Source organism: Malaclemys terrapin, chromosome 4 (genome assembly GCF_027887155.1).
Source record: "Malaclemys terrapin pileata isolate rMalTer1 chromosome 4, rMalTer1.hap1, whole genome shotgun sequence".
NCBI classification, from domain to species: domain Eukaryota; kingdom Metazoa; phylum Chordata; order Testudines; family Emydidae; genus Malaclemys; species Malaclemys terrapin.
The window spans coordinates 77,958,886-78,063,171 of NC_071508.1; the positions used below are offsets into that span (position 1 = coordinate 77,958,886).

Sequence of the window (104,286 nt, forward strand, 5' to 3'; positions counted from 1 at the left end):
AAAGAGCTGTGTAGACCTTCTGGCTTGGGCTAGAGCTCAGGTTCTGAAACTCATCCCCCTTCCTAGGAATCACAGCCGGAGCCCAAACATCTACATAGCTATTTATAGTGCCATAATGTGACCCCATGTATGTAGACCCAGGCTCTGAAGCCCTAAGGGTCTGACCCAGAGCCCTTGGAAATCACCCCCCCTTCCCTCTCACTTCCATGGACTTTGGATCAGGCCCTAAGATTTGAGTCTTATTTCTACATGGTAAATGGAATGAATTTTTAAAAAATTAAATCAGTTTTGCTAGGTGACGATCAACACAGTAAGGAAACTAATAAGCAGATTGCAAACTTAAATCCACCTAATCAAATTCCTCTCTGCTGCGGTGTCCTTTCTGTGAAATCAACCTGCATTAAAGGGGCTATGGTGCTGTTTGTGAATGTACCATCTCTGCAAATTACCAATGCTCCATTGCATTGTGTTTGTATGAATGGGGGTTACATGTGCTTGCCCACTGGTCCACGTGAGAAGTGGGCTGAGGAAGGAAGGATGTTTTTTTTTTTTTTTTAAATGAATCTAGGGGGAGAGAAGTGGAAGCTGTGGATTCATAGTAGAAAGGGAATGGTATCCTAAAATAACCCCTCTGTCATTTACTCAGCCACCCACCACTCAGTGCCAAAATAAAGGTGCAGCTCTTTCATTTAAAATTAATTCTTGGCCCTGGAGGGTATCAATAGATCAATATCTTGTGCTTCTGATCTCCCGTGGGCCACCCTTCAATGGCTCATGCAAAGGCTAAAAACAGAAAGATGCAACACAAAAGATACTGCAGTCAGCTCAAGCAGGGGGGTTATTTTTAGATCAGTAAAGGGAAAGGAGGAGAGGGGGGAGAAGGGAAAGAGAGAGAGGCTGGTGTGGGGTTTGCAATCTAATTTGGTCTTTTTTTTTTTTTTTTATTATTCCATCAATGGTATTTTCCATACAATCTGATTTCTTTTTGACTCCTAGGGAGGGGGGCTAGGGTGGGGGGAAGGCACAGCAAAGCTGGGCTGAAGATTCTGGAGTTTTATGGCTCATTCCAGCTAGTGGCTTCTCTCTGCCAGTTGAATTAATTTGATACTATTTTTGAAAGTCAGTGTTTCTAAGGGAGACCTAATGACGCAATGACGTCAATGCAGGTCAATAGCACACACTGGAGGAACTGACTGTGCTACCGGGAGCCAAGGGCTGGGAGCCTTTTCCAACCAACCCCAGCTTCTGCACACACACACAAAGACTCCTGGGGGAGGGGGGGAGGAAATCCTAAAGTGGTGTATGCACAATCTCCCCCCCCCAGCTAACCCGAGACCCCTAAAATAAGATGCATGCTGTTTGTAAGCACCAAAAAAATTCTAAAAAAAAAAAAAAAAAGTGATCATCAGACGCACTGCAGTGCAAAGAAAAAAAAACACCTCCCTACCTGTCAAAGGCAACGTTATTGTAATCCACACACACACACACACACACACACACATTTAGGTTGTGAAATGCAACGCACACAACATTAGGGGCTTGCCTATAAATAGAGCCCGCGAAGGTGCGTGCATTGGCAATTTGTTCCCCAAACCGGGAGGGGGAGAGGGGTGTTTTGCAAACGTGGGTGATGAGTTATTCTGCTCTGATCAGTTACTCAGGAGGTGCCTGGATTGGTGGTGTGGGGGTGGATGCGTGGGTGGGAGGGTGAGTGGGAGGGGGGTTTTGCTTCTCTCTGTCTCCAAGTCAGGCACAGAACACGAACTGGTTTTTTTTTTTTTTTTTTGCTTTTCTCCTGGAAGAGTGCAGACACACATTACGCGAAACCCACAGCCTTTCGCGAGAGACACAGCTCGAAACGCTCTAGTTTATTTATATAACCCCCACCCTCCCCCAACACCTTCTTCCCTTCCCATCCCTCCCCAAATTCCCTGGAAATCCAGCTGAGGCATGTGGAAGCGGGGCAAGCGTTTTTGTTTGGGGTTTTATTTCTGGTTTTGCTTTGGGTTTTTTTTTTTTTTTTTTTTTTTTGCACACAAAAATATAAGTGAAGAAGATTTTGCAAGGTAGGTTCCTGTCTGTGTGTATGTGCGCGTGTGTTGTGCATTAGCTTTTTGCAAAGTTTTCTGATTTCAGTTGTTGGATGCTTTTGCAAGCAGCAGACTTTGCTGATTTGTTCTGCTGCCTGCCTTTTAAAAACCTCAACGACATTGCATTTCCCCCTCTTAAAAAAAAAAGAAAAGAAAAGAGTCCTAGACTGTCGTGTCGTGCGTCCTGTGTATTTGATGATTCCTGCAGAAAAAGCGTGTCCGTTTTTGAAGAAAACCCGGGGGGGTAAGAGGGATATTTAGGATTTGCTTCCACATTGTTGCAGAGTTTTTTTACTTTCACTTTGTCCCATTTTTAGGAGGTTGGCTCACTCTCGTAATGATCTTGCAAATGATGTTTTAATTGCGGAAAGGTTTTAGTCAGTAGGAGGGTGAAAAGAAATTGGCATTTCTTGAATACAGAATTTGCCACCATTGAGAATACAGACAACCTATAGATTTTTGGGGTGTAAATTAAGTAGTAAGAGTAAATGATAACAAAATAATAATAAAAACTCTCTGATGCAAGAGTGAGAGGCTGTTACAACCTCCAGCCACCTGTAGAGGGAAATCTTTATACATAGTAATCTTTTATAGCTGTATCTATAGGGAAACTAAGGAGAATTACATGTTCCAAACTTTGCTACTCTCTATATACAACAAGAAGTGCAAGCTGTTTGGTTAATTTTAGGGTGCTTGCAAACTGCCATAGCCCTTTAGATTAAGAGAAATGGTGGTATTTAGTATCTCCTGACTCTTAGCTACAACCAAGGTGGAGACTGAAATAACTATGATGCAGGTTCTGGTTTAATGCTGCTTCACTCAAAAAAGTGGTTATCAACAGGTGGTTCGCCTGAGAAGAGTAGTTTTGATTTATTGATAATTTCAAGGTATGTTTATAATCTGGGCAAATCCAGGTGGGTTTTATTGTTCGAGGAAAAGGGAGTCATTTCATTGTTTACAAAGTGGCCATGGGCATTAAGTAGTGCATTGGTTTAATGCACTAGCCTTTTACCACTGGAGATCACAGTTCAGCTTCTGATTTTTTTAAGGTGCTAGCTAAAATAATTATCATTTTATACATGCAGTGTCCTATATATTTATATGTAATGTCTTGTATATCACCTTTCATCCTGAAGGATCCCAAAATGCTTTACAAAACTATGACTCTGATCTTGCAGCTGGATTTGCATGGGTGACCCCATCACCTGAATGGAGCAGATTGACTTCACTGTGGTTCTATGCCCCAATTCCAGGATCAGGGTCAATAGGCACAAAAATATGGAGGAGATGCTCTAGATCAAGACTGACACACTGGCAGAAGTGTGGCCTCCGGTGTCAGGGAGTGCTGCAGGTCAGGAATGAGGCTCATCAGAAGGGTGGGGAGGTTGCACTGCACCTGACTTAAGCCAGTGCTTTCAGTTCTCATTCTCATGGGTTCCAGATTCACCCAGGATTGTGCTGTTTTGTTTAACTACAGAACTGGAATATTGGGCTTCCAGCAGCAACATACTGACATTGTGAATTAGAAACTGCTGAACGTGTCTGGTGTGGTGCTGTGCAGCCCTCACCCATGACTCTTATACCCCTGTATCTTCTGACCCCCACAGAAAAAAATTATACAGATTTTGAATTTGTTTAGCCTTGACTTAAGTCCACTCCTGTCTGTCTCCCCCACATCAGCAGTCTGGATACCCTACTGCAGAATAAAGCGATTGTCCATCTTGATGCACATTTCAGCCAGATTCTCACTCTGCTTGGTGAAGATTGATATGGGATAAGTCTTTCTTCTCTGCTTCTCCCTCCCTATGCTGTTGCAACAGAGAGGACACCACCAGTATAGGGTTCTTGGTCAGGCTTGATGCCATTGTACTGTGAGGTAGTGCCTCTGGTTTCTGGTTCAGTGACCTCTATCTCTTCTTGATCAAAAAAAAAATGAGTTGTGGTCGTCTTTCTTTCTTTCTATTAGGCAAAATGCATTTGCATTTCCAGTTCTCCTGATCTGCTTCTGTCTTCTGCCCTGAAGAATCAATCCTCGTCCAGGGGAGACAGCTTGGTCTCTTACTGCTTGGTGGTTTGGCTACTTGAATGCTCTGAATGTAACTTCAGATATTCATTGCCACCATGTTTAGACCAATTCAGAAGCTGCAAATTGTCTTTCTAATTAGGCAAAATGTATATACATTTCCAGTTCTCCTGATCTGCCGTCTGTGGCAGAGTGGTGCTTTCTGATGCACTTCTCCAGCTCCTTTCATCTGCCCTCTTCTTAGAGCCTTTGATTGCACAGGCTGTAGTCTTTACTGCTGGGTGACCATATCCAGATTCCTTCACACAGTCATGTTTGCATGCCCACATGCTCTAGCTACAGTTGCACAATCATGTGCATACAGTCCAGTCTGACTTTAGATTCTCTGCCCTCTTGCCGCATGGTGGATGCCATGTGAAGCACTGACATTTATTAGGGCATGGAAGCATTCTGGGTACTGAAATAACTAAATAAATATTACCCATTTATATCAACAATACACACATTTACACCATTTGAGGATTTTTCCCAGTGTTTCTTAAAGCAAGCATGTAGCATGTTAAGTGTGTGTCAGTGTTTCAATTCATATGCTTGTGGCGAAGCCTTGCATTATAGTTCCTCGTGCTTTGTGTGTTCTCCTGCTGCACTGATTTGCTGATGTCCAGTTGTGCCCTACTATAGCGATTATCTCAAGGATGTCACATGGCCTAATTCTAAAGTGAAGAACTTTCAAAGGCTGGTAATATGCACCATCTTGCAATATATTTGCAAAGTACCGGTTGCATGGTACACTGACTATTAAAATAAATTGTGACTAGCATAAGGTAGCATTTGTTCTAGTCTTTCCATTGCATCTATGTTTATCCACTTAAGAACAATTGTCTGCCACCACTAGAGATCTAGGCACAGTCTCCATGGTAAAAGAGCACCTGATATTATACACTCTTGTTGAGACAAGCTCTGTATCTAGGCAGCCACCCAAATTCCATTCTATGTCCTATTGGCTCTTGGAATCTTCTCTGAGAGTCAAAAGTAAAACTTACTCTTCTACTCATCTACAAATCTGTGTGTTGTAAAGGAGAACAGGTTGAATAAACTGGTGCAGAGGGCAACATTGCTTGTGATGGAATTCCGTGAGGAGCTCACCGGCTGAGAAAACTACCTATAGAGTATTATTGCTGGAAAGACGCATTGGCCAAATAATATTTTGCTCCTTGCATAGCACCTCTCATATTGACTTATAACAATCAATAAAGTAGGCCTCAGAACACCCCTGCATGATATGTTAGTAGTAGTACACTCATTTTACAGAGGGGTAAATGGAAGTACAATGTAGATGAGTGAATTGCCCAGATTTGCAGTCAGTCAAGGGCAGAACCTGGAAGATAATACAAATACGAGAACTGTCTAGCAAAGAGACTGTCCCCTCTCTGCTTCAGGATGTACATCTCTGAAAGCCACCTCAAGCTGCATTGACTTTTTCTTGGCTCCACATTACCATGTGAGCTTGTGTCGCTCTTTTCTTTTGTTTTATAATCCGTGTTAAATCAGGATGAAGACCCTGTTTTAATAGTGTCTGGCACTGGTCTCTCGTGCTGCCAGGATCATAAACAAGGTCACTTAGCAAGATGGTTGCCCTACAATATTATAATTGAAATATGTTCTTTCAAATATACACAAGATGCAAAGTTCTTCTTACCATGTTGTGTTCCTTCCCCCTTCAGATCCAATCACTGGCTTCCCATCACCTTTCACAATGAGATTAGACTTCTCATCCCCACCTTTGAGGCTCTGAACAGCTCTACTCCTGTCTTGGTCTCTCTATTTGTATCTTTCACTCTGACCAAGCCCTTCTTCCTAGCCACTTGCTTTGTATCTTTCTTCTACTCTGATCTTTGTCTCTCCTTCCCAGATACCCCTTACACCTACTACCCTCCATTTACTCAGATCTCTCCTGGAAACATACCTCTTCTGCAAAGCCTACTACTGATTGCCTGCCTTAGCCAAAAAGATCGTTACACATCTGTTTAATGCAAAAAATCATAGTATGGCTGAGTTAACTTTCCTCTACTCATCAGTGCAAGTTTCTCTGCTTTGTTTTTGTCTCCCCATTTAGATAGTAATCTTCTTGGGGCAGGGACTGTATCTTCCTCTGTATTTTGTACAACACTTAGCATGCTGTCAATACTTAACTCATAGTTACCAAAGATCTTCCATCTTGTTTGGCTGAACAAAACAATTATAAACTTGTTTTAACACCTGGAGCCCAGTTTTCAGACATTGACACCTGAATGTAATGTCCATCTGAAGGGTTGGACTGTCCTTTTAAGATAAATGTGTTTGAAAATTTGGCACACAATGTTTAGCATGTTGCTAGTGTTAGAAGAAAGTGGGTAGTACCATAATAAAGAAGATTGATATCTGGCAAGTAAGATTTTTATGCTAAGTTCACGATTAAGCAAAAATTCCAGACCGTTTTTAAATACAAAAGTTGAACAACCTGGGAAATGATTCAGTATGAAATGAAATATAAATCAGTTTTCAAATTTCTATTCATATATTCCTATAATAGTTGCAATTCTTGCAAAGGTAACATAAAAACTGTCTATAATTGTCTGGAACTTCCCAAAAAGTGTATAATGCTCTTGTGGTTCCTCAGCTGGCTCTGCAGCCGAAGTTCATAGCACAATGATGATAGTCTGCACTTCTACTATCACCCATCCCCAAGGATCTCCAAGCATTTACTTATACTCAGTAAACCTCATGACAAAGCCCCTTTCCCCCCTACCCGTGGTCATCCAGTGAGGTAGACAACTATATGTACATTCCTCTAACTATATGTAAATTTAGACATAGTGAGGACAAGTGACCTGACCGGGACCTAGGAGTCTTGAGTCCCAGCCCTTATTATAACTACTGGTCAACGTTAGCACAGTGGAATTTGAAGAAAAATATTGACTCCATTATTATCCCTTTGGCTGTTCACTAGCAATCATTGGTGGTGTGATCATGGTACACAAAACAACCACAGTACAATGGTGTTTCTGAAGAATTTCATGAGGAAACATGCTCTTCAGACTGTAAGTGCGGCTGCTCCTTCCTGTGTCTCTCCCGGTATTTCTTGTCTTGTCTTGTCTGTTAGTCTAGGAGCTCTTAACGTTTTTTCATAGAGCGGATCAGGCTACATCTTAATGCTGAGAGAATCTTGTGGACACTTCTACTCCCATTTCCAGTCACACACACTACCTCCTTTCCATTCATGATAAAATAATATAACTGTATTAAATACAGCCTTTGTTTATGTGGAAAAGGAATAGGTGGGAAAGTATTTTGTTTTTAGCTTCTTTTTAATGTGATTTAGCACCTTAGAAAAATGAGAGCCAGTACCATGTGACCAGTTAGCCTCTGTAGGAGTCCAGTAAATATTCTGTAGACACTGGTGGTTCACAGACCATAATCTAAGACCCATTGGTTTAGCTTGTAAATGGTGAGGCAGAGACTGCCTGATCTTTGTCATGTAAAGGGCTGACCATGCTGTTAGTCCTTAACAAACAGATATTAACTATTGGCAACAGAGAAGAAAGTCACTCATGGTTTGTATCATCTGGTCCAATGATTCTCCAATTCTCATTTGTACTGCTGGAATCCACTACTTCTGATATTATTTTTCTGTACCAGTGAATCCACATTTCCAGAAGTATGACTTCTGGGTGGGCAGTAATGCCAGAAACATTGACTTGTGTAACCTAGGAACTGGGCATCCCCTCTGCAGGTAAGTGGAAAATGACTGATAAAGTAACCCAGATTCAAATGCACTCCAACTTATCTGGTTCAGTAGCAACTCTGCTGTTCTGATGTGTTGTAATTTTTGATGACCAAATTAAATTGCATTGGAAATTAGGATACAACAATTAGACAGGAACAGTGAACATCAAAGGCCAAGAGGAGAAGAGCTGATTGAACAAATCTGGTCATTGTAACCCTAGGTACCTCACCACACCCTTCGCCTCATCATGTGTAACTTGCTGCTAAATGCACTCTACATCTTATTCCTTTTCACAGGATATCCAACCATCTTCCTCCTTGAGATGATTTGATTTCTGCTGCTGATTGAGTTATTTGGCTCCATGTTCTAACTACCATCTCAGTAAAGAAATTCTGCCTTTGTTGCTTAAATGTCACTCATCTCCCTACCCCGTCCTCTAGCACTGCCTATGATACTTGGTTTTGAATTAGTTAAAGCCTCATGCAGCTTTTTCGCATCTCTTTATTGCCGCCTCCTCTCCTTTTTCTACCACAACAAGAGGCTGCCCAAAGTTTCCCAAATTATTGTTGCATGTTTTTCTTCTCATTGATTCATCCATCCTATAAGATGGTTATCAAGGATGAGTACACACTATGCTAAAGGTAATGGGTTTTGTTCATGAAAAGTTCCAGGTCATTAGAAAGCCCAATCCAATTCAACAATGGATTCACCAGCAATGGTATCCCAGGTGTCTGAAATATAGTACTGTGCCAAATCTAATTTTTTTCCCCATCTGTATGAATTTCACATCAAGGAGTCGTGTGATTTTTTTTTTATATATATATATATATAAAATATATATATATATATCATGCTCACATATTTAAACCTTTGTGCTTTCTTTTTTCTTGATCTAATTATGCTGATGGTTTTCCTCTTTTAATCCTAGTACCCCCAACTACTTTTTCTAGGGTCTGACTTTGTATCCAATGAGCAAGATCCTGTTCCAGTGTTACCTCCTTTTTAAATTACTTTTTAATATAAACAGGACAAATATACATAAAAAATCCAAGTAAAGAAAACAGTGCAACTATACCAGGTGTTTCAATCTGCTGGGGTTCAGGTTGGTTATAGATAGCATGTAAAATACAGCTATTAACGTAATGCATATGAGATGACAGTAATACACCAAGTGGCCCATTTTGTTGGTTTGATGGCCTGTATGTTCAAATTCTCTGAAAATTCTATAAATGGAAGCCACATCTATTAATCACTACCAGCTTTAGTCCTTCTCGCACGTGAATGTTAATGTAACACACACCCCTCATACCATTGTCAGAGGGAATGCATATTTGTACTTTGTATGCTTCTTCTTAAATTAAGGTCTCTCTGATTATTTATAATACTGCTTTGTCCTTTATATAATGCCTTTTTAATACACAGTCTCAATGTTGTAAAATCCCTACTGAACAGCCTGATGAGGTAGGTAAGTATCAGACCCATTTTGAAGTTGGATAAACAGGGGAACGGAGAGGAAAAGTGCCTTGCTCAGGGTGACACACAGAGCTGGGGGAACCTTGAAAATGTTCATGGAAAAACATAACATATATAATTTAGATGCAAATATTCAGACCAGCCTTAGTCCTACAGCAAATCTGGGACTTGAACCTAGGAATCAAGACTCCCAGTTCCCTGCTCTAACCATCTGTTAACATAATTTCTCCATTAGGGCCTTTCATTAGCTTACACTTTGCCACACTGAACAACTCCTAGTCCACTACATCATGTGTACCCCTAATTTATCCAATTCCATGTAAATTCTATTGCTCTATCCTCTGGATTTTCTGATTCCTATATTGTCTCATCAGAGGTAACTAGTGTTTTGTTTTGTTGTTCTTTATTTTTAAAGAAATGTGCGGCAGTGATTAATTACATAGAAACAGCTCATTTCTTAATGGGGGCCACTGCATGCTGAGCTCTGGAAAATCTGACCCCAAGTAAAGAAAGTCCTAGACCTTATCATCATGGTGCTACCCTCTTTACTTCTGGTCACCCCATACTCCCCTTCTGTTTGTAAAGTAGTAAGAGTCAATCCGCTATTGTCAATTGGAGAATGAAATCAAAATACGGTTGGGTGTCACCCTGGTTTAGGAGAATGCTGTAAATTATATTCATGACTGGGATGTGATCCCTGGCAGGGCTGGGGGCATTGAGGAAGTAGCACTCAAACTAGCAAGGAGAACATGAGGGCACTTTCCCCATCATTCTGCAGTGCTTCCTCTGACTGATTCTGGTCTTGATAAGACCGGCTCAGCTGAAGACTACTACCCATCCAGAAGGATCCTTATTTCATGATGTGGCCTTGAGGTTGAAGGATCAAAAGGAAAGATGGGATTTCCCCATCCCTTTCAAAAAGAGTGCCCCTACTCATGAATGTCTCAAGGGCAGGCTGCACTTGCTAGTCTGCCCCCTGCCCAGGGTAACTGAATTAGTTTGTGTTTAACAGGCCAAAGGTGTCTTTTGAACATAAACTGTACATACTGATAACTGATGTTTGTTGTACCAATGCCACTGTCCTTGGAATGCGGAGAGCCCTGGAAGGTTTCAAGAGTCAGAATGGTCTGCTTCGCAGGTAGTACACATCAAAGAGCATCATGCCATAGTTCAGCACCTTGGATAGTTTTCCAGTTCTATGTGGAGTGCCATATATCTATACTCACTGTTCCTTCTGGTAACAGTGAAATTTCCCTTCCAGTTCGAGAGAAGAATACAGAATCCATTGATTTAATTATGCCCCAGTTGTTAGGGAGGCTTAATTCTCTGGAAACCAAGAGATTGCTGATGAGGATAAAATATGAAGATGGAAGATAAATTCTCCATTTTGCATTTATCAGAAGAAGTGGGAACTGTTGTTTGCAAGGTACAGCATCACCTGCCAAAGGTTCTTTCTTTTCCTTTCCTTTCCTTTCATTTGGATCAGTTCCATTGTTGTTGTTTTATTTATTTGAAACAAGTGATTCCCAGGGCATTGTACTTCGCTTTAGCCCAGCCTTGAGTTGGGTGTCTAGCAGCAGGTAGAGAAGGTAGAGAGCTGTCCTGCTGAGGTGGAAATTACACACTTCTGCTAACAGGGACTGTTCTTATGGGAGAGGTTTGGTTCTTGTTGGAAAAGGCAGGCACCCTCCTGGTTTATTCAGAAGATGTTTCAAATCCTGTGGAAGAGGAACAAGTTAGTTCTTGGAATGCAATAGGTGAGTTTAAAAAAAATCAGTCAGAAGAAGGAGAAGAGGTAGGGACTGAAAGAGGAGGCGGCCCTTCTGCTGTTACAGAGGGTTTGCAGTGGTTCCCTATTCATACCCTATGGTTTATCACCAGGTTAATCCTAGCTACACAGCTGCGCCTGCGTCTTCTCATATCAACGGAAACAAGTTCAGGACAATGAGCCCTTCGATTGCATTCTCCTCCATCCCCACAGACTAGGAGAGGGAACTTTAAACATACAAAGTGGGGAGGGAGATTCGGGCCCATGTAGTCACCACCCCATTCGTGTAAGACCCTGGCAAACTCCTCTTTTACATCCGGGAGCCAGGCAAGGCTTCGGTAGATGCGTGTGCCTCCTTAAACACATGCTTAGCCTACCATTTCCGTTCATCAGCGCTGCTCTTCCTTGAAACTTCTCGAAGATGGCATGTTTTACGGCTGCCTGCGTGTCCGCATCTGAGGCCCTCATGTGACACGAGCTCTCTTCAGGACAAGTACTAGTGTCCTCCTGCCTGCAGGACTCAGCCCTGCAGCAAAGGTCATCCCTCCATGCGCACTTGCTAAAAAGAATGTCCAGGGCTGGAGTTCTGTGCGAGGGTTGTAATGTACCAGCTCTCTCTAGCCTAGAGAGACAAGTCCTGGGTTGGGGCGTGCGCGGATGTGCCAATGGCAACGCCTCTGATCGTGCTTTCTGGCTGCTGCCTAATAACAAAGAGGGCTCGTCGGCTATTTTAAAAAGCCAAATCTCTCCCTGCGCCTGGCGACGCCTATGATGTGATCTGTAATAGCGGTGTGATTTTTCCCAATGTTGCTGTATCACTAGCAGTAGTTTGCCATGTTATTGTCTGGCTACGAGAGAGAGAGAGAAACAGCGTTACTTCATTGATTGCAGTGTATTGACATTAGGAAATTCATTGCGAAAGAAGTTGATAATAATTAACTGAGTTAATAAATAAAGAATATGCGTAAACAGATTAGACAGTAAATAACTTACTGGCTTCTTGATTGTCCCTGCATTTTGTTTTTCATTCAGTCAAAGTGTGAAGTGGGTTGGTTGGTGGGAATTGGGAGGGGGGAGGTAAAATATGCACTCTTGAGAGAGACTATTTCCACCCCAGCAATAAACCTTTTCTTTTCCTAGGGTGTGTGTGTGTGTGTTTGTTTGAGTCTACAAGCCACGATTTTAATTTTTAGCTACATGCCTTGTGCCATCTTCCAACAACAAGAGATCTGTTTAAAAATAGCATCGACCCATTGCGCTCGCCTTTTGTAGATATTTTAAGAAGTAGCTGTGTCCTTTTGTCTCAGAAAAGAGCAAGCCAACTCACCTTTAAAGGTCCTGATTACCTTACTTGAGAACATACAGAGGCTTTTGGTTGGCTCCCTACCCCCCACCCCCATCTACCTGGCAGCCAAATATATTAATTCCTCTTCCTTCCTAATGCTTGTAATATAGTGGGGGGGGGGAAGAGGTATATTTTCTGGTTTGGAGATGGGAAGGGTGGCGTATGGGAAGGACCTTTCTTTGTCAAATAAACTCTGCATTTGTCAACAAGACAATTCCTTTTGTTTGGTTGCTGCTTCGTGCATGGTGTATGGTTTTTTAAAATTATTATTATTGTTAATTTGGGGGCGGTGGGGGTGCGTGTGCCACTGTATAACATCAGATTTAGCCATTTGCGTATAGTAGCATTATGATTTTAATTGCAATTTCATTTGTTATTCTCTCCCTCCTCCCCACCCCCTCTCTCTGTATAATCTGGATCATTGCTCTCTGTAGCTGATTCCGTGGGAGACCAAGCAGAGTGCGTGGGTGCAGAATATAGAAAGCCAGAGCCATAGAATCTGTTATTTGCGTCACTCTTGGAGACGGGGCTGTTTGCCTGACAAATATACAGAATTAATCCTAGTTTTATCAATATCTGTCTTTTGCTACAGTAGCCAAACACAAGCGTAAGGTGGTGGTGGGGACTAGATGTTGCTGAATGTTGATGTTTTTGTTCATAAAGCTGCGGGGGAGAGGGGTGCGAGTGTGTGCAGGAGAGGGGATGCGAAAATATATTCAGCAACCCCCGTGCTATTTGCCTGAGAAATACAAAATCTCCGATTTTATTCCTATTTCTGTTTGCTACAGTTTCCAAACATGAGGTGGGGATATGTCCCTGCATGGTCTGTCTATGCAGATTTCTCTCGCTCTCTGTGTGTTTCTGCATGGGAAATCTGTGTGTGTGTGTTTAAAATATATCCATACCCTCAGTGCATATTTTTTCTCTCTCTCTCTCATAAATACACGCATACCCCACAGGATTTTTGTGCAACTGTGTGGAAAGCTGCACAACACAAAATATGGGGCTTGCTAATTAACTCTTTCCCTCGAATTGAAGTGCCTTTCTGCAAGCACAAAGCTCCAAGCACAGACATCTTTTATGATGAACTAGAGCCTCTGAAGAGGAGAATCTGAACGTGACGTCAATAGCTGATAACTGACGCAGCCTTGCAAAGGAGTCTCAGGCTGGCTCCTTGTAGCCTGCAAGCCCTAATGATTCTATTTTTTCCCAATCCCCCCCTCGTAGTGAATGACTAGAACGCAAACACACACACACACCAGATTTCATATATAGCTATATATAGACAGAAAGCTTCTTTATTCTCCAAACAAAGGGATTTGTTTTTTAAAAAAGCATTGGGTGGGGTGTAGAGAATTAAAGAAAACCCTTTCTTTGTGCGTTCAGTGTATGCAACCATCGCTCTGTCTCTCGGCAAAACAAGCTTCCCTGCCAGAACCCCACGTTTGTGCATAATGTTAAACTGGTGCATGGTGGTGGTTGTGTTTTGATGGTTGGTTGGTTGTTTTTAAAGCCCACTTCATAAAGACCCTGCAAGTAGACAGACACAATAATGCTTACAAGGCAACAGGCAGAGAGACACAGAGAGACAGGCTCAATACAACTGTGGATTGGGGTTTTGTGTAATAGGACAGCATGGAAGACGGTCTGTGGGGTTTTTTTTTGTTTGTTTTGTTTTGTTTTTTTGTTGTTGTTGTTTTAATTCTCTGCAATGATGCACCTAAAGCAACTGTGGATGGTGGTGCAGAAAGAAGCGGGGGGTGATTGGGGGGGTATTGGGAGGGAACTTAATGTACATTTAATGTTTTGGATGTAACGTTCCAGCGAAATGGCTTTGTGTGTGGATTTTTTCCCCAGTACCTGCTAAAAATAGCATCAGGGTTTTGATCGCGTTCCAGAAATAGACAGAGGGTTGCACTTGTATAAAAAGAGAGCGCGAGTGGAAGAAAACCTGGACATCACCGCAGTATTTTTTTTCCAACTCCTGTCTGGAAATTAATTGTTGGATTTTTCCTCTCTCTCTCTCTCTCTCTCTCTCTCTCTCCTCCCCCCCCCCCCCCACTCTCGTCCCGTCCCTCTCCCGGCCCCCCCTCCCCCAACAAGGAGTTCCTGTTTGGGTAAGTAGTGATATTTCCTGTGCATGCTGCAGAGAGTGACTGTGATTCGTGTCTTTATTTTATGCATGCTTGGTTTTATTATTTTATTGTTTCTGTTAAACCGAGGGGGATATACTGGTTTGCATAATGAATTTGGTGCATGCACGGAACCCAGAGACAGGGAATTCTTATAGAAAGGGGAATCACCCTGTCGGTAAATCTCTGAATCAATAGCGAGCTGCAACTCTCTCTCCCTCTCTCTGTCGGCGCTATTGAGTCCTTCTTTCTCTCTGTACCTATCCACTCTCTCTTTATTTTTCCAATGGATGGCTAGACACACTCTAATGGCAAAACTCGCTCTGTAGACTGAGAGGGGAACTCTCTGTAGATTGCCTACAGGGAGCTTGCAATATGCTGACACTACAGTCCCCTTATCCCTTGCAGCTCAACCAGGCGAAACCACCGAAGCGCGGACAGTCTGGGAGCTGTCCCCTAGCTGTGGTGCTGAAAGCGCAGCACCGGCTGCTTAGCTTGAGCCGGAGGAGTTCAGTTCTTTCGATAGAGCCGCTGTCTATAGGTTTAATGGCTTTCAAAGGATGTTGTAATCTCGGCTGTACTCTCAGAAGGACCCCGGAGTATGCTGAGATCCCTGTTTATTTTAAGCTAAGGGTGGCTGGGCGCTTCCCTCCCATTCAAGTTTCCCCATCCGTGCGTAAGCTCTGCTGCTGACTCTGCTCGGAATCGCCTGCCCTTCCCGCCTGTGTGTTTGAAACAGCCTGTACCTGATGATGGTGCTTCGCAAAATAGGAGGCTATAGATTGCTTTATTTGGACTCACCCCTTCTCCTCCCACCTCATTTCCCCCCTCTAAGTGCTCACACCTTCTACAGGTTTGTGTGTGTGTGTGTGTGTGTTGTTGTTGTTGCCTTTCCTTCGCGTCCTTAGTCATAACCTCACCAGACGAATTGGTGGAATGACTGAATGAGAGGCGAAGCAGTGGGGCGATTGTTGTGTGTACGGAATAGGTGCAGGGTTACTTCAATGCTGCGAACACCAGTCATCCCCTTTTGGAACCAGGGAGACTCTGGCTAGGCTAGGAGCATGCAGGTTCAGAGGCATGCCAGTTAGCAAACACATGGAATCCGATTGCATTCAATCACACATATTGACACTGTACAACACCCACATGCATCAACCCATTCTCCTTAACACGAGAAGGAAGGGAAAATTAATTCCCGACCTGATGGGGGGGGGGTGTCTTTTAGCCGCAGACTTATTTATATACCTGCAAGGAGTAGAAATATTAAAGCCGGACAATAACAAAGAAAGCAGATTTCAGTAAGTACATCTAGCTAGCTCAGCGAGACAAAAAGCAAGCTTATAAAATGGTGCACCTACCACTCCAAGCCCAGCGACAGTTGCGGATCCTGCAGACAATGACATGATGCAGACATGAACATCAGTATACCATAGGACATATTTATTTGTTTGTTTGGCAAAAGCACATCTTGGCTAAAATTGCAGACAATAATTTGATATATATATATATATATATAAACAAGGCATCGTTTCTTGCAATTAATAAAACACAAGCGTACGTATTCATAGCACAGTAGAATGCCACCCACTAATGTCCTTAATGTAGAAATCGTCCCTTCCCCGAGCCTGCGTGGTCGTATTTACAAACTGATCATTTAAAAAAAATCCACTTACAACACGTGTAGCCAATTACTGTAACTCTTAATATAGCTCTATAAAACAGTCATTAGCAACCAGAAATGCTGCCCTCCTTCCTCCCGCTCCCTCCCTTCCCCGACCCTCCCCTCCTAGATCATTGCATCTCTTGGCACAATGCATAAGATTACCCTTAACTGGATCCTATTAAATAATTCAATGGTGGCGGTGTAATTTTGGTTGGAAACTGCACGGATTTCCAAGTCGTGACTGTAAAAGTGAGTAATGTGCGCTGGCTGCGTCATGGCTCCAGTCACAGATGGTTCCAAACTGAGCAGAAATCGTGACTTCGACTTGAGACGTCCCCTCTACATGAAAAGACCATCCAATCAAAACGGCGTCAGGGGGGCAGCTGGACTCCTCGGATCTCGCTTTCTCTTTGCTCTCCCATCTCTGTGTGTGTGTGCCTGTGTATATATATATATGTGTGTGTGTATTTATATATTTACGTGTGTGTATATATATATATATATAATATATATGTGTGTGTGTACACACACACACATATATACACACACACACAACAAGTTGCAGAAGGGGAAGGGAGTGGAGGGGTTAATCTTGGGGAATCTTCTGCACTTAGCAAGATCGTGACCCTCCCACACAGTACAGTAACTTATATACATACCTGGAGGAAGGGATGCTTTGCTTTGGGCTTCCTAAAAATATTTGGTGATGGCTGAACCCTCCAACATGCTCATAGGACCGGACTCTGATGCACCCACAAAGGTAAGTGATGGGGGTTTCAAACTTTTTAATATTGTGATCAGAGTCCCCAACTCTGCAGTCAGCCCGGGTGTTCGGTTGATTCTATTGGAGTTTGTAAAGCAAGCTGGTGTTGTTCAAATCAGTCCGCAGTGTGGCTAGCAATACTTTTTAGGGAGGATGTAGGGGCGCGTAGGTGGTTTGTGTTGTGGTTCTGGTGATATTCCTGGTGTGAGTTTCGTGTGCCATTACAGCTGATAAGGCTGGAACTTTGTGTCTCTGCACCTCATTTTGGAGAGTGTATATTGATCAATGACAGTATTTTCAGTGTGCGAGCAGACAAGAGATTAACTTCTTGAGTTATTGTTAGTTCTGCGAGTCCTATTCGATCTTCTGTACGATTTCTTCTTTAACTTGAGTAGTAACCCGGCTGATGCTTGGAGAAAAAGTGGGCACTAGTTTGCCTTTATACTGCTGCTGATAGGCACTAGCGGGGCTACTAATTTCCAGAAGGCTTTGTTCACAAGATCTCTGGAGTAGTTCAGTGACACATCCATGGAACTTTTATTAACTGAAAAGGTGGATTTCCCATCTTTTTGCTTGGGCTGAGTTGAAGCTTGGAAGTCACGATGGTATAAATAGTTGGTGATAAGTGGAAAGTAGGCAGTTTCGTCTCTATTCCCTCCCTCTTCCCCCTCCCGTCATATCTTGGGTGCTCAATCGACTGATGAATTGATATTGGTGGCATACATTGGCCATTGCTGGGTGGCAGCATCAGCATAATTTGCTGACAAATGCCCTGGCAAGTTTTAGATTACTTTAGCTTCCTTCATTGTTATTAGACTTTGGGCATCTCATTTTCTTAAATATACCTGGAATTAATTGCTGTTTGGATGTATTCATAATCCAGGTCCTCTCTTGATTTGATTTATTATAATTTAATTGTGTCTCTTTTGTTCTGGGATTGCATGGCAACACTATTGAACGTGCTCTTGTCTAGGATTTGTTGAATAATTAGAAATGGAAATGTTTCTCTCTCTCCCCCCCCCCCCGCACTCCCCCTTTCGAAAAAAAGGAAATGTGAGGCGTCTCCTGATTGGTGGGTGACGATTTTAGTCCGCACCAATGAGCTGTCTGCTTGGTCTCTATTTATTTAGTGCTCAGGGGGAGAGTTTTCTCTTTACGCAGCGCCTGTGCACAGCGCTAGACCCTCTGCTCCGGAGCAGAGAGATGGGGGGACATTCCGAACTCTACCTTGCTCACAAAGCCCCCAGATCCTGCAAGCCTGGGCTCCCAGCTCCTTGATGGGAGGGGGAAAGAGGAGGACAAGAGGGGCCCAGTGTGATGGGGATGGGCTAGGGGAACCCCCCCTCCTTCCCCACCGCTTCCTCTCCTGAGTTGGGTACATCGCCTTGGGTTTGGAGAGGGACTTGGTCGGGATGGAGGGGGTGGGGAGGGATCCTTGTGTGTCTGGGAAATGATCAGCCGATCGCCTTTGGGTCGTGTGGATATTTTGGTGGCAGCCGGATGGATGGATGTAGGAAGCCGCAGGAGACTTTGTCCTTCGCGAATCTTTTTGCGGTCTGGGCTTGCTGTATATAACTACCTAGCCGGGAAGCCCTTACCCCAAAAAGCATTCGCGGAGGGCGCATTCGCCGAAGGAGCAGCAGCTGCGATCGCCGAGCCTTGGACTTATCTAGACTCTCTTGGCTTCTTTACCTTCCCCCTCCCTCCTCAATCCAGCCCCCGGCCCCAACCCTTCCGTCCTATGTGTATATATGGAAAGAAATAAACACCCTCTCCCCTTCCCCACTCCGCTTGGTCACCAAGACATTCAGTTATTCACCCTCGTCTTCTAACCTAACTTTTTAATCGACTTTTGCCTAACGGGGCGGATCACACGTTTATTCGGGTCATTTTATTGTTGATTTTATTTAATTATTTTTTCGTAAAAAAATAAAAAATATAATAAAACTTCCCAAAAGTTCTCAGCCCCTCCTCCTCCCACCCCCAAGGATTTTTTTAAAAGGGGATTTTTAGTGGATCGAAATGATTTAATTAAAAAAAAAACATGAAGTGGTTCATTAAATTGCCTCTTTAGCAGGGAGATTGGGTTTATTTCGAGGTGGGGAGGGGGGATTTTCTGGGATCACCCCATAAAAAAGGGAGGGAGGAGGAGAGGGAGGCGCACGAATCAGCCGCGGTTTGGGGGAGACCCCAGTTACCAGGAGATGCACCATGAAAGAGCTTGCCAAAGGCGCCTCCCTGCACACTTCCAACCTGATTTTAGGCAACTTGCAGCCCGTTGATTCCCCAAATCATCCTTTCCCCAACACAAAGTGGCCCCGAAAGGGGTAAAAAAGGCGGAATCCGGGGGAAAACCCAGCCGAGGCGATGCTTTTGGGCGAGGTGATTGCAAGCGAGCAAAGCAGCATCAGCACCAGCTCTCTGGCTCTGAAACTGCCTTGTTCCAAGCACACAGCAGTGAGAGCATCTATGGAGGAGTTAGGAAGGCTGCATTCCTTCTCTTTGCAGTAATTACCAGGGCGGATTCCGTGGGCAACAAATCAAACCCCCCTCCCTAATTGCTGCACCCCAAAAGAAAAACGATTTCAAAAAGTAGACCCGTGCAGATCAGCCCAGGGAAATAGACAGGAGCTGAGCAGCAAGTTGGCAGTGGAGTGCCCGGCTGACGCAAGATAGGGGCCTGTGGTTCAAACGTCTGCAAAATTTTTAAAAAAGGATTATTATCTAAGATCTCAACTGTTAAAAACCACCAGGGTTCCCCTCCCTGCACCCCTCTAGCCGGCACAGAGGGGGATCCGGCTCGGAAAGGGCTGGCTTTGTATCTGAACAAAGTCTGCATTGAAGACACACAGGGCGAGGAGCACAACCGAGGCAAAGAGTTAATATTTCTCCAGAGATAAAAGATATTTTGAAGCCCTGGTTGTACTTTATAAGAGAGTGAAAAGCTGGCTAGGGGATAAGCAGGGAAACAAGGCGAAAGCAAAAGCACCTCGCTGTTTCCCCCCATCCCTACCTTAGCCAGGACACGTAACTGGCTTGGTGAGAACAAAGGTGGAAGGGTCACAATATCTTTCAAACAGACTTGCATATTCCCCATTGTTTGCCCTCTCCCCTTTGGAAAAAACAGTGTTTGTCCTTTCCAATCGCCAGCAAACCTCTGTCCAGGGCTTTATGCATGTGAGCATCTTTTAAAGGGAGAGACAAGGTTTTAGGGGGAACTTAAAAAAAAAAAGGAGTGATGAGACGGATCAGCAAAGATCAGGCTATGGAAACATCTTCACCATTTCCCACCTAGCCTGGCCCAAAAGAATTTAAACCAAAGGTGATTTTTGGACAGATCAGAAGCGAATGTAAATCCGAGCCACCGTGGTTTAGATTCACATCTCTTTACATTGCCAGCCAACTGTTGCTACCATTCTGGGGACTGCTGCTGCAGGAGTGTGAACGGGGATTTCTCCTCTCAGCTACATCAGGGGGCTACTCCCAGGCTTTGCTCTCCAGCGTAGGGACCAGTGAAAAAGAAAACCGGGGCATTTGTTTCTCCTCTTCCTCATTTATCTGTTGGAAGATTTCCTTTAATTGGTGGAAAGTTTGAAACTTCCATCAGCCCTGATCACTAAAACAGTAGCAGCAACAGCAGCCTCCACTCAAGGGCTCGGGGGCTGCACCCTAAGAAACATTTCAAATACCCCATTCCTAAACCTGACCAACCACAAAAGCAGCTGCGGAAAGAGGCACCTTTTGGATCGATTAGAGTCTCCTAACGGATTAATTTGCAGCTTCTTTTAAAGGGTTATAGTTATTGATGGTTTCCTCCGCCTCTTCCAGACGGATACCTACTTCACAACATTCCTTTAACTCCACTAAGGAAGTAAAAGGCCTCACTTTTATACCATATAGTACAGTCTTGTCTATTTCATTTCTCTATGAAAAGCAACAGCGAAACCCGCTCGCCAGCTCAGGCTAATGCTGGTTTTAAACTCCCTGAAGAGGTGCAGTTGCTTTAGCAAGGGAGTGGGTCAAGGGGGGGGGGCATTCCTGACCTTTACAGCTGACTGTTTTGCATCGAAGGGTTTGCTTGATTTTATTTTTTGAATTAATATGAGTGTTAAAGGGGAGTCTGGACAGATTCAGATCTGGCCCTAGGCAGCAAAAATGTTTCACTCCTACATTTCATGGCTACTTTTAAATGTCTGACTGATCAGAGCTCAACTCTCGCTAACACAGCCTGGGTGTCTCCGCAAAAGCGAAGGTGAGACTGGAGGATGCGCACAATTCCTCGCAGAAAGTGAAGTTCAAAGCTCCAGGGTGTGGGAGGGGATGTCTGCGCCTCTCCCTCGCCTTTCCCCCAGATGTTTAGCTAACGTGCTCTGCATTCACTTAACGTGTTGTCGATCCAGCAACCTTCCCTGCTGGGTGACATGGTCTTTGGATAAGTTTCGGGCATTAGTGTCCTGTTGAACCCAGTGCAGGGAGACGAGAACTACCCCGCTGCTTCTTACTGCATAGACACAAGTTTTAAAAATCCTCTGTTCTTGCAGCTCTCTTCTTTAGCACCTCTGCGTGATGTGCAGTACATACGTGTAACGGGTGTCTGTGTCTCTCTTTCAGGCTGGCCTAGACGAGCATCTGCTAAAGGCTACTCGAAGGTTCAGGATTCTAGTCAATGGAACAAGAGGAAGACTCGAGTGCCTGTAAGACCAGGTGAGAAACACACAGCAGAAGCTACCGGCACGATCCCAGTTATCACTAAAGGTCACATAAACTACACAATCGCATTATTCTAGATCCATTGGACAGATGCATCCCTGGGGTCGCCCCATAGGAGTCCCGGGCGTTACACCAGCCTCATCTCCTACGGACAGTATTAGTGCTCACGGTTTTCTATGGCAGTAACAGGTGGCAGGAGATTTAGGGTAGCTCGGCCTGCAATCAGGTTACCGTTAATCAGCAGGGTCGCTATGAAAAGCCAAAGGGCTGTGGAGGGGTGTGTTATGGGGGTAAGCTTCCAAAGTAAGTTAGTTCCAGTGACGTGTAGGGAGCTCGCCTCTTAATTCAGTCCGAAGTGTTTCTCGTATAGAAGAAAAGAGAATTCCCTGCCCGTGTTCCACCCCGTCCTCCGAGTGAGAACTAGCCTATAGCCTTTGTTTGAACGTGCCCTCAGCGTCTCCACTAACAAACCAAACCAGGTCCAAACGCCTCTCAGCGCCCCGCAAAGTTAGAGCTGTTCGAAGCTTTAAAAGGAGCTCGGATTCCCAGTGCTCCTTCCTGAGCTCTCCTCCTCTTTGGGCTGATCTAAACCCAGAACCGATTCGTGTGTGCAGCACTACTCTGTTGTGTTACAGCAAATTGTGTGTGTGTCTAATGACCTCCTCTCAGTGGCTATGACAAGATGGAGTTCTAGAGGCCTACCTAGGCAGTCCTGAATAAAAACAGTACAAAGGGGAAAAAGAAGCAGATAAATATAGAGCTGGATTTCAACTTCACCTCAATTTTCCCTTTTTAAAAATCAAAATTAAATCAACTTTTCCATTAACTGGTAAATCCCCCTTTTGAATAATTTTCTGTATTTCCTTTTTATACAAAAAATTGCAACATATACATAATGTATAATCTTTTTCTTAATTTTACATGTAACTTTTAAACCTGTTACGTCCGCCATGACCATGGGCTAAACCCTAGCTCATCTTCTGCAAGTGGGACTTCACACAATAAATCAAGCAAGTCTTGACCTCCTAGAAGGCCTACTTACATTATTGCTTTACAGGAGTATAATTCCAAAATATAATAGTCTCATTCTCATTTATACTGTCACCACCACAGCCCTGAAATGGGGCCTTAACATGAGTGCAAAGGTAATTTACAATGAGCTGGCACAAGGCAGTGGGCATGTTAATAATAGAGGAGGAAAGTTAAGGTTCATGGAAAGCATTTAAGACAATAATTGAAAAAGGCTAAAATTTCTGTTATAATGTTTTCCTAAACTACTATCAAATTGATTTGTAGAAAATCTACCATTTTGAGTAAGAAAAAACTCAGCTAGTAGCAGGACAGGAATCTTTTCATAAAATTTCATACAATATTAAACAACTATCTTAGCTTCTTTATTCATTAGTGAATTTCTTTTTCAACCCATATGTTAATGCTTGGTCCAAAGTCTGCAGGTCTTTTGGTTTTAACCTTGTAGGTTTTTGATTAACGCTGAGAGAGTTGGCATGTTATTTATGTATAGATTTGTAGTCGTGATGTAAAAACATACTGGTCAGACTTATTCATGAAAAAAAACCCTTATTTTCCTTCATTTACAATAAAAACTTCCCGTTCTGTTTTAACATTCTATCAGTTTTAGAAAAAGGGACAAAATGTATTTGAGTTATAAGACTCAGAAATGAATAATTGTAGCAAAATGTCATTTAATTGACTATATTTTGAATTCTAAATCCCAGTAAAGATGATGCAGGAAGGCTGTTTGTTAGAAGGCCATTTCTGATATTCTGTTTTGGCCTCTTGTGTCATACAAGGCTATTATTATCACCCGTATAATATACAATTTGCTATAACACAACAAAATGTCCTCCTTTGTAAAGGTGCTGTTATGGACCGGTCTCATCACAACTTTGGGGTTATCTTTTCAACACGACTGGGGACAAACATGTCTTTAGGCCACATATGGCCTAGCATTGTTTTCCTGATATCCCTTAATTTCTGTTTTTGCAATAAACATTTCTGCATATCTAAATATAGGAATGACAAGCAGATCATAGTAGTTAGAGATAGAAAAGGATCATTAGATCCTTGAGTGCATACCCCTGCCAGGCCAGCATATAATCTCCCCTGAAAGAGGACATATCAAATATTAAACTGTCACTACACTTAAGATTGGTAAAAAGACCAAGGAGTACATTGCAAGGATCATGGGGTGAGTGCATGTTAATTTGTGTCTGTCAGCATGCTTAATACAATTATATAAAGGCTAAGGGCCTATGAATGCAATTTCTGCACAAGGCCTCTGAGCCTCCTATATCACTACCACTTAGACACCACGAAATACCTCAAGCCCCACCTGCTAAAAAACTGCGATGTGAGTAATAAACTGCATGAAATAGTGATTGACACCCTTTTTGCCCCCTCTTCCCCATCACCGGACTTTTATTGGTATTTTAATCATTTACAGATTACCTATAGGTCAGTCCCAATCTGTTCTCTTTTAAATAGATTATTCTACTTACAATCATTTGGATACAATGCTAATCAAGAGTTGGGTAACTATGGTATGCTGCATGCAGATTTGTAAATAAAGGCCTTCCAAAATAGGATGCTCAGAAATTCACATTTACTATTATTATTACAATTGGGGGGAATCTTTTCTGTTGTTTTTGCAATTTTCGATAACTTTGAATTCCTATTGAAAAGATACTAATCTCTTATTTAATCAAGATATATATTTATTCTCTGGGATTTGTATACAAAGTCATCTTTTTGGCTTTTATACTTCTAGACATACTCCTGGTTGTTGTTTTTTCCTCCTTCAAATGAAAATATTTGTCTTTATCCTTTCTAATAGACATGAAATCCTCATCTTGTTAGTAGGTGACCCTGCAGGGCAATGTTAAGTAGATTCTGCTGACTCACTTAGGGTGTCAATACTAGGCTTATTATTATTATTATTATTATTTTGCCAAAATATTCCCAGTGTGGCTATCACCAGTTCAGTTTCACCAGTGGAAATACTGGGGCGTGGAGAGGGGGGGCAGGGATGTATGATGCAGTGCTTAAAATACAGGGAGTCACCAATACGTTGTCTCTACTAGGGGTCATACCATTCCGATCCTTGATTAAGCTGAACCAGTGGTAGCAATGGTGGGAAATTTTAGCAAACAGTATATTCTTGCAGATAGCTCATTAATCCCCAGTATAAGGGAGATGGAAGAGGACATAAGGCATGCGCTGAGCAGTCTTGAGAGGGGAACCCTGGGAGCAGCCAAGCCTGAGGAAAAGACTTGGGCTGGATTTTGTGTTGTTTCACTTTGATTTCCTTTTGTGAATAAAAACAAACCCAGAAAGGAAATATATTCTGACCTGCTGCGAGTTGTGTGGACTTTGTTTGGAGCTGAGAAGGAAAGTTGCACAGTATTTAAATGTAGACAGTCTTCTGTATAAGTGACATGGTATCCTGCAGAAAAATACACACAGGTGCATTGATGGCTAAACAAAAAATATGTTGAGTATATTTCAGTAACTTATTTTAATTCCAGGTAGTCAAAGCTGACTAGTTTATAGTAGATAGCTACAAAACTTGTCTGTGTAAATCAAACTTTTCGACTTAAAAATCAAAACACAGAAATTGCAGTCATATATTTTACAGCAAATTCATTGGTACAGTTCTGATGGGTTGTGAAGGACAATAGAAGCTACTTTATTAATTATTCTTTTTGCACATATAGAAATGAATCACAGCATTAGCATGACATGCGTTTTATTTTTAATATGATCTTCCTTATCCTAGAACAAGCCTGAAATTGTAACCAGATGGTGTCCCACCCTGCCAGAGTTGCCTCCAACCATCAGGGTTCCAGTCCCCAGGGCAGTTAACTACAGGCAGAATTTTCAGGTGTGGTGATGATTGTGCATATCTCCACATATACAGTAGCAGTGCTATGTACTGGGATAATTTGGGGAGAGCTGTATTGCCTCCTTGCATTAAATCACTTGATAACAACCCCAGGAGAGCAAGTGGCCTTGTCAAGCGGTCAGCTAGCGGCAAGGTGTGACTTCCTGTGTATGCATTGTCACCACTAGGTTATTGCATTATGAGCTCCAGTGTGCAAGCAGCCCACCCTGTTCCCAAGCAGGAAAACAGGAGGATTGGCGGGCAGGCGGCGGAGAAGGGAGACAAATGTTATACTTTTTTCTTATATTTAATTCCAGCAATTTCCCCCCTTCAAAGCTCCTCTGATCTTCGTTTGGCAGGTTGAGAGCCCCCTTATTCGCTCCCTATTCTTCCCTAACCCATCACTGATAGCAACTATACCGCCCGTGAGGAGCCTAATTGGTCCTCCCAGTGCAGTCCATTTCTTAGCTAGAGGGAGACACTGAAATGGTTACTGAAAGTTTTTCTTGATAACTGGGAGTAGGTGGCTACTGTTAGGCAGGTATCATTTTAGAAGACAAAGCACTTGGGTTTGCACCAATCTCTTGGTCAAGCGTTCAGTAAACTCTTTATTAATGATAAAGACAGGTGTGGCCAGGGAAAGAATTGTTCCTTTGTCCCCTGCTTTAAGTGAGCTGTAAGTAAACAGACTAGAATAATGATATTTTAAATCAGTTAGGCTAAAGTAGGCAGAAAAATGACCCAGGGTCACTACTGGGACATTCTGAATGTTTTCTGCTTGTCTATAAACTTTTATTGAAAGTAGAAATCAGAGAAAGTATCTTCTGAGGATGTTATTTTTTAATGGACACATTTTTAAAATTGAAATAGGAAAAGGGAAACAGATTTGCTAGATGCAAATTCCATGAAACTCTTACAAGGACCCACTGCTGCTATTTTTCCTCACGGAATAATCCATATGCACTCAAGTTGTTCCAATTAAACCTACCTGGGGGAAGAAGGGCTTCAGGATCAGACCCCCCCCTCCAAATATTTATACTTTTCCCTTTAGCAATACACTCTGCAGATTTGATTTCTTTACTCTAGGAAATATTAATGTTTTATGATAGAAGGAGCAAAGCCCACACCCATGGAAACATATGTGTGTCGTCCATAATGCTGGAGGCACAAGATGGAAGCCAATTTTCAAGTTGGTATCCACCTTATATATAGGCAGAAGAAGGAAAAGTGGCCCCGAAGGAGAATGGTTGTGATCATACAGGGAATGAGTGACACACAGCATCCACTCTGGAAAAAAAGGTCAGCATTTATCCGGAGAGGAAGACAGGTAAAAAAGGCCAGTTAACAATGAGGAAGGGTGGGAAGAAGCAGCCAATTCTACCCATTATTTAACCTCAATATACAGAATGTAAAGTCAGCAATGTTATTTCAACATAAGTAACCAGAGCTGCATGCATCCAATGAAAGATACAAAAGCCAACAATGAAATGTCTTTATGCCCTTGTAACTCTCCCGTCCCCTGCAATCCAAAAAAAGTAAAGACCTGACACCTTTACATGTAGATTTATTGAAAAATCTGTCCAACATTAATTCCCAAACCCACCTCCACCAAGAAAAAACCTTCCGCCATGTAGACTTATCCAGCTGCAATATGTCTGCCAGCAAAATACAGTATGATGTAGGTGGCATAATAAATGCAACTCATTGGCATAAGAGATGTCTCATCATGCTTATTTTCCATTTCTTTCCCTCTTTTTTTCTCCTTCCATTTTCTCCCCCCATTTCCATTTCCTGTCCCTGCTCCCTAACTCTCTCTCCTTCCACCCAATCTCTTTCCCTCTCCCTTGGCATCTTCCCCAATTTCCTGGAATGCTATTACTGGAGAGGGCCCTCAACAGATTCCTCTGTCACCCAGCTCCTCCACTTTTGTTCCCTGCAATGCATAAGATGAGCACTCATGTCAAATGCAGAATGGGAAGAGCTGGCATGCAGGGCACGAAGCACAGGAATCAGCATGAGTCTACCCAGCAACAGCAGAAGAATCTGCCCAAGTGCTTGCTAGATGGAGTGGCCAATCTTCTTCCACATGCAGTCCATCAGAGACCAGAAGGGAGGTAGCAGGGTCTGTAGATATAAGCATGAAGGAGCACTCTCTGTACCAGAGGGTTTTGTACTAGTGCACATCAAAATCATTGTCTGACTACATCCCAGGTTATTTAGATTGGCATATGCAACTGTGTGTGTTGCATGCACCTAGCATTCTGCAGGTAATATGATAGGTTAGAATGAATCAGCTAGGGGCAATACATTGCTGATGGCATTGAAAATGGTGATGTATATCCAGGACGATGTGGTCTAGGGTGACCACCCAACCCTTATTTTAAGGAACCGTCCCTTATTTAATTGATTTGCCCCTTAGGGTGACCACCCATCCATTATTTTAAGATGTATTGTAATGTATTAAAACTGATAATGTGTCATTTTAAACATTAAATTAATGTTTATGATGATTACATTGTATACTTGAGGGCAGTAGAAATGTACACTAGAGAGAAAAATACATGATATGCTAATTGAAACGGTGTTTCCCTAAAATGTCCCTTAGAATATCCTTTAAGTTTCATGTGTTTTTCTCTTATTCCCAAGTGACAAAGGGGGTCACCCTATGCAATCCCTATTTTGTGACAGGTTTAGGAATGCAAAGGCATGAATTAAGAATCCAATGCACATATAGAGAATGCATTATTATGCATCCCATTATTACATCAGTATTGATATGTGTGTATAAAATAGATATAATATTATGATAAAATTGTGGGAAAGAAAATTGTGGGTCAGATTTTAACTGAATGAAGCAAGATACAGTAATTCAAAATTAAGTCACTCATTTGTGCCCTGCTCTGATAAAGTTTGTGTTCTGTCAGGTCACCCATTAAGCCCGGGGCTCCTAATACCAGGTTTTACTAGTAGATTGAAATACTTAAGTGTGATGGGAGAGATGGAGGGGCAGGGGCCCAGTTGTGAAGTTGACCCCAGCTGGGAGTTCTAAGCTCAGAGAGTGTGCAGGTTCAGGCACATAGTACTGTGACCCACAGCGTTCTCTTAAAGCAACCATGTCAACATCTTTTAAATCCAACATTTTGTTTAGTTTAAAAACAAAAAGAATGTCTGGAGAAGGGCTACACGCCCTGACAGGAAAAGGCATGTTCTCCTGATTTAAAAAAAAAAAAGAAATTAAAACCATTTCTTTTTCATATTAAAATGTTTACGTGTGATGTTAGAAAGCCAAACGCAAAACGGATTTGTACTTGTAGATGATGGTGAGGAGGCGAAAATGGCTAGACAGTGAAAAGGACTGGCTGATTTTCACTGGCCAAGCTGAGTGAAATGGGACAAGTAAAATAAATAACATATGTGGTGAGATATCACATTGGATGTATTTAATACTTTCAGTTTTGATCATCTAAGATACTATTCGCCACAAAGGTTATGATAGTTTAAAAATATGAATTTTAAGTTGATATAATAATTTTAACATAAGCTTTAATGCAGATCAGATTCCTTTTATTTATTGGTTTGTATGTGTGCTTATGTATGTATACATATAAATATTACAGGGTTGTGTGTGTGTGCGTGCGCGCGCACCCACGCACATAGAACACACACGCACAGATAATATGAATAATAAAGAAAAAATGTAATCACCTCCCCAAGAGCCAAGAGTTCTAAGAATTTTTAAAATATGTACTACTTACCAGATTTCATTGTATGCAAATAAAATTATAGGCAATTTCATAAATAAATATCTGCTGACTTTTTAAGGCACATCCGGTATTATTTACCCTGCAGTCAGGAACAGCATGTTTTAGTCTATTATATCTTAGTTTATAGAAATAAGCCTTTTAAAAAATTATATAATAACCTGTGATTGGTTGTGTTTCATGCAACTGATACTCAGGATTTTTGGTTTTGGTTTGGTTTGTTTTAACCCTGTTTTTAACGAGATAGCCAGGAGACTATAGTCTCAACATGGCAACTGTACATACCTGCAACCAACCCTTGATACAGACCTTTATCCCCCTATTTGCAAACACTGCAGCTATTTCTCTAAATAAAGTAATTTCAGCCTGGTCCAGCAAGTGCTCACATTACCAAATGGAGTGCTAATTATTCTGAGCTGTCATATAATAGGACTCAGCCTGTCCATAATAGGACTTCTCCCAGTAGTAAGTATTTGCAGGATTAGATCCTTTTTTAAAAATGTACATTTATTTTTTCCCTTTCTCCCCTCAACCTGCATAAAAATCCCTCAACCATGTTGAAAATTTAGCTCTTGCTAAGTTTCAGTTTAATGCAAATGATCATATTCCGAGAGTGGAGGAAGACTTTTAAATACATCACCTAATGTAGGCATTTTTATTTGTTATTATTTGTGACTATTTCTGTAGAATTTAGTTCTGGTGAAAGACAGCACATTGGCGGAGTTCAACATTCACGTCTTCAAAAAGCCCAGCAGCAGTAGAAACCGAGGCTTCGCCTTTCCTCTGCTCCATGCTATCCCTTGGCTATGTTCTTCAACTCTTAAGTTAGAGGAACAACCTTTGTGGGTGAGCGGGGAGTTCAGTTTCCCAGGGCCTTGCTGCTGAGACTGCCTAAAAGGGCCAATTAGTGCATCTGTGATGGAGTTTTTTTATCTGGACACCTGTCACTGGGAACTGTGCTGAGACCCACCAAACTCCTGTCCCACAGGCTGCAGATTCTTTTGTTTGTTTGTTGCTCTGATCATTCCTGGGCAAACTAGATTTTTCCCAATTTAATTTTTTTTTTTTTTTTAAAAAGCAGGTGTCCACATGAGAGCAGAGATGCTACTTTTCAGCACTCAGTAAACTAAATATGGCCGAGTAATAATCCCTTGCAAATAGGGATCTAATCAGTGATACCCATAACAGACATGCTGAAATATATCTGTGTGCATAATATAGTCATTTAACTTCACATGTTGTTCATGGCTTATGGACCCAATTCTGATTCCACTGAAGTCATTAGCAAAGGTCCCTTAGATTTGTATCGGAAGAGGATTGGCTCTATAGCAATCACTTCTTGTGCTGAAATTCAATTATTTTAACCCATTTTGCTGTGTTTTCTTCGCTTTCACTTATTTGATCTTTATTTATATATGCTGTGTATATATATATACACAGTAGAATACTCTTAATTTAGACATTTCACTTGCTGTCCCAATTTAAGTGGAAATCCCAGTTAAGAGAAGATACCTTTTTAAAAAACAAAATCTGACAAGGCCCGAAAGAAACCACTGTACAATGTAAAAATGATATTCACTGCATTTCATCTTTATTTTGTCTTGTCATCTTAATGTGGCTGCTTCTGAGTGAAAAGATCACAACTTAGAGTTTCATAGCTCTATAACACCTGGTTAAACACCACTTCACCCACTGGCACCTGTTAAATATGTCCCCCAGTAAGTGAAATTTTTGCTAATACTGTCCCAGGTAAACAATGGACATTCCCATTTACTGTCATTAAACTAAATCAGTCTCTAGACTCATTCTAGTTAAGGAGATTTCCTGATTAAACATGCACTGATAAAGTCGAGTATGCTGTACGTGCGTGTGTGTGCACATGTGCACGTGTATGTACATTTATGCTGGTACGTGTGTATGTACAAATATTTTCACTAGCAGCAGAAGTTAACAAATAGCATAAAATAAATCTATTATCTATTTATCTGCATACAGTAGTTTCAGTAGTTTAGGAGAATGTAAAGCTGTTGAGGAAAATTGCAAGGAGTAATCATACAAACTGAAATAGTCGTGCCAAAAAAGACCTGTCACAAAATCACTGACCTTCCAACAAAAAACTTTGGAATTTAATATTGCAAGGCGCCAAACCCTGCTCACCTAATTGATTCAAAGCCTGATCCAAAGCCCATTGAAGCCAATGGCAGTCTTTCCACTGATTTAAATCGGTTTCAGTTCAGGCCCTCCAGCAGCCCCATTCATTTCAGTGAAATAACTCATCAGTTAGGTGAGCAGGATTTGGGCCTTAATGTATATATCCAAAAGCAAAGTATTTTACATGTTTGTGTACATATCTCACAGTGTGTGCGCACGCATGTACATTAGCTGCGCACACAAACATACATACACAGCTGGGTATGAGAAGGAACGTTCTAGGGCTACAATCTCCTTGCTATGCAAAAGTGTAATTTGTATCCGAGTGACATGCCTCCATAGGGAAAGCATACTGTAGAGTAGTTCTTGCTGCTTTTTCTCCTGTCTCAGTTGGAATGGTTTGTCCTTGAAGGTTAGAAAGATTTTGTCGATCACCTTACATCATGATTTTTTTTTTCTTGGAAACGTACTGTAATGTCACAGGGACAGGTAACATGAAGTCACGAACACTTATCTGCAAAGCGTCTAACATGGCAAAGGAGAACTATTATCTGAGATATTCTATAAAGCCACTCAGGAACAAATCCTGCTTGACTGCTTTACTTGAGCTGTCCCGATGAAGCTCAATAGTTTAATTTGAATTATGGATCTAAAAATATTTCTAAGTTTCAAACCTAAATTTTTTGTAGACATTACATCAAATAACCAAGACTGCATTTATATTATCATTATTATTATTATTTGCTTATTTATTTATTGGTCAAAATTTCCAGGCCAATGAATTTTAGGAGCCTAACTTCAAACAACCACATTTGAAATTGTTGTCTATTGTTTTTATTCTTATTTAAAGCACCATAACTTTGCACTAAATAATTGAATATAACCTTTGCCTTAAGAATAAAAATAAGTTGAATCAAATCATTCTCACCATGGTACAGTGCAGGGGTGGCCAACCTGTGGCTCCAGAGCCACATGCGGCTCTTCAGATGTTAATATGCAGCTCCTTGTATAGGCACCGACTCCAGGGCTGGAGCTACAGGTGGCAACTTTCCAATGTGCCGGGGGGTGTTCACTGCTCAACCCCTGGCTCTGCCACAGGCCCTGCCCCCTCTCCACCCCTTCCCGCCCCCTCCCCTGAGCCTGCCATGCCCTTGCTCCTCCCCCAACCCAAAGCCACCTGCACACCAGGAAACAGCTGAGCAGGAGGTGGGGGAAGGAGAGGGAGGCACTGATCAGCGGGGCTGCCAGTGGGTGGGAGGTGCTGGGACTGGGGGAGAGGAGAAACTGATGGGGGGCTGCTGATGTATTACTGTGGCTCTTTGGCAATGTACATTAGTAAATTCTGGCTCCTTCTTAGGCTCAGGTTGGCCACCCCGGTACAGTGTATTGTTTTCTGGTTCCAGAACATAACTCCTGTTAGCGCTTATGGAGTTACAGGACAACCCATAAAGGAGGAAACCGTAGTCAATTCCCTTCCTTTTAGGAATATATGTTTTTGCTGTTTTTTGCAGATCTGAATGGTATAAGATGCAAAAATATATATTCAGTGGAAAAAATAAAAGAACTCCTGTTTATAGTGACGTAGAATGAAAGGTGAAAAGTGTGTCAATACAACCCAATATAACAATTGCATTTCTGGTTTATATGGATTTTCTGCTTAGGGTGAAACTGTACTGTGAAATCAACTCCACTGGCATAAAGTAACTAGACTGTATATGGGATAAGTGCAAATGATCTGGGGAGGTGATACCCACCTCCATGCAGAGGCTAGGGCACAGGGATGGAGTGCAGCCTCTTATGTGGTTGAGATGCTAGACCTAGGCTGCTATTCCAGCCACTGTTGCTCAGGGCATGGGGGCCACTGGATCAGTGTAAAAATAGAGCAGACGTGGTTCTACACAACAGGCAGTTTTCATCATTCATCCAACCAACCACCCCCGCCTCCCCCTACCCTCCTCTGATCTTGCAAACACTTAGACACATGAACATGTACAAAGTCCCACTGAGTTCCATAGGACTACACAAGTCCATAAAGTCACTGACATAACTTAAGTGTTTTCAGGATCAAAGCCCTAACAGGACTTCACTATCCAATAGAAACAAAAAGGAAGACACCCAAAAGGAAACAAATAGAACAATCAAAGCAAGGAAAGAGAATAAAACATAAATGAAATACTAAACATTTAATCTCGTGGGCTCATTCTGAAGTCAATGGAAGTTCTGGATATGTGAGGAATGCAGCCTCGGTGCCTTTATTGGAAGGAATATCTACAATAGTTTTTATAATTTATTTTTAAATTCAAACAAAATAGGAATTCCATTACAGAGGATGTTACAACGCAGTTCCTTAAGACAGGTGTTTGTGTAGCAAAAGTCAGCCTTAATGGAAATGTTATTTTGTATAAATTTATTCAAAGGTCCACTATATAAGCAAAAGAATGTTTTGTGAAAGACAATGTGGTAAACGGTAAATCTGTTAGGAATGATACAAATAGAAAACCTACGTATGTAACGGCCAAATACTTCTAATTTGCCAAATGGCATTATTTGCCGTACACATGTTTCAAGTAAATGAGATTATTTCTAAGAATTCGCAGAACAGAAATTGGCCCTAAGAATTAACCTTGAGTTGAATTTCTTTTTAATACTTAAAAATAAAAATTATAATGGGAGTGAGAAACAAACAAAAACCATGCTATATCATCCTTGCCACAGCAGTTCAACAGATTACAATTATCGGCCATTAACTACATAATGCATCCCATCTGCAAGTGATGTCTGAAACAAAACATAAAAACAATGACCATCTTGCCTTGCTCATGTGAGTACAGTCTCATTGATTTTAATAGGAGTAGAATGAGGCCCATTGGCCTCAGAGGGACAACTCACATTTATAAGGAAACCAGGGTTTGGCTTGGTCGTTCTTATTTGCAAACAAAAGTCTACAGCACATTTAGAACCTACAAGACGGGTTTAGGATGAGTTTTTCATATGAATGTAACCAAAATTAAGAAGGAAAAATAATTCCTTTGAGGTGATAGTGGAAGTTGAGTGATGAACAAGCTTGGATCAGAAGAAATTTTTGTCAAAGCATCAGATGTCCTGCCATTTTATCACTGTTGCCTGTTAATATGAAGATTGTTAAATAAAGTTTTTTTTTAATCCTCTTTTTTCCTGTTTTTTTTTCCAAAATAACAGAGATAATTTTCTTTCTTTTCATTCCAACATGAGAAACCAATTACAAAACAATTTTGCTGATGATAGTGAATGATGAAGTTTTTTTTCCCTTGTACAAACTACTAATTAACAATTTAGCCAACTTGCCTCTATTCGTTGACCACTCTAGCTAATCTATTTTTCATTGATCATTTTCAGCTGGAGTTTCTTTCTGGGTAATATCTGTGGCAGGTTTTCACTTCCCTGTAATTCTAATCTTATATATTTCTGATTAATATTTTCTTTGGAAATATTTTTTCTTTTTAAATGAGAATTTTCCCTACCAAAATTTTACATTTATTTTTCAGTACGATAAATACTTCATACTTGAGTTTATTTATTCTGAGGAATTACCTGTTGGGCATAACTATGCCAAAAGTACAAGGATGCAGTTTGAGGGCTGTGAGTAACTTTACTTTGGCAAGTAGCTTATTGAAGCCCATAGGACTACTCCTATAAGTAAGTGTTTGCAGGTTTGAGGTCTCGGGTAATATATTTGGATGAAAGCGGAAGGGAATAGTTGAAGATTTTAGACCTGATTCCTTTGATTCTAGCTCCAGATAAGGATCATCAGGAAATATAGCAGAGTATCTTGTGAAATTGTTTGTGGTGCTTGGTACCCACAATATATAAATGAGGTTTGTTTGGTTGCTTTGTTTTGAGCTGTAAGGTGATCACTAAGTACCTGAGATCACAATCAAACATTTAATGTACTGAGTTAGATAAACTTAGGGCTAACACTTTGTAGCATCGAGAAAGATTCTGATCTGATTTAACTTGTTCAAGGAAAGTATATAAAGGAGCCTGAATCAGAAATTTGTCTGGCGTCAAAAAGATTAAAGTTGCATATTGGCCATCGACCTATTTTCCTACCTTAATAAAAACATTGTTGTATTTATGGTGTTTTTTGTTAAGACATGTATGATTTAATGATTTTTTAAATTTTATTTCTGTTTTCCCAAATAAGCAAATAGCAACCAGCTAAGGAAAAATATTAGACATAGGTCTTGATTCTGCTCCTGTTGAATTTAACGGAAGCAGGATCAGGCCAACAGACTATTGTACAAAAGCAGAGGTCTAGTGTTATCTGAGACTTCATTTGAATAAACAGAATATTTCACAGTCCAGAGGATATATAACGGTATTCAGAGGCCTGTACTGTGGGCCAAAGGAATTTAAGGCCAGTGTCAACAATATTAAAACACAAGCTAGGAGAAATCCATCTGTTTTTATAAGACACATTATCTGAGTGTGAGGTACTATGTGCATACTTAAGAAAAGGCAAATTTAAGCTGAAAAAATAAAAAATGGATATTAAGACATGTTGCTTGTGCATAAATGACAATTATGCAAAATAATAAGGATCAAATTTTGTTCTCAGGCACATCCATGCCTCTCCCATTGACTTACGCGTCTGAGAGAAGAATTTAGCTTTACGTATTTTTCACCCCACCTGACACCTAAACAAAGATTATTTTCTTACATTTCTAGAGTGGTTTTCATACCAAAGATGGCTTCCCTATTACTGAAGTACAGTTGGCCTTCGAGTTAAACAGGGTAGCTATTCAACTGTAAATAGCAACAATAAATAATAGGTTAGGTTCAGATACTAACGAGGGACTTTGCTAGTTGGTGGAATTTTATGTTGGAGACAATGGCCAGTTTAAAAAAAAAAAAGAGGCTAGAAAATGCTCTAAGTTGAGCATGTGTTGGAAGTGTTGCCTGTTCCTCCCACTCTTCTGATCGCTCCCATATTTCTCCTCCACTGCCCTATATACAAGACCAGCCCCACTACAGAATGTTATGTCCAGTGGCTAGAACTAGGATTAGGAAACAGAACTCTGCCACTCACTGTGTGACATTGGGCAAAATGTTTCATGTCTCAGATGGCATTAGGTATTTAAATTACATGTATTTCAGCTGCATGGAAGCTTCAATAAGCAGACATACTTTGGGTGGACTATCCCTAGGTGTGTGGCCACTGAATCACAGATATGCATGAGTGTTTACTTGTTACAAATTGTTTTCTTATCTCACTAGCATAGCCTGCTAATCCCATCTGAATGCCCAGTTACAAACTACAACTTCTAAAGATTCTTTTCCAAAATAGGCGGTTTTCTTTCTTGCCCTCCTCATTAACTATTGTTAAAGGTTTTCCGCAAAGGGAAAACATGGCCTTGCTTTGCTGCTATATGAAGGCTTGAAAGATTTTGGGGTCCCTACCCCACATACACACGTGCATTTTTCACTTATTTTAACTGCTTGTTTTTACCTTACGAAGCATCAGGAAAATCAGCTTATATTTTTCCCGTCTCCTTAAGGGACCTGGAGAAGGGAAGGGATGAAATGCCTAATCTTGAACAATGAGGGTTTTCTTCCTGCTGTTTGTTAAGAATGAAATCGATACTAGCATAAACAACAACCCAAGAGCCTTACAAATCTGAATAAAGTCTGTCAATCAAGTTTCACTTACTTGACACCTGTGTGTAGTTGTTGTTTGTTTATTTGAATTATTGTAGTGCCTATGAGTCTTAGACATGGACCAGGACCATTGTGCTAGATACTGTACAAACACAACGCAAAAAGACAGATTATAAGATTAAAAGGGCAGGGACTAAGTATAAGACAAGAGACAAGAGCTGGATACAGACTGAAAGGGAGTACAAGAAAACAATGAGATAATATTTCTTAGCGTGATAGGCAGTGGTGATATTATGATCTCATTAACTCTTCAGTTGCCTATAGAATCTGTAAAGAAAAAGATGGTAGACGAAAACAGAATTTCTCACATAAAAAAACAAACAAAGTGGAAGAGCACAAGCTTACTGTTTTTCTTTTGGAGTGCCTCTTTCATGCATTAGCTCAGATGTTTTGTTCGGTAATGGAAGCCGTACTAGCTCTGAGTTAGGCTCTGCTCCGTATGGTGCTACTGTCTCCATTCTGGAATGTGTCTGGTCATCAGCTTTTTCAGTCTTTAGCTCACTCCCCAGTCATTCTGAATTGCTGTGTTTGGTGCCTCGCCACTTTGGTTTCCTTCCCTTTCCCTTGTTTGGTGTTGAGAACACTTCCCATAACTATTCGGGCCCTCCCTAGAAATTTGCCCTTCTTGAAATAAGATGCAGCATTATTGGAGCTGGGGATATGCTGAAATGGAACTCTATGGGCTGCCATTATTTGCATAGAAAACCCAAAGCAACCGCTATCTATGATCACAACTATTAACGGTTAAATATGAAGGGATGCCATAAACTGGGTAGGAATGATGAGATATTGTCACCACTGGTTACTATGCACGGCACGTTACAAACAAAGCCTTTATAGGATAGAAATGTTTACAGCTATCTAAAACTTGGGAACTCAAGTCAAGCTCATCCTGTGACCAAGACAGTGGTCAACAAGACCTTGAAACTGATGCCTCAGCTACTGGTGGAGAAGCAGCTTCTGTTGCCAGCTCACCAGATCATTCAAATGCTTCTAGACAGTTTATCCTTCCTTTTCTCACCATGGACCACATTCTTTCCACAGGTCCCTTTGATGAGGCTGCAGCTAACCCAGAGAAGGAGGGTCGTCTTCTCCTGAGTTGTTGTATCCTTCACGGTTTTTCTACTTGCAGGTGGGTGCTTCTAGCTTCTTGGATTCCCTTCTTTCTGCCAGAAGTTGTTTATGTGCAATTGTTCCTACGTGAGGCTCTCTGGAATGCCAGCACAACTATATACTCCTTTGGCTGTGGTTTGTCCTTCAAGGACATTAGCTCTCTCCCCACCATGAACTGCTAAATGTCCCTAAGCTCCTTCCTCCAGTAATTACAAATATCAAGGAAAGTGCAAGGCAGAAGGTGGGAAGGAGGAAGCATAGCTGTGTGTGTAGGTATATATACACATATATAAAATAGATAATCTATAATTGTTTAATTACTGATAAAGTGCAATACATATTCAAGTATATGTCTAATAAATTTAGTGTATCTGCATACACATGAACATGGTCATGTGCACATGCATTGGTCAAATAAGTCCCTCATTTTATCTTCCTTATAATTGAATTAGAATTGCAGAAACTGGAGGTCAAAAAGACCTTTTAGATTATTTCTCCATAATCTGGGTAGGGTAGGGTTGTTCTTTGCAGTCTACTCTTCATAGATTTTCCCAAGACCAGTCTTAAATGAACCAAGCTATGGAACTTCTGCCACCTTGCTAGGGATACTGTGCAGAGACTGCTAGGTCTGACTCTTTTGGAAATGTTGCATGTTGTCCAGCCTGAATGTTCTCTCTTTATAATGGATGGAGAACATCTTTCTAATTGTAAATAGCTCTTATCTTCACTGCTCAGTTCCCTCCACGAAATGCAGCACAAGCTGTCCAGCCTTGTGACCTAATGATGATTAATGGTCTGCACTGCCATGCAGTAGGCCCAGATTTTGTTTGCCTTCCCAGTTCCTAGCTTTCTGGGTTGGGAGTGCAGTGGGGAGACAGTGCCTAGCATTGCTGAACAATGACTTCTCTAGCTGACTTAATGTTGTTGGGCTTTCTAAGGGCACCCTCTTCAGTTATCCTCAGCCATAAGGGTGGTGATTTTGACTGGAGGAGGAAGCAGCTTGCAGGTGAGAATAATGGTGGGGAGTTGTAAAACCTGAAGAACTTCATGTCCCAGCAGCAGTACCAAAGATCTATTTTCTGACACCCTCCCATACCTGCCCCCCCCCACTCCCTAACAGAATATTGTTATTTTTGTTGATCCCGTGAAAATAATTCTACCTCTCGCTGTTGCAGAGCCAACAGAAATTAATAGGCTCAGAGCTGTGTTTATGCCCTTGTTGTTGTTGGCATGTTAGCAGGGAAGTGAACAACAAGAACCAGGTGGAGATTTTCAAAACTGTTTAGGGGATTAAGGTTACTAGAAGTTGTGAGTTTATGAAAATCTCAGCCCCAGTGTTTTTTTAAAACCTTTAATGAAGAGAGACCTGCTGCACTGGAGATCTGCTCATTGAGTGGTATCCATACTCTGGCACCATCCACCTCTAGGAACTATATCTTTGTGTCCAAATCTTGCAGTTGACTGAGCCATTTTGAGGTGGCTCTTAGAAGTGGCAGGAGGTTGGAGGTCGATCTTGCTCTACCTGGACTACCTACCTCCATTCATCCTATCCAGGGGCTGGAGCAGTCCTTTCCCCCACCAAGGGTTTTTAAGGACTAGAATTCTATTGGTTTGTTATTTTACTCTGATTGAATTGCTTGCACGCTGCCTCCCCAAAAGTGAGGAAAGGGTACTTTATAAATATTATTGTATTTAATTAATTAACGCCAGCTCCCTTAGTAATGTAGGAAGGGAGGGCATAGGTAGAGAGAATGATCAATAAGTGGAAAAAAGATATATGGGAGCCCAATCTAGTAGCCAGATTCACTAATAGATCCTGTTGCCAGAGTCATTGTGGCCAGATTCAATAACGGCAGTGCAGGAAAACATAAATTATATGCATGCCTGCACAAATCCAGGTGGGGAATTCAACACATGGGAAGGCAGATGGTGGAACCACTGCTACCTTCCCTCAGCTTTTTTGCAGCTCTATTTTACAACCATGTTCCATAGGAATCCCACAGCAGAGGTAGTTGAAAGGATGCTCTAGGTCAACACATTTCTCATCCTCCTGGTCAGCTGTCCTCAATTCTGTGCTGCTCTTATCCCCTAATGGCCTCCTGCAAATGGGAGATCATGATAGTTTGGCATCGCTGCTTGTTGGACCTGCTCCCTCGGTTGACCTCTTTATGCCCATGTAAGCTCTGGTTGAATTCAGTCTATTCAATTCAATGGGAATTCTGTGTCCCAAGTGGCTTCAGGTTGGGCCATTTACCTGCACAGTTTTAGGAAGGTTATTGCTAACCAGGGAGAAGTGGTTTCCTTTTACTGATTATTTTACTAACTGAGAGACTGTTTCTTTTAAATTATTATGATGATTATTAATATTTTACAAAGCTACAGGTAGAAGTAGTCAGTGAAATAAATTATATATATGTATTAAGCAGACACTGAAATGTCTCTGAGGGAAAATTAAAGATGAGACCATGCAGTGTAGGTTAATGATCATCTATTAGGATTTTGTTGACTCATCTTTTGTGTGTCCATTCATGGAGACATTTTGGATGAGTAAATAAAGCGTAGATAAATGTCAATAATATTTTTGCTCTTCCAAGGTTTCATGTTGGAGTGATATTTGTACAAATTATATTATGACCCAAATTCTACTTGCTTTACTCATGCAAGTTATCCCATTTAATTCAATGAGTGAGTAAGGCAAATAAGATTTGGCTCTACATAATGACAAATTGGTAGTTTGGAAGAAGTGCAGAAGAAAGCTATAGCCTTAATTTCCATTATGTATTTGTGGAGACTCTTCCATTCTCGTGGACTTAATTGACTCTTGAGATCAATAAGAGCTCTGTTGGGAGATCTGAGGCAATTGTAATATTTCCCCCCCAGACAATCAGTTGATTGAAAATAAACTCCTCTTGGGATTAAACAATATTTGGGGCTAATTTCTGCCCTGTGATACATATACTGGGCTCCCACTGAGTACAGAGGATGTCAGGATGTCATGCATATATAGCCATGAAAGTACTTTTATTATAAATACTACAAAGTTTTAGCAAATATGTATTCATCTGGGAGTCCATATCTGTTGGAAGTGATTCTGTCAATGGAAGTTAGTGTACAGAGATTGGTAAACACTAACAAAAATAAAAGTGAACTTTTGTTTGAATAAAAACTACCTATTTGCTTTGGTGATATTTGAGACCCCACTTATTCACTTTCCACAAATATGCATGAGGATGATATTTTGTTTGTGAAAAAGAAGTGTTGCATATACTCATGCAAATATGTATCTACCTGAGTGTCTAAACTGGAACTCTTCATGCAGCCACCCTGAAAGCTCCTTGGTGAGTGGGAGTTATCCAGTCAGACAGCAGAAGCAATGTCATGTGACTTGAGTGACAAATCACAATGTGAATATCAAATCGGCAATACTGAATTCTCAAAATACTCAAAGCAATTGTCTTGGCAAATTGTTTGTGAGCACTCTTGTATGCTGACATATGTTGGCATTAACCATTCATTAAATAATCTGTAAAAATATGTCTGTTCATTAATAATTCATAAAAAATAGCCGGCTAAATACATCCAATAAATTGTGTGTGGCAAATAACTTGCCAGCTACTATTATAAAACCTATGAATCCCACTACAAATGTTTAAGTTTCATAACTCATCAGACAATGTCTATCAAGAGATGCAGATCTCCCCAGTTCTTCACTCACAAAGGCCTGAAAACTAGAAATGCAGCCACGGTTTTAAAAAACAATTTGGCAGATCAATCCCAGACAAGAAATTTGCAGCAGGCCCTTTTCTCAGTGGTTGGAACAAAAAACCCAGTTCCAAACATTTCCTCACTTGCGTGCGTTCAAAATTTGGATCGTGATCTGAATTTTGAAGCATGAACGCATCACTAAAATTAATTTGTTTCTGCATTTTCAGTGAAGGCCCATCTGAATGTGCATGGGCCAATACAGTATGCAAGAGGAATAATATATAATCAATTATATCTTTCACAGGTGTGATTAGTTTAAAGATATCTGATGACTCCAAAAAGTGTGGAAGTGGAGCCAGAGTGGTTTGTCAACAGGCCTCATGCTTCCAATTATCTAATCTATAGTATTTATAGCATGCCACTGTCTGCATAATAGGCTCAGCATGGACCAAGAGCAGTACAAGTTTTACCTAAGTGTTACCTTCTTTAGAAGTCAGAGGCATGTTTAATATCTGTGACCCATGCAACCCTTTCCTTCTCTGCTGAGAGTGCGAACAGCAGGGCTAATCTATGGGTGTGTTGTCCACTGGCGAATGGACTGAGACTGCCAGACTCATTTCACACAGAAGGTGTAAACATCCTTCACAGTCTCTGGGCACTGCCAGCTTTGGCTGGATTCAAAGCAGTGACCTAGCTATCCTACATACAGAAACTTTCACTTCAAGGTCAACTGGTTCAAATTCACTTCAGGTCATTGGTGACCAAATAGTACTCTCCAGAAGGCCTTCATCCAGCCCTTCATCCTCTCCTCTTTTGTTTTATAATATAATGTTCAAATGATCCCATTTAAACTTTAACTATTTTTTGTTTAAAATCCAATATCTAAAACAGCCATAATATTATTAAAACCATATGTTATTAGTATTAATATGTCTGCAGGACCTCAGTAATGATATGACTGTAAGACATTAATAGCACCAATATTCCTCTGCTATATTGATTCTATACTATGTGGTATATAGCAACATTAATACAATTTTCTATGTTAGTTGCCCATCTATTGGAATTTTTAGAAACCAATTGATTATAAAAATAAAATAAAACTACTTCTTTTTTATATTTGTATATACTTGAAGGATTTTGAAACCTTTTGCATTCAAGGCAAGTTAGATGGAAATATAGCAAAAGCCATTTTCCCATAGAGGTAATTTCACAAACTACTTCTTCATTTTTCTGTCAGTTGCATCCATCCATAGCTAAAAAGGGGACAATGAAGGGAGTTATTTCCAAACTTAGATTTCTCTTTTAAAAGAAATTTTACAAAACTGAAGATGAATAGAAATATTTTAATAAAATTTTTCCAAAAACATTAACGGGAACAGGTTTTTTTATGTCAGCTTTCCCTTAAGTTGTTTGACCCAAACACAAATAGCCCCGGGCTAGTATCAAAGAATCAGAAAGTGAATTTGGCTAAAAATAATAAATGAATCCGTCCATTCTAGCTTTGCTGTTTGCACTGAGTGAGGTGCAGAGAGTGAACGATGGGCAGGACTGGTGACAAGTGCATGAGACTATTTCATTCAGAAAAAGTTTACAGAATCTAAAATGTGATCAGTAGCAGAGAAAAGGAATTTGTGTTTTAATCCAGCCATGTCCCTTTAAGAACAAATTGTTTCAATGCCTTTTTTATACGTGCAATGATGAGACGGTTTGGAGGACACAGTGGGAATGTTGATGTTGCTGTTCCGAAACATCCATCCTTTTGTCCCTGTCGTGCTCTGTCTCTGTGCTACATGGTATAGCGCACCTGGCAACATTATCAAGAGTTCTTCTAATTTTTAGAGGACTAAGGGCCAATGCTCTTCTCATTTCAATCAATGGGTATCGTGCCATTGATCTCTGTGAGATCAGTATCTGGCCCTATTTTTCCAGGGTTCATTCCTAAAAGAAACAATAACTTCTCAAGTATCATGATCTGTTTTTGGGAGTGTTTATGGTAATCATACCAGATTGTTGGGTTTTGTGTATTTTTTTATTGTTATTGTTAATTTTAATTAAAAAAGGAAATCAAATTACTCTCAAGATGATGTTAATACAAATCTGCTAAATGATGAGATAAAGTTATTAAGATTGAACTTAAGTGCACATACATATTATCAACTACAATTGGGTGACCATGGAAAGATTCCAGTTTGAACAGAAACTTGACTCCTTCAGTCGTTGATCTTAAATCTGCTGCTAGAATGCCTTGATCAGGACTGAAAAACGCATTGCTTTCTCGCTGATTCAGCAGGTCTTGCAGAATCCTTACCCCTGTTAGTATAGTAAATGTCTTGAACAGATTTCTCCTTGATTTCCCCAGCAGATCTTCTCAAAGACTCCCCAAGCCTGGCACTGAAGGGAATTACATTTACAGACCACTCCACTGTATATTTTTCATCAGCTCATCTGAGCAGACCAGACTACCTGCAAATTACATATGAGATTTCAATAGGCAAAGTATATTCTTATACGTGTGTTTGCATGCGCGCGCACCCACACCAGCATTTTGGGGACACCTGATTCAAAGCAGGCAGGAGTTCAGCTCTCAGAATGACACATTTTAACTGTTTGCATGCTAAAAACATATAAGACATCTATTATTTATATTATCTATATACATCTTTGGGTTTTGGCCAACACTGTGTAGTCATTGTGAATGATCTCAAAGTGCTTTACAAACTACATATGCACAGGAATTCCTTCCATTCTGAACTGTCTATCTTTATGGGGTGGGTGGCAGCCAAGGAGATAAACAGTGTATAGCACACTGCACAACACATGTGAATTGCTCAATGTGTAGAGGGATATTTGTGGCCAAAGGAACATGTGGGAGTTCATCCCCCTACCCAGTGCATCATACTGGAAAATGTTAATATTTTAAAGGTTTGTTTAAACAAAAATCAGTTGTTTGCTTCAGACAGGTATGATCTGATTTAATCAAAAAGAGCTATTACTTTTTCTTTTCTTTTCTTTTCTTTTCTTTTCTTTTCTTTTAATATAACTTTCCAAAGTGTTGCTTTATCATTAAGATCTCTAAAACATGCCTGTTTCACAAATTATTTCTTCTAAACATCAAATATTAATGACTGATGCCATGGTGCACTAAAAGAGAATGCATTTGAATATCTGAGAGGACAGTATATATATAGTATATAGAGATTCATAATGTTGACTAGTGGACCAAAGTGACAGACATGAACCAGAATGAGAAGCGTGAACTGTACAATCAAATGTGCTACTTCCAAGCAAGACAGTTTGCCTGAATTTGTTTCTGGTGTTCTCCAGTGAGGATTATACCTGGTTGCATCCTCTGTCTGCTTTTTACTTCATAAATCATGTTAGAATTGGGACTAGGACCTACATCCCCTAATCTCTGTTTTGTAGTGCCTCGTCTTTTGTATTTTAGACTCGTTGGGGGCAGAGACAATCAATTATTGTATGACTGTACAACACCTAGCACAATGGGACCTGAACTGGTTGGCCTCTAGCCATTACCATAATTTAAATGTTCATTAGTAATAATAGTAATAACTCCAGGTGATTTTCACCAAAGATTCTTTTAGCATTGAACTATTTCCAAAAGAAGACTTCAAAAAGATGCTTTAATGCTCCAGAGAGAGGTATGTTGACTAAAGTATAGACCCTCAAAGCAATATGAAAAAGGGGGATTGCTAACCTTCATTTTACATCATGTTCTCGCCTTTCTACATGATCCTTCTTCCAACTGCTCCTTTTGCATCCTTCACCACTCTCATCTTCCCATCTCCTTCTAGGCTGCCTCTTAGTCTCGCAACAGTCTCTCTCTCTCTCTTTTGTGTGCCATTTAAGCCACTGTCTCTTTCTTCAGATCCCTCTTCAGAACAAGTTTCTTCTGCAAGACATTTCAGAGTTAACCAACCAAAGGAATTTAATTGATAAAAAGATAGGTTAAAAACACTGATAAGAAATATGTGAAACAAAACAATAACTATTATCTGCTCTCTGTAGAAAAAAACACATTCACCCCCAAAACAACGTCCCCATTCCACTGTTCACTCTGTCCCACACGCACAATGATCTGTTGTGTTGTCGGTCTAATTTAGACCACTAGATTCTCTGGGCATGGACGGTTTTCTGACATGCACACCTATGGCACTATATAAATAATAACAGCACAGATACCAACAACATTTTTTTAGCCTAGGCTTGCATGTGCTCACCAAGGGATTCAATGTATTCGCCCCTCCATGCTTTGAACTTCAAGTCAAACCATTCATGAAGGGGCCACAGATGGGAATCAGAGCTGCTGCCTTTGAATAAAGATTGGGGAAGCAGAATTGGGGGGGAGGGGTTGAGGTCTTTATAAATTTAATCTAAGCAGTTATGACTTAAAATCTGATATTTTTGCTTCTTACATCCCACTCTTTGCTGAAGGGCACGACAGCTCACAAAGAGAGTGAGGCATATTTTGTTGGGGAAAAAATATCTGAGATTTCTCTGTCAAAAAGGAATCTGTCTCTGGAATGTATGTAAGTGCCAGTATGTACACACAAGAGTGTACCTGTGTATATTATAATTGTTGTTATTTATGGGGAGCAGTTGTACATGGACAGTCTTGTTACAAAAACAAAACAAAGCAGAGTTCCACAAGGAGCTTGCAGTCTAATTCAGGCAGATAAATAGGAAAGAGGGGAATGTGTGTATACAAGAAAATGCCTGCATCTTTGTTAATGCTATATGAGTGTAACTATATAACTGTGCTGCATGAGTGTATGTGTGTGAACCTGTGCATGTACAAATAGGTGTGCAAGCATCTATATGTGTGTATATATGCAGTAGAGGTAATTGTACATATTTTTAGGTATTCAAGTGTGTTTGTGCCTATACACAATGCATATTTAGAGATCTCTCTGTGTTATGTGCAATCAGGGATATGTACTTTGTGCATTCAGGGGCACAACTGTATGTCTTTGCCCATCTGCACCATACATATTCAAGGGTGTGTTTGTCTTTTTGTACCAGTCTGTTCTGCAGATATCCTGGAATGTGTAGGTCTGTGTCTGTCAGTCTATTATATGTGCACAATGGTGTGTCCATCAGTCTTTGCCAGTGTGCACTCTGTGTGTGCAGGGGTGTGTCTGTCTGTCTGTCTGTGCTTGTCTGTACTGTGTACATACACAGGTGTGTGTGCATCTCTGTCTGTGCTAGTGTGTATATATTTGCCATGCTCTTAGTGTACACAGTGAACAGTTTTTTCAATGCTTAATCCTATATTAATATTAGGTTTTTGTGGTCCATATTTTAATCACTAATATTAAAAATATGTTAATTCAGCTGAAAGATAGTAATAATTGTATTCCTGCCCAAAGCCAAGCTCACTCAGTGCTCCATCCTGCTTTTAATAAAAATTCCCATCACAATAACAGTAACCAACTGGAATTGGTGATAAATCAGGGTGAGGTAATTTGCTTTTACAGATAACTCTACAATTTGGACATTTCTGGTTATGATACTCAGCAGTTTTGTCTCATGTTTAGAAATGTAACTCCTTAGTTTGTATGTAACTCCTATGTTTAGCAAGTTAACCCTTTGGTTCACCAAGAGATTCCTACAAATGCAGGCTAGTGACTGACAACAGAGAATGTTTGCACCTGCCCAGTGGGCAAAAATCAAGGGATCTGAATCTATCTGTTGTTCTATCTAGTTATTACTTAAGAGAAATAGTCTCCCTAAGAGCTATATGGGATGATTTTTATCACCGTTTTGCAAGAGAACCAGGGGTTATTTTTCCCCCTATCCATAATAGAAGAACTTTGATTTCAGTTTCCAGGTCTGATTCTTCACTGCCATGTGTAACCATTTACTCTTGTGCAAAGTGAGAACAAACTGGGTGCAAAACACTGCTCTTCTGATCTGGCAGCATTTTACGCCTACTTTGCACTCAGTAGGCCTAAGGAGTTATTCACCAGGATAAAGCTGGAGTTATATAGTGCTGAAATAGGCCCATTTTGCCCAGGAGTAATTGACTAAACAAGGAGCAAGACAGTGGAAAATTAGGCCTGAAGGGTTTATTCCGATTTCGATTAAAGCAAATGGAAGTTGGATCAAACTCTAAATCTCTAGTTACATCTTTTCACACTGTTTTTATTCATATATTTTGTTCCTTATATGGGAGCAGTGATTACTGAGAACCTGATTTCTTTGGTGTATCAATTGTTTCTTGTCAATGGTTTGACTTCGTTCTTTGGTATAGCTCAGAGATGTCCACTTCTCATGCTGGATATAGCAAGTAATATGTTTTTTTTTCCCCCTAAGAAAAATAAGAAGAGCAAAGTTACATGGTAAGTAGGTAGCACCTGCAGAAAATATTCAAAGCACCCCAATTTATTCCACATCATGTCGTATGTGCTGTTTGTGTCTGTAAATCAAAACTTTATTTCTTCCCTCCTCCCCTCTGAGACTAATGGCGCTGCAGGCTCAACATGGCATTTGAAATCTGGCTATGTTTTTTTCTGTTGCATCCCATCATCAGATATCAAAGATCTGGAACCAGAACAGAGTTGCTACCTGCTGGATCATGCACAAGGAAGAGTGGAATGGAACTCTCCCTTCTGCTGATATATTGAATATAAAGTCCTGACAAAATGAAAACCCAAGAGTCAGACAGTGGCTGTGATATGTGATGGGAACTCTCATTGGCGTCAGCAGGAGTTGTGTGTCAAGGGCAGAATATGACTAGGTAAATTAAGTCAATGTGACTCAGAAGACATCTAAGGAGCAGATATATACACTAGCAAGAGGCATTTCTATAGTCACTTTTCAGTTGATTGCCCCACTTAGTCTTCCAGTTAATAACTTTCCTAGCAAAGAGGTAACCAGTATAGCTTTGTTTTGGAGATTTTATTGACTTGCCCTAATTTGTAGACCAGAAGCTTATCATTCTTATCAACCTATCAATCAATGAGCCTACTACTTTGGGAGCTAGTTACCAATAGGATAGTAACAGCTGGTGTATTATAGTACATTTGATAGTTGTTTTTTTAAGTGGAAGAATTTCTACTGATTCAAAGGGGTTTTACTCCCAATTAATATTTTTTCATCTACAACCTAATAGAAAATTTGAACCAAACAGTACAAGACCTGCCTGTCAATGAAGCCATAATAGGAGATGGTCGTAAATCCTGCTCTCGGTTACACTGATGTAAATCCTAAGTAACCTCATTCACTTAAGTGAGTTCACTGATGTGCCTGGGTGAACAATTCGCCCATATGGTCTTTCTCACCACCCTCAAATTACAATGAAGACAAGCTATTCCCAGCCTCAATCTCTTGACTGATATAAGAACTTGAAAAATCACTTACAAGCCTGTAGAACTTTCTTTTGAGCTAAAGTAGCATTACTGAGTTTACCTCTATCAGCAGAGGAAGAAATTTGTGTTCCTTTTTGAACTTAGATCTATCATCTGAAGTTAGTTTGCAAAGTCTCCAATATGTACTACAAAATCCATGGGACCAGATTGTGTCATCAGTTTAAGTAGTCTCCATTGATATCAAGAGATTCCTGCTTAAGAATCCAATGTATGAAATGCCTGAGTTAAACAACAACAAAATGTTTAAAGGGACACTGACCAACATAGGCCTCACATTTAGTTTTTATATTTTGAATGAATATTAATAGAAATGTTTTCATGATTTTTAATAGTTTCAATATTTCCACACTGTGCTGGAAACTCAAGCACTACAACCTTGTGCTCCCTAATAGCTGAAAACTGGCAAGTGAAACTAACTAGAAACTGACAAGTCTAGTTTCACAGTTCAAAGTGAGCAAAATGCAGAAACAAACACCCAGCATGTCTGGTGAAAAGCAAATAAGCTGTTCAAAAGTATTTCCTTTTTAACAATCCAAGGTACAATACATAACACGGATAAGGAAGATTGTAAAAAACATTTTTTTTTACCTTAACTTGTATTCTTTCAAAAAACCCACAACTGTTAAATCTGTTTAAAATACTAGGGATTTTGTTTTGCCATAGGATAGAAAACTATATCAGATGGGCAGGCAGGCTGGCTGTAGGTGGACTAAAATACAGGGAGAGGAGTTCTTCACCAATGTAACTATGATGAAAAAGGGCCCAATACTGCAATGTGATGTGGGAGGAGCCTTTCACTCGCTGAAATCAATGGGGCACTGTATGGGTGCAGGGGGCCACTTGCATCATATCGCAAGACTGGGGCCACTGCAACTCACATGAATTCTCTTTACAAAACAACCACCAGTAACTCAGCAGCTAAGTTTCCTTTTATTCAGAGTGTCAGGATGGAGTCTATAAAGCAAACAATTTGAAAAACTGTCTTTAACAATAAACAAACAAACCCTGCATTTCCGAAAATCGTGCTGCTATGGGAAAAACACTAATCAATGCATTGCTATATGTACACTAGAATGTTTGCTATTTTCAGAGAAAAGTTAAAATTGAAAACTACAAACAGAAATATTGAAAATAAAGACCCAGATATTTGAAGTGTGGTAATAGCCAGAAAAGTAACTGTAAAAACAACTGCTGGAATTCATAGAGTTAATCTCCCTCAGAGTGAAATTCACCCTTGTGCAGAGAGTTGACCAAAAACCTATGCACTGTCCACTGGCTGGAAGCAATGCATAGTTCTTGTATGTTGGCCCTCTGCATAGAGGTGAATTTCACTCACAGTGATGCCTGCTTCAACTTTTCTTAGTTTTACAAGTCAGAAGATGACTTTTCAAATACTTGTGCCACCCCATGCTCAAACCCAAGATCTGACAATCAATCTTCATCCTTCTGCCACTTACAATATCAGAGATAATACAGAGTCTCTGTGCTCAGAACTTAGAAGATGATGCTGTTGATGTCATGCAAGGCAAAGTAGAAATGAGCTCTTGCTTTCATCTCTCTCTCTCTGAGGCTAATAGGCATAAATACTGTGGGCCAAATTCTGTGCTGGAGTAAATGAGAAAAACACCATTGAACTCAATAATCCATACCCATTTACAACAGCTGGAGGAGTTGGTCAAAGTTTGACAGTAAAATAACGAGATCTTTGCTTTTAAAATGCTTATTTTTTCTCCTGGTGATTAGTACAATATATCATATAACAAAAGTTTTACAGCTAAATCAACACATAGGGCTCAGCAATATTGCATAAGAAGGAGCCAGACGGTCACTTTTCAAACAGAACTGCACTTCAATGTAAAACTACACAAATATGAAGGTGAACAATATTTAGACCCCAATCCTCTGTGCAGGGAACTGCTACTGATTTCAGTGGGAGTGCCACATGGCCATCACTTACATGATCAGGTCCAGGGAGCACATACGTAAAGCCATGCATTGGTGTTTTTTAGCTGCTCAGTATCCATTGAATTTAATGTGAATAGTGCACCTGCCCTAAAACTAGTAATCACAACAGGCATTGGGTGATTTCATTTTTCAAAATGCTTTACAAATATTGACTAGCTCATCCTTACACTATCCCTATGGTGCGGGCAGGTAACTTACTATACACATTTTACAGTCAGGGACATTGAGGCATAGAGAAAGGATGTGATTTGCCCAAATCTGCCCAGTGAGTGAATAAGGGCCGAGCTAGGATTAAACCCCCCCCAAAAAACTCTGACTCTTTCTCCCGCCTGCTCTAACCAATGGGCTACAGGCCTTGGTTAAGTTATGGACTTATGAAAGGGGACTTGGGAATAAGAAGGCATTTGGTAAAAATGATTACTTAACACTTTGTGTCCAGGAACTTTTAAAGATGAGGATAATTCATCTGGGTAAGTAGTGAGACATTTTGCTCTACCATGAAAATTTGCAATATGGGATAAAATTAGCAACTCTATAGATCGTAACACCTGTAAAGTTGGACTCTTTTAAAACAGGATTTATTGGGCTCATAGATAATAGCAGCAACTTCCCATGTACAGAAACCCATTTCTAATTTAAATAACTGTCTCCATTAATGATTAATGGGCTGCAGAATTTGAGCTTGAAAAAATTTGCTTTGTTAGCAGTTACAGGGACATTAAAAAATCACTTGAAAACACTACCTTTTATTTATTAGTAATGCATTTTTTATTTCTATAAGTTAAAAATAGTAAAACCTATTAAATAAATTTTAAATAAGTTTCAGATTCTGTTTAAAGAAAAAGGTCCTTCTATATGAGGGCTGAAATCTTGTTGGCCACATTTCATAGAACTGTCGTAGATTCCAAGGCCAGACAGGATCATTGTGACCATCTAGTCTCACTTCCTGTATAGAACTTCCCCAAAATAATTCTTAGAACAGTATTTTTCAGCCTTTTTTCATTTGCAGACCCCTAAAAAAATTTGAATGGAGATGTGGATGCTTTGGAAATAGTTTGATTACCTCCAGGGCTCTGCGGACCACATTGAAAACCATTGTTTTAAGAGCATAGGTTTTAGAAAAACATCCAATCTTGATTTCAAAATTGTCAGTAATGAAGAATCCACAACCACCCTTGGTAAATTGTTCCAATAGTTAATTACTCTCAGTCTCACTGTTAAAAATGTACCCCTTATTTCCTGTCCGAATTTGTCTAACTTCAGCTTCCAGCCATTGGATCGTGTTATACCTTTCTCTGCTAGATTCAAAAGCCCATTCTTAAATATTTGTTCCCCATGTAGATATTTACAGTCTGTAATCAAGTCACCCCTTAACCTTCTCTCTATTAAGCTAAATAGATTGAGCTCTTTGAGTCTATCACTGGCATGTTTCTAATCCTTGAAGCATTCTCATGGCTCTTCTCTGAACTCCCAAAATTTAACAATGCCATTCTTGAATTGCAGACACCAGAATTGGACACAGTATTGCAGCAGCAGTTGCACTAGTGCCAAATACAGAGGTAAAATGACCTCTCTACACCTACTTGAGATTCCCCTGTTTATGTACCCAAGATTTCAGTCTGGAGTGACTGCTTATGGTTGGAAGTAGTGTGATTCCGATTGGAAATAGTAGCAGGCCCTCGTCTGTTGCAATAGTATCACATGATGACACAAGGTGTAGCCTCCCAGTGCTAAACACCTTGCGCTCACGCACAGCTGACTCAGATTCAAGGCTGATCAGCATCTCACAGGATCAGGCACGTAACTAGTACTTTTACTTCAAATGATGCTGGCGTAGCCTCTCCATAACAAAAAAAAACCTAATTAACCCTTCCCTGCCCAGTGCATTCCAAAATGCACAAATTGATTTTAGCAATTTGAAGAATTAGGAGAGGAGAGTTGGCTTTTTTTTTTATTATTCCCCACCTTGGTTTACCCGCTTTTGTGGAAAGGCAGGGGAGGTTTCATTGATTCTGTTAGTTTCCCCAAATTAGATATGATTTTGTTTCTATGGGACTCTCTTCTGCCAGCCCAAATCCCCAGCGTAAAACATTTAAAACCAAGTTTAATATTTTTGCTAGAGTTTAACAGCATTGAAGACAAAGACTGGAAAATTGTCATCAAAACTGACATCATGCATCTGTGTCCAACTTCTAGCCCAGCACAACTACATATTAGTAACTATGTTCCAAAAGAGGGCCTGATCCTGCAAACCCAGTGTTCATGGAACTCCCGTTGACATCACTGTCCGTGGCAATTGCATCACTATCACCCTCTATGTGGAGAGCTTGCAGGATTGGTCCCAAAATTCTCAGCCCTGCCCCTTTTTTAGTGGCCTAGACCCCGATCCCCAGCCGGGAGCTCTGCATGGGCAAACCCCTTATAGGATTGGGACCATAGTATGTTCTGGTCCTTTTCTGCCCTGTATTTTCCCAATCACAGAAGTCAGGGATACTTTATATGATACTATAGTTGCATTTCAAATAGAGGAGGTATATACATCCTCTGTACTATATAATATTTTCCCCAAAGTCTTTTGTCATATTAAAAATAATTTATACATCAAAACTAAGTTGGCTTTCTGCTTTTTACTGCAAGAAGCAAAGTATTTATTAACGGCTATTTTGGCTACAAACCCATAGTCACCAAGGTAGTGCTTATTCATATGAGTAATCTCAAGGAAGTCAATGGAAACACTTGCATAAATAAAGACTATTTGTAGGAGTACAGGTTTGCAGGATTGGGCCCCATAAGAACTGTCAGTAGATAATGCCTGCAGTGTTTCTTCTCATGATACCTGTGTTTTAAAGGCAACAAATCAAAAGCATGTTAAAAATCCAAATGCAGTTTTCAAATTGCAGTACTCATCAAAAAATATTTAGCTATTGAATTAGACAATCCAAATGTTTTTTTTAAAACGTATAGGGCAGTCATATATTTTTCTTAAAAGTTTCTGATCTGGCATAATCAGTTCTATAAAACTGAAAGGAGTCGTAAGGAAAAACAGCACGGCTCTACAGCTAAATAAATTGCACAAAGTTGTCTTTTTAAAAGGATACATATCAGTGATTAGCAATCAGAAAATGATACTTTGCAAATCTAACTCTGAAAGCAGCTTTATCTTCCAGGTGAGAGAAAACCAGAGCTAGCCAGAAGATTAAGGAAAGGTAATGAGATATATGTTCTGAGTCAGTTTGACAACATATAATACAGTGTAAATATTATTTGCATGTAACCATAAAAATCACATTTTAGACATTAAGTAGAATTTCATATGGGCCCTACCTTGTGATAAGTTAAGAACTGCACAATATGATGCTAAATTATGAAAGTATGACCCACTCAGATATCCCATGTAGATATAGAAATAGAGATTTGAGAAACATGTTTAGAACAGAGTTGAGGGTTTTTTGTTTGTTTTTGTATGTTCTTGTAAACAGAGGGAAAAATCAAAGATGTGATGTTATTTCCAATAGCCAAAGTCTTGCCTTAAAATTTTCTCCCTGTGCTGGGCTTTTCTCTTATAAAAAAAAGGATTAAATCAGTGCATACTATTGAAAGGTAGGCATGCCCAACTTTTAATAAAAGGATAAGATAAAACACATGAAACAAGTGAATTTTAAATTCCTGGGGCCCAATCCTGCTTCCATTGAAACTCCCTTAGATTTCAGTGGGAACTGGATTGGGCTCCTGGGTTTTATTTACTTTACTAACTATCCTATATTTTGCTAAAGAATAAACCTTCACTATTTCTTTAAAATAAAGGTGACAAAAATAGTAGATTAAATTTTAAACAAAGGAGAGTAGCAAATACTGTAAAAAGATAATTTGATGAAATGAATTCCGTTTTGTCTACTGTTTCTCAGTGTTTGCAAGATTTAAATGTTTTACATTTTTTATTTATCAGTTGTAGGATTTGAAACCAAAAAAACCTTTTTTAATTAATTCAGAAATCTGTTTTGGCAACTAGAACAAAGATGATCTATCTTCTGAATCTAAAACTTAGTTACTTAAGTGCTGATGTTTTAATGTTTTCAGTAGAAAAGAAAGCAGAGACAAATTTGGATCAAGAAAGAACTTCTTTTAATAAAATGTAGGAATCTGATCTTTCAGACATAATGTATATTTCCTTATTTGTATTTATGAGTTTGAACTTGTACTTTAGTAAGCACACTGTTTTAAAATAATAGGCAGATACAGTCTTCAAGGAGGGATAATTGGTAGGATTAAAGCTTACAATCTGTATAACGACAAAACATTTTGACCAGGGCAAACAGACAATTAACAGAAGTCAGTTTGTGGTTCATTCCCATCCTATGGAGTCCTTTAATTTATAGTAATGTGTATGTATTAAGGGATTAGAGGTTTTCCTACTTAATATTTTTATATACAAACTTTGTAATGGTCCTTCTCTTTTATCAAAATTGTTATTGACATTTCTAATGCAAAGCAAAATTAGCAATACGTTTGATCATAATTCACAAATACTTTCTTCTGAAGCAAAATTTTACTTTGATATTACTAAATATTCTTTTTCTAAAAAATGTTTTACTTTAGAAAATATTTTTTGAAAGTTGGAAGACTCTCTGAGCTCAAGCTTTTGCTACAATTGGAGTGTGACCCTTGTGCAAACTAGATATTTTCCATAATAATTAACAAAAAAAACTTCAGTTTGCATTGTTGCATTGTAGTGCTTTAGGAAAAAAAGATGTTAAGCAGTTTGTATGGACCCTGAGATTTTTTTAAAACATCTATTTTAATGACTTTTAAAATATTTAAAAAAAATTGGCTTTAAAAAAGTTAAAATATCATTTAAAAATATTGCATGTGTAGTTTACTTATAACTCTTTGAACAGTAAAGCAGTTCTCTTTGCATATAGTTATGCATAGTTATGCAAAACTAGTTGCATTAAACTGACTGAAAATGTAAGGTTACTTCAAACTTGCTTGTAAGTTTAACACAGACTCATTTAGCAAAGCAATAAACTAAATAAGTGTTTTGATTTGGAATAAACATTATCCAAAACATTTGAAGTAATTAATTGGCTATATATTGATCATGTGTTCAGGAACTATTTTTCATGTAAAGGCCATAGAATATTAACTAGTACATCCCTGTTTTGTTCTTAAATGTGTAATGTATAAGAAATATTGATTTTGTTTTGACGTAGAAGGAAATTACTGACAGCAGGAGGTAGACAACTATTTTGCACAGGTAACTTTGTATGGTTGGAGTTTTTAAGCATTTGCAGTAAGGAAAGGGGATTTAAAATAATAAAAAGATAACTTGCCTGAATCAAAATATTTTAAAATGTATAGAGTGAAACATTTGTGTGTGTGTGTGAGTGTGGCGGGAAAGGTGAGGGGGGAACAGCTTTCTCAATTTTGAATTTATGCTTGACTCTTAAAATTAGATTCAGTACCAGCAAGAGTATTGGTGCTACTGTTGCCGACACAAAACTAACTTTTGAAAGAATATTGATCAGTTACTTAAATGTAGTGGAGGATGCATTGTAGATTATATGATTTTATTTAATTAAATAAATCTAAATACTTACCTGTGGGGTGGGGGTGGGAAGTGTGCCTATATCAAAAGAAAATAATAGGAGGAATGAACACAAGAAAAGCTACTTTTGCAAGGGCAGTAATTTAATTATTCATACCTTTTAAATATATGTCTATATGCTTATCCCCACTTTAGTGATACTATAATCAGTATAATCCAGTTTGGCTTTACTGGGCACAAGGGTAGGAAGTTACCTGTAGCATGAGCTGATGGATGGTATGGAAAGAATCTGTACAATGTAGTAGTAGTAGTACATAAAGATAAATAACAGGAACAAAACCTCAATTTCTTTGGTTATAATTTCCAACTGTAACAACAACATAAATTTGAATTTGTTACATTTATAAACTGCAATTAAATATTGTACTTGCTACATCTTGAATTTAATGTCTCACAGAATAAGACCAGCATACATAGAAACCAGAACTCATGTGTTCATAACATGACTTATTCTTTAATTACTTATGAATAGTTTTTGGTGATGAATACATCCTTCAGTTTCATTTTCTTTAAATGTTTTTTCAAAATTGTGTATGGTTTTTGAGTTATTTAAATAAATTCAAAGCCTCTAGAGGGGCCATCCATGATGCTAATTTGTGTTTAATGCTACAAGAAAGTTTTCAGGGGGTTGATATTTCATATTGAAATGAGGCAAATGGTGAAGATGAAACTTACTTCAATAATTTAAAAATTCCTAATTATAAATAATTTCCTGGAAATTATTAGTTCTATAAAGTATGATTATAAATCTAAGACTTTGCATGAAGTTCTCCTATAGGACTTAATAAATGAGAGACCAAATCCTGCAATCAAAATTCATATTGATGATAATGGGATATTAGATGGAATAGAGATAGGACTGGAATCAAAATATCCAGAGTTATATCTACACATGTGGTTTAAATTTTGTTTTTCTTCTATTGTTGCCAAGGTTTCTATTCTGATTTCCTATATTAACTTCTCTCTGGTTTCCAATATTAATATGTATCTAGCAAAAAAAAAAACAGCTTTTTTTTCTGTGCTTTCTGAAAACTGTATCCTTCAGATGAGAATTTATCTTTTTACCTAAGATTAACTTCACGCTTTTATCCTCTCCCCACCCCCACCCCGGTATTTGGGAGATGTTAAAAACAGGCCCCAGATTAGTGTTTTTCCGCATCCCCATCAAATCTTCCCTTCCCGTGAAAAAAGATTTAAAGGGTAATATTAAAATTCTGCTAGTACTATACATTTTAACCTAAAATACATCAATAATTAAATCCCTATCACTGAAAAACTTCCCATTAAATTGGGTTCAGGGTTTATCAAAGTTTTTTTTAACCAGTAGTTTTGGTTGGAAATTAACTCTTACTTTCACTGATCACTGCATTGTAGCCATGTGCACGTGTATCCAAATGCTGCTACAATGGCCAGGTTTCATCTTTTTAAGATTTAAAGCAGGCACCCAAATTAACTTCATCACTGTTCTATTATTATAATATGGTAAATCATGACGTAGGGACATATGAAGAGTGAGGTGGGACTCCATGTGCAAGGGCATCTAGTGAGAATTGAAAGGGAAGCTTTCAGAGAACAATGTGTTTAGATTAAATTAGTTCAAAGTCTTTTTGTAACTGCAGTGTTGATGATTTTGAGTCTCAATTCATATAAAATTCTCTCTCCATAGACATGGAATGTATATACAGCCTTGTCTGTAATAATCCAGCCAAATGATTTTCTGTGATCACTAGGCCCATATGGAACCACTGTTTGGTTATACTGCATGGTTTAAAATGGAGTTTGGATCAGATGCATTGATGAAGTGGCATATGGTGTATATGCTCTAATTCTAGACATGGACCTGAGACAAATCCCCAGAATTGATCTGTCCTGAACATGATGGGTTCAAAATCCACAAATTCTTGCCTAATCTTCAGGGTGTTCTGATGAGGCCATTTATAAAGATAGGTTAAAGATGCAAGCTCTGACGTAAGGTTTTGGGTTGGGCCTATCTCTGTTAAAGTCTCATAAATACATTCTAGTGCACAATATGGTGAGTTTCAATCTAACTGATTCCCAGCAGAATATTTGAGTTACTGTATACTACAGCACAGAGAGAGGTCTATTTATAAGTTCACTGAATATACTGTTTGATTATACTGCCTGTGGTATGTGAATAGAGCTATAGCTTTAGGTAGATAGATCTACTCTTATTCCCCCCCGCCCCATTCCACATAAACTAGAGAGTCACACACTTTGTTGCTTCGGTAGACTGAGTTCATGCACACACCAGAGGCTCCTTGCATCCCTCCATTCTCCCCCAGAAGCTCCCTGTGTGCCACCCTCCAGCCCCCTCTACTTCAGGCAGGGCCGGCTCCAGCATTTCTGCCACCCCAAGCAAAAAAAAAAAAAAGCCGCGATGGGCAGCGACAGTTCAGCGGCAGGTCCTTCACTCCTAGAGGGAATGAGGGACCTGCTGCCCCCGAATTGCCGCAGGTGCCACCCCTCTCCCTTGGCTGCCCCAAGCACCTGCTTGTTAAGCACCTGGAGATGGCCCTGACTTCAGGAACTCCTTGTAACCTCCCCCAAGACCCTCCCTTATGCCAGGGGTTCTGTGCCCCCTCTCATTCCCCCATACTTTAAACAGTATTGGGATGATGGGCACAGCTGAGATGGGGGTATGGTGTTAATGGTTGCTATCAACCTGTTCTTTGATTTATAGACAATTACAGACCCGTTCGAAGCTTCTGGGTTGCTTACCAGATGCTAGGGGCTTTGAGTCTCTCCTATTTCCCCCTTCTGGTTTTTCAAATTTCACCAAAATCAATAAGGTTCTGCCTATTGATGCCTACAGTGTCCACCGAAATTTTGGAATTTATCAGATATGGCATTCAAAAATTATTGCATAACAGATAGGCAGACAAACAGAGAAATCCCGTCAAGTTGAATGTAAGGCCTCACAAACTCAGCCAACAATAAGGTAATGAGGACAATATTGCTGTGCATCTGGGCATAATTTAAGGAGGGCAGAATGTAGCTCCAACTGGGAATGTGAAACATAAAACCTTCCTTTGTGTTGCTCTGTGCACATTAAAGATCTTTACATTGTGCTTATTTATGTAATAAAAATTATTGAGCTGATCTGGAATTCTTCAAGTTGAATGAGGAGAAACCACTTCCACATGGTTTGACCTTCCGTGATAGGTAGCTGTGCTCCTTCCTGAACTACGGAGGACAAAAGCAGTTATAACACTAATAATGGGAGGAAGACAGACACAGTACGAAATGGGTTGCCTTTAACTGCCACACTGAAGATGGCCATGCCAATTTTCATTGTGTTGCAGTGAGATAAATGTGTAGGCCCAGAACTACCACTTGCAGCTGATGCAGATAAAGTTCATCAGTGGGGTGGCACCAGAAGTCAGGGCCAAATTTTCTTCTCAGATGCACGAGTGACTCCCATTTACTTCAGTGAGAGTTACACATGGGCAGTTAGCCTATTACACAGTTATGGGGGAAAGTCCTATGGAATCTGATGAAGAATGATAACCTTTCTATGGAATTTTTTAATTAGCACATAGAATTCTATAGCAGAGATCCAATCTCTATTAAATTGTTTAGGATATCTTAAAAATTCTATAGAAAGGACCTAATTCTCTGTAAAATTCTATAAGATTTTTAGAGTAGTTTCTATAGAACCCTATTTAATTTCTGTGGAAAAAACCCTGAGTCACACCGGGCATTTCTGTGGAAATGGAGCATTTCATTTTATCATCAACAGATTCTATTGTATTCTGTCCCATTCTTCTTAAGTTCTCATGCCATGCATATCGCTGTGCTCTCTAAAGGCCCATCAGTGATGACAAGATCAGAGTGCTTATAGTGGTTGGGAACAGTAAGACTTTATTGGCCAGGAAAGAGGCTGTTTGGTTTGAGTATGGACCGTCTCTCTCCTGATACGGCTGAGTTTAACTCAAGCACTTCTGTTAACAATTCATAAATGTGCCCACTCTTGAGGACCAAATACAAGGTGTTTTCAGTGTGGTACTCGCAGATATGGAAACAACTTGTTTTGATGCTCCCCATAGTTCAATGGTACTGACCTTCAGGGTGGTACAAGACATATCTTTATGATCAAGTATTTTTTGACTAGGTACCAATGCTGGGATATTTACTATGCTCTTTTGTCCTGGTAAAGGAAAGGGGATGTTTTGTATTGTCTGTTGTGGGCAGTTTAAATTAATGTGTGAGTTTAATTTATGCTATTCTCCCAGATGCCACAGTAAAGGGCAAATAAAAATAAGAAATAACTAAATTAAATTTCTCTCGGGTTCACGTATTGAAGAATAGCATATTAGCTCCCCTGAAATGCAGAGGATCAGTAGAACTTTTTATGGCAGCTAGCAGACAGCTACATTAAAAAGTTAGACTTTTTTCTGGTAGTTGTAACTAACATCCGCATGAACATGGGACTTATAATCATGGGTGAAGCTGAAGGCTGTATGAAAGTAGTCTAAATAGAGGAAGGAAGGAGGGCTATTGGACATATCTTCTTGTCTGAAGAGGTCAGTCACTCAAGAAGGTATTGGGCAAGCTCATCAAATAACCCCTTACAAGCAAAAATAAATGTCATGATATATTTTGAGATGATGGGAGCCTGCATGATTGTAAGACATATTGAACATGTCTTCCAGATAAGATGACCTTAGAACAACTCCTTCCTGTTCTCCCATTTATAGCTCATTTTGAAGAGTTGATGCTTTTGGACTATGAATTTTAGTTGTGGAAATTAATGGTTATATGCACGGGAGGCCTAATCATTAAATGGTGCTCTGATAATTGATCAAGTCAACCATAGCAACTGTCACTTCGGCAATAAGTTGACCTTTTTTCTTGTCTGATGTGATGGCATAGATTAGCTACCCAGGTGCCTTAGTCATTTGGTTCTTCTACCATAACCAGGAAGCACTTGAGGTATTCCGTTCTTTTTAAGGCATCGAATGCTGTTTATGAATGACAGTCCATTTGGGTAGTGGATTTAAAATTACTGCCAGGTGATGAATTAGCTAGTAACGTGATATTTTTAGAATAGGCTGAAACCCATTTCTACTGAATTTGGACGTAGTGAAACTCCACTAGTGAAGTGGTGAAAGTCCTACATAATTTCATGGCAATGTAATGACAGTTCTGGATATATGCAGTGTTGTTGTAGCTGTGTTGGTCCCAGGATATTAAGGAGACAAGGTGGATAAGGTAATATATTTTATTGGACCAACTTCTGTTAGTGAGAGAGACACACTTTCAAGCTACACAGAGTTCTTCTGGGAAACTAGCTCCCAGATCTGAAAAAGAGCTCCATGTAAGCTCGAAAGTTTGTCTCTCTCACCAATAGTTCTGGTTATAATCACTTTCCATTTAGAGTGAAACTGTTCTGGGAGGGGAAATTTAAAAAAAGACTTCAGTGTGAAAGGAGCCTCCATGCTGGTGTGTTTACTTTAAAGAAATAGTGTTACAATGTCTGAACAAACATTTTATTTTTACAATGAAAACTGTCTTAGCTACCTACCCAAGAGATCAACATATCTTGGTCGCTTAGTAGAGGCTTGTCTTTGAGTAAAGGTTAAACAAGAGTGTACTGGAAATCTTATGGGCTATTTTACAGTGGTTGCTTGCATTAGGGGCTGACCTACTGGAAGAGAATCTTTGCCACTAGTGCATGTATGTATTCAGTATGTTGTGTGTCAACTGCACCTGTCTCGGTTCCTGTGCATATAATATATCTCAGAATAGGCAGTAGGGTAGGGTGTTGGCACATCCTACCCTACTCAGGGTAGAGGAGATAGTGGAGACCCCCATAGTGATTTGAGTTGCTGCCTCCCCTTACACATGAGCAAGGAGTCTATATTTATAATCTCCCACTCTTGTGCTTGTCATTATGTATTAAATGCATTTGGCCATTGGGCTAGGGATGTGATCCTTGCTTAAGGTACAAGAAGTGCTCCCTTCGAATCCCAGTCAAGAGAGCACAGATTCTTGTATATTTAAGGTGTATTCAAACATGAAGCTGGGCATCAACAAACCCAGATTGTATTCCTAATTCTGCCACACACTGTTTGACTTCTCCACATCCCTGTGCCCCAGTTACCCTACCTATATAATGGGGATAGCAACTACTATTATTGTTATTTATCTCTTTATTATACAGCACCAGAAATGTGCATGACATCTTACAAAACAAATAAATCAGGAGTACTATTCTTGCGGAGGAAGGGCTGGAGGGCCAGCTCCAAGTGTGCTAACCTCTCACACTGTTGGAGCAGTGACCAGGAGACAGTTTCAGAACATTTGCAACCTTGAGGAGACATTATCCAGCTTCATGTTCCAAAGTCCTCATGAGGCCTCTGATATAGCAATGCAAGCCACCTTAAAAAGTGTTCTCTTCTACTTACTTTTAGGAGTTTGTATGTTTAAATAAAATATGTTTAAAAAGGGGGAAGGTCATGTTCATAACTCCTTCTACCACCCCCCCCCCACATATGATATTTAGAATGGATTAGTCCATTGATGAGAGTTGTTACGAAGCCTCTATTTTTAATATGTGAAGGTAAGGAATGTTCATCGAGCTTAAAATGATCAAATTACTTAATTTAATATAAACATTTATATTATATATTTATATAAAAAGAGCCAGTTGGTAAAACACAGGATAGAATGTGCCAGATAGAAAATTAATGTCTAGTAGTACTGTAAAAGTTGCAGTTAGAAGCAGATCTAAGATATTAAATGCTTTGTTTTAAGCAACCATTTTAGTATCCTCATGCATTTTCCTGTAATCATTTCCCTGTCTGTTAAAACTCACAGCTAGGTGACTGATAATTGCTGGTTTTCTTGAGTGGTTGTTTAAAACAAGTTTTATTGTGTATACAGAAACTTAACAAAATTCAGGAACTCTGCTGCCAATTGTAAACCCAATGGAACTTTCTTATAACAAAGTCTTCTTTACAGAACAACATCACAGTGGGTAAAATTCACCACTAGATGTGCAAGGTGCAGAGGGCCAGCACAAGGCCTTGGCACCACTTAAGTTCCACTTTTACACAATTTTGAGGGTTTAAGTAGGACTTATATGATGGATAAACTTTGAACAGGACCTCTGCAAAAGCTAAATTTCATCGTATAATAGGCACGTGAATATACTCAGAATTGCAATGTGCATGTTGCGATGTGAAATAATTTGGTACTTTGATTATGGTTCATTAAAAACCCTTTCACTTGATCCCAGTTCATTAGAACTCTGTTCCATTGCAAGGCAGATTTACCAAGTTAGCATGTAGCTAACTTTAAACACACGAGTAATTTCATTGAAATCAATGGGTCAATTTACATGCTTAAAGTTAGGAACATCCTTACGTACTTTGCTGAATTATGACCTAAAATGCACAAAATATCTGACTGGGGATATGGGGGAGAATGGAGGGGGAAAAAAGCAATCTGGGGAAGCTGTTCATTTCTAGATGTATGAGGTGATAATAAGAGCCAATAGAGTGTTGTACCTAGGTCTGCTCTAATACAAATAAAGAGAGTGTCTGTGAGCTGGGGGAGGAGGGTGTTCAAAATGTAATTCTCCATTTTCATACATCTTTAATATTAGGAAATGTAAATAATATAATAAATAAAACCCAGATTCAGATCCTCTCACAGGGGGTGCGTACTGAAGCTTTTATGAACATTAGGTGTGCAAATAGGATGATAATTAACTTAACTGGCTAATGACAGCCTCTGAATATGCTTGTGGGACATTGGCTTTGTCAAAAAGAAGCATGAATAGGTATATGCTGTATGGTACCTATAAGAACCTGAATCTTTTCCATTAAGTCTCAGTGTGGTACAGCAACCCCTATATCTACACAGATATAAATTGCACGGTTTAGGTAGCTGAGGGAAGATTTTCATTGAATTTTCATTGTGTGTGTGTGCACTTGCATATATATATATATGCATATGTGTGTTTACCAATGTGGTTTTGGGGCCTACACCGTAAAAAGGGAGGAACAACCAGCAAAAAGGAAAGAAAGATATATTTTGAAAATATAAATAAAAACTAATGTTTTTTCTGCATTTGATAATCTCAGTTTCTGAAAAGATTGAGGTTGATCCTGAAGCGATGAGGATTACGTATATGATTTGGGAGATTTAGGGAAACAACATCCTGGTGAAAGACAATAAAGTTTCTATATCTGTTGGACAGTCACATATAACGTGGCTGGCACAAGCACAAGAAGTAGCTATTCATAGTTGGTAGAAGTGAGATGTAATGTTTTCCCCCATCACAAACCATGGGGGACTGACTTGCTCTAATTTCACATGGGCAATGTCAGGGGGGCATTTATCAGTTAAAAGTGCATGAAAAGGGAAAATAGGAACTCTTATGTTTTGAAAAGGAAAATAAGTTCAACTGAGCATTAAGTTTTATGAGCAGGTGATTAGTTTACATGTGGAATTATTTTGCTGCATATAATAGATGTAGAGACCTGATGCTGCTGCCAGTGAAGTTTATGGCACTATTCCTGTTGAATTCTATGGGCAAAGGAGCAGGTCAGAGGTTGAAGTATGATATGTGAAAGCCAAAACATCACTTCCCAGGGATGCAGTTGATTACTTTTAGCCCCCAAAGTTATGTTTTCCTAATGTCCTATATTATGGATGGAAATGTTTTTGCAATGTTTTGTTCACATTTAAATGGAATTGACTCGTTTTAAAACTGAAACATTCCCCTGCAGTATTGTTGAACCCCCAAAATAAAAACTTTATGCCAGTGCAAAAAAGTGAAACTGACTAGCAGCTAAAGTGAAACCAAACAGGCTACTTTCACTCTCCCAGATATTTAAAATGCTAAACAAGTAAATCTTAAGCAGGTAATGGTGAAAAGAAAATCAGATTTTTAAAATCCCCTTTGCTTTTAGTAATTTTAAAAGTGTAACTAGTGACCCCGGTAACATATTCCTCCCCCTCCCCGTCTTCCCAACAGTAGTTTGTGGATAGTATCTCTTTAAAACATTAGGTTCAATAATGAACACCATATTGTCTGTGATGTTAATATTACATATTAATATGTAATAAACATATTGTATGTTTTATGTTCCTAAGGCATCTCCTGATGTCACCCCTTTTTCCCTTTCCTGCCTTGCACCACAGGTTCCCCAGCCATTCAAATCAGAACCATGGTAAGAGGAAATACTAGATCAGGAAAGGATTTACCTTGTGCCAGAAGGATATGGGTTCTTATAATCAACAGGTAGCTAGAGAGGAAAAATATTTACCTTGACAATAACATGTGAAGTAGGTGGTAGAGGGCATTTTATCTGTCAAAACCAAAAACGAGAGATACTGTAGCAAATGGGGGAGAGACACTCAATTCTTCCTGTTTGGCTTAATAGGATCAGGAGGAGACATATGTATAGAAAAGTGGTCAAATATCAAATGTGGAGGGGAAAAAGGTGTGTGTGTGGCAGGGGAGAAAATAGTTTAGGTTTGCTAACATTTGTTCCAAATGTTGCCTTAGTTTGCACTGGCCAATACCTATGAAATAAAGCATATCAGTCTTTCGAGATCCTTGACGTTTGGGAAAGGAAAATGTAAATGAAAAGACAGTCACCCACATAGGCTGAGAGATAATAAAGCATTGAAAGATGGAAGAAGTGATTTAAAAAAAATTAAGTCTAGCTGCAAATCTTGCATCCTATGTTTATTTTATTTTAAATTGTGACTTACTTAGGTTTGTAAAATTATATCCTGAAATTAGGACATTTGAGAACCTTAGTGCACTGTAGATTTCAAACACACTGGCTTCAATATTTGTCCTTTCCTGTTTGTTTTTAAATGTTAAATGCAAAAAAAAATAATAATAAAGCATGAAAATAGTGCATAACTGGTGATTTTAGTTGTGAACGTCCTTGCGGGTGAGAGAGGTATACAAATGTCTCAAAGCTATAGGCTGGGACAAATTGTACATCGTAATATATGAATGCAAATCACAGAAAAACAGATAAAGGAAAGGGGAATAATACAGTACCTATCTAGGAAGTTGTTCAAGGGTTAGAACAGGGAAAGGAAAGATTGCAGTGGAAGGAAATATCCCACACCTCCCTCTCTACAAAGAAATCACTAGTTGCAAATATTATTTTGAAATGCATTTAAAATAAATAGAATTTTTCTTTTTTAAGATAAAGGGATGGCGTGATATCTGACGTTAACGATGCAGATGAAGTGCTGCATGCAGAAATGTACAGGCATCCACATATGACTAAATAGGTTCAGGAGTTGTGGAACTTCTCTTGCACAGGTATGGAGATAATATTTAAAATTTGCATCAGACTAATCAGAACCATTCTTTCACGGCCTTAATTAAAATGTAATCATGGCTTTAAAAATGCTTTTCAGGCCAAGAGATATGAGGCCTCATGAAGGCCAGATAACTTGAATGAATTTTATTGACTATCCCAAAAGGGGCTGGACACCCATTAATTTCACCCTGTTCTCTCTTATTTTGTAGGGAATGTGGAAAAGCTGCTGTTCTGGACAGAATGAAGACCAGCCAAGGGAGGTGAGCACCAGTTCTCATGTAAGGTACTACTTGTTACTGATGGGTTTTTACATAGAGAGAAAATAGCATTTCTGTGAGGGTTAAATAATACCTGACCCTCCAGACTTTCTGATTTTGCAGTTTACTGGTGACATTTCATAGAAATCCAAATATTTTTGTGTGTGTATGTGGGGGGGGGGGTGTTAAAATGCTGCAAAGCAGACAAATTAATATGAAGTACTTCAGACGTCTGATCAGTTACACAAAAGCAGCAAGGAAGGTAGCATCGTACTGGATTTCCCTGTAAAAGCATGTGAATAATATATGGTTATAAGAAGATGGCTTAATACTTTAAAACTGCGTGTGTTCAAGCCCAGATCACATTAGAATACAAAATAAATTCCTGATGAAAGATGCATTCTTCTTTTGTGGTTAGGTTAGAAAAAATATTTAAAAATTAGTTCTTCCCAAATCTCTGTAATTTTCCTATATTGACAAATACATTTGATGTGCTAAACATTTAAAAATAGTCTGTTTAGGTTAACTGGAAGGAAAGATCTTTATCTTAAAAGCAGCCCAGTTAATTAAAATTAACTGGGAGTTTGTGAGTAGCATAAAGCGCTAGACAGGATGATTTTGGGTAAAAGTGGTTCCTTGAGGCCAAATTTGTCAATAAGAAAGCCTCTTTATAAGGGAGGACTCTATATTCATGAACTATTTTCTGGTTTTGATAATCATATCATATAACATTAATATCAGGGAGAGGAGTTGTGTTAATATGTTAGACGTTCTATTGTATTACAATAGTTCACTTGATCTTTCTATTTTGGACAATTTATTCCACTCTGATAATTCAGAGACATGAATACAGTATATTTCATTTACCAAAATTGGGAGTTTGTGGCATTAAAAAAAAGATTTAAAATGATTAGAAATCTATAAAATCCATCATGTTATTCTGAAGCCTTTAAAAGGCAAAATCCAAACAAAAATATTGTCATTGGTAAAATATACAATATCTGAAAGCAATAGAAATTGTTCTTACGAGAGTTTTGAAACAAATAATACATTGAGATAGGTAGTTAGGGTTTTGCAGCATTTTTTCTTCCCCCAGCCTCCCTCTCTCTCTGTAAGGGAAAAAGAAAGGATGCTGCTTAATGTAAAATAAATAAATAAATACAATTGCGATAAAATGGTATGCTCGGCCTCTGATAAAATTTGTTTTATTATCAATATTTAGGGTTTTAAACATAGGTATTGTAAAATAGTTGATATTTCAAAGTTTGTGGGGAGACAAATGTTTGAATATCTTTCTTCATACCTGAGGAATCCCTTTCAGGAGTCCATTTTTCCTGTTTGCAGAACACATTTTTATTAGATCTATGTATTTGGGTTAAGACTTTCTTAAAATTACTTAATTAGGTTATACTGAAATTCTAAGTGATTTTAAAAGAAGGATTATGGTAATATGACAAAACATAACACTGTTTTAATTGAAATCCTTAAATAAAGCCCTTTTAACATGCCAATTTTTAAAATCTATAAATTTGGGGGGTTAAAAGAGTACAAAATATGAAAAGACCAACCTAAGTATGGAACATATAATCCCATACCAGTGAGCAGGGATTTTGTAGGTACGTCTGGAATATGGGAGAAGGTCATTTACACTTCCAATTTGTTTTTGAGCCTTTCTTGTAGCATGTTATCCTTCTCATTACTTTAATGTGTATATGTAAAATGCTTATCAAATGCTTACGGTCAGGTAAAAGACAGAAAATGTGCAAAAAGAGGTAACAGTGTAGCTACGCAAAGATAGCTATTAATTGATTGTGTTTTCCATGAAAATTTTGAAAAATATACCAAACTAAAAATTGCTATAGTGAGGAATAAATTCTAAATAATTGTATTTATGCCATTTGGAATGGTGTGGATGTGAATTGTCTTTAAAAACATAAAGCATGTATCTGGAAAAGAGTATCATGGAGAAATGCTTTTCCTGTTGTGTTTTCCTTGGTTAAAGCTGTTCGCTGATTCACTGATTTAGGTTTGAAAGAAGATATTTGAAATTAAACTTTTTAAGAGAGTACATGCGTGTTTGTTATTGATGGGTTTAAAAAAGAAAGAAAGAAAGAAAGAAAACGTCCATATGCTTCTTTCATCTGTATTGTTTATAGTTTAAAATAAATAATAAATTTGTAGTGATTTATTTTTGAAAGTGAAGTGTTTGTATGAAAAAATCTGGCAGTCAGTATGTTTTACTTGGTATTTTAATTTTGGAGAAATAGCAGAATGCTTTTAGATATTTGCACTTGTTTCAGAGGTTGAAGCATAAACCAGATTTCTGTGTAGTCTGTCAGGCAGTTACACATCTGAGCATGTTACAGTTTGGAGCACTACAAATTAGAACCATTTGACTTGCATTTGCTGTACAATGTTCTTTTTAAAAATTATTTCAAATAAGCCATATTTATAGAAAGTAAACAGGGATTTTTTAAAAAAATCTGATTTTAATTAATATCCAGGAATTCTTGTTGTAAGGATCTATTACATGAATGAACATTCCCCCCCCCTTAAATTAGTTATTTTATTAACCAATTCTAGTGTTGTAGTTTATTTTTCAATTTTCAATAGATGATTTGTATACACATAGTTTGTTGCTCATTTTAAAACAGAAGGAGCTGAACAACTGCTACAAGTGTTAGTGATACATATCTTGAATGCATATATGTAATATCTAGAGAGAGAGACAGAGAAAAAGACAGAGAGAAACATGATAGTATGACTGAGTTTCCCATCAGTTTCATTGCGGGAAAATATAGTATCTTTTGCTAGCTTTGTCACAAAAGGCTTTTTGGCTTGTAAGGATATTTTTCTGTTAATGTATCTATTAGAATTTGTCTTTTGAAATGTAGAAAAATGCATTTAGGTAGAAGGAGAGTTTTCATCTGCTTTTTCTAAGTTACAGAGGAAAGGCAAAATAAATAATAATAATAGTGACCAGCAACTCTGTATTGCAGAAATGTAGAAATCTGTAAGAAAATTTGCTAGTTAGAAAAAGACTGAACTTGAATGTGCAATTCATAATAAACATTTGAGGACTGCATTTGCAGATCTGTTATTGTTCTGAAGAATTTTAAAATAGCCTTTTCCACTAAAATGATCAAGGAGTCCTGTCATGTGTATGTGTATGTGTTGGAGTGGAGAAAGCTAACATAATGTCTGTTGTTATTGTACCATATGTTAGCTGCTGTTTATACATTGTGGTAGAGGAGGAAAGTATAGGAAACAGACTGTAGCTTTGGTGGCACAAAGTTGCCTGAGTGTAACAAAAGGGTTAACAGTGGAGTTGAGCGTGTGCAGTATGGGAGTTGTAGGCAGTAAGAATGCTGGGAGCTGTCGTAAAACTCTCCCTTGCTTCTTCCTGTAATGGCCGATTGTAGGGAGGTAATGGAGGTCTTTCTCTCTGGCAAAAGCCCCATTTCCCCTATCTAAATGCAGTAAACAGCACAAATGTGGGGTCATTTGTGCCAGTTAGACGTGAACAAGGAAAGGATGCAATTGATCAAGTCAGAGTGGAAATTCTGAGCAAGGGAAAAGAGCTTTTTAGATCTCTCTCGCTCTCCTGTGTTGCTGTAAATGTCATTATCCGGTCGGTTGTTGCCTTGCTGGCAAAATGCTGCCTGTCTGTCATGCGGCTGTTAAAATCTCTGCTGACTGGGGGTCTCTCTTGCTGTTTATTATGTTTTTTTATTTTATTTTCTCTTTCTTCTAGGCAGAACCTCGGCATTGCTGCAGCAGGCCTGGTACAGTATTCATAGCTTGCTTTACATGCACTCAGGTCAGTTGTGTTTTTGCTTTGGCTTTTGTCACGTTTGCTAGGAGGATTCGGTTAGGTTCGCTGCGCTGTGGTGCTCACTCACCTGCTTTCTGTGTCAATGGAACTGTTTGCCTTTTTGCTGTATCTGTTGGTGAAGTGATTGACTGTTTCTGCTCGCTACTGGGGTTTCCCTTTCTCTGTAATGTCTGCCTGGGGGGAGGGTGAAAACACTGGTGCTGTTTGCAGCCTTTCTTTGTAATTTTTACCCTGCTAATAAACACCTTTGTAGCAATAATGGATTTTTTTTTTTTTACCTGTGTGCAATGTGTCCTTGTCAACAGGCGCCATTCAAATGTCAGCGCCACAAAAGTGGGCGCTGCCGGTGGTAACAATAGTGAGGTTTATATTCACAACAGTAAGCCGCTGTTTGTAAGGAAATATGGGCCTTCGTCTGGCCTCAGAGTAATGGAGAATGTGGGGCTTGGTCTAGGCAATGGCCCTGGGGATTTGGGATAATAGTGAATATTAGGTTTGGCCTGAGCTATGGCCCCAGAGACACTAGGGCGATAGTGTGGAGCTGGTTCCAAGCAGCAGCCCCAGGAACTTCAGGAGGTTGTTTGATATTCGCTGGGTATAATCCTAACGAGTTCACTGCTTATTCCTGCATTACTGCCCATCAATGCATTGTCTCTCATGCACTTCCCAGTGCACTTATGTCTCCTCTGTGCATATCGCCGGACAGTCCTTTGACACTGCTCACTCACGTGGCTTTCCGGCACTGCTTACCTGTGCGTCACTGTACACGTGTCCACCTTTTTGTAGGCTCTATGTCAGTGGTTCTCAAACTCTTATACTGGTGACTCCTTTCAGACAGCAAGCCTCTGAGTGTGACCCCCCTTAGTAAATGAAAATTTTTTTTTTGTCTGTTTAACACCATTATAAATGCTGGAGGCAAAGCGGGGTTTGGGGTGGAGGCTGACAGCTTGCGACCCCCCCCCCATATAATAACCTCGTGACCCCCCCTGAGAGGTCCCAACCCCCTGTTTGAGAACCCCTGCTCTATGTCAAAATGAAAACACAAACCCCAAGAAATCAATCAGATTATTGGATCTAATGCTTGTAACTCACAGGAGGATTGTTGTACTATAGATAAGAGTTAGAAAGTATTTTTAGTGTGGAGAGGAGAAATTGGGACTAGTGTGGAAAATATGTGAAGGGAGAAACTGTATTTTAGAGAACATGAAGCTATTGCAGCAACTCTGGGACTTTAATTCTGACTATGAGGCATTTCCCCTGAGTGGAAAAATATGTAGATATTACACATTCATTTAATTTGTTAGTTATCGGCCCAAACTGCAAAGGTCAGCTCTAGATATGAACTTCCCCATTTTTCAAGGTGATTGGGACCTGTCATCTGGTCTGGATCCATGTCTACTATGTACAAAGGAAGGAAGGAAGTTGGTGTGTATAATACATTACTGTGCAGTGGACTTTTAAGTATCATTTTCTTACATTTTAAGGGTCTGATCCTGCAAGATATTGAGCACCCTTAACTGTAACTGACTGCAACGAGAGCTGACAGAACTCAGCACCTCACAGTTTTTGGACAGTATTGTCTCATTTTAGGTATTTTTTCTTCTTCTTTTTATATATGTTTCACATACATCCATGAATTGCAAGAGAAAACATAGTGTGTTCATTTGTTCAATCTGTTAGTTGCCCAGGAAAAATTGGATTCTCAAGGTAAAACTGAAAAGAGAAATATTTCATATGTTGACTTTCTATTGCAAATGTAGTTCTGGGCTGGGAGACTGAGCTGTCTTGGGACTGCAAGCATTCTCACATTTGGATCAGAATTTGTAACACATAAGAAGACAATAACCATCAGTTGAAGTACAATCCCTAAATTATACAGGCCTGAGTCTAATAGGCAGTGCAAAGATAACAAGGAAACCCATTTTTTCAACAGGAAAGAGGAATTATCGTGTAGGCGGAAAGGTCTCAGTTTACATGGAAAAAGAATTGTTGGATGCACACACAAAAAAGAGACAGGCATCTAAACACCCACTCTACCTAGCCCAGGTAATAGAGACCTGGATACATATGTTCTTTCTATACTTGAGTTAAACTACTGAAGAAGAGTTTAGAAACGGAATCAATAAGTTCAAAAGTATGACAAGAATTGCACAGCATCAGAGAGAAGGAAAATGCTTGAACAATATTCAGACATATCAACTAGCACCCTTAATATGAATTGCTAATAGGAGCCACTGTTGGTCAGTTCTACAATCTGGAAATTAGTGCTTCTGGATTTCAGTTCCTGATTAATTCAATAACACTAAGAATGTACTGGGCACTCAGAAGAACAAATAGAACATATCCTCTGCCTTGAGGAGTTTATAATCTAATTTTGGACAGGTGACAAAGAATGGGAGCAGCAAGCAATGGGGATTGCTATGTGGAAGAGGGCAGTAGGAAAGAAAATAGTTAAAATAATATATGGATATGTAGGTTTGTTATGGGCACATCTTGAGATTCTTCTATTACAGTATTTTTCTCTCTCATTACTTGAATTTCTTCTCTCTTTGTGGGCCTTACCAGAAGAGGAATAGTTAAATAATATTTATTATCTATTGAGCATCACCATCATTGGTATGCTCTGCACTGTGCTGAAAGAGTGGAAAAGATGCTCCCAGCTCCAAGGAGTTTATATATTAAAATGGACACACAATACAGTTTGGACACCTTGTGCACTAGTTGATTTTTAAAAAGTCCACTCACACTGTGATGACTTTCTTTCCTGGATGGGTTATTGTTGGAAGACTTCATGGAAGAAGTGTTTAAGGAGTAATATAAATGAAAAGATGCATTTAGTGCAAAGTCATTTAGTGCAAGAACTATTGTGTCCTTTAAGGAGATGTACAACCAGCTTACTTGGGATGTTACTGAGGACTTTTGTTTGTTTTGCTGCTGTTTTTTAGATGGCTTGGACAGAAACATCAGTTAGGGGACGATTTATTAAAAAGGGGGTGCTCTGTATCCTAGTAAAGAGGAAGCAATAGAAGTCGATAAATTACAGGTAGGAACTGAAGAGAAACAGTCAAATAAAAAAGTCCCATTCAATTACATCACATGAAAACAGACAACTAAATATGGACAAATTTGAACTAAGTGCTTGTATACAAATGCTAGGAGTCTAAATACTAACTTGAACTTGAGTGAACTTGAGTGCCTGCTGTGAAATGAGGATATTGCTATAACAGGCATTACAGAAACTTGGTGGAAGATGTCAGGAGTAAGGCCCTACAGCTGCACCTGCTGAGGACTCCTGACATCCTAGTGAGTCAGCTAAGCTACCTGATGGACCACCCTGCCTGATTTGGCTGAGGAAGCCAGCAGGTCACTTCTTAAGCTCAGCAGCAGCAGTAGCTGGCTGGCTGCTCAATGCACATGCCCACGGACTCTGTCTCCCTGCCGTCTCTTGCCAGGTCCTTCTCCCGCTTTACTCCTCCACAGCCCCAGTCCAGATCCTGCCCTGCACCCAGTCTTGTTCTAGTCCTGTCCTAGCCTTGCTTCTGCCTCAGAACCAACCCTGGTTCCTGGTAATCCGGTTCCAACCCTTGGCTCTGATTCCTGACTCCAACTTTCTCAATCTTTGGCTCTGGTTCAGACTCCAGCCATTAGGCCTGACCGCCTACAACTGGTCCCCTGACAGAACAATGATAATCGATGGGATACAATAATACCAGGATACAAAATACATAGAAATGACAGAGTAGGTTGTGCTGATGGGGGTATGGCACTGTATGTGAAAGAAAACCGAGTCAAATATAGTAAAAATCTTAAATGAACCAAACTGTACCACAGAATCTCCATGGATAGAATTTCTGTGCTTGAATAGTAAGAGTATAGCAATAGGAATATACTACCAAGCACCTGACCAAGATGTTGATAGTCATTGTGAAATGCCCAGGGAGACTAGAGAGGCTACAAAACCAGAAAAACCCAGTAATAATGGGGGATTTCAGCCATTTGCATATTGACTGGGTACATGATACCTCATGATGGGATGCAGAAATAACATGTCTAGACACCGTGAATGTGACTGCTCCATGGAGCAGCTAGTCCTACAACCCATAATGGGAGGGGCAGTTCTTGAGTTAGTCCTAAGTGAAGTACGGGATCTGGTCCAAGAGGTAAATATAGCTGAACCGCTCAGTAATAGCAATCATAATATAATTAAATTTAACATAGTTGACGAAGGAAAATACCAAAGAAATCCACCACAGTCGTCTTCTTGTGTCCTTGTCACAAACGAGGTTTTTTCCAGAACTATGCACAAGCAATGGCTCTTTCTGTCACTGCTGCAAGGTCCTCCTCCGTACAGGTCTCCCCAATTCACTGCACTAACATATATTCCTGTCATTAGAGTAGCCCCATTAGATCAGGTTAGTGTTTGATCCACCAGTTTGCATACACAGGCGGTTCAGGCAGTGCCACATTGACCAGTGTTTATTGGCCCCTCTGGGAAGGTCCTCCTGGGGTTTCAGATCTGTTTGTGCATCCGACTGCATTAGTCTTTTATTCCATAACCTCAGTCGTGTCTTGCCAACTGTTGTCTCCAAAGGCACAACACTTGTTATAAAACTCTTTCGTGATTTAAGGTGTTCTGTTACTCCTGTGTAACCATATAGTGGATGACTTCGGTCTTCCATCTGCCATGATCTTTCCCTTTGGCTTGCTACCTTCCTGCTGATATCAGGTGGTGCAGTGCCAGCCAATAAGTACAGGCTATCCTTTGGTGTTGGCTTTAGAATTCCAGTTATTACATGACAACTGTCATTTAGAACCAGGTCTAGTTTCTTAGCATAGACCAGGGGTGGCCAACCTGTGGGTCTGGAGCCACATGTGGCTCTTCAGAAGTTAATATGCGGATCCTTGTATTGGCACCAACTCCGGGACTGGAGCTACAGGCGCCAACTTTCCAATGTGCCCGGGGGTGTTCACTGCTCAGCCCTTGGCTTGGCCACAGGCCTTGCCCCCACTCCACTCCTTCCCATCCCCTCCCCTGAGCCTGCCGTGCCCTCGCTCCTCCCCTTCCCCCCCCCCGAGCCTCCTGCATGTCATGAAACAACTGATTGGGAGGTGCAGGGAGGGAGGGAGAGGGCTGATCGGGTGAGGGGGAGCTGCTGATGTATTACTGTGGCTCTTTGGCAATGTACACTGGTACATTTTGGCTCCTTCTCAGGCTCAGGTTGGCTACTCCTGGCATAGACAGATTGTTCACATAGTGGACATGTATACTCCTGCTGTAGAGTAGCACATGGTAATAGCAGTGGTTCGCAAAGTAGCTGGGTTAGCTATCCACTTTGGGGTGACCATCTTTCAGAGGATGTTACTGCAGGCACTAACTTTCCCTTCCATCTTTTCTACATGTGCTTTGAAGGAAAGTTCTGTCCAATGTCACCGCCATGTAGATCGGGTTGGGTGATTAGCCAGTGGGATTCCATCCCAGGTGGTGGTTAGTTTCTGCTTGGCGTCTCGATGGCATAGGTAAAAAGCCGTCACCTCTGTCTTGGTCTGGTTGGCGCGAACCTGGTTCTTATTGTAATAAGCTGAGAGGTTGCTCAATGCACATGACAGTCTGTTCTCAACAGTGGCACTTCTCCTATAATGTGATGCATAGATCATAGACATATATGAAACTCCTCATGTTGCTCTATTTGGGCTGGTCATTGGTATATATGTTGAGGGTTGATGCTAGCACACTGCACGGTGAGAAGCCATTTCATTGTCGTCTCCAGCGGCTCCATTTCTGGCACAGTTCTATGTAAAAACATCTGTTCTCCAGAAGAGATCACATGAGCTGCACTAGTTGGTAGTCATGCATCATATCTAGGGGCCTACCAAATTCAGGTAAATTTCAGTCATAGGATTTTAAAAATCATAAATTTCATGGTTTCAGATACTTAAATCTGAAATTTCACGGTGTCGTAACCATGGGGGTCCCAACCCAAAAAGTGGATGGGAGGGGTGGGAGCGCAAGGCTATTGTAGGGAGTCACAGTATTGCCACCCTCACTTCTGTGCTGTTGTTGGCGGTGACACTGCCTTCAGAGCTGGGTGACTGGAGAGCAGTGGCTGCTGGCCGGTCGCCCAGCTCTGAAGGCAGTACCACCGCCTGCAGCAGCACAGAAGTGAGGGTGGCATGATATAGGGGGGTCTTCAATTTTGGGAGGGGCAGGGCTGGCCTTATGGGTGGGCAATGTGGGTGACCACCCAGGGTACTGTGGTTGGGGGGTGGGGAGGGTTTCCGTGGTGTCCCCCCACACACACACACAGCCAGCCCAAGGCCCCTTTGCCCCCAAGTGTCGGGGCGCTGGGCCCAGAGACGGGGAGGGGCAGGGCTGGGGGCGCCCTGGCCAAGGGCTCCTACCATACACTGTGCTCCAGCTGTTCCTGGTCAGGCTGATGAGGGATGGGATTTTCTCTTCCCCTGAAGGGCTTCCGCCGGGGCTGGGTCAGACTCACCTCCAGGAACTTCCCCCTTTTGGGTTGGTGCCCCCCAAATTAGAGAAATGCTGGTTTCCCTCATGAAATCTGTATAGTATAGGATAAAAGTACATAAAAGAACAGATTTCACGGAGGAGACCGGATTTCGCAGTCCGTGACGTGTTTTTCACAGCCATGAATTTATTAGGGCCCTAATCATATCGTAGACTTTGGCAAGCAGGTTTTGGTGGCTGACTGTATTGTATGCCGCTGATAACAGGCGCTGTGTTTGTAGACTTATCATGCCTCTCTCGAATCCATCTTCCATATGCTGGGTGATATTTAATATTTGGCCAGTGTGAGTCTAAATCTGGCTTGTTCTGGTATTAGATGCTGTTCAATATGAGAGGAGAGGTGATTGAGAATAAGGCGTTCAGAAAGTTTATAAAGGTGACATAGGACTGATGTTGCCTTGAAGTTCTTTGGGTCAGATTCATCCTTCCCCGGCTTCAATTGAGCTATTACACGGACTTGTTCCCATAATTTAGGTATAGTAAGGGTTGATGAGCAATTGTTAAAAAGACATAATACCCATTACTTGGTTGCAGGACCACAGTGCTTAATCTGCTTCCTGCGTATGTTGTTGAGTTTTGAAGGAACTCAAATTTGAAATTGCAGAACTACTAACTGGTATGTAATTGTCACAGGGTGCTCTACTCCTTGCTGGAATGCCTCATGGCACCAGGAAATTAACTCTGCCTGGCTGACACCCCTTCCTGCAGTTGCAGTCTGTTACTCTCAGTCTTGCTCTCTTGGGATTCAGCTGCTCCCGCTTCATGGCCCTTCTGCTCTCTCCTACTGGGCTTTATACAGGCCCCTCCTATTCCTGTCCAGCTAAGAACCATCTCTAATTAGTCCTCATTGCTCCCTGGCTCCTCCTCCAGGTGCAGCATAGGCAGTTAATTGGCCCAGTAAGCCACCTTAACCGTTTCAGGCCTTGTGTGGGGTGCACACCCTATCGCTTAAATCAGCCTTTATAACAGATGATTGGAGGATAGCTAATTCGACACTAGTGCTTAAAAAAGGCTCCAGAGGTGATCCTGGCAATTACAGGCCAGTAAACTTAACTTTGGGCAAATTGGTTGAAACTTTAGTAAAGAACAGAATTATCCAGAGGTGGGCAAACTTCAGCCTGAGGGCCACATCTGGCCCTGCAAATGTTTTAATGCAGCCCTCGAGCCCCCACCGGGGAGTGGGGTTTGGGGCTTACCCCGCTGTGGCGCTCCAGCCGGGGAGCAGGGTCGGGGGCTTCCCCCACTCCGCACGACTCCCGGAAGCAGCAGCATATGCTCCCTCCGGCTCCTACGGGTAGTGGTAATCAGGGGGCTCCACATGCTGCCCCCGCCCCCACAGCTCCCATTGGCCGGGAAACGGCAGACAGGGAAGCACGCAGAGCTGCCTGGCCACGCCTCTGCGTAGGAGCTAGAGGGGGGACATGCCGCTGCTTCTGGGAGCTGCTTGAGGTAAGCGCCGCCTGGAGCCTCCTGATCCCCTCTTGCGCCCCAACCCCCTGTCCCAGCCCTGATCCCCCTACCGCCCTCTGAACCCCTCGGTCCTAGCCCGGAGCACCCTCCCACATCCCAACCCCCAATTTTGTGAGCATTCATGGCCCGCCATACAATTTCCATACCCAGATGTGGCCCTCGGGCCAAAATGTTTGCCCATCCCTGGAATGATCAGACACATAGATTAACATGATATTTTGGAGAAGAGCCAATATGACTTTTGTAAATGGAAATCATGCCTCGCCAATCTATTACAATTTTTGAGGGGGTCAACAAGCATGTGGATAAGAGTGATCCAATTCATATAAAGAACAGGAGTACTTGTGGCACCTTAGAGACTAACAAATTTATTAGAGCATAAGCTTTCGTGGGCTACTGCCCACTTCTTCGGATGCATATAGCTATATATGCTATGTGCATAATATATCTTATGCTATATTATGCATAATATAGCTTATGCTCTAATAAATTTGTTAGTCTCTAAGGTGCCACAAGTAGTCCTGTTCTTTTTGCGGATACAGACTAACACGGCTGCTACTCTGAAACCAATTCATATAGTATACTTTGACTTTCAGAGAGCCTTTAACAAGGTACCACACCAGTGGCTCTTAAGCAAAGTAGGCAATCATAGGATAAAAAGGAAGATCCTCTCATGGATCAGTAACTGGTTAAAAATAGGACACAAAAGGAAGGAATAAATGGTCAGTTTTCACAGTGGAGAGAGGTAAATAGTAGGGTTCCCCAAGGATCTATACTGGGGCCAGTGCTGTTCAACATATACATAAATGATCTGGAAAAAGCGGGATCTGAAAGTGAAGTGGCAAAATTTGCAGACAATACCAAATTACTTGATCTAGTTAAAACCAAAGTTGACTGTGAAGAGTTACAAAGGGGTCTCAAAGAACTGTGTGACTGGGCAACAAAATGGCAGATGAAATTCAGTGTTGATAAGTGCAAAGTAATGCACACTGGAAAACATAATCCCAACTATACATATAAAATGATGGGGTCTAAATTAGCAGTTACTACTCAAGAAAGAGATCTTGGCATCATCGTGGATCATACCCTGAAAACATCTACTCAGTGTGCAGCAGCAGTCAAAAAAGCAACAGAAAGTTAGGAACCATTAAGGAACATCACAATTCAAAGGATTGGTGAATGGCCCTATCACACCTTGGAAATATACTACATTCAAGGGAGCTTTTCTCATGGAATCGAAGGCTAAATGTAAAAGATAAAACAGGGTCACAAGAAAAATTGTCATCTCTTTGCTGTTTGAACTCTTACAGACCCAGAGAGACTAAACTAAGGCACAGACCCCAGATATTACCCCTGCATCCTCCCTGAAAGATATTTTGAATGGACAGATTACTACATCTCTGTTGTCTTTAGGAACCATAGATGATAACCCATTTTTATGTAAAAAGCAACAGAGGGTCCTGTGGCACCTTTGAGACTAACAGAAGTACTGGGAGCATAAGCTTTCGTGGGTAAGAACCTCACTTCTTCAGATGCAAGTAATGGAAATCTCCAGAGGCAGGTATATATCAGTGTGGAGATAACGAGGTTATCAGGTCTCCACACTGATATATACCTGCCTCTGGAGATTTCCATTACTTGCATCTGAAAAAGTGAGGTTCTTACCCACGAAAGCTTATGCTCCCAGTACTTCTGTTAGTCTCAAAGGTGCCACAGGACCCTCTGTTGCTTTTTACAGATTCAGACTAACACGGCTACCCCTCTGATACTTGACACCATTTTTATGTGTATGCTTGCTTGTTTTAACCTATAAATAACTCTCTAATTTCTTTTTTCTAATTAATAAACCTTTAGTTAGTTTATTACAGGATTGACTATAGGCATTGTCTTTGGTGTGAGATCTAAAATACAAACTGATCTGAGGTATGTGGCTTGTCCCTTCGGACTGGAAGTAACCTGAATATATTGTGTTCTGTGGCATAGGTGACCAGTTATCACTAAATTCAGCTTGCCTGGGTGGTGAGATAGGCTTCCAGGGAGGGAAGTTGTTTTCTTCTACAGGTCTTCAGTTCTGTATTACTAACTATCAAGCTTTGTTAGCAAAATATGATTTCAGCAATTACCAGAAGATAATCCCCCTCAAGAGGATAGTGCCCAATTCTTGGCCCTCTTGAGGAAGGCAGTGGATGCAGCTGACACTGCATCTAGAACAGTGGTTCTCAACCAGCAGGCTGCGGGCCACATACGGCCCAATTAGCACACAGCTGCGGCCCAGCTCAGCTGCGTGGCAGGGTCCGGGTTCCTGGCTACCTGGCACTGTGGGATCTGGGCTGCCCCACTGCCCAGCACAGTGGGATCAGGGTCAGAGCTGCTGGGCCTGCTCCACATGGCAGAGGTCCGGGGTCGAGGCTGCCAACCGGTCCCGTGGGGTCGGGGGTCCAGGGCTGCAGCCTGGGTTTGTGGGGTTGGGGGTCCGGTGCTGCTGCCTGGCCCCACAGGATCTGGAGCAGCTGTGCAGTTGGGGTCCGGGGCTCCCAGCCGGCCCTCCAGGGTCGGGGGGTCCAGGGTCCGGGGCAGCTGCCCAGCTCCAGGACAGCCACCCAACTCCACATGGTGGAGGTCCAGGGTTGCTGCCAGGTCCCGCAAGCTCTGGGTCAGCTGCATGGCGCGGGTCCGGGGCGAGCAGCCGGACGGCCCTGCATGGTGATGGTCAGGGGCTGCCGCCGGCCCCGTAAGCTCTGGGTCAGCTGCATGGCAGGGGTCTAGGGTGGGCAGCTAGCTGACCCACACGGTGAGGTTCCAGGGCAGCCACATGGTGGGTGTCTAAGGCTCCCGGCTGACCTTGTGCAGTTAGGGGTCCAGTGTCCAGCTGCCTGACCCTGCACGGTGGGGGTCTAGGGTTACAATCCGACCCTGCTGTAGCGGGAACAGCCTCGAGGGTCAGGGGTCTGGGGCACCCGCCTGGCCCCGCAAGCTCCGGGGCAGCTGCATGGTGGGGGTTCAAGGCAGCGGGGATCCAGAGTTCAGGGCTGCTGCCTTTCCCGGCAGGATCTGGGGCAGTGGGGGACTGGGGCTTCCGGCCAGCCCAACGGGGGGGGGAGTCCAGGGTCCTGGGCAGCTGCCTGGTCCCTGCAAGCTCTGGGTCAGCCACATGGTGGGGGTTCAGGGCAGCCACATAGTGAGGGTCCCGGCTGACCTTGTGGGGTCATGGGTCTGGAACACCCACTCGGCCCTGCCTGGCCCCACAATTTCCAGGGCTGCCGCCCGACCCCACAAAGTCTGGGACAGCCGCGCGGCGGAGGTCCAGTGCTCCTGGCCAGCTTCGAGGGTCAGGAGTCCGGAGCACCCGCCTGGCCCCGCAAGCCCCGGGGCAGCTGCATGGTGGGGGTCCAGGGCAGTGGGGATCCAGAGTCCGGGGCTGCTGCCTTTCCCCGCAGGATATGGGGCAGTGGGGGTCCGGCGCTCCCTGCCAGCCCATCCAGGGTCTAGGGCAGCTGCCTGGCCCTGCACTGTGGCGATCCGGGGCTGCCTCTGGTCCCTGCAAGCTCTGGGTCAGCTGCATGGTGGGGGTGCAGGGCAGCCATGTGGTGGAGGTTCAGGGCTCCCGGCTGACCTTATGGGGTCAGGAGTCCGGGGCTCCCACCTGATCCCACGCGGTGGAGGTCCGGGGCTGCTGCCTGGCCCCGCAAGCTCCTGCTGCCTGGCCCCGCAAGCTCTGGGGCAGCTACATGACAGGGATCCAGGGTGGGCAGCTGGCCGGCCCTGCATGGCGGAGGTCCGGTGTTCCCGGCCAGCATTGAGGGTCAGGGGTCTAGGGCACCCGCCCAACCCTGCACGCTCCAGGGCGACCGCACGGCGAGGGTCCAGGGCAGTGGGGATTCAGGGTCTGGGGCTGCCGCCTTTCCCCACAGGATCTGGGGCAGCCGTGCGGCGGGGGGTCCGGGGCTCCCGGATGGCCCCACAGGGTTGGGGGTTCAGGGTCCAGGGCAGCCGCCCGGCCCCAAGAGCTCCGGGGCAGCTGCCCGACCCTGCATGGTGGGGATCTGGGGCTGCTGCTGGATCCCGCAAGCTCTGGGTCAGCCGCATGGCGGGGATCCAGGGCAGGCAGCCGGCTGACCCGCGTGGCAGGGGTTCAGGGCAGCCGCAACCTCCGGGGTACCCACCTGGCCGCACAAGCTCCGGGGAAGCCGCACAGCAGGGCTCCAGGGCAGTGTGGATCCGGGGTCCGGGGCATCCGCCCAGCCCTGCAAGCTCCAGGGGAGCCGCTCGGCCCTGCAAACTCTGGGGCAGCCACTTGTTGGGAGTTCAGGGTCCATGGCGGGCAGCTGGCTGGCCCTACATGGCGGGGGTCCAGGCCAGCTGCATGGTGGGGGTCTGGAGCAGCCGCATGGTGGGGGTTTGGGGCTCCCGGCCGGCTTCACGGGGTCCAGAGCAGCCACCCAGCCCAGCATACTCCGGGGCAGCCGCATGGCAGGGGTTCAGGATCCAGGGCCTCTGCCTGGCCCTGCAAGCTCCGGGGAACCCACCTGGCCCCGTGTGGCAGGGGTCCACCTTAACACATAGCGAAGGGGTTCTACTCACCATATTTCTTAGTCCTCAAGAAAAATGGAGGATAGAAACCCATTCTTGACCTTGGGCAATTAAATGTTTTTATTCACAAATAAAATTCTGAATGGTTATGTTGACATCAGTAATTCCCTCCCTACACGAGGAAATGCAGTTCACATCTCTCGACGTGATAGACTCTTATTTTCATGTGGACAATCATCCATCCCACAGGAAGTTTGTTAGGTTTCTGGTAGGACAAGAACACTACTAATTTAGAGTACTCCCATTCGGGCTAGCAACAACACCCAGGGTTTTCACGAAGGTCTTCTCAATGGTGGCCACCCAAATGAGATGTCATAGGTACACAGTCTTTCCATATCTGGATGACAGGCTCCGTATTGGTCTCTCCAATAAGGGAGGTCCAGTTGGTGACTTTGTTCTTGCTTCATCTTCTGGCAGTCTTGGAATCTATGTGAACAAAGAAAAGTCCACTTTGACTCCCACTATAGAGTTTATAGGAGCAACCCTAGACTTGACCTCAGCAAGGGCCTACCTCCCTAGAGAAAGATTGCAGACCATGAACAATTTTATAAGAAAGTCACTTTCAGATCACAACCACTGTCGGTCTGCCTTTCCCTATTAGGCCACATGGCATCATGTTCTTCTATAACACTGTTCACCAGTCTTCACGTACACTGCCTATGGGTCTGGCTCTGATCCATCTACTTACCAGACAGAGACCACATAAACATCAAAGTAACCATTCCCATTAGAGTTATCACTTAACTTGCCTGGTGGATTAACCTGGAACACATCACACTTGCACTCGGTGTGACCATTATCACAGATGCATCCCTTAATGGATGGAGAGCTCATCTGGACAACCACAATGCACTTGGGATCCTCGGGAGACCAGGATGGATATCAACTAGAGCTGAGAGTATTTGGATCATATGAACGGGAACTATAAACTCCCTGAATATTAAATCTCACGAAATGAGGGTCAATCCATCCTCATCATCATGTCCACTCATTATACTCCACACCCGAACATAGCCACTTTATGAACTTCATACCCTCATATCTCAATGCCTGTACTTTGACCCATCAATCCTTTACCCCCAATCAGGGATATTGCAGATTATATATTCCTTATGCCACCTGATCTTAAACCAAACTTTGCACCCTCGATAATCTGTACATTATTCCCTGATAACCAGAAACTTCTATGCTCAAACTCTGTTCACTTTTTTTTTTAACATCATCTTAATAACATTTTTATGTCTTGCTTGCAACACATTCCTCCCACTTATTCGGTCTCGCCATGTCCAAATGTCAGACAACATGACAGCAGTCTTTTACATAAACAAACAAGATGGAGCAAAATTCCTTTCTCTCTGCTTAGAAGTAGTCAGTTGTCGGAACTGGTGCTTCAGTAACCACATATCTGTCTTGGCTACATACCTACCTAGTGTACAGAATTGTTTAGTGGGCAATTTCAGCAGGTACTTCTCCACAGACAATGAGTGGGAGATACACAGTTCCTTCCCGAACAAAATCTTTACACAGTGGGAAACACCTTCCTGGGATCTGTATGTATCCCCAAACGAACAAGAAGTTCACCCTTTACTGCTGCAAGGCAGTTCTGTGCCATGGTTCCAGGGATGAAGCCATTCTGTTATCCTGGACAGACTATTTCAGATCTGTGTTTCCTCCCATCCTTCTGCTACCACAAGTTCTATGGAAGAATCATTGAGACAAAGCTTGGGTCATTCTCACAACACCAACTGGCCCAGACAGTTCTGGTTTCTGGACCTTCTGTGAATGTCAACCTGTTGTCCCATCAGTATCCAACCCTCCCTGTATATACTAACCTAGTAGAATGGCAAGATCAGACATTCCAACCCAGGCCCACTTCACCTCATGGCCTAGTATTTGGATGGGCATCAGACCTAGAATGTTTGTGCTCGTAGACTGTTTAGTCTATTCTCAATCAAAGTAGGAAAGTCCCAACCTGCAAATGTTATCTGGCTAAATGGAGGTGTTTCTCTACCTGGGCATAATGTAATTAGTCATCTCCAGAAATTGCAGGTATCCCTGCTGTATTAGGCTATCTCCTGTCCTTGAAAACTTCAGGGTTTTCCATTAGTCCTCTGCAGGTCTATCTAGTAGCAATCAGTGCCTTCCATCTGCTAGTAGAGGGAAACTCCATTTTACTCACCCAGCAACAATTAGATTCCTGAAGGGCCTAGTTTAGACCCTGCCACTGCTGGTGAAACCTGCACCACAATGGGACCTCAACCTCATACAGTAAGTACTTACCAAACCACCATTTGAACCGTTGGCCACATATTCTATGTTTCAGCTTCCATGAAGGCACCTTTTTAGTTGCCATCACATCAGCTAGAAGGATGAGTGAATTGGGAGCACTCCTGGCATACCTGCAATACACTGTTTTTCATAAAGAGAAGGTTTTATTTTGCCTGCACCCGCAATTTATCCCTAAAGTCACTTCAGAGTTTCACATCAATCAACCTATCCACTTACCAGTATTCTTCCAATGAGGAGAGGAAACTTCACTCTCTGGATGTCAGCTGAACTCTGGGATTCTACCTGCAAAGGACAAAACTGATTAGAAAATCACCAAGGCTATTTGTCACTATAGCGGAACAGTCATGAAGGGCTTTGTCTGCTCAGACACTCTCTAAGTGGATCTCTGGCTGCATCATTCTGTGTTACTAATTAGTGCATATTCCTCCCCTGGATGGGGTGAGAGACCATTCCATTCGGACACAAGCAACCTCAACAGCATCGCTTTGAGAGGTACCTATAGTGGATATCTGTAGATCGGCTACCTGGAGCATAACCCATACATTCACGAAGCATTACACATTAGTTCAAGTGTCCTCTGCAGATGCAGCTTTTGGAACTGCTGTGTTACAAGCATCTATACCAACTGCATCCTCTCAGCCCACTTCTCTTTAAATACTGCTTATCCATCATCCACGTGTGGAATACACATAGGGATCAGCATTCAAAGAAGAAATGGAGGTTACTTACTTGTAACTGGAGGTTCTTCAAGATATGTGGTCCCTATCTGTATTCCACTACTTGTCCTCCTTCCCCTCTGCTTGGGATCTTATTTGCTTTATGATAAGAAGAGGAATTGGAGAGGTGTCACTCTGCACTGCCCCTTATACTCTCAGTTTAGAGCACAAGGGGAGTAACTGTGCAGGCGCAGACTAACAAACACTACTTGCCAGAAATCTCTGATCTCAGGTGTGCGGTGCACATCCATAGCAACCTGATCATTGGCAGATGGAAAATTAATTTTTCTTCAGATGAAGGGTTTGGGAATCAGGCAGGCGTAGGTTTGATCAGGTGCTTAGAATTAAGTGGTGTGTGCTCTGTGAAAACTAGCTCCCTGCAATTCCCAAAGGGAAAATGCTTCTGAGGGCGGCAGCATCCCATCTAGCAATTAAAGATCTGTGATTGTACCCTGTCCTGGACCTTTTTTTGGTGTCATTAGTAAACAAAAACTGTAGGAGAAAAATTTTCAGGGTGAAAGATGATGTCACTAGACTATCCAGTCTACTGAACCTGCTTAAAGAAGAGTATAGAGCAGGGGTAGGCAACCTATGGCACGCGTGCCAAAGGTGGCATGCAAGCTGATTTTCAGTGGCACTCACACTGCCCGGATCCTGGCCACCGGGCCAGGGGGCTCTGCATTTTAATTTAATTTTAAATGAAGCTTCTTAAACATTTTAAAAACCTTGTTTACTTTATATACAACAATAGTTTAGTTATATATTATAGACTTATAGAAAGAGACTTTCTAAAAACATTAAAATGTATTACTGGCACGTGAAATCTTAAATTAGAGTGAATAAATGAAGACTCGGCACACCACTTTTGAAAGGTTGCCGACTCCCGGTATAGAGGTATAGTATAGAATCAAATTCTAACAGCAAAATGGAAGATGTAGATATGACTTCTAGCAAGGAGAATAATGAAGGATTATTTTATTTAACTAAGGCTGGGGCTTTCAAAAGAGCCTAAATGATTTAGATGCCTCAAATCCTATTCAGTTTCAGTGGGAGCAGGGTGCTTAACTATCTTACCCCTCTGAAAATCTCCCTTTTAATGACTCTGACTGTCCTCGAGTAGGTTCTGGGGAGGTGAGAAGCATTTAGGGAACTCTCTGAAAAAAGAAAGAAGTATTCTTGGATTTTAACAACAGGGGCCTGTGAGTTATAAGTCTTGACTGCTGTTCCTGACAGTGTCATACGCCATGTCTCTGTGCTTCAGTTTTCTCGTCTGCGAATTGAGAATGATATATACCTACTTCACATGCATTCCATGAGGCTTAATTAATTAATGTTTGTAAAGTGCTTGGAGATCCTAAGATGAAAAGTATTGTAGACATGCAATATTACTAAGTTGTAGAAGTGCTACCAAAAATATTTAACAAATGGTGGCCCTCAGGTAAGGGTCTGGAGGAAGGGTGATGTTTTTCAAATCTTTAAAAATAAGGGGAAATGAATAAGCCAAGATAACCTGGCTTCTGTGCCTCTTAATTCTCTGGAAAAACATGAGAGGAACACAGAGCTATGGAGAAGAGGAAGCATTACATGATTGCTGCCTTGCATCTATGAAACCCAACTCATGCTATACTAATTTTCTCATCAACAACAGATGCATTGGAAAAAGGGAAGGCCGTAGACACAATTTCAGGTTCAACATAGCACCACACAAAGATGCACCAAAAGATGATTCTAGATAATATGATACAGTGAATAAACAATGGGTTATAGATGGGGAAACAAAGAGTTCTCATCAAAAAGCAGATGGGGCTGAGGGGAATGCATCATGTGAGATAACACAGTATGTTGGTATTGGTGAAATGAATGATGTCTTTTATTCATTCCATAATGGACAAGTGTCCATATTACTAACTTACTATTTCAAAAGGCACTGACTGGCAGTGTCAACAGAGTCTCCAAGGAATAAGCAAGTGGGACCATGTTGTCTTGCCTCTAGATGTGGGCTTTCCTACTCAGAATCAACAGGTTGCATTAGACTAGAAGAAGGTTAACCTTCTGCTTCCACTGCTCACACTGTGTATTTATTAGAGAATGTCACACTCTGGAGCTCTTAAATCAGCACCTATGATCATTAAAATTCACTTTTTAAAATGTACTCATGTGACTTTGAACATTGCTGCTTCTACAAAAGCTGCTTTCCTGCACATCACTCCCTCAAGCCCCATTTCCTGTTCTACATGTTGAGGATGTGAAGCACTCCCCATTATAATTGCTTATGGAAAAGTGCTACAGAATTCAAAAGGGATTGATAACCTTTATGTACAATTTATTAACCAACCTTCAGAAATCTATGGGATGATTTTAAAAAAAAGTCTATAGAAAGGATAACATCCTGTAAATGATCTTAGTCCCTCCCTGCTCCTCAACAGAGTACATAGACCCTAATTTAGTGTCAAAACTCACCTCTATTTTCTGGCAATTTGTTAAACTTTTAAAATTTTGAAAATTTTCAACGATTCTTGCACAAAACCCAGCCTAAGCTTCTTCCCCAAGATTGACTGTTCCTATGGTTTTCCTCTAGGAATTCTTTTATCCTATTTCTCTCTGGCCCAAAGAAACATTCCCACCCTTTTTCTGGTGGCTAGCATGACACACAATAATTATCTCCCACCTTAATGCAGGGGTTTTGCACTTGGGCCTAAGGTAACTCAACAGAAGGGTCCTAGAGCCTAAAATTCTCTCTTAATTTCTATAGGTTTGTAGTGTAATTTCTATAACTTCCTATTGGTGTAATTCCTGTTAAAGGAACTTTCTCATAAGGATCTACAGAAATCAGTGTGCCAGTTTGGCTCTGCATTCAGCAGGATGAACATGCCAACAATTTCTTGCTTTAGGTGAAACTTCTGTTTCTGCAGTTATACTGTGGTGTTTATTGTTCAGCAATTCAGGACTTAAATTTTTGAGGCAGAAAGGGAGGTTGCAGAAACCTTAGGTTTACAAAAAAAAATAATAATAATTAATAATAATTAATACAGGTGCCATGCAGACTGGTAACCTGAAAAACTTGATATGAGGCAACTTGAAGCTAGGACAGCTCAGTTGTGTTTCCCCCACCCCCACCAGTCAGCAAACATAGTCAGAATATGTGTTGTAACAGGTTTCGCTAGAGATGGGAACCAGAGCATACCTTTGCTTTGTTTTTTAATTGTAATAGTTCACATGTGTGCTGCATTAACACTGTAGAAACCTCTGAAGGAAACTACTATAGAAGAGAGGGAAAGAGCTGCAGTTAGACAGGTTGTTAGTGTGAAAAACAAATTTGTAAAGGGATCAAATTTGCTTGGGTCGCAAGTATGTCACTTAGATGATGTCTGCAGTAGGAGCACTTTTCCGGTATAGATATACCAGTATACTGTACCAGCAAAACACTCCAGGGGATTTAACCCAACTGCAATTGCTGCTCCAGCGAGCTGGGGACCAGTGTTCCAGTGACGGGCTGCCAGTCAGCTGTTCTGGCAGCTGCTGCTCTGATAGCACTGGGGTTGGCTACCAGTCGGCTGTTCCAGCCACCACCACCCGCTCCCACCATTGCTCCAGTGGTTAATAGCTGCTCCAGCTCTGTCCCAGAAGACGTCATGGAGGTCCTGGAAAGTCATGGAATCTGTGACCTCGGTGACAGAATCATATCCTTACTCATTGCTTATAAAGTGAGTGACTCTTAGCTTGAGAGCCCCACTGGATATCAAGTGTTGGGCTGGCTCACAGTAAGAAGGTGTTTCTCAGCTAACCACGGCCCAAGCCATGAGAAAGGAAGGAAGATGTCATGGCTAAGGCACTGGAATGGGTTCTCACTGGGATAAATAAATTAATATTTGTGAGGCACTCAGCTGCTGCAATGATCAGGGACACAGAAAAGCCTATTAATAAAAATTACTGGTGCCTCTTGTAGTAGAGAGAAAGAGTCTTGAGCCCTGGGTCTGGTGCAAGATCTGAGTCCTGAACTATAGGCTGTGAACCAAAGACAGGCCATGTATTAAAGCAAATAAGCATCCAGTATGTGAACTTGGCAAAGTTGTTGCTAGTGAACTAGGCACTAGATAGTTACGTAAATATCTAGTAATATGATTTGTCTGAGATATCAAGAAGAAGTGGAGGTAACAAACAAATATCATGAAACAGGGAAGATAAACAATTTATGAACTATCTCAGTTGTTTGTCTCAGTCTATAAATGTTGGGGTACCACACCTTAACTCTTTGTGTGGTGTAGGGGACAGCAGAGACTGCCCCTGCTGACAGAGCCACTCCTTGCCACTGGGCACTCATGTATTAGTGTACCTGTAACCACGGAGCCGGGGCACTAGGACTGTGCCAGGAAGGCAATAAACCTGTCTGAGTGGCTTTTGCCACTGAATTATGCCTGTGGTCTTTCTTTATGAGTAATGTCAAGCTCTGTTGAATTAGCAAACTGCATTATCTGTTGATAACATTGGAGCTCCAATGTGCTTGAGCGTGTTTCTGAAAATGATCAATTTGACTCCCTGATTCTGACATCTTGTGGGAAAATTTCAAGACTAAGGCACTGTCTACTGCCAAGTATGTCTTTGGAACAACAAAGGAAAAAGAACCTGGCTGGTTCACAGCATCTGGACATCTGTTGCTCCCATTCATAGAAAAGAAGAAGCAAGCTCACTTCACTTTACTTCAACAACCAAGTCCAGAACGTTAAGTTCAAAGAGGCTAAGGCTGTAGTCCAGAAAGCCACTAGAGAATGTGACCAGAAAGTATTAGCAAGACCTGTGCAAAAAGATTCAGACCTGCTTTGAAACAGGGGACCTTCATCGTACCTATGATGGGATCAAAGAGGCACTTGGGCCAATTTGTAAAAACACCTGCAAACTTGAAAGTGAAAGATGGTACCATCCTACTGACAGGCAAGAACAACTTGACAGATGGACTGAGCATTACAAAAAACACTACTCAAAGGATGCCATTATCTGTGATACTGCCTTAGCTGCCATTCCCCAGCTTCCAGTGATGTAGGAGCTGGACCAAACATCAACTCTTGAAGATGTAGAGAAAGCTATCAAAGAGATTGTGCCTGGGAAAGCAGCAGGCAATGATCAGATACTTCCAGAGCTCCTAAAGGCAGGGGGGAGAAAGCTTGCGAGCGGTATCCACACACTTCTCTGCACCCACTGAGAAGAAAGCCACATACCCCAGGATCTGAATGATGCAAACCTAATTACTTTATACAAAAATAAAGAGAACAGAGCAGACTGCAACAATCACCAAGGGATATCTCTATTCAGCGTGGTCAGCAAAGTGCTTGCAAGAGTCCTGCTGAAAAAACTCCAAGTCCTTGCTGAGAGAGTTTATCCTGAGAGCCAGTTCAGAGCTGGATGCTTCATGACTGACATGTCCTTCACAATGTGATTGTTTCAAGAAAAAAAATGTAAACAATAGGTACCTCTCTATGTAGCATTTGTTGACCTACAAAAGGCCTTTGACACAGTTAACAGGAATGGCTATACAAGACCCTGTCGAAAACTGACTGTCCACAAAAAATATTCTCTTCTATTTAAGAAGTTCCATGAGGGAATGAAGGCGACCATCCAGTATGAAAATGAAACATCATCTGAGTTTAGCATTGATGCAGGCATAAAGCAAGGCTGTGTCTTAGTGCCTTCTGGCTTTTGCATCTTTTTCTCTATTCTTCTTAAGTATGCTTTTGGAAATGATCAGGGATGGATGGCAGCTTGTTCACTATCAGATGATTTCAGAGCAAAAGGCATGTCACCCAGCTCACTATTCAAGATCTGCTCTTTACAGATGACGCTGCATTCATCTCTTAAGTCACCTGATGAATTGCAGATCGTGCTGAATAAGTTCTCTGATGCATGTATTAAGTTTGGCATGGTAATCAGTATAAAAAAACAGTTGTGATGTCACAGGGCACCAACATCCCACTTAAAATCTACGTCAGTAATGAAACTCTGGAAAACGTGGATCACTTCTGCTATCTTGGCTCAACTTTAACCAGCTGACTTAGCCTTGATAGAGAATTTAATGCGAGACTTGGCAAAGCCCCTGTCATCTTTGGCAAACTTACCTCATGTGTCTGGAACAACAATCGCTAGAATCATAGAATATCAGGGTTGGAAGGGACCTCAGGAGGTCATCTAGTCTGACCTTAAAAACCTCTAAGGAAGGAGACTCCACCACCTCCCTAGGTAACCCATTCCAGTGCTTCACCACCCTCCTAGTGAAAAAGTTTTCCCTAATATCCAACCTAAACCTCCCCAACTGCAACTTGAGACCATTACTCCTTGTTCTGTCATCGGGTATCACTGAGAACAGTCTAGATCCATCCTCTTCGGAACCCCCTTTCAGGTAGTTGAAAGCAGCTATCAAATCCCCCCTCATTCTTCTCTTCTGCAGACTAAACAATCCCAGTTCCCTCAGCCTCTCCTCATAAGTCATGTGCTCCAGCCCCTTAATCATTTTTGTTGCCCTCCGCTGGACTCTTTCCAATTTTTCCACATCCTTGTAGTGTGGGGCCCAAAACTGGACACAGTACTCCAGATGAGGCCTCACCAATGTCGAATAGAGGGGAATGATCACGTCCCTTGATCTGCTGGCAATGCCCCTACTTATACAGCCCAAAATGCCATTAGCCTTCTTGGCAACAAGGGCACACTGTTGACTCATATCCAGCTTCTCGTCCACTGTAACCCCTAGGTCCTTTTCTGCAGAACTGCTTCCTATCCATTCGGTCCCTGGTCTGTAACAGTGCATGGGATTCTTCCATCCTAAGTACAGGACTCTGCACTTGTCCTTGTTGAACCTCATCAGGTTTCTTTTGGCCCAATCCTCTAATTTGTCTAGGTCCCTCTGTATCCTATCCCTACCCTCCAGTGTCCATTTATCAGGCTAGTGTCCTCAGAACCCTCCTTTTCACCTGTGAAAGCTGGATCACGTATTCCAAGCAGGAGCGGAGATTGAAACAATTTCCACCTTCGCTGTCTCAAAAAAATTCTTGGAGTCACTTGGGACCAGTGGATCACTAACAACGAGATCCTTGAGAGAACCGGCCTATAGTCTAGGCAGACTATGCTGGACGCTCGCAGGCTTCGCTGGCTGGGAAACGGGGAGCATATGCCTCAAGATTGTCTGCCAGAGGCTGTGCTCTATGGGCCAACTCAAGAACTACCCACAACACAGAGGAAGGCCAAAGCTCCGATACAGTGACAAGGTCAAGCAAGGTCTCAAGAAATTCAACATTCCCACTGACAACTGGGAGAATCCTGCCCACAACCACTCAGTCTGGAGAAGCTGGGTCAAGGCTGGTGCAGTCATCGCACAGAGCCATCAGAGAGCCCAGGCTGAGGCCCACAGGTGAGCAAGGAAGCAGAGCGTGCTGCAACCTCCATCTGGCAAGTGGACCTGTAGCTGCTGTGGGAAGGTCTGCCACTTGTACCTTGGGCTCTTCTCCCACACTATTGTCAAGCACTATTGACTGACTTACTTTGTTGTGTTTCCTTGAATCTGTCAAGATGTTTGATGGCCATATGTTGGAGCTCCAAGGACAGAAGTACTGGGCAGCTTGAATAGCGTTACTGAGGCAACAACACTCCAGTTTTCAGCACTGAATAATGCCACTGTACTCTCTCTTAATTTTTTATATTTTCTCTCTATATTTTTATCTCTTCTCTTTGCTAATTCTCTGTCCTTTCAGTCTGTTCTTCCTTTATTAAGTTTATTAAGGTTTAACTATTATTCAATTGCTATACAAGCATTCCTTTACTAGTCCAAGTCCAGTTGATGTTGGTTACATTCAAAATGCAAATATAAGCATATACACCTCTAATCTATACCCTAGCAACAATACAATTATAATAGGGTTACCATATTTTAAGTGTCCAAAAAGAGGACATTCCATGGGGCCCTGGCCCCGCCCCAACTCCGCCCCTAGCCCCACCCCTTCCTCGCCCCCTGAACCGCCCCTCCCAACTCCGCCCCCTCCCCTGAACACTTCACCCCCTACCCCTCCCCCTCTCCTGCTTCCTGCGAACATTTGATTCGCGGGAAGCCTGAAGTAGGCAGGCAGCAAGCAGGTAAGCTGGGACTGGGGCGAGGGGGCACGAGGAGGCGCGGGCCAGTCCGGCCCCCCTGGCCGAGCGGCTCCCTCAGGCGGCCGGTCAGCCCAGGCCAAGCGGCTCTGGCCCCAGCGTCGCCCGCCCGGCTCGGCTCGGGCCCGGGGGCGCTGGCCCCCGGCCGAGCACTGCCGGCCCCCGGCCAAGCACTGCTGGCCCCGCATCGCCAGCCCCCAGCCCCGCACCGCCCGGTCCCGCACCGCCGGCCCTGGGCCGGCCCTGGCCCCCGGCCGAGCACCCCCAGCCTGGCCCCAGCCCCCGGCTGAGCACCGCCGGCCCCAGTTCTGCACCGCTGGCCCTGGCCCCTGGCCGAGCACCACCGGCCCCTCCCTCCCTATTTTCCCAGACATGTCCGGCTTTTTAGGATTTCCTCCCGGACGGGGATTTGAGGCCCAAAAAGCTAGACATGTCCGGGAAAATCCGGATGTATGGTAACCCTAAATTATAATCATTGACCAAAATACAACGGGCCAGGCATAGGTGATATCTTCTCATCATGGCGTGATGCCAGAGGGGGAAGGAAAAGTTCTGACAAAGAACCTCTATAAAACCTTGCTTTTATATGCAGTATAAGAAACAGGTGATGTAATTGCAGATTATTGGACCTTAGCAAAAGCTAGATGAGGAAGTTTAGGGCTGAACCTTGCTCTCTTCAAGGTTTTTGATTTATCTTACTTACCGTATATTTTCCCAAATACTGGACTAAGTTCTAACCAATTATTTACTGCATCTGGCGCCAAATTAGCCATGTTTTCTTTATTTCCCAAACCTTAAATAAGATGACACTGGTATTCCAAAGGGACACTACAAGTTTATCACAAACAATCCTTCTCTCTCTTAAGAGTACATTATTTTTGGTCACATCCTTTGGGCCTATTACTCATGCTAATATTCAAATTCAATTTAAAACCATAGCTCACTCAGGCCTAATGTAGACCTATAGTCCTATATTAGACTTACTAGTTGCAGCACAGCACTGCCCTGAGTCGGACTAAGTCTAAAGCCAAGTGTCTCTGACTCAACATGTGAGGTTTACTGAAGATCTTGTGCAGACAAGGATGTTCCCTGAGGGATAGGTGGGATATTCTGGTGTGGGTGTTGCTTGATGTGCAAATGTATTCAACAGTCAATTGCATCAGCCTAGCTGGTCTGAGGCTCCTTTAGAGTGTACAGCAATTTACAAGAAATGGGACAAAAACTGGTTTTGTAAAGCTGACAGGGCACTAGGAACATATAGTCACCTTAAACAAGATACAGCCAAACAAAAATCACATGGTCTCTTATGGTTGTAAATCTTGCCCTTCCCTATGAGTATCACTCCCTGCATTACATCTAAGTAAGATTGCTCAGGGAAGCATCTTTATCTCCTTATATATCTGCATAGAGCTGTATAAACAATAAAAAAATGGTGAATAGCCAACATTTTAAAAAGTGCAATCCACAGACTTATGGGAGACTCACTGTATCTGTGCTCCCCTGTCAAGATTGATTGATTCCCACTCATGGAACAACAGTGGAAACCTAATAATGACATAGCTGAGGGGTTTTGGAATCTGTATGACAAAAAAAAGATGGTGGTAACAGCAGTTCCTACATGCAGTTAGGGTTGCCAGGTGGCCAGCAAGTCCGGCTCCTAGGTGGGGAAGCCAGGGGGCTCAGTGCACTGCCCCTGCCCTGAGCACCAGCTCCGCACTCCCATTGGCCAGGAACCATGACCAATGGGAGCTGGGGGTGGGTGGGTACCTGTGAGCGAGAGCAGCGTGCGGAGCCTCCTAGCCCCGCCCCACCCCCTAGCCTAGGAGCTGGACCTGCTGGCTGCTTCCGGGGTCCAGCACAGCACGGAGCCAGGACGGGCAGGGAGTCTGCCTTAGCCCCGCTGTGCTGCTGCCTGGGAGCTGCCCAAGGTAAGCCCGTGCCCCAACTCCTTGCCCCATCCCTGAGCCCCCCCCAACCCAGAGCCCCCTCCTGCACCCCAAACCCCTCATCCCCAGACCCTGCACCCCCAGACAGAGCCCTCACCTCCCCTGCACCCCAACTCCCTGCTCCAGCCCCTCCCACACTCTGAACCCCTCATTCACAGCCCCACCCAGAGCCTGTACCCCCTCCCATACCCAACCCCCTACCTCAGCCCGCAGCCCTTCCCATATTCCAAATCCCTCGGCCTCACCCCTCAGCCTGGAGCCCTCTCCTGCACCCAAAACCCCTCATCCTCAGCCCCACCCGAGAGCCTGCACCCCTGTCCCAGCCAGGACCCTCCTCCCGCACCCTGAACCCCTCTTTTCTGGCCCCACCCCAGAGCTTGCACCCCCAGTTAGAGCCCTCACCCCATCCTGCATCCCTGCCCTAGCCCAGTGAAAGTGAGTGGGGGGGGGGAGGAGAGTGAGCCACCGAAGGAGGGGGAATGTAGTGAGTGGGGGCGGGGCCTTGGGAAAGGGGCAGGGGCTAGAGTGTTCGGTTTGTGCGATTAGAAAGTTGACAATTCTACATGCAGTAGGTGAGGGCTGACAAGAGAATGGGGAAAGGAAGGACAATTGTACTGGGGAACCGAGCACAGGGCCCCCTTCCCCTCCAAAAATCTGTAACCTGTATGTAAATAAAGTAAAATGAGGGGGTGGGGGCCCAACAAACATGATGTACCGGAGCTCCAAATTTCTCTAGATGGGCCTGAGCAGCAGGTAACTGCAGCAGTTGCTTACATGGACACATAATGTTAAGTTGCCTGGTTCCCTAAGCATATTGTCCTCTGCCTGGTTCCCTTCCCCCCTTTCCATGTACGTGCTACCCAGTTGTCTGATTCACTTGTATTCTGGATGTTCCTTTCATGTTGGTGTCTCCAGTTCCTCAGCATAGCTCCTGTTTCATCCTCAACTTATATAGCAGTAGCATCTAATAGAACTAACTTAGTTGGCTTCTTTCTCCCTTTCCAGGTTCTTTTACTGCGTCCAGGCTCTTTACTGCAAAGAAGAGTGCTTGTAAAAGCAGAAGAAAACAAGAAGCAGGAGATCACACAATGTTATATACCAGCTTTCCACAAACCAGTTTGACAACCCCTGATATACAGATAATAAGAAAAGTCCTATATGGTGCAACCACAGTGAGCACATGTTCTTTCTAATGATTTATAATTCCACTGTATCCCACTCAAAAGCAGTGCAAGAATCTGACTCTTGTTATCTTGTAGATGGGAGAGAGCATTCTCTATACAATGTCATTGTGAAGTTTTGGGGATCAACCCGGACCAGTAAGGGGTTCTGTCACGCCAGCCTTGTACTTTTGGGGACCTTAATGCTATGCTGCTGTAGCTCAGAGCCCTGATACCAATAGCCAGCCTAGAAGCACAAAGGTCTCACCCTGGCTTCTACCAGCCTAGTTACTCCTTGCAGCGTAATTCCAACAGCTCTGAATCTCCCCAAATCCATCTACTCAAGTCTTAACTACCAGCCACTCGGACTTTTCCTCTCTGGTTCATCACTCCTGAAAGTGCGAAAACAGCCCCCCATTAACAGCTCACTTTGGGACACATACATCATACAATTTGCACACCAGAGCCCTGCTATGGGTAAAAATAAACAAAATGTGTATTCAATAGAAAAAATCACAGATTCAGAGTTGAAATAGTAAGAAAAAGCAAACACATACAAGTAGCACAGAAAATAAACATTAAGACGCAACTTCAGGATTCACACTTCTATATTAGACAATTTCCCTTTTCTAATAAAGTTACCTATTGCCTTTGAACAGTTTCCCAATGTATCCTGCTGGCCCTCAGTTTCTGCATTAAAAAACCTCAGCCCTAAACCTACTTTTAAAAGGCTTTTTTCTCCTCCCCCACTTTTTCGTGTTTCTCCTAGCATGATGACTCATGGTTCTCCAGATTAGAGGAAACTTCCTCCTTTCTTAGGCAATGTCTACACTAAAGACCTCACACCAGCACAGCCGTATTGATGCAGCTGAACCACTGTACACTCTGTAATGTAGCCACTCTAAGCCAATGGGAGAGAGTGCTCCCGTCAGTTCATCTACTCCAGGCCCTGCGAGCGGCAATAGCTATGTCCACACAAGAAGCTCTCCGCCAACATAGCGCTGTCCACACAGGCGCTTACATTGGTGTGACTTATGTCGCTCAGGGGGGTGATTTGTTCATTCCCCTCCCCCCCCCCCCCCGAGCGACATAAGCTATGCCAACATAAGTTGTAGTGTAGACATAGCCTTAGTTTTCCAAGACTGGTGTTTTCTTTTCAGTTTCAATGTCTTTCCATCAACTTTAATGGTCCACAATTGTCTCTTCCTGGCTGGACTATGGATGGGTACTTAAAGTTGGATTCATATAAACAACTAGCCTGAAAAGTGTCTCTCCCTGCCTGATTGCTTCACCACCCTGTTGTGAGGTGATGCTGTAGCTGCATCACAGTTAAAATTACAATTTTCTATGCATATATACATGCATACATTCATAACTATAACCTGTATACATAGCTCCTAATGACCATCAAGTTCAGAACATTACAAGTGTTCACAGAAGACTTCATATGACATATAGTTATACCCAATAACATTGTATACAACCAGTTGATTCAATTGCTCATTCTTTGGGGTTCAGATGCTTTGTTCTTTCCTTGGAAGTCTGGGACCTGATTGTCACAATCATGGAGTAAAAACAATTTTATAGCTGTATTGTTTTCTCTTAAAATTATAGTAGAGTTGTTTCTTCACCTCTCATACACATACTAACATGCATGTTCGGACTTACCGAAAATACATAACCGCTGAATATTTAAATCAAAGCATTCCTAGGAATTAATTATATAAATTCTGGAAGGGTTGATTATTTGCTGCTAACTAAACGTAAGGTAGAGAAACAGCATCAAAAGGGAAAAAAAGTCAGTCCTGCAAGTTTGCCCTTGCTATTGTAATTATGAATCCACTATGGCAGTCCTTATGCAGAAAATACCCTCACTGAGGACAATGAGAGGTTTGCCTGACTACCGGCTACAGGATTGGGTCCTACATTTCCATTTATCAATTGTACAGATCTAAAAAATGTAACCAAATTTCACTGAATAATATACAGCTTTGGTTTGCTAGGGAGGAAGCTCTCTGAGAGCCTGATCCTGAGTGGTGCTTTGTCAGGATCAGATGTATAAACAGGAAAAAATAAATTGTTAGCTAAGTTATTCTACTCAATAGCTACTTCATTCTGTGTATTAATATGGAAAGTCAGCAAAATTTTACTAGTGGCAACTCAAACTGCTCTAAGGACAAATTTATTCATTGTCATCAAAACCAAGAATCAATAGTAATGGATATATGGATAAATCCACATCACGCTGACTTGGCTAATTATCCACTTCTTCACAAAGATATTTTCCTACATCACAATCCTATGTCACGTGTATCAGTTAACATGCTGAGCTTGCTGCATTACCAGCATTAAACCTAATGTATATGCTTGTTCAAGGGCAAAGAAATCCAGATTACACTGTGTTGTTGAACCCAACAAAACTTAAATTCCACAGTAGATTTAATTGTTTGATACAATTTGATTATGCACACAGGCTTCTATAATTTATTTAGATTTGTATTAATAATGTATGCTGTTGGAGTGACATGCTATTGTATGTTCTTTCATAACAGGAAACATAGCAAGCATGTATTTGTTATTAAAATAAAAATGTAGTATTTTAAAAAGATGAAAACATGGTTTAGTCTCATTCACTTGGGCTTGTTACACTTTGCAATTAATGTAATAATGTCAATGATCTTCCAAGTATATTTCATCTAAAGCCACACAACCTGTCTCCTCATTACCTTATTCCCTCCACTTGTTTGTTGCACCAATATGTTGTATCTTGTCTTAAGTAAGTTCTTTGGTCAGGAACTGTCTCTCAAACTCTGTATTTGCACAGTGCTTAGCACAACAGGACTCTGATTTGAATGGGGGTCTCAGGGCATTACAGTAATATTATTCAGTTTTTACTTATGGTAGCACCCAGTATGTGTTAGGTAGTTTCCACACATTCAAGGACAGTCCCTGCTCCAAGGAACTCACAATCTAAGGACAAACGAGACAAAGGTTAGGGAAAATGGAATGGAAACAACAGAAAATAAAATACAATTTATATGCAAGTCAGTCTGATTCACTGTAAGCAGCACAGCAGAAGTGGATATTTAAGAGGCACTTATGAGCAGAGAACATAGAGGTTTTGCAGGTGAGCTCGGGGAGATTGTACCTGGCATAGGGGAGTACATGGAAGATGGCATGGAGGAGATTGACAAACAAACGGACAAGGCTGGGAGCATTAGCAGAGCAGAGGGAATGGGAACAACATGAAGCTTGACAAGCTTGGATAAGTAGGGAGAGACAGAATTATATAGAGCTTAGAATGTGGTGACCAGAATCAAAATTTTATTTGATAGTGGATGGGAAACCAGAGAAGAGTTTTAAAGAAGGGAGTGACATAATCAAATTGACAGGCAAGGAAGATGAATGTAGCTGCTGTATGTTGCATGGACTGAATAGGAGCAATATATGGTGTCTGGGAAGCCAAAGTGAAGGGTACTACAGTAGTTAAAACAAGCAATAATGGGGGGCCTGGGTGAGAGATTTTGCTTTGAGAATAGAAATAAAAGAGTGGATCTTGGCGATGTTGAGAAAGAGGAAGTGGCAAGATTTGGATATGCCCTGCATGTGTGGGGCAAGGGAGTGGGAGAAGTAAAAAATAATACTAGTTTAATATATTAATATTAATACGAGCCATAAATAATAATAGTAATAAATTGATCTCAAAAAGCCTTGCCTCTAGAGGACTTGCTCCTGCTCCTATTGAAGTCAATGGCAAATCTGTATTAACTTCAGTGAGTGGTTTGCCTGAACGAGGATTACAGGATTTGGCCCAATATTAGGGCTGGTCAGAATCTTTGAATGAAATATTTTCTTGCAGGAAAATGGGATTATGTTCAAATCAAAGTTTTCCAGGGGAAAAGATAGATTTTGGCAGAATTTTCTATCCGGAAACTGAGAATGTTACATTTTGGTTTGAGCCAAACAAACATTTTATTTTGAATCAACGTTAATCTCTCCATCCCCTTGAGCCACTGTTGTACTTTATAGGAGATGTAGTTCTGTATCCCTCTGCCCTCCATTGTCTCCTCCTGGCTCTGTTCCCCAGCCAGACTCCATCTCCCATGAAGCACCATGGTGTCTCCCTGTGGCTGAGCCACTTTGATGCCTCATGGGAGTTGTAGTTTCCCAGCACTCTTTGTACCAGTGTGAAAGGGGAGATGTCAGAGCTGTAGGATCCATTGTCACATGGATCCTCATTTTCTTCCCATTGAGGAGGCTGTGCATTAGAATATGAGGTAATACAGCCTCAAGTTTGCAATAATGGCTGCACTGAAGCCACACAACTTATCTGTGACCTAGGGAGAAGATGCATTTCCTCCCTGTATTCTTTCATCTCCACTGAGATGCTCATTGCACAGCCAGTATTCAAGGTGTGTATTATATAGGATAAATTGTTTGAGTACACTGCCACAGTTGTATTTACATTAACTAGTACAAAAGTTACCACAGTCATACTTTCTCATGTTTCAGGCATAAATTGATCACGTGGTATGACTGGGAAAGCATTCCATCCCACCCCCATGCTATAGTATTGCACAAGTAGTACATTCACTTTCCTGTGGATAATCAGCCTGCTACACATCTTACACATTTTCCCCTACGTTCTGGTTTTCCTGCTGACAAATTTATACCTCTTGCCTGTGGGCTGGTCTTGTATGCAGCTTCAATGTTTCTACAGACTTGTGTGTACTGTTTGTAATTTCACATCAGCAGGTGCATTAGACTTGTTCTCGGTAAAGGCAAGAAAGTTATTGAGATGGTAGAGCAGGGGCCCATCTTACTTAAAGCACAGGTTTGGATTATAAAATAATCTAAGAGATTGCTTTCAGTTTTATCTATGAAAAAAATTACACCTAACTCATAAAATCTTTCCATCATATAGTGATTCACGCTTTAACAGATGAAAACGGGTGAGATGAGTTTTGGGTGAAGGTGTGGATCAATTCCTATTGGAACCACTTTACTCGTCCCTAGTTGTTACCTACTGAGAGCATAAAAATGCAGACAGGAACTAGGAAAGATGTTGAGATGATCCAGAACTAGAACTAAAATAAAACTAGCAGAGAAACCAGTACAAAATCCACACTAAACAAAAGGCTGTCAAATGGGCCCTATGGCCCAGCTTTGTCTGCGCTGCCACATTAAATAGCAAGTTTTGATTTCTAATCCCAATTTCTCACTCTCAGCTCTGGAAGTGCTGTGGCGGCTGTACTGGCCCTGGTTGGCAGAATGATTTATGTTACATGCGAGTGGATTATGGTGAAGTTACATCCTTTTCTGCTATTGTGTTAGCAACATAGGACCACAGGGGCTTGCACCTGACTGGGATCTGTGAATTTGAGGCCACAGAATTAGCTGTAGAATCTACCCACACACAGAATGGTGCTCCAGAATCTAAACTTTTCTAGCCCTTGTGGCTGTAAAGATGGTCATGAAAATATGAACGAACTATAAATCAGTGATTTCTTCCTGGACCTTCATCCAGCCAAAACAATAGCTAAGAGAGGCGCAATCTGCCGCATTAATCTAAATGGGTTGATATGCTAGAACATGACAATTTAAACATCAACACTGTTGACTATTTCTCTGCTGACCGTTTTAGTAGAAATATCCAGCTCATTTTTTACTCAAAATTCCAAACTGCTTCCTATGCCTCCCCAGGTGCCAAACCCCACAACTTTTCTCTTCCAACATACTAAGACCATGTCTAGATTACTATATTATGTCAATTTAATTTACGTCAGCATACAGTCATTAGAGTTATTAAATTGCTTGTGTGTGCACATGGCTCCTTGTGTCAGCGGGGCGCGTTCTCACCAGAAGCAATTGTATCAATTGTATTGTCAGTGTAGGGCTTTGTGGGATAGCTTCTGAAAGCCAGTAGCAGTTGATGTAATCAATGCAGTGTCTATACTGATTACATCGACCTAATTACATTGACTCTATGCCGCTCTTGGAGGGGGTGTTACTAAATCAGC

General features: G+C 41.5%; 1 long non-coding RNA gene across 2 annotated transcripts; it reads left to right on the forward strand.

Moving 5' to 3' along the window:
- Positions 1 to 21,642: 21,642 nt before the first annotated feature.
- On the forward strand, positions 21,643 to 98,937 carry LOC128837106 (uncharacterized). 2 transcript variants are annotated; one of them, XR_008444891.1, is made up of 6 exons: positions 21,643 to 21,730; positions 38,291 to 38,378; positions 67,228 to 67,346; positions 67,557 to 67,607; positions 71,359 to 71,424; positions 98,112 to 98,937. It is a non-coding gene; the product is annotated as an uncharacterized LOC128837106 (long non-coding RNA). The 2 variants fall into 2 exon arrangements; XR_008444892.1 differs by lacking the exons at positions 21,643 to 21,730; positions 38,291 to 38,378; positions 67,228 to 67,346; positions 67,557 to 67,607 and adding an exon at positions 70,993 to 71,030.
- Positions 98,938 to 104,286: the final 5,349 nt, after the last annotated feature.